At 34.5% G+C, this 127,799-nt stretch overlaps 9 protein-coding genes and 1 long non-coding RNA gene across 12 annotated transcripts; 4 read left to right on the top strand and 6 right to left on the bottom strand.

Annotated features, from left to right (window-relative positions):
* The first annotated feature begins 3,096 nt into the window (after positions 1-3,096).
* Positions 3,097-35,031, top strand: Mdr65 (Multi drug resistance 65). 3 transcript variants are annotated; one of them, XM_075308432.1, is made up of 13 exons: positions 15,365-15,495; positions 17,722-17,829; positions 20,938-21,234; positions 21,301-21,546; positions 25,046-25,217; positions 25,283-25,597; positions 25,667-26,123; positions 26,179-26,279; positions 26,347-26,731; positions 32,694-33,405; positions 33,467-33,763; positions 33,819-34,185; positions 34,245-35,031. In XM_075308432.1, the coding sequence occupies exons 3-13, from the start codon at positions 20,945-20,947 to the stop codon at positions 34,797-34,799; spliced, it is 3,897 nt and encodes a 1,298-aa protein (XP_075164547.1). In that variant the 5' UTR covers positions 15,365-15,495; positions 17,722-17,829; positions 20,938-20,944; the 3' UTR covers positions 34,800-35,031. The 3 variants fall into 3 exon arrangements, with proteins under 3 accessions (XP_075164548.1, XP_075164547.1, XP_075164546.1); XM_075308433.1 differs by lacking the exons at positions 15,365-15,495; positions 17,722-17,829 and adding an exon at positions 3,097-3,232; XM_075308431.1 differs by lacking the exon at positions 17,722-17,829.
* Positions 35,032-40,859: 5,828 nt separating this feature from the next.
* LOC142237076 (multidrug resistance protein homolog 65) lies at positions 40,860-54,544 on the top strand. Its single transcript, XM_075308434.1, has 11 exons — positions 40,860-41,909; positions 47,627-47,872; positions 47,931-48,102; positions 48,167-48,487; positions 48,540-48,996; positions 49,056-49,156; positions 49,213-50,075; positions 52,726-52,989; positions 53,058-53,354; positions 53,410-53,779; positions 53,846-54,544. Exons 1-11 carry the CDS (start codon positions 41,632-41,634, stop codon positions 54,401-54,403), a joined length of 3,927 nt encoding a protein of 1,308 aa, XP_075164549.1. The 5' UTR covers positions 40,860-41,631; the 3' UTR covers positions 54,404-54,544.
* Positions 54,545-64,102: 9,558 nt separating this feature from the next.
* LOC142235992 (uncharacterized) lies at positions 64,103-69,397 on the bottom strand. Its single transcript, XM_075307241.1, has one exon. The coding sequence runs from the start codon at positions 69,395-69,397 to the stop codon at positions 64,103-64,105; it is 5,295 nt and encodes a 1,764-aa protein (XP_075163356.1).
* A 522-nt stretch (positions 69,398-69,919) lies between these two features.
* Positions 69,920-75,214, bottom strand: LOC142235993 (uncharacterized). The gene has a single exon (XM_075307242.1). It carries the CDS (start codon positions 75,212-75,214, stop codon positions 69,920-69,922), a length of 5,295 nt encoding a protein of 1,764 aa, XP_075163357.1.
* A 522-nt stretch (positions 75,215-75,736) lies between these two features.
* LOC142235994 (uncharacterized) lies at positions 75,737-81,031 on the bottom strand. Its single transcript, XM_075307243.1, has one exon. The coding sequence runs from the start codon at positions 81,029-81,031 to the stop codon at positions 75,737-75,739; it is 5,295 nt and encodes a 1,764-aa protein (XP_075163358.1).
* A 1,958-nt stretch (positions 81,032-82,989) lies between these two features.
* Positions 82,990-86,623, bottom strand: TM9SF3 (transmembrane 9 superfamily protein member 3). Its single transcript, XM_075304381.1, has 9 exons — positions 86,200-86,623; positions 85,904-86,099; positions 85,757-85,844; positions 85,409-85,679; positions 85,213-85,344; positions 84,568-84,734; positions 84,068-84,502; positions 83,763-83,993; positions 82,990-83,691 (listed from the first exon to the last, which is right to left on the bottom strand). The coding sequence occupies exons 1-9, from the start codon at positions 86,272-86,274 to the stop codon at positions 83,547-83,549; spliced, it is 1,740 nt and encodes a 579-aa protein (XP_075160496.1). The 5' UTR covers positions 86,275-86,623; the 3' UTR covers positions 82,990-83,546.
* Positions 86,624-87,625: 1,002 nt separating this feature from the next.
* LOC142233931 (RING finger protein vilya-like) lies at positions 87,626-89,533 on the bottom strand. The gene is made up of 3 exons (XM_075304992.1): positions 88,817-89,533; positions 88,598-88,755; positions 87,626-88,112 (listed from the first exon to the last, which is right to left on the bottom strand). The coding sequence occupies exons 1-3, from the start codon at positions 89,174-89,176 to the stop codon at positions 87,983-87,985; spliced, it is 648 nt and encodes a 215-aa protein (XP_075161107.1). The 5' UTR covers positions 89,177-89,533; the 3' UTR covers positions 87,626-87,982.
* A 925-nt stretch (positions 89,534-90,458) lies between these two features.
* On the top strand, positions 90,459-91,559 carry LOC142234715 (uncharacterized). The gene is made up of 3 exons (XR_012721694.1): positions 90,459-90,785; positions 90,850-90,955; positions 91,021-91,559. It is a non-coding gene; the product is annotated as an uncharacterized LOC142234715 (long non-coding RNA).
* Positions 91,560-92,026: 467 nt separating this feature from the next.
* On the top strand, positions 92,027-93,970 carry LOC142236994 (RING finger protein vilya-like). The gene is made up of 3 exons (XM_075308278.1): positions 92,027-92,449; positions 92,523-92,668; positions 93,401-93,970. The coding sequence occupies exons 1-3, from the start codon at positions 92,078-92,080 to the stop codon at positions 93,444-93,446; spliced, it is 564 nt and encodes a 187-aa protein (XP_075164393.1). The 5' UTR covers positions 92,027-92,077; the 3' UTR covers positions 93,447-93,970.
* l(3)psg2 (lethal (3) persistent salivary gland 2) lies at positions 93,204-103,072 on the bottom strand. The gene is made up of 4 exons (XM_075308277.1): positions 102,185-103,072; positions 101,596-102,130; positions 95,482-100,563; positions 93,204-95,417 (listed from the first exon to the last, which is right to left on the bottom strand). Exons 1-4 carry the CDS (start codon positions 102,666-102,668, stop codon positions 94,325-94,327), a joined length of 7,194 nt encoding a protein of 2,397 aa, XP_075164392.1. The 5' UTR covers positions 102,669-103,072; the 3' UTR covers positions 93,204-94,324.
* Positions 103,073-127,799: the final 24,727 nt, after the last annotated feature.

Below are 127,799 nucleotides of genomic sequence, written 5' to 3' on the forward strand. Positions count from 1 at the left end.
TAGATATTCCCATTTACTATAAATTCAAATATATGCAACGTTTGTTCAAATAAATACCGCGACCGCAAAGGGAAAGGGAAACGGCCCCATATGAAGAAGAAAAAAGTATTGTTCCACGAAGACAACGCACCGTGCCACAAGTCATTGAGAACGATGGCAAAAATACATGAATTGGGCTTTGAATTGCTTCCCCACCCACCCTATTCTCCAGATCTGGCCCCAGCGACTTTTTCTTGTTCTCAGACCTCAAAAGGATGCTCGCAGGGAAAAATTTGGCTGCAATGAAGAGGTGAACGCCGAAACTGAGGCCTATTTTGAGGCAAAACCGAAGGAGTACTACCAAAATGGTATCAAAAAATTGGAAGGTCTTTATAATCGTTATATCGCTCTTGAAGGGAACTATGTTGAAAAACGAATTCTGACAAAAAAATGTGTTTTCCTTTGTTAGACCGGGGACTTATCAGCCAACCTGTTATATTATGGGTCGTGGTGAAATTCTGAGTCGATTCTGAGCATGTTCGTCCGTCCGTCTGTTGAAATCCCGCTAACTTCCGAACGAAACAAGCTATCGACTTAAAACTTTTTTTTTCAAATTAGAACTCGACTTCCAGTAGAAATTATGCTATGTTTGAAGTAAAAAACTTCTTTAAAATAAAGTTTTGAAAAACATGTCCTATATTTGAACGATTTTTTGCTTTGTAGTCAAGATGCAAAAAAAACAACAAATTTAAAGACAATTTCATTAAATTTAAAGAATTTTTCTGTATTATTAAAGTCAAGTTGACCTTAGCCTATAAATTTTTTCTTTCATGTTAAGATACCCATTTTTAAGTCAAATCGCTTAATTATAAGGACAATACGACTTCATTGAAAAGTTTATCGACTTTTGGACAAGGAAAATAACTTTATTTTAGAGAAATGCGTCTTCTATGCTAAGCAAAATTTGTATTCGTATTTTAAAGACATGAAATCTTTGACCTCACGACAATATTTTTTTTTCAGTGTGTATATAAAATGAGTAAAGACTAACTTTATTCAAAGAATTTCTTTCTAATATCGTGAAAATATTTTCACATTTTTATTGATTGATTATTACAAAATATGTAAAAAAGAAACAAGACTATGCCGACTATATGGTACCTGCAAGTGTGTGTCACCACACCAAAAAAAAACATGCACGGTTCCAAAGATTTTGTCTTTACATTAATAATTTTGGTAAGACAAAATTCTCTTTTTTTAGTTTTACGTATTCAAGGAAAAAAAATTTTATTTATACGTATTTTTTCAGCTTTTTTATTCATGTGATATCAAAGTCCATTAAACCGTTTTAAGGACAACTTAAATTTTCATATTCAGACTCGACTTCAAGTAGAAGTTATGTTATGTTTCAAGCAGAAAACGTTTTTGAAATAAAGCGTTAAAAAATGTCTTCCATTTTTAAACGCATTATGTTTTGTAGTCAAGATGCAAACAGTCAACAGATTTAAAGGCGATTTCCTTTATTTTGAAGAATTTAGCAGAGTTATTAAAGCCAAGTTGACTTTAGTAAAACGATTTTTTTTGTTCATGTTAGAACATACAAGTTTAAGTCGAATGACTTTACTATAAGGACGAAACGACTTTATTGAAAAGTTTATCGACTTTTGGACAAGAAAAAAAACCTTTTTTTGTTTTTTTATTCGATTTTTTTTTTGTTTAAATAATATTCTATATTTTTGCCAAGCTTAAGATCTTTTTGTTTTATTATTTATTTATTCAATTCATCAATCCTGATATTTCGCAATTTTCGCTGAATTTGTTTATAGATCATGTATCTCTGAGTAAGCAATTCAGCAAAAATTGCCAAATATCAGGATTGATGAATTGAATAAATAAATAATAAAACAAAAAGATATCAAGCTTGGCAAAAATATAGAATATTATTTAAATAAAAAAAGAAAATCGAATAAAAATTGTATAAACCTATGGGTTTACACTTAATACATTTGAATTTGAATTTAGTTGTAACGGCCTTTTGAATTAAGCTAGTGTAAAATCTTACAGTTTGAAAATTACTTTTGAAGATATTTAAGGTTGACAACGAATGTCAACAAAATGAATTGTTAAGTACTAAAAGATACATATAGCCATTGTTAATTTTCTTGGTAGGTAGGGTAACCTACATTTGTTCACTTTTATTTTACCAACCGCAGAAGAAGCTACAAACTTACTGGTGAGGAACCTGAGTTCCAATAAACCACATATTGAATTGACTCCTTTTGGTGTTTTTATTTCTTTGTTTCCTCCACTTGGGTTTATTTACTTGTGTGGATTGAATTCCCTGTGAGATTCTATTCCACAAGTAACCCCTCTTGTCTCCTATAGCCAATCGTTTGCTCTGGTGAGATTAGAAGATCTCTGCGAAATAGAAATACAGTCCACAACAACAACAGACAACCCGTCACATCCAGCTCCATCATCATAGTCAGCCAGTGTGTTGGAGCCCCTCTTCTTCTTACGTAGACCCCTGACTACAGCATAAAGCCCCAATATTATTCAAAAATCAAAATAACACATGTTTTTTCTTGTCCAAAAGTCGATAAACTTTTCAATAAAGTCGTTTTGTCCTTATAGTAAAGTCATTCGACTTAAAATTTAAGAAAAAAAAAACTTTATATCAGAGAAATGAGTGTTTTATGCTAAGCCAAATTCGCATTCGAAATTTAAGGACATGAAATCTTTGGCCTCACTACAATTTTTTTCAGTGCAAAGGGTCACTTCGTCACTTGAACTATGATGTGACAAATCAAAGTTAATCGAATAACACTCTGCAACATTTTCAATAAACGAAATAATAGCGTTGTTCGGTCGGAGGCATATAAGCGCCAATCATAGATATCTTCTCCCAAAGTGAGACATGAATATGCTCTTAAATTGTGGTTGTTCACCAAACCGAAACTCTTTTACATTGAGCCAAAATGCTTTAATTTAAAAATGAAAGCAAATCAATTTATTCGTAGTTCTATATGAATGAAGACAATTATGATGATCGAGCCGTTCGACGATGTCGACATTTAAATGTGATCATTTCGAGATCTTCTCTCAGTTGGTGTTCAATCGTCCACTCGGAAAATACTTAAGTCAAAGCAAGAAACACGGCCGGATAAACTAAAAACAAAACAAACAACGTAAAAAGGGATATGCGCAAGGATTAATTGGGAATAGTATTTGTCCGAGCAAAGTTATCCTTGAAGTAAATATTACATATTCACCTATGTAATCTATTAACACTTAAAAAGAAATTTTGTTATAAAATCAATTAATAAAAAAAGTATGTGAATCACATTTGTGATAAAAACACGCAAATGAGGACCTTCAGAGAACATAAGTGATATTGTTAACAAAATGGCCATGATTATCCTGACGAATACTGATTATTCTACACATTTGAATGAAATTAGTGTTTCCTATTATTCAATAGAATAGCAAGAAAATACAAATTCATTGTAAATTAATCTTCACAACAAATTATCGTTGTAGTGGTGATACAAAAAATTAAATTTTATTATAATAATTTTATTGCAAATTATCTCATTGCGAATCATACTTCATAAAAAACAGGTATATCGTTGCAGTGATACTTTGTTCTTCCCTAAAATAACAGGAGATGAAGCAATGAATTATATTTTTATTATAAAATGTTTATGTAGCTTAGTTCAATCTTGTCAAAACAAGAAAAATTCATTATCAATTATACTTCACAAAAAAGTATACACTGTTAGAAAAATATGTTTTTCATATGTTCCGATATAAACAAAATGTGTTTCGGGCACGATTTTAAACCACAATATATTTAAGTGCGAACATGTAATGTTCCTAAACTAACACTAAATGTTTGGGACATCTATGTTAATATGTTAGAATATATTATGTTTGGGGCATGAATGTTTCATAAAAATCATATGTGTGAATACAAACATATATAAATTTACAAATTTCGACTAAACATACATATGTTGTGATATTTTATTCAAAGCGACAGAGAGAGTATAGAGAGAAATAGAGATGGAAACCGGGAGAGTTGACGAAAGATATCAATATAACACAGCAAAAGAGTCAAAAGAGAACAATTTCTGTGAAACCGTTTGTATGTTGTTTCGGAAAACTGTTTTATGATAAGGCCAAAAATTTGATATGTTTAAGTCTAAATATTATTTAATTTGAATAAAGAGAATATACATTCTGAACCAAGAGAATAGACATTTGAAAAACAAACAGCTTATGTTTTCGCCTTGAGAGCAGCATTTTATGTATGTGTGGACATGTGTTTTGTTTATCATTTTAGCATTATGGACACAATTTTTTTCTTGGTTCGTTAAAAGAAATCAGGGGTCTTCATAAAAATAACGAAAGGACACTATACTCTTTTTAGAGTTGGGACAGTAAAATGAAATAAGGAGGAAATAGTGAAAAAATACACAGTAAAATGTAAAAAAACAAGCTTTAGTTCCTCTTTATTAAAAAGTAGTCCACGAGGAGTTGACGGACACCATCAAATATAAAAGCGGGCATTAAGTTCGAGTTTTACAGCTAAAACAATTTAAAAAGTTTATTTTCTTTAAAATGAATTATTAAAGAAAAATAAAAGGAATTTTAGAGCGATGGTGTTAAATGCTAGTAAAAAACTGTTCACTCCTAAATGAATGTATGTTTATATTATAAAATTATGTATGTATGTTTATACTCGACTCCACGTTCTTCTTTTGTTAGTTTTTGAATTCCTTCCAAATTTTAAAGTTTTGTCCAAAAACAGTTTTTTATTACAATATTGTTATTTTTGCAATAAAAAATAATATTTTATCCAAAAATCAGTCAATTTCGTTTATATCAAGCACTGTTACTGACTATAAATCTTTAATAACGCTCATTTCGAAGTTTCATTTAAAAAAATTTAATATAGTATAAATATAAATGTGTAAATTAAAAAAAAAAAATGTTCGGTCGGAGCAGGGATTGAACCCACGACCCTTTGCATGCAAGGCAGACATGCTAACCACTGCTCCACGTGGCAAACAAATGTATGTTTCTGTTAAATAATGTAATGTTTGCATGGGCTCGTGGGCGCTGCAAACTATGCTATATAAATGTAACTTAAAACGATAATTATCTACTGGTGACTATAACAGCTACGTAGCCCAGTGGATAGTGTGTTGGCTTACAAACTGTATGGTCCTCGGTTCGATTCTCCGTGCAGGCGAAAGGTAAAATTTAAAAAATTTATAAAAAAGAATAATTTCTTCAACATTATTTGTATTACAGAAAAAGGTGCCAATAACTAAAAAATTTGAAAATTACGAGTATGTTAGGGAATGAGCACAATCGTGTTTGGGAAAAATTCTTCCAAGCATATAATATTTTTGGCTCAAAATGCTTCCAAACATATAATATGTTCACATAAAACAAACATATTAATGTTTCGGCAGTATGCAATAATATATGTGCTTCCTGCAAAATATGTTTGGAACATATGTTAAAGAAGCGATTTTTTTTGAGGGTGTAGCAATACTTGCGATTCGCTAGAATAACAAGGGAAAAAATTATTGTGAATTTTCTTTCAGTGGAAAAATCACCGTAGTAGTGATTATATAATAAATTAGTGATTATATAATAAACAAAACAAAACAAATGGAAAAAGAAGAGGAGGCACGCTCAAAATAAACCCAGCCATGTGAATTCAAATCGATGATTTGACAGTGGCATAGGAAAAGAGATATGTTTGTTTCGAGTTTATTTCGGCATAAGCCGGCTATCAATGTAAAACCTTTTTTCGGAGGGTTCAAGTGTGGTTTTTGTTGGGTTTAATAAACTGCCTGAATTTATTCTGATAATTGGTTGATAGTTTTGCTGCAAGTAGAGGATGCTGATGAGGAATGTGGTAATTCCGAAACGTGCGTCCATCCAACCATCTTGCAGTCTATAGGGCTTTGCCCAAATAAATTTGACAAACATTCTTTTCCTCTGTTGGTTAAGCTACTCTTGTAGTTTAGTCAATGTATGGTTTTAAGCTGAAATAAAAAAACAACAACAATGCTTAAAGAACAAAACCAACAATAACAAAACAAAACAAATAATAAATTAGTTTTAACAAGAAAATTTTTATTGTATCTTACTCAAATTTTCTGAAGAAAAAAAAATTCATTCTAACAAAAGTGAATTGTGCACGCAGAGAAGGAATATGATCACCTCAAACATGTTTCAAGAGCAAAATGTTATTTTTGTATGGTGACCACGTAACATGTTTGTCACTAAAATGTTATTTTATAGTCAAATATAACCTGCTTGCTGAAATCAGATACATGTTTTCCGAGAAAATAACATGGTTGCGAAATCCATGTTACATGGTAACCACCCAAAAATAACATTTTGCTCTTAAAACATGTTTGAGGTGATCATATTCCTTCTCTGGGGGTGGCAGTGATAATAATATTAAATTTTTTGTTTCCTTTCTTTTATTATTCCAAATGTAAGTAAGAGAGGAATGTGTAATAAAAAACTCAGTTTTGAAACTCAATTCGTGTTAAAAATTTACTTAAATACACAGAAAAAAGTAAACTACATTATGGGACAAATGAACTATGTGCGAAAATTGAACTAAATTGTAGTCCAAATTTTGAGATTCGGTAAATTAATTAATTAACGATTTTTTTTTTGGATTTTTAATTGCCATTTACGAAATTCATCTTTCTTGAAAAGAAAAAAATTAACTAAAAATAAAGAAAATATTTTAGGCGCCAGATCATTCCCATTTTAACCATGCTGTAGTTCATTCTTTCTATTTTTGAGATGTGTACGAACAACTTCTTCTGTTTTAGTTAGAATTGAACTAATTTGTATGTCATTGAATTTTTACTGCCGTTCATAAAATATTTAAGACAAACTTGGTATAAAGAAAAAATCGTTGGGCTGGGGAAAATTTCTTACAAAATTTAAAAAATAAACTAAAACAAAATAAATAATTTGTAATAAATCATAGTTCATTTTACGAGTTGCATCAGTTTTACAACATACTTTTTTCTGTGTATAGTTATTTGGATATGCGGAAGCTCTGTGCAAAATGGGTGCCGCGCGAGCTCACATTTGACCAACAACAACAACGTGTTGATGATTCTGAGCGGTGTTTGCAGCTGTTAAGGGTTATACGGTCAAAAATTGGTCAAGGGAAAACGCGTGTAAATCGGTGAAATCGTTTATTTAAAAAATCAAATTAAATTTCTTTTTCAAGTTCAATTAGTATAAAATTCAGGAAAAATATTCAGTTGGGCTTTCGCTTTTCCAAATCCGAATTGCCGGGCCTGACGCTTGACACCATCACATTTTGTACAGCCACCTTGTCCACCTTCTTCGCCGCAGAAAGCCAGTTTGCCTTGAACTGCTGCTCGTCCTTAGCAGTTTTTTTGGTCTTCTTTAGGTTCCGCTTGACAATAGCCCAGTATTTCTCAATTGGGCGGAGCTCTGGCGTGTTGGGAGGGTTCTTGTCCTTGGGAACCACCTGCACGTTGTTGGCATAATGGCAAGATGCCAAATCCGGCCAAAACAGTACGGAACAACAGTGTTTCTTCAGGAAAGGCAGCAGACGTTTATTCAAACACTCTTTCACGTAAATTTCTTGGTTGACAGTCCCGGAAGCTATGAAAATGCTGCTTTTCAAGCCAGATATTTCTTTGCGAACTTTGACAGTTTTATGTGCTTGGAAATATCTGCTACCTTTCCCCTTCCTTTTGTCGTATAAAACTCCTGTCCCGGAAGCTGATTGTAGTCGGCTTTGACGTATGTTTCGTCGTCCATTACCACGCAGTCAAACTTCGTCAGCATCGTCGTGTACAGCCTCCGGGATCGCGATTTGGCCGTCGTATTTTGTTTATCATCGCGATTTGGAGTCACTACCTTCTTGTAAGTCGATAGTCCGGCTCGTTTTTTGGCTCGATGCACGGTTGTAGACGATACACCCAGCTTATTTGCGGCATCTCGGAGAGAGAGGTTAGGGTTTCGCTTGAAACTACCGGCAACTCTCTTTGTCGTCTCAGCGGCTTCCGGTTTTCGATTTTCCCCCGATCCAGACTTCCTGGCTGTCGACAAACTTTCCCCAAACACTTTAATTACATTTGTAACGGTTGATTTGGCAACTTTTAGCGATTTTGCCAGTTTTGCGTGCGAGTATCTCGGATTTTCGCGATGCGTGAGCAAAATTTTTATACGCTGCTCTTCTTGCTTGGACGGCATTTTGACAACTGAAGAGTGAATTCCAAAATCAAAATAGGAGCAACATTCTACACACACACACCTTCAAAATGAGGGGTGTTCAGGTTTTTCAAACACTCTGAAAGAAATACGTCAAGTTTATATTGACCAAATTTTGACCGTATCACCCTTTACACCCGAGTTTTTCAGTCGAGATGTGACAATGGATGAAACAAGGAAAGACTCAAAAGTCCGCTGGCAAAGTAATGGCCTCTGTTTTTTGGGATGCGCATGGAATAATTTTTATCGATTATCTTGAGAAGGGAAAACCATCAACAGTTACTATTATATGGCGTTATTGGAGCGTTTGAAGATCGAAATCGCGGCAAAACGGCCTCATATGAAGAAGAAAAAAGTGTTGTTCCACCAAGACAATGGACCGTGCCACAAGTCATTGGGAATTGGCAAAAATTCATGAATTGGGCTTTGAATTGCTTCCCCACCCACCGTATTCTCCAGATCTGGCCCCCAGCGACTTTTTCTTGTTCTCAGACTTCAAAAGAATGCTCGCAGGGAAAAAATTTGGCTGCAATGAAGAGGTGATCGCCGAAACTGAGGCCTATTTTGAGGCAAAACCGAAGGAGTACTACCGAAATGGTATCAAAAACTTGGAAGGTCGTTATAATCGTTGTATCGCTCTTGAAGGGAACTATGTTGAATAATAAAAACGAATTTTGACAAAAAAATGTGTTTTTCTTTGTTAGACCGGGGAATTATCAGCCAGCCTGTTAGAAAACAATAGGCCTGTTTTCTTTTAGCGCTGGATACAACATTTGTATGAGCTATCCAGAACATCGTTGTACTAGTGTTCTATCCAGAATAGACGTGCGCACATTAGCGTAGCTAGACAATTTTCCTAGGGGGGGCTATAGCCCCCCTAGCTAAAAATTGATAGACCGAACTTATATGCTCAATTAATGTTTTATTTCATAAAATTGAATAAAAATTAGACATCAAAATAACTCGACAATTAATTTATAATAAAGCAACTAAAAGTAGTTCCACACTTTTCCCAGCAAAAAAATTGTGAGTTGTTCTAAGGGCACAACTTTAAAAGTACTTCCAAAAATGTCCTCAATTATTTTAACTACACAGGAAGTTTTTTAACTTCATTTTTTTTTTCATATTTTAATGTGTAATTTTTTGTTTTCTTTTTTTTAAATAGTTTAAAAAAAGAGTAAGAATAAATAAATTGGTACAAATTATTTAAATTTTGCCACAAAACTGCTAAATCCATTATAGAAAAATCGATAATTTTGGAAATTGTTCGAGGAAAAACGTTTCAAACAAATGTCAGAATGCATTAAAAATCACAAAAACAATATAAAAATTATTTATTTGGGAAAATATCACAAAATTTTTTAATTCACATTCAAAACACTGAATTTGGATCTCACCTTAAGAAGTGATGCAAATTCATTGCAACGACTGTTGAAACGGTGGACATTTGTCCTATGACAAGCTCATATTACATTCATTGCTTCTCCGCCAATTTTGCACCACTTCTAGACCCAAAAAGAACATTTTCACTACTTTTTTGGCAAAGCTTTTTCGCAGCAATATTAAGATATTAATTTATGAAAGAATAGTTTTAATATCAATTACTATTTTTTTTAAATTAAATTGACTAAACTAAATCAATCATAAGTTCAACCACAGCTTTATTTCATAAATATCTGACTTCAAACATTGCCATCGGCAACTGCTACCACAACCCAAGTAATTCGATTGTTCATGAAAGTCTTTAGCGGAACTTTGTGCGATTGTATATACTTGTCTAATTTTTATAAAAATTAAAAAAAAAAACTATTGAAAAATGGAAAATCATAAATGGAGTTTCAAATTCTGGGGGGGGCTAAAATTTTTCTGGGGGGGTCTAAGCCCCCTCCCCAGAGGCCTTCCTACGCTTATGCGTGCGCACTTGACACGAAATTGTCGTGACTCACGAAAATTTCCGTGACTCACGCGTGAGTCGAACTTAAAGGCCCCTTTTATTTTCGAAGGTGTCCGTCAACTCATCTTGGACTACTTATTAATAAAGAGGAACTAAACTTTGTTTTTATACATGCTTCACTGTTTCCACCTTTTTTCATTTTACTGTCCCAACTCTAAAAAGAGAATAGTGCCCTTTCGTTTTTTTATGAAGAATATTTAGACTTAAGCATATCAAATTTTTGGCCTTATCATAAAACAGTTTTCCGAAGAAATATACAAGTAGTTTCACAGATATTGCTCTCTTTTGATTCTCTCGCTATGTTATGTCAACCCTCCCGGTTTCCATCTCTATTTCTCTCTCTCTCTCTCTGTCGCTCTCTGAATAAAATATCACAACATATATATGTTTACTCGAAATTTGTAAATTTATATATGTTCACATTCACACATATTATTTTTATGAAATATTCATGCTCCAAACATAATATATTCTAACATATTAACGTATGTGTCCCAAACATTTAGTGCTAGTTTAGGAACATTACATGTTTGCACTTAAATATATTGTGTGAAAGAATTGCGCCCGAAACACATTTTGTTTGTATCGGAACATATGAAAAACATATTTTTCTAACAGTGTATATAAGTTTGTTCTGAGAACTTGATTCTTGAATTGTGAATCAAGAGAAAAAATACAAAAAGGAATCCGGAAAAATATCGCCTATAGATCTTGTATGAATGTTTTTTACTACAGAAGTACAGGAGAAAAATAGTCTCAAAATTTCGTATGTTTTGTTTATTGTTAAAGAAGTTTATAAAAATGAATATTAGTGTTCACCAATATGGGAAATATTTATAGATTATTAAGGTTAAAGTCTCTAAAATAGCATCAATAAATGAATCGAAACTATGTTGGGAAAAAAAGTTTCTTGTCGTTTTCCAATGTCCTCCTAAGTGGACATCGCTAGTCAAAGGATTAAACAAAAAACAATCACAGAGAATAAATGATACATATTTAGATTTTGACACGTTACGAATTTTAAGTTCATTTTATTACACAAATAAATCACAATAAATCATCTTGAGTTGAGCAAACGTCACTTTATCAAAAAGTCGTCACGATTTGACTTACTGAAATTTTTTCGCACAAAACTAAAATTTAGATCAAAGAAGTTTTCTTTTCTTGGTAAAGTTGTCTCCTCGAAGTCAAAGCAAAATCTTTGTTTATGATACCCGTTGACGAAGTTGTTCTCACACCAAAGGTTGGTAGCCCGATTTATTTCAGGCTCACGTATACTATTCAGTTCATTGTGATTTTTTCTTACTAAAAAAACTTACCCATATTTTCTCACTAAAAAAGAGCTTACCCAAATTCAAAGAGTTTGCTGAGCCAAAGAAACGGAGAATTTTCAGTACATTGAAAGAAGATCTTTCTTTTCTGATGAACGAAATTTGACGCTAAAAAGTTTTCTAAATAAAAATCGTTAGATAAAATAGTTGCAACACTTGTCAAAAATTCGGGTTTATTTGCTCTTTAAGAAAATACTGTATAACAAGAGGGAATTTCGTTTGTCTAAAATTTCGTTGCTGAGGAAAGTATTTTTTATTTGAGCAAATACTCGAACAAGGGATTAACTAATACACTAATTCAGTAGGCTTTACGATATCATATTGCTGGTTCGACTTTAACTTATTTTAACTTATATGCACATCAAATTGTATGAATCACCCAAAGTTATCGCACGGAAAGGACAATTAATTCAATATCAGACTCCAATAAGGAGCTGAACCCTTGTGCAACATTTCCTAGTATGTCGGCCTTGTAAAAGTCAATTAGTCGCTTCTGAAGAAAATGAATGGTCGATATAAAAGGAGCGCGAAAAGTCATCCAGTTTTAACCCATGCCTTATTTGTTTTAATTTAAACAAGTATAAACGGCCGTAAGTTCGGCCAGGCCGAATCTTATGTACCCTCCACCATGGATTGCATTGAAACTTGTACTAAAGACTGCCATCCACAATCGAATTACTTGGGTTGCGGTAACACTTGCCGATGGCAAGGTTTCTTAAAACACCGTCTACTCAATTGTAAGTTAGTCCATACGGAGATTATATTAAATAAAAAAAGGTCGATTGAATACTATATAATTCAGTTTGACAAAATTTTCTATAGAAATAAAATGTTGACAAAATTGTCTATAGAAATAAAATTTTGACAAAATTTTCTATAGAAATAAAATATTTTCTACAGAAATAAAATTTTAACAAAATTTTCTATCGTAATAATATGTTGACAAAATTTTCTATAGTAATAAAATTTTGACAAAATTTTCTATAGAAATAAAATTTTGCTAGATTACTTTTGGGGATCGGCTATATATAACTATAGACGGCTATGGACCAATTTTGGCATGGTTGTTAGCGGCCATATACTGCACAATGTACAAAATTTCACCACGTACAAAATCTTAACCGGATCTGATGAATTTTGGCCCTCTAAGAGCTCCGGAGGTCAAATCTGGGGATTGGTTTAAATGGGGGTTATATAATTATGACCGGCATGGACCAATTTTTGCATGGTTGTTAGAGACCATATACTAACACCACGTGCCACATTTCAACCGGGTGAATTTTGCTCTTCCAAGGGGCTCCGGAGGTCAAATATGGGGATCGGTTTATATGGGGGCTATATATAATTATGGACTGATATGAACCAATTCATGCATGGTTGTTGGATACCATATACTAACATCAAGTACCAAATTTCAACCGAATCCAATGAATTTTGCTCTTCCAAGGGGCTCCGGAGGTCAAATCTGGGGATCATTTTATATGGGGGCTATATATAATTATGGACCGATTTCGACCAATTTTTGCATAGTGGTTAGAGACCATATACTAACACCATGTGATCATGTGAAATTTTCTTCTCTTAGAGGCTCCGCAAGCCAAATCTGGGGATCGGTTTATATGGGGGGCTATATATAATTATGGACCGATATGGACCAATTTTTGCATGGTCGTTGTAGACCATATACTAACACCACACACAAAAAATTATTTTTCTGATTCAATCACGAAATTAATTGATCCAATTAATTTTTTAATTGAAATGTCTTCAATCACAGAAATGATAGTATCAATTAAAAAATTAATTGACAGTCAATTAAAAAATTAATTGATCCAATTAAAAAATTAATTGATACTATTAACTTGTGTGTGATTTTTATTTTAATTAAAAAATTTGTTGATTCAATTAAATTTTTAATTGAATATTTTTTAAAACTCAATTAAGATTTTAATTGGAAAAATTTTCGTGAAATTTTTTCTGTGCATGTACCACATTTCAGCCGGATCGGATGAAATTTGCTTCTCTTAGAGGCCTCGCAAGCCAAATCGGGGGATCGGTTTATATGGGGGCTATATATAATTATGGACCGATATGGACCAATTTTTGCATGGTTGTTTAAGACCATATACTAACACCATGTACCAAATTTTAGCCGGATCGGATGAAATTTGCTTCTCTTAGAGGCCTCGCAAGCCAAATCGGGGGATCGGTTTATATGGGGGCTATATATAATTATGGACCGATATGGACCAATTTTTGCATGGTTGTTTGAGACCATATACTAACACCATGTACCAAATTTTAGCCGGATCGGATGAAATTTGCTTCTCTTAGAGGCCTCGCAAGCCAAATCGGGGGATCGGTTTATATGGGGGCTATATATAATTATGGACCGATATGGACCAATTTTTGCATGGTTGTTTAAGACCATATACTAACACCATGTACCAAATTTTAGCCGGATCGGATGAAATTTGCTTCTCTTAGAGGCCTCGCAAGCCAAATCGGGGGATCGGTTTATATGGGGGCTATATATAATTATGGACCGATATGGACCAATTTTTGCATGGTTGTTTGAGACCATATACTAACACCATGTACCAAATTTTAGCCGGATCGGATGAAATTTGCTTCTCTTAGAGGCCTCGCAAGCCAAATCGGGGGATCGGTTTATATGGGGGCTATATATAATTATGGACCGATGTTGACCAATTTTTGCATGGTTGTTAGGGACCATATACTAACAACATGTACCAAATTTCAGCCGGATCGGATGAAATTTGCTTCTCATAGAGGCCTCGCAAGCCAAATCGGGGGATCGGTTTATATGGGGGCTATATATAATTATGGACCGATATGGACCAATTTTTGCATGGTTGTTTGAGACCATATACTAACACCATGTACCAAATTTTAGCCGGATCGGATGAAATTTGCTTCTCTTAGAGGCCTCGCAAGCCAAATTTGGGGGTCCGTTTATATGGGGGCTATACGTAAAAGTGGACCGATATAGCCCATTTGCAATACCATCCGACCTACATCAATAACAACTACTTGTGCCAAGTTTCAAGTCGATAGCTTGTTTCGTTCGGAAGTTAGCGTGATTTCAACAGACGGACGGACGGACGGACATGTTCAGATCGACTCAGAATTTCACCACGACCCAGAATATATATACTTTATGGGGTCTTAGAGCAATATTTCGATGTGTTACAAACGGAATGACAAAGTTAAAGGATGGGGGGTATCATCCTATGGTGGGGGGTATAAAAATAGCAATTTAGTATAACATGAATTGTGACTAAATTTATTCAACGTATTCCTTTCTAGTATCGTGAAAATATTTTCACATTTTTGTTTATTGATTATTACAAAATATGCAAAAAAGAACCAAGACTATGCCGACGATCTGGTGCCTGGCAGTGACAACGACAAGGGTATATCATCAAAGGGTCAATTTGTCACTTGAACTATAATGTGAAAAATCAAAGTTAATCGAATAATAGCACTGTGCAATCGGCGACATATGAGCGCCAATCATAGATGTCTTCTCCCAAAGTGAGAATTGGATATGCTCTTAAATTGTGGTTGCCCATCAGATCATGCTCTTTTTCTTTGAGCCAGAGGGTTTTAATTTAAAAATGAAAGCAAATCAATTTATATACTCGTAGTTCTATGTGAATCAAGACGATGATGATGATGATGATGCTGATGATCACAATGACCATATCGAGCCGTTAGACAATGTCGTCATTTAAATGTGATCATTTTGAGATCTTCTCTCAGTTGCTGTTCAATCGTCGACTCGAGAAAAACTTAAAGCGAAACTTAAAATTACGAACGGATAATCTACAAACAAAAAAATCCTAGAAAAAAGGATATGCACAGGGATTAATTGAGAATAGTATTTGTCCGAGCAAAATTATCCTTGAAGTAAATATTCAATATTTGGGTGTGCAATCTTTAATAAAAGCAAAAGAAATTCTGTGATGAAATCAATTACAAAAATATGTTAAAAACATGTTTGGCGAAAAACGCAAAGGAAGAAATTATTTACAGTGTTTAAGAAGGACCTTCAAAGGATATGCGTGATATTGTTCACAAAGTGACCATAATTATCCTCGAAAATACGAATGTTGATTATACTACCCAGTTGAATATTATGTCAAAATTTAGTGTATCCTGTTGTTCGATGAAGAAAGATAAATTCATTGTGCATTAATAGCATCATGGTAGTGGTGATGCAATAAATTAAATTTTAATATATAATAATTTTGTTGCAAATTATCTCATTTAGAATAATCCTTCATCGAAATAATGTGTATCGTTATAGTGATCCTTGTTATTGAATAGAATACCAAATGAAGAAAAACTCATTATTTATTAACACTCGAAAAAAAATTAATAATTGAAATAATGATACAATCAATGAAATATTATTTAAAAAAATGTATTCTCTTCTCAAGAAAAGAAAAACTAAATTTTATTGTAAATTATCTCATTGTCCTTGAAGTAAATATTCAACATTCTGTGTTAAAGTGATAGTTGTTTTTCCCTAGAATAACTGGAAAAGAAGAATTTATTGTGAATTATCCTTCCGAGAAAATGTTTTATACTTATAATGATGATTATTATAGCCCTTTATGTAAATCTTATCAATAAAAGAAAAATTCATTATGAATTATACTTCACAAAAAAGTGTAGTGATATTTGTGATAAGCTAGACTAAATAACAAGGAAAGGAAAAAACATTGTGAATTTTCCTTCACTGGAAAAATCACCGTAGTAGTGATTACATAATAAATTACTTTCAAACAGAAAATTTGTGTTGTATCTTGTTTGAATTTTCTCAACAACAAAAAATACACGACATGTCTGAATATTTTTACATCAAGAACAAATTGTCTTACCACAAAGATATTCGACATAAACAATAGGAAAGGAATGTGTCCTTAATTTAAACAAACCAAAGGAAATTGTAAAAAAACTAGTAGCCTGATATAAAACGTTTGATAACTTACTACTCAAAATCCACACAATATAACGTGAAGTTTCTTGAGTGTATAGATTATTAACCCTTTGACTACCGATGTCCACTTAGGAGGACCATGGAAAACGACAACAAACTCAATTTTCCCACTTAATTTCGAGTTTTTGTCTCGATGTTATTTTAAAGTAGATGCTTTAATCTAAATAAGGTATAAATATTTTCCAAATTGGTGAGCACTAAAATATTTATAAACTTCTTTGACAATAAACGAAAAATACGAAATTTTGAGACATTTTTTCTACTGTATGTCTCTAATAAATGAACATTCATAACCAAATTATAGCTGATATTTTTCAGGTTCTTTTTTATATTTTTTCTCACACTTCAAAAGATATTATAGGCCAAACTAACTATTCTCTTTCATTGATAGGCCAAGAAGTTTCCGAACCGCCCTCGTACGAATTTCATGATGGACGCATTTGTAGTAACATTTACAAATTTAAGGAAATAATGAACTATTTTGTGAGAAATACGAAATTAGTAAATCATTATGTCTAATTTGTGTCCCGCTTTTTAGTTGATTTAACTAACGTACGCAAAAAATTATTAGAGTATAGGAAACTTTATCCAAGCATATAATTTCATGAACTAAAATAAAGTTAAATTGGATTTAGTGAAATAGAGAGTTCACTTTTTTTGAGTGAAGCAAAGCAATGAGTTCTTCACTCAGAAAAAAGTGACCCCTTCTTTAAGTTAAAATGAACTCATTGTGAAGAAAGTCGAACTTCGTATAGCGCCAAAGAATTTTTATTTGTTTGAACGATGTGATTTTCGTAGAAATTAGGTAGAACGCATTTCATATATTAGTTAACATTTTCCTATATTTATGTACCACTATACTACAGAATGAAAAAATTTAACTGAATTGAATTCATATATGGAATGATTTTATTGAATTTTTTTCATTCATTTGGACAAATCTTACATATTTGTGGTAAACTTTTTATTTCAAATTTAGAACTGCTTACCTTCGTTTTTAAATACGATTTTATGTATTTATGTAAGCAATTTTTTCTTCAATAAAAGACATGTTTTATTAATATATTAAATATATTTATATAGAATCAACAGCATCGACTGAAATATTAAAACATTTTTTCTTCTTCTAGTACCTTTCACTTTGAATAGGTTGCTGCCTAGCAATTTTGTCCACCTTTTACAATTTCAATACCTACAAATATAAACACAAAAATCCTAAACCAATTTTTTCACAAAAGGTTAGTATCACTGAATATTACCTCATAATTGAAGATTCCAAAATGAATTCGTATGAAGGGGTTGTTATTCTGCTGGTGTTTTCTTTTTATACCCACCACCATAGAATGGTGACGGGGTATAATAAGTTTGTCATTCCGTTTGTAACACATCGAAATATCGATTTCCGACTATATAAAGTATATATATTCTTGATCAGGGAGAAATTCTAAGACGATATAACGATGTCCGTCTGTCTGTCTGTCTGTCTGTTGTAATCACGCTACAGTCTTCAATACTGAAGCAATCGTGCTGAAATTTTGCACAAACTCGTCTTTTGTCTGCAGGCAGGTCAAGTTCGAAGATGGGCTATATCGGTCCAGGTTTTGATATAGTCCCCATATAAACCGACCTCCCGCTTTGGGGTCTTGGGCTTATAGAAATCGTAGTGTTTATCCAATTTGCCTGAAATTCGAAATCTAGAGGTATTTTATGACCATAAAGAGGTGTGCCAAAAATGGTGAGTATCGGTCCATGTTTTGGTATAGCCCCCATATAGACCGATCTCCCGATTTTACTTCTTGGGCTTATAGAAACTGCAGTTTTAATTCAATTTACCTGAAATTGGAAATATAGAGGTATTGTAGGACCACAAATACGTGTGCCAAAAATTGTGAGCATCGGTCCATATTTTGGTATAGCCCCCATATAAACCGATCTCCCGATTTTACTTCTTGGGCTTATAGAAACCGCAGTTTTAATTCAATTTACCTGAAATTGGAAATCTAGAGGTATTACAGGACCACAAATACGTGTGCCAAAAATTGTGAGTATCGGTACATGTTTTGGAATGGTCCTCATATAAAACGACCTCCCGATTTGGGGTCTTGGGCTTATAGAAACCGCAGTTTTTATTCAATTTACCTGAAATTGGAAATCTAGAGGTATTACAGGACCACAAATACGTGTGCCAAAAATTGTGAGTATCGGTCCATCTTTTGGTAAGGTCCCCATATAAAACGACCTCCCGGTTTGAGGTCTTGGGCTTATAGAAACCGTAGTTTTTATCCAATTTGTCTGAAATTGGAAATCTAGAGGTATTTTAAGACCATAAAGAGGTGTGCCAAAAATAGTGAGTATTGGTCCATATTTTGGTATAGCCCCCATATAGACCGATTTCCCGATTTTACTTCTTGGGCTTCTAGAATCCGAAGTTTTTATCATATTTGCCTGAAATTAGAAATCTAGAGGTATTTTCGGGTCATAAAGAGGTGTGCCGCAAACGGCGAGTATCGGTCAATATTTTAGTGTAGCCCCCATAGGAACGATCTCCCGATTTGACTCCTTGAGTTTCTAGAAACCGTAGTTCTTATCTGATTTGCCTGAAATTGTAAATAATCTGGTATTTTAGGCTCACAAAAACGTGTATCGGATTAAGTTTTTATCGGTCCATTTGGTAATGCCTCCATATAGACCGACTTCACTTCTTGAGGTAGAAGGCGCACTGATCATGAAAATTGCTTGAAACTCAATGTAAAATTTCCAGATTTTACTTCTACAGATTTAAGATTTCAAATCACGACGTTATTTTATAATTTTCTTGCACACTTACAAGAGATGTTAATGATTCCTCTAAAACTCAAACAAGAATGGTTCTTATAAATCCAGAATCTGATATAGTCCTCATAGGTGAAATCTTTAAATTTATCTTCGGGAAGTGTCCTCAAGCCCTGAAATTTCAAAGGAAACCCTAATATTTGGTTCATGGTGGTGGGTATTTAAGATTCGGCCCGGCCGAACTTAGTGCTGTATATACTTGTTTTATAAACCAATTTTCAAAAAACGAACATTTTTCTCAATAATTTAAAATAATAAATATTTTATATTTTTATTTGTTTTTTATTATATCATTTTACAATATTACTTTTTAACAATCTCTCCGTATACCATAACAACGCGATTCCAACTACAAAAACAACCCACGCGCAAACATATCGATAGGTAGATAAAAGAAATGTAGGAAATTTTCCTATATTCTAACAAGTGTGTTTCCTTAAGTTTTGAAAGGATTGAATACTTCTTAGTACGAATGAACTAAAATATTTTTCTATGCCAAGTGTTATTCGTATGTATGATAAGCTTTCTATAATAAAGGAAGTCAGAATTATCATTTTATAAGAAATCTTTCTAAATTTGAGGAAACTTGGTTTTAGTTCGGGTTTTGTTTATTTTTACGAATGCTTTGTTATCAGTGAATAGCATTTTCTTTTTCAGTAGTAAATTCTTATACCCAGCAAAGAAAACAGTGTTAGTAAAATTCCATGCCTTATTCTAGTTAATGAACTATTCCTTTAGTTTCGAAGACACTTTTTTCTGGGTGTTAATATAAAGCAAAACATATAAATTAAATGATATTGTCAATTTTTGCATTAAAGATAAACAAATTCGCAAATATGATAAATCCTTGATTTCATGGTCTACCGTATTGAAAAAATCTTCTCAAAACAAAACAATCCAAGAAACAAATAAAATTAGATAAAGTATGTTAAAATTGGATAAAGTGTTCAAATTGTTATACATATTTTTTATAAATATTTACCAATTTTCAAAATTTATGTTATTAGACAAATTATTTACAATAGATATCTATCGAGGAATACGACGAAACGGCATCGTTTATAAAAATGTAATCACGATTTCCACTAATGGAATACGTTCCATATGTAAAATTCGTTCCAAAAATTTGTATTTTACTTAAGCGCGAATTTATTTGTACACCCTTGAAAGACAAAGATAGGCATGCAGTTTTCACTTTCACACATATCGGGCAAGAATAATTATTAAATGACTACCGTATGAAACATTCATCATGAGAACAATTCCATTGATCCCATAGGTCAAGTAAACATGAAGCGTGCAAGAGAAGCACTGAAAGAGTAACTAGATTGTAAATAATATGTAGTCCATACAGTATTGAACGATACATTTATGGCAATAAAAGTTTAATTTAATTAACCCCCCTTAAAATGTCGTTGAAGTGTAAGCATGTGGACAATGCAAACTAATGAATGAATTGATATAAAAAAAAAACTTGTAAACTTTTCATTTCATTTATTTTTAATTTAAAACAGACCCAACATGGATCGTGAGGACTCTTCTGTTTCGAAATCCTCTATGGATATGCCCATGGCCGAGGGTTTGGAACCAACAAAACCAGTGGGTTTCTTCACCCTTTTTCGATTTTCCACAAAATGGGAGATATTTTTATTATTCTTTGGCTTTGTTATGTCGGCGATAAAAGCTTTGACATTGCCAGCTGTTGTCATAGTCTATAGTGAATTTACAGCCATGTTGGTGGATCGTACATATCGAATTGGAACCAGTTCTAAGACCTATGCCTTGCCAATATTTGGAGGTGGTAGGACACTGTAAGTAGAATCTTAAATCCAAAGATATTAAATGTGTTTAAAAAATTCGTACTTCTTTTATTTCAGAACAAATGCTTCGATTGAACTCAATAATGAAGAACTCTATTATGACTCCATATCTTATGGAATATTACTTACATTAGCTTCAGTTGTTATGTTTATCTCGGGTATATTCTCGGTGGATATCTTCAATTTGGTTGCATTACGTCAAGTGACTCGCATGCGTATGAAACTATTCCAGTCAGTAATTAGGCAGGACATTGGATGGCATGATTTGGCGAGCAAACAAAATTTCGCACAAAATATGACCGAGTAAGTAGTGAGAATTTAATTGAAATCTTACTTTGAAAACAAGTAAGATAGAAATTCAAGCCATTGGACTATACGATACACTGAAAAGTTAAACAAAATATTATGTCAATTTTTTTTCTTTAATTAATTATTTTGCTTACATTTAGTACATATGTCTTCGAAGTAAGCAAATTTTCTTTACAGTAAAGAAAAACATGTTTGAGTTAAAGAAATAATCTTTAAATTAAGTAAAATATTGAATCTTTGAATTCAAGATAAAAACTTTAAATGTAGACTAAGACTTATTTTGACGACTTAGCTTTTTTATACCCTCCACCATAGGATGGGGGTATATTAACTTTGTCATTCCGTTTGTAACACATCGAAATATTGCTCTAAGACCCTATAAATTATATATATTCTGGGTCGTGGTGAAATTCTGAGTCGATCTGAGCATGTCCGTCCGTCCGTCCGCCTATTGAAATCACGCTAACTTCCGCACGAAACAAGCTATCGACTTGAAACTTGGCACAAGTAGTTGTTATTGATGTAGGTCGGATGGTATTGAAAATGCCTTATCGGTCCACTTTTACGTATAGCCCCTATATAAACGGACCCCCAAATTTGGCTTCCGAATGAAATTTGGTACATGATGGTTGTATATGGTCTCTAACAACCATGCAAAAATTGGTCCACATCGGTCAATAATTATATATAGCCTCCATATAAACCGATCCCCCGATTTGGCTTGCCGAGCCTCTAAGAGAAGCAAATTTCATCCGATCCGGCTGAAATTTGGTACATGGTGTTGGTATATGGTCTCTGAAACTATGCAAAAATTGGTCCAAATCGCTCCATAATTATATATAGCCCCCATATAAACCGATCCCCAGATTTGGCTTGCGGAGTCTCTAAGAGAAGCAAATTTCATCCGATCCGGCTGGTACATGGTGTTGGTATATGGTCTCTAACAACCATGTAAAAATTGGTCCACATCGGTCAATAATTATATATAGCCCCCATATAAACCGATCCCCAGATTTGACCTCCGGAGCCTCGTGGAAGAGCGAAATTCAACCGATTCGGTTGAAATTTGGTACGTGATGTTAGTACATGATATTTAACAACCATGGCAAAAGTGGTCCATATCAGTCCATAATCATATATAGCCCCCATATAAACTGATCCCGAGATTTGGTTTTGGAGCCACTTGGAGGAGCAAATTTCATCCGAGTCAGTTGAAATTTGGTACATTGTGCTAGTACACGCAAAGAAAAAAAACGTTTGGAAAACGTGTACCGAAAACGTTTTTCTTTTGTTAGAGTTTTTTGAATTGCTTCGAAAAGTATACACTTTTATCACCAAAAAAATTCGTTTGTTACACAATTTTTATTTTTTCAATGAAAAGAGTTATTTTTGAACCAACAACACAGTCCATTTCGTTTATATCAAACACTGTTCTTTTCTGACTTTAGGTCTTTAATAAGACACATTTTACAGTTCATAGTAAAAATTTAATATAGTAGAATGTAATGTTGAAATTTTTTTCGGAATCTTCCGACCATATCTGGAATATATGTAAAAAAAAAAAAAAAAAAAAAAAAAAAAAACTTTGGTCGAAGCAGGGATCGAACCCACGACCCTTGGCATGCAAGTCCGACGTAGCAACCACTGCTCCACGGTCCCAAACTAAATGTATTTTTCTGTTAAATAAACTTTGTTTAATCGGCTCGTGGGCGCCGCAAGCTATGCTATATTAATATAACTTATATGGATAATTAGCTATTGATGACAATAACAGCTACGTAGCTCAGTGGATAGTGTGCTGCCTTACAAATTGCATGGTCCGCGGTTCGATTCTCAGTCCAGGCGAAAGGTAAAAAAAAACTTAAAAATTTATAAAATCGTATAATTTCTTCTACATTGTTTGTATTACAGAAAAAGGTGTTAAGAACTAAAAAACTTCGTGGAAGTGAGAAAGATGTGAGGGAAAATGCAATTAACCAGAAAAAAAAATTTTTTGAGTTAGTCTTTATGAAATTGCTTTTACATCCTGGAAAAGAATAAACGTTTATCTCAAAAAAGTATATACTTTTCTTCCAAATACACTTCCTTTCAACGAAAAGCAAATGAGAAACGAACTTTGTTTGTCCAAAATTTCGTTTGGGAGGAAAGAATTATTTTTTTGCGTGTATATGGTCGTTAACAACCATGCCTAACTAGGTCCATATCGGTCTATAGTTATATATAGCCCTCAGATAAATCGATCCCCAATCACACAAAAATTGGTCCATATCAAGTTCATAATTGTATATAACCCCATATTTCAATTCTGGCTCTCTACGTACGGTGCAAAAGTCCTTATCGATTCGTAATTATTTGTAGACTTACCTATACATACCTTTTTTGTCTAATATATACCACGTATGGACTAACTCACAATTTAGAAAACGATGTTAAGAAGTTTTAAGATACCACAACCCAATTAATTCGATTGTGGATGACAGTCTTCGTAGAAGTTTCTACGCAATCCATGGTGGAGGGTACATAAGATTCGTCCTGGCCGAACTTACGGCCGTATGTACTTGTTATCTGTACATCTGCAAAGAATTTCGATTCGATGGGATATTTTTGCGACAAACATGTTACACACTAAAAAAATATTTACGTGATATTAAAGATTACGCAACCTACATTTTAGGATGCGCAATTTACACACTATTAAGGACATTTTTTTTTAAATAATGAAATTTTAATTAATAGAAAGTTTATATTCTTTGCTTTAAAATTTTTTTTCATTAAATTTAGGACACACATTTTGAAAATTTGGGTCCCTTCGTTAAAGTTGCGTGTTTTTAAACTAAGGCAAATTTTCCTTAAAGTAAAGAAACACATTTTTGATTTAAAGAAATCGCCCTTAAGTTAACTGAAATATTGAATCTTTACATTTAAGATAAAAACGCTTCAAATGTAGGCTTATTTATTTTGAAGATTTAGCATCTTTGGTTTAAAGTTTTTTTTCGGAATTAAGAAAATATTTTTTACTACGAAGTATCCGTCATAATTTGGATTTTTAAACTGGCACTTGTTTGTACGTGAATAGCTTTATTAATATACCGGAAAAATCTATTGAAAATTCGATAAAGGAGATCTGTATCCTAATTTTAATTTTATAGGTCCTATATTTAAAGCCAGATAGGTCGCAAAAAATTTCCTTATTTTAAAGAACGCGCATCTTTGGCTCGGAATCAATACCAAAATCCTTAAAGGAATGTCAAAATATGTGGATCCAAGTAAACTTTTTTTGAGTGCATGTTCGCCGTCCAAAAATAACATTTTGCTCTTGAAACAAGTTTGAAGTGATCATATTCCTTCTCTGGGTGTGGTGTGTTAAAGACCAGGAATTTGTATGCGAATAAAAGATTAATTTATTCCATTTGTTCCGGCTGAGAATCAATACCAATGAAGGTCAAAATGTTTGGTTTAAAAAATTCTTTTTACGCAATACTTTTATTTTCAGTGATGTAGAAAAGATTCGAGATGGCATATCGGAGAAAGTTGGACATTTCTTATATCTAATGATTGGATTTGTTATAACAGTAGCCATATCCTTTGCTTATGGTTGGAAATTGACTTTGGCGGTTAGTGTTTATATTCCCATAGTTATTGTGCTCAACTACTTTGTGGCCAAGGTAATTTTTTCATATAAACCAATAAGCGATTACAAAATTTTAATAAACCTACTCTAAAAATTAAGTTCCAAAGTAAACTCACGACCAAAGAACAGGAGTCATATGGCAATGCTGGAAATCTGGTGGAGGAAATTTTGGGAGCCATACGTACTGTGGTCTCATTCGGTGGTGAAGCAAAGGAATCTCAGAGATTTGATAATTTTCTAGTAACTGCCCGCAAGGCCAGTCAACGTAAAGGAGCTTTCTCGGGATTCAGTGATGGTGTTCTAAAAAGTTTACTGTTTCTATCATGTGCTGGAGCCTTTTGGTATGGTGTTAATTTGATTATAGATGACCGGGATAAAGAGGATAAGGATTATACTCCAGCAATTTTGATGATAGTATGTGAGCTTTACATTTGATGCAATAAGAAATATTTTATTGAAAGTATTTTCGTTTTGAACAAATAGGCCTTTTTCGGAATCATCATCGGAGCTGATAATATAGCGAGAACATCTCCCTTTTTGGAGTCCTTCGCCATGGCTCGCGGCTGTGCTGCAACAATTTTCAAAGTAATCGATTCTGAATCCAAAATCGATCCCATGTCAACTGATGGAAAACTCTTGAACTATGGCCTAAGGGGCGATATAGAGTTTGCTGATGTGTTCTTTCGATATCCCTCACGCCCGGATGTTATTGTGCATCGTGGTTTAAATATCAAAATAAAATCGGGCACCACAGTTGCTTTGGTGGGTTCCTCAGGTTGTGGCAAATCCACCTGCATTCAATTACTACAGAGGTTTTATGACCCAGTATTTGGTTCCATTATGTTGGATGATTTGGATATACGGAAATACAATATCAAATGGTTGCGATCCAATATGGCCATTGTGGGACAAGAACCAGTACTTTTCATGGGAACAATAGGTAATGTCAAAATAATCCATGATCAGTATCTCATTTTCAATTATTGTACTTATAGCTGAAAATATTAGCTATGGCAAACCAAAGGCTACCCAAAAAGAAATAGAAAATGCTGCCAAGGCAGCTGGTGTCCATGAATTTATTTCCCGTTTGCCAGAGGTAATTTGCATATGTAGATTTAGGGGGTTTCATCCATAACTAAAGGTCTTCGTTTTTACATCCACAGAGTTACAAGACGATGATCGGAGAACGTGGCTCCCAGCTATCCGGAGGACAGAAGCAGAGAATTGCTATTGCTCGCGCTTTAATACAAAATCCTAAGATTTTACTCTTGGATGAAGCAACATCAGCTTTGGACTATCAATCGGAAAAACTTGTACAACAAGCTTTAGATTTGGCAGCTAAAGGACGCACCACAATTGTTGTCTCACATCGTCTTTCTGCCATACGTGGGGCCGACAAGATTGTCTTTATTCATGAGGGCAAAGTTATTGAGGAGGGTTCACATGATGATCTTATGGCTTTAGAGGGAGCTTACTACGACATGGTTAAGGCAGGAGCGATAAATGTTCCAGAGCCCGAAAACATGGAAGATATCGATGAAGCAAAGCGTAAGTGAAATCTTTAGAATTAGGTGCCATGATAATGATCGTGGCACTTACTGCAAAGAATTACTCTATTCTGATATTTCCACAGAACTACATTTATTTTAAATCCTAAATTTTCGACGAATTAGATAAGATATAAATTTCTGAGGAACGAAATTTTAGACAAACGAGCATTCCTTTTGACGCCATAAAATCTTCAAATGAAATGAAAATTTATAGGAAGTATTACCTAATTTAGAACACGGCAGCGCCTCCTAGTATAGAATACCAGCACAACCTAACAAACTTTTATTTCTATTTCAAATAACAGCGATTAATATCGGGAGGCCGATAAAGGTTCCCATTACGATCAGCAACACAAGTGCTGGATCGAAATCCAAAATCGACCTAAGGAATATCGGTTCAGTTTCTTCAACCTGCTATAAATGAACAAATTCAAGTGTTTCTCAGAGTGTTGGCAGTGCTTGCTTGTGGAGAATTGTGCTGAAACCTAACCAACTTCTATATAAGTTAGGTTAGGTTAGGTATAGTGGCAGCCCGATATTTCAGGCTCACTTAGACTATTTAGTTCATTGGGATACCACAGTGGTGAACTTGTCTATTATCACTGAGTGCTGCCCGATTCTATGTTAAGCTCAATGATAAGGGACCTCATTTTTATAGCTGAGTCCGAACGGCGTTCCACATTGCAGTGAAACCACTTAGAGAAGCTTTAAAGACTCAGAAATGTCACCAACATTACTGAGGTGGGATAATCGCATCCGATGCTACAGTCAAAATATTAGAGGATTATTCCAAAGACATTAGCGTCAATAATATTTCCTACAGTCATGGTAGATGTAGCACATGTCTGTGAAGAGAGTCACCGTTTCAACATAGCTGGCATGCTCGTTTAATTTGTCAGGGTTACAATTATACGACTACTGCTTATATAATCCGGGTGTTAATTAAGAGGTTATTATTTGGAATGAAATCTTCACTGTTCACCACTGGAGATTCTGCCATGTTTATATTAGCCCACAGTTTTGAAATAACGGCATGCCCGTCTCGCCTGCCAGTGCACTATGGGCGGAAATCGCAAAACAGCGGCAAAAATTCAAATTTTCAAAATGAAAAATTATTGGATATTCCAATTGAAATTAAAAGAACATCTTGGAAAGAACTAATCGAAAGTTAATTTAAAACTTGGCAACCCTGTTCATGAGAAAAAGCTGTCAATGTTTACCAAATTTATACAAGCTGTGTGTACTCAAGGAAAGCAAAAATGTAAAAAATTTCGTGCTTAATTTTTTTCGCAATAAAAGAGAATAAAGCAAACTTTTAAATGTGGATTCTAAGATGAGGGTTAGTGGTTCAAATTGTTGTAAACACTTTAAAAAATATTTTTGTTTCTGAACTTTAATTTGTGGTTTCAATAGTACGGTTTATTTGTGAAAATTTTAGTACATACGTATATTTACGAGGAATAGAACTAGATTTATTAACGATTGTTAATGCAAATCTTTGCTTGTTATTGTTCGTGGGGAAGTATACTTTTACGTGCCCATACTAAAATAAATGTAATTTTTGTAGAAATAGTGAAGATAAAAATAGCGAATTATTATCATCTTGGCTGAAAAACAAAAAACACAAAAATGCTATATTTACTTCCTGGAAAGGTTAAATACCACATAAAATCGACGAAGAATTAAGCAAATTAATTAAAACAGAAATAATTATATTAAAAAGAAGTGTGGAAGCCACAAGAGAACCAAAATAAGGGTCCTGTGGGCAAAATTGAGCGATGCATATATATGGGAGTTATATCTAAATCTGAACCGATTTCGATGATTTTTTGCAGGTATAGTTAGTACTATAGAAGATTACATTCTGCCAAATTTGAGTAAGTTAATAAATAAGGGTTTTATAGTTACATTTGGAAAAATCAGGCGATACATATATACGGGAGCTATATCTAAATCTGGATCGAATTTTATGAAATCTTGCACACTTTAAGGGTACTATTTATACCATTTATTACTTTGTGTAAAATGTGAAGACAATCTAGTAATAAATAAGCGCAGCATGATTTTATTTGTCGAAATCGGGCGATACATATACATGGGGGCAATATCTAACCTTGATCCAATTTTTTCCAAATTTACCAAGAAAACACGTGGTACCAAATTTTATCAAAATCGGTTAATAACTGCGAACAAAAAATTAGATACCGAAGAAAGTGATTTTGATGATTAATACATGTTAATCTTAATTAATAAAATAAATTTAATAAAATGGCAACTGGTTTATACTATTTATATCAAGTTCTGGGGATAAGGCGATTTCTTAATGAGGAAAATAAGCAAGTATAAATTAAATTCCATATATAAGTATATTCTATAGTATTCCAAGTGGAATTACAATTTCGACCCCTCTATAGTAACGCTCCTGGAATAAGGGGGGTTGACATCCTTTTCTTTGGTAACATTTGATTTAGATAAGAAATATCGGTATACAATGTTTGAGATACTAGATACTTTATTGTAAATAATTTTTGCCGCAAATTTTCAATTTCCGCCCATAGTGCAGTGTCAGAATAATGAAAAGTTACTGTTATTTGAAATGATATATTTGCTTTTCTCCAATAGAATCTCTGTCAATAGCTAGCAATTTCGCCTTGCTTGTCAGGGTCAGGAATATTCGTCCACTGCTTAGGTAATCCGAATATTAAATATAACTTACTGTTATTTGAAATTGTATCTTCGCTATTATCCACTAGAGGCGCTGCCTATAATGAACGTGCGACATGATGTATATTGTTTACAGACCTTCGTAATTATTTACTTATGCAAATTATTATATTTGGCAGGGGAACCCCTCACAGTTTCCACCGGAGACCAAAAATCGATGTTTTATCTATTCTCAATAATGCGCTTTACAGACTATCAGTTATTCCGGACGACGGTGCTCGTGTCGAACATATCCCATATATTGTACACATTATAAGCATGCAGCATGTTTATGGGATCGATAACACATTTACCGATTATTTAGTCATTGCCGACAAGTCGTATCGATCCGACACACTGTAAGATATAAGACATAGTCTGTAAAGCGCATAAAGCTGGTGACATTGCGATTTGCTTAAGCGGTACTATAAATTACACTGACAAAACAGTGAACCCTTTTCCATTGCAAAATGAACTAAACTGTAGTAATATTGACCATGATTTAGCCCTTACGATTTTTTTCAACTTGTATAGTTTATAATTCTCTTAAATTTTAGTTAATTTATAACATTGTATTTTAGTTCATTTTTACAACACCATAAGATTTATATACCCCTACCAAGTTAAAAAGTCAGTATTATTTTGGTTTACCTGCTTATTTTTTGGGAAACCCGATAATAAAAAGTGGTTAACAGTCTCTTTAAAATGTCGACGACTAAACTATTTTTAAATCAATCATTCCACAGTACAGAGAAATTAAATAATTAAAGGAACAACAACCCGTTTTACTATTATGAAAATTTTCATACATTAAAATTCTACTTTCTTTAAGCAAAAGTACTTTATTATAAAAACTTATGATAAGAGTTCTTAATACAATGTTTTTGTGAATAAAAATTATGACCACGTGGAACAAGAAAGTAGTTTATTTTAACTCGCTATTTGGACATTTTGACTTTTCCTTAGTTTTTTATTCATCGTTAGTATATTCACATATCTTGCTGAAAAAAATGGAAGGAATAATGAAAATTGTTAAAAATTAACATGTAATAAAATATAATTTTTAATATCTTTAAATTAGCTTGTAACTTACCATATTTGGGGGCATTTTATTAAATGGTGTAAGGAATTCAACTTTTCTTAGATACCTCATAATGTTTGTACCTGAAACAATTAGAGAAATAATGAATTAAGTAATATATTAACTCATAAAACTGTGTTGTTATCGTATATGTGAAGGACATAATACAATAAATATTCTTGTCAATAGAAAGCCAAAGTTTTAATATAAAACTTACCAATTATCTATTAAATTGTACGCTGAGGTTAAAAAGTTATCGAAATTCATTTGGGGATACTCTGAAATTAAATATTTATTTTTTACATTAAATTGGTTTCCAAAAAATCTAATTAAAGAAATAATATGCATAAAAAAACTAAATATTCTGGTTAAAAGAATGTTAAAGAAAGCTTACCAATTCATAAAAATGTTTCCAAATTGTTATTCTGAAATTAAATATTTGTTTTTTACAATAAAAATATTAAATTGGTTTCCAAAAATATTTGATTAATGTAATACTATAATAAGGTATTAAAAACATGTAATTTTGATAATAAAAAGGTCATAAAAATTTAAATATTCTAGTGAAAAGAAAGCCAATTTTTAAAAGAAAACTTAACACTTCTCTATTAAATTATACGCTGAGGAGAAATATAAAAATTTGCCCGAATCCATCTGGGGTTGCTCTTAACTTAGATATTTTTTTACAACAAAGAAAAACATGAAACTTATTAAAAAATATAATAATAATAATTAGCAAATAATAATATATATAAAGAGTATTATTTTTTAAAAGAAAACCACATTGAAAAAGAACTCTTACCTATTTATCATTAAACTATACGCTGAGGTGTAACAAACAATTTTCCAAATTCATCTGGAGTTACTCTGAAATTGAATATTTATTTTTTACATTGAATAATAAAAATTAAATTAGATAAAACAATTTCAATATACTTTCCATTTCAGCATTTTTTCCTAAATATTAAACATTCTTAATAACTTTTTTCTAAGCTACCGATCATCACTTCGCCATCGTACATCTCATCTCTAAAATATTAATAACTTTCATTTCAAAGTTTTAATAAACAAACACCAATATATGTTTAAAAAACCAAAATATTCCATACCTTTATATTCCCTTGTTACATACTTGCTAAAAAGATGCAACAGCCCACGCCAACGCCAACTATATAACTTAAGCATGCCAAACAAAACCAAGCAAAACCAAAACATTCCTACAACAACAAAAACACATGTGCCTTCATTGAAAACAACACCTCATCCAGACAAATAAACCATTCGCCAATAATAAACACACACACAAACCACTGAAAGAACAAAAACAACCCCACGCTCAGATATACACAACATCCCCATCACTCGCTACCATTTCTCATTATTGCATTGCATGCTCTCACTCTCAAAAAAAAATTCAAGTAACATCATCTTTACATTAAACATATTCCACTTTGACGAGAAAAATCTCTGTACTATGCATTAGTTCATCGCATCTGTCCACAATTTACTCTAAAAACAATACTCTTAAATGCATATCAGTATAAGAACGATGAAACGTTTAACTTAAAATTAGCAAACACTTCATGAAATGATATCTACCCATTTTTGACGAAAATGTCTATAAATTTAATTACATGTGAACTAAAAATATTTCATTGGGAAAATTTTTACCAACAATTATTAACCATAGGAATTTTCAGTAAGAAATTGCTATCCACTTTCAAGTTCATTTTTCGTAAAAAAATATTTTCTCCTACAAAAAAATCTTATGGTAAATTGCACTTATTATTTAGAAAATACTTTACATTTCACAAGTAGTTTTATAGCATGACAAACGAATTTTTAACTACCAGTTAAGAAATTTTTTAAGGAAATTTCCATCGTATTTTGTAGGCCATGAACTAAACGATTGCTACTTAGAAATTGTAAAATTTCCTTTCGACTAGTTAATTTTCGTTGAAGATACGAAAAATGAACTAAAATTCTGGAAAATTCTTGTAATAAATTATTGTAAAAATCTTCTTAAATTTACGAGACACTTTTTTTCTGTGTAGGGCGACACTCATTAATATGAAATAAGTTCTTCAAGTGGTATCACAATGACCTTATATCTTTAACATCAGACGAGCACAATTTCCTATTCTAACAGGCAATTTTAACCCTATCTATTCTTCAGGAAACAGCTTGGCCATATATGAAAAGTCCTTCGAAACAAACCCCGTCAATTTGGATAAAAATCATAAAAACAGTTTCCAAATAGAGGAACATGATTTGAAGGGTAATTCGGTGATAGCTACAGCTACAAAATCCGACGAAGAACCTGAGATCAAGCCCAACTTTTTCCAAACCTTTGGGCGTATTCTTAACATTGCCCGACCCGAGTGGTGCTACATTGTGATGGGCAGTATATGTGCCATAGGCTTTGGTTTTACCTATCCCGGCTTTTCTATAGCATTTGGTGAATTTTATGCTGCTCTGGCCGAAGAGGACCCTCAAAGGGCCTTGGACCGTACGGCCATCTTATCGATTTGTTGTTTGGTAATTGGAATTTTAACGGGTTTAGCTTGTTTCTTGCAAACATATCTCTTCAATTATGCTGGCGTTTGGTTGACCACACGGGTGCGTTCCTTGACTTTTAAATCTATTATGAAACAGGAGATGGCCTGGTTTGATCATGAGTCCAATTCGGTGGGAGCATTATCGGCACGACTTTCAGGTGATGCTGCAGGCGTTCAGGGAGCCATTGGTTATCCCTTAAGTGGCTTGATTCAAGCATTCTCCAACTTTATTGTAAGTTTAGCTTTGTCCTTTTACTACTCCTGGAAATTGGCCTTGGTATGCATCTGTGCATGTCCCGTTATAGTAGGATCTGTGATATTTGAAGCCAAGTGAGTATATCTAGATTGTTCAAGTAAAGAGGCGTTGTTGTATGATGTATTATTTTTTTAGATTTATGACAGCATCGATGATACGTGAAAAAGTGGTTTTGGAGGAAGCCTGTCGAATTGCCACAGAGGCTATAACCAATATTAGGACTATTGCTGGACTTCGGAGAGAGCAACAGGTGATCGATAAATATAACCAAGAAGTCAAGAAGGTGGAGAAATTGATACGCCATAAATTAAAATATCGTGGCCTTATTAACTCCTCTGGACAAGCTTTCCTATTCTTTGCTTACGCTGCAGCCCTTTGCTATGGTGGTGTCTTGGTATCCAAAAATGATGTAGCTTTTCAGGATATCATCAAGTAGGCCAATTTGAACTTATATCTAGACGATTTGTAATAACATATTTTCTTCCAGGGTTTCGGAGACCTTACTATATGGTTCCATGATGTTGGCCCAATCGTTAGCATTTGCCCCCGCCTTCACTGCTGCCTTAGTGGCTAGCTATAGAATATTCCAGATCCTTGATAGAAAACCTAAGATCACCAATTCCATAATGCCTGCTAAGAACACATTTGCCAAGCAATTGAATCTTTTCGAAGGTGTTCGCTATACAGACATAGAGTTTAGATACCCCACACGGCTAGATGTCAAAGTATTGAATGGTTTAAATTTGGATGTTCTTCTGGGCAAAACCGTAGCCCTGGTTGGAACTTCTGGATGTGGAAAATCAACGTGTATTCAACTCTTGCAACGCTTCTATGATCCCGATAATGGAGCAATTGTAAGTGTTCTTAAGTTTGAAAGACAAAGAGATAGTCGATTGTCATTTGTCTTTTACAGCACATTAACAATGATGATATCCAAACCGATCTATCCTTGGACAATCTACGTAGCAAAATTGGCACAGTTTCACAGGAACCATCCCTCTTCGAACGGACCATAGCTGAAAATATTGCCTATGGCGATAACTCAAGAGATGTAACCATGAACGAAATTATTGCCGCGGCCAAAAGTGCCAATGCCCATTCATTTATTATGGGACTTCCAAATGGTTATGACACGAAAATGGGCAGTCGTGGAACGCAACTCTCTGGAGGACAAAAACAAAGAATTGCCATTGCCCGGGCCTTGGTTCGCAATCCCAAAGTTCTGCTTCTGGACGAAGCAACCTCAGCCTTAGATCTGCAAAGTGAACAACTAGTGCAGCAAGCTCTCGATGTTGCCTGTACCGGACGAACCTGTATTATTATCGCCCATCGTTTGTCCACCGTCCAAAATGCCGATTTGATATGTGTTGTTCAAAATGGTCGCATTATAGAACAAGGAACCCATCATCAACTGATGGCCAAAGATGGTTTCTATGCAAAACTGCACAAGACTCAGAAAGATCATTAGAGATATCTATTTTTTTTTATTATGAGTTTAGCTATTATTCTCTCTCATAATTACTTTAAGTTCTAACGATATACACTGCAACAAAAGACTAAATCATTTTAATAAAAATAAATGCACTACAATTTAATATAAGATCTATCAAATATTGTTAAAATAAATGTCATTATCTTACTATAATATTTGTAATAGCCACAATAAATGACCTTATGATTGCGTTGTCCATGGAAAATAATTCGAATTTCAAAGTGGGGGACAGTTTCGTTCTTATAGTATGTTAACTCTACAGTTGAAATATGGATTTATTGTACTAAACTACACTCACAAAAAGTGGGATACCTCCATCAAGGATTGACATCCACGCCTTACAAACAAAAGGTCATGGGATCAAATCGATTTTCGAACGAAAATCAAACAATTTTTCAGCTGTCGTTTATATACTTAACTGGACCGATTCCCGCGAAACGTGCACGCGTACTTGCATTGAACTGTTATTGAGGGTATAGGAGGGTGTTAATGTACGCTTGACGGGGACCTCTCATCATTTTTTTCAGAAGGTTGTGAAGTCAAAGTTGTTTTAGCGAAGACCTAAACCAAAATTGCTAGAATGTAATACCCACTTTGCCTGAATATCGACACACAGAATTGGACACAGATTCTGGACTATTCTAGAACTTATCTCTAGAATCCCAAGATGACACCGCTATTTTTTGTTACCTGCATATAATAGACTGAAAATTTTAATTTCAGTTTGATAAAACCCTAATCGAAATCAAAATCCCGAATTTATGATCGTCATAGGTTGTTGACAACAATCTTTATCTCAAAGCACTTAACAGTGTAGACACACCATTTAGGTTTCGCCCACATATTTCAATTGTCCTAAATTGTCGATGTGAACTTGAAAATTTTCAACTTAACCGATAAAAATTAAGATTCTATTAACTTTTGATCGTTTATCACATTCGAGATATACGATTATTTGCTTTATTAAATTAAATGAACTGCTGTGTTCAATCGAAGATACAGATCCTAATAAAAGCTACAAATATTTATATTTTATTAAAAAGTGACACAAAAATTGTAATTCGAAATAAAAGGTGGCATTTTCAAGGTATCAGCTGATTACAATTCTTTTTATTGCTGCCAGAATTTTGATAGTCAGTGTTTGTTTATTTTCAAATATATTTTATTAATGACATTGGCGGGGTTTTATGGATTTGCCACAAGGCATAGTAAGGAAGCTGGTTTCAGTATTACGGAAACAACAATGAACGCCGCCAGCGACTTTTTCTTCACAGCCGAGTCTGCACGGGAGTGAAGCCACTTAAAGAAGGTTTGGAACACTCAGATACACCCAGAGAAGGAATATGCTCACCTCAAACATGTTTTAATAGCAAAATGTTATTTTTGGGTGGTGACCATGTAACATGATTTTCGCAACCATGTTATTTTCTCGGAAATCATGTATCTGATTTCGGCAAGCAGGTTATATTTGACGAGAAAATAACATTTTAGTTACAAACATGTTACATGGTCACCATACAAAAATAACATTTTGCTCTTGAAACATATTTGAGGTGATCATATTCCTTCTCTGCGTGCAGAATCAAGTAAGCAAAACTCCAATTTAAAAGAGAATTGTGCCTTAACCCTCTGTATAACAGTGTAGACTGTAGGCAACATACCGTACGAATGCTTCAAAATTAATAGAAATAACTTCTTTAGCTCAATCACGCACTGTATCCCGTGGTTTACATACTGAGCTAATAAACTTGTAAAAATAGAACAATTAGATGGCACTACTGGAAATTGACATTTCTTTATTGACTATTGATATTTACGAAAAAGTGCCGGTGCTATGACTTCAAAAAATAATAAAAAAATGTTGTGCTTGTGTTTTGTGTGTAATTTTGATAAATTGGAGAGGTAAGTGTTTGAGCTTTATTGTAGAATCCCTGTAGGAATGTCTCGAAATCACTCGAAATCAAACTAACTCTTTACTAACTAATTTGAGGCGACTTTAAGCTAACTCATTATTTATGCAGTCTTGAGTCAGTTGAATTTTTACCAAACTCACTTTTTCTCGATCAACAATGAATTACCTTTTTACTCACTCTAAGCTGATGCATATTTAAGTGAAGTAAAGTCATGGAAACAATTCAAACAAACAAACAAAAAATATGTATTGACTTCTATAACTGTCAATTTGGATTTGGCTTTTTATATTTGTTTCAATTTAGCTTTTATTTTCAGGGAACTTTTGTAATTTTTTGTCACGGTTAGCGGTAAGTAGCATAGAAATGCATAATTCAAACTCAATTTAATAATTAAACTTTCCTTATTTCCACTAGAACCCATCATTATTAGTGAAGGAATAAATGGAAACTTGGAATAAAAGTGTTAAATGGCTGTTTGAGGACGAAGATATTGGGAAATACACTTAAGCCTTTTGGACTTCCCTGACGAATGCCACTTCCATTCAGTGTGCGTCATTACAAAAGTAGGTACAACTCCCTCTGAGTTAGACGAGAAAATTAACACAACACTCAAACTCAAGACAAGATGAACTCAACTAATATTATCTGAATTTTTACTTACGTTATATTTTATTTATTGTAAAATAATTAAAAATAACTGAATTGTTATTATTTTTTAATTAATTCAAAATAAAATGAATCAAAAATAATAAAACAAAAACAAAATATTTTATTATCCACAAAGAACTCACCATAAAACTAATCAGTTAAGAGCTAACTCATAGTATGCTCATATATTATCAGTCTAAAGCAGTGTTGCCAGTATTGGGGATTTTTCCCCAAATCGGGGATATTTCTTCGTGGATGGGGACAACATTTTTGAGTTGGGGACTTGGGGATTTGGTGGGGAATTTCCACAAATTTGGGGATTTTTGTGGGGAATTTTCGATATTTGTTCAGTATACGAGTAATTATCACAGTAAGAACTATGGTTTATATGAAATTCTTTACATGTTTAAAAAAAAGGCTTAAAGAAGTACAGAGATTCTCAACAAATAAAAAAAAAACTTTCCTCCTCTTTATTCCACGGAATTTATTTGGGTGGCCCAAGAGCTTCTTTACAATTTACTCTTTTTCGTAAGAAATTTTTTACTATTGTGAAATTATTTCGTAAGGACTCATATGCGTACATCACTGATTTTGAACATGTATCCCATATCCCGCACATACAGAGTAGAGTTCATATCGGGACAGCAACGCATTTTGATCGATAAGTCAATTTTATTTCTTGACTATATATTGACCGAACTCCCATTTTTATTTCTCGACCGAGGATTTGCATAAGATGACTCGATGACTCTTTATACCAATAATTAACTCTGATGGGGGCTGGTATTGGATGATTGAGCACCCGTCTCCTGGTTTTGTGTGCTTGAAATCTTCATTCAATTGCACATTTTTATTTTATTTAAAATGTTTTTTTTTTTTTTTTTTTTTTAATTTTGTACGCATTTTCTACAGCAGAGTCTATTCGTTTCCTTTTTTTCAAAAAACTTGCCAAAAATTTCTTGGGGAATTTTAAATTAAATTGGGGATTTTTGGGGATAAAATCGATCCATTTTGGGGATAAGAGCTCGAAAAATACTGGCATCACTGGCCTAAAGCTAACTCACTTTGAGCTAACTTTTGGTTAGCTGAAGCTTATGCAGGTTTGAGTGAGGACTGACTCGTTCCAATGACAACACGTGTTAAAACTGAATAGGATTTTACATGGGAAATGAGTTAGGTTTTGAGTTACCTGTGACTCAGTTATGACTAACAATTTATTAACTTAAAGTCACCTCAATTTCCTACAGGGATGTTCTTTTTGAAAAATTTTCACGTTTTTTTTTTGTTTTTGGTGGCAAATAATGTTTGGCAACACAACCAATTTGTGGGAGAGTCTTTTCAAATAATAAAAATAAATTAAAATTAAAAAATACGTGTATTTTATTTGATTGTTATCATCTCCAATACAAAAAATCATACAAATCGGAGTTCATGAGCGATAGAGGGTTAAATGCATTTTTTTTAGTGTACGATTCCATATTTTAAATAAAAAAGCCTTTTGTAAAATTTGGAGGCTATTTTTAAGTCTATTTCGAATGCAATTCCCATCTCTTCGTTTACCCATAACTAAGACAAAAAAAATTTCAATTAGCGAAAGGGTATGAACCTCATATTCGCCATAATAAAAAGGTCACTTTTAAGTTGCAATAAATTTAGAAATATTTCTCTTCAAATGGTCTTCCCTGTTTTATTCCACAGCTTTACTATGATGACCATGCAAAAAAAAAATTCACCTCAAATCAATATCAATTAATGCCATTAAAATCAATTCACTATTTTTTATTTGTGAGCACAGGGAGAAAAATTAATGGAAATTAAGTCAAAGAAGTTGGATAGTCGGCACAGCGAAAAAAATGCTTAAACACCAAAAAGTCTGCTGAAAAAGCAGCCATTGTTTGATGAAATACCAAACATTGTCTTCTATTTATTCAACTCGATTACACTAAAACAGATTTTAGTTTGGCTGAAACGTAAAGAAAGGCTATAATAGGAGCTATCGTAATAGAATAAAAAAAACGTACTAGGAATATTTATGTCTTGTAGTTGCTCAAAAATGTTTGCTGATCGAATTTAAGGATGTTAAAGACAAGAATAGAACAAATAATTACGAGCCGATACGAACTTTTGCGTATATGTTTTTTAATCGACCTATAGCCGAAGCTATCAAAAGTATTACTTAAAAATACAAAATTTCAACTGAATCGGACCAAATTTGCTCGTCCAAGAGGCTCCAAAACCAAGTCTGGGGATCAGTTTATATGGAGGCTATAAATATTTATAGACCGATATGGAACAATTTTTGCATGGTTGTTAGAGACCATATACTAACAGCGCGCACCAAATTTCAACCGGATTTGATGAATTTTTCTACTCCAAGAGGCCCTGGAGTTCAAATCTGGGGATCGGTTTATATCGGGTCTATACCTATATAATTACGGATCGATATGGATCAATTTTTGCATAGTTGTTAGATACCATATACTAACACCACGTGCCAAATTTCAACCGGATCGGATGAATTTTTCTCCTCCAAAAGGCTCCGGAGGTCAAATCTGGGGATCGGTTTATATGTGGTATATATATAATTATGGACCGATATGGACCAATTTTTGCATGGTTGTTAGAAACCATATACTAACAGAACTTACCAAATTTCAACCGGATCGGATGAAATTTGCTTCTCTAAGAGGCTCCGCAAGCCAAATCTGAGGGTCGGTTTATATGGGGGCTTACGTAAAAATGGTCCAATATGGCCCATTTGTAATACCATCCGACCTACATCAATAATTACTTATGCCAAGTATCAAGACCATAGCTTGTTTCGTTCGGAAGTTGGCGTGATTTCAGCGGACGGACGAAAGGACGTGGCTAGATCGACTCCGAATTTTACCACGACCCAGAGTATATATACCTTAAGGGGTCTTAGAGCAATATTTCGGTATGTTACAAACGGAATGACAAAGTTAATATAGCCCCATCCTATGGTGGAAGGTATAAAAACTGATTCTTAAAAATATCTTGGATTACATTTCAAAGTCTACACTTTCTTCCAAGCAAACATCCTTATAGCGAAAAGAAAATGTCAAACGATGGTTGTTTGTCGAAAATTTCGCTTGAGAGCAAAGAATTATTTTTTGGCCTGTATAAGTCTAGCTCTGACAACTTTGTCTTCTGCAATACAAATAATTTAGAAATACATATAAAACTTATATATTTTTAAATTTTACTTTTGCCCGGACGGATAATCGAATTCACTCGGTATCCGAAATTCGGAATCCGGTATTCGTGGATTTGTAAGCAATCAAACTTTATACAATAATCATCAGCATACAAGCAACGCCTACAGCCAAGCACGTAGAATGAATTTTCCCAGTGTATCTCAATTTTTGCATAACGTGCACTATGTATATTCTATATAAATAATAAAAGAAGACCCCACAAATTTTCTACAAAATAGTATATGGAAAAGTTTATACCGAAACACACCACATCTCCAGAATAAAGTCAAAAAGGCGTGGAAAATATTCAGAGGTTTCGGTCAAAGTTATAGACGACACTTAATATTCGTATTTCGGAATTATTCCCGATAGTTTTATAAATCCAATAAAGAAGATTTAGAAGCAAATCAAAATTGTTTATATATTTTTGTTTCCTTGTGTGTTATAATTATGGCTGTTGTAATAAACAAATTAAACGATTTTCAAATATTTTACTGATAAGGAGATTCATCGGCATACCAAAGGAATCAGTTCAGTGCAAACCTCGTTACTAATGCTCTAATAAAATTTGTAAATGTATTTTTTGATTAAAAAAAAAAAAAACAAAAACAAATCGTCAACGATTTGATGGCCATAATTGCTCGCCAAAAGTCTAGCGTTTTCGGATTCATAACTTTTCCCAGCGATAAGAGAACAAAATAAGAAAATCGTCAAAATCATTCTGTCACCATCATTCTAAGAGTATATTAGAAAAATCGGCATGTAATACGTCTACCCCCATAAGAACATACAAGAACTTCCTAACTAAATTATTTTCAATTGACCCATGACCGTGAAATGACGGCATACAACAAGAAGAGCATTTTATGCAGCGCATGAAGAAAAGTGATAGTGGCCAAGAAAGTACCAAATTTCTAAATCAATTACATTCTCTCTCTCGAAAAACGCCAATTAATTAATTGATTACATTGAACGAGTTGCGGTATCGTGTCGCCGTAGTCTACAGTTGGGTTTCACAAAGTGAACATCATGAGAGAAGAATCGCGGAAGAAATTTCATAAAAAGAGACCCGTCCAGGTGGAGGAACAACAAAGAAATGTTGGATTTTTCGAACTGTTTTCCTTCGCTACCAAATGGGAATATTGTCTGCTGGTAATTGCTTTCATTGCTGCCTTTCTCAAATCTCTGGTATTTCCAATAATAATTGTGGTCTACAGTGAGCTGGTGGCAATGTTTGTCGATCGTAATTTATGTTTACCAACAACGAAAACCTATTTTCTACCATTGTTTGGTGGCGGAAATTATTTGTGAGTAAATACCAAAGATGTATAAATACAATACCTGTGAGGACAAACGAAAGGACGCATGTGTGAACAAAATTTGTACCTTGACATGGTGATTAATTTTTCCATCCACTCAGACGAAAGCGATTTAGAAAAATTAGATAGTTTTTGGGAAAATTAACTATATTTTATTCTAATTTTAGTTTTGTTCATTACAGCAAATTAATTTCGTTAATTTATTTTTTTTTTTAAGTTTTCTAAGATTCCACACCGCGAAAGAAAAAAGTACAATATAAAGTGAGCTGCAGTGATTTTATTTTTCCTTGAAAAATTAATGAAAAATTTAAAAAAATAGTTCATTCTAATTTTGAGTTTTTCAAAACGGGTCATTAACGCAAGTCAATTTTGTTGATTTCTATTTTTATACCCTCCACTATAGGATGTGGTGGGGGGTATAGGGGTTTCAACACATCAAAATATTGGTCTCAGATCCCATAAAGTATATATAAACAAAATTTTTTCTGATTCAATCACGAAATTAATTGATCCAATTAATTTTTTAATTGAAATGTCTTCAATCACGAAAATTATAGTATCAGTCACAGTTTTAATTGGGCATAAAAAAACTTTATTAAAAAATTAATGGGTTTCATAAGCAAATTTCAATTAATTTAAAAAAAAAATGTCCATCACTTTTTAATTGAGTTTTCGAGTTTTGATTAAAAAGATACTATTTTTAATTAAACAATTTTAAAATTTCAGTCATTGAATTAATTAACATAGTGTTTCTATCTTGATTAAAAGGTTAATTGTATAATTAATTTATTAATTGAAAACATTTTCAACTTCAATCAAATTTTTAATTGGAAATATTTTGGTGGTATTTTTTTCTGTGTAGCCAGGGTTCTGATGAAATTCTGAGTCGATCTAGCGATGTCCGTTTGTAGAAAACACGCTAAGCTCTGTACGAAACAAGCTATTGACTTGTACATGTAGTTCACCCAATGAAATGTGTTAGTAGAAACAGCAGAAAAGTCTTTTAAAACGGAAAAAAGTCTATTGAAAAAAGGAAAGCAGTAACTTGTCTGATATTTTTTATTTATCTATTTATTTATTAAGCTCGATTACACTAAAACATGTTTTGCTTTGGCTGAAACAAATAAAAACAAGTAAGGAAAGTCTAAAGTCGGGCGGGACCGACTATATTATACCCTGCACCACATTGTAGATCTAAATTTTCGATACCATATCACATACGTCAAATGTGTTGGGTGCTATATATAAAGGTTTATCCCAAATACATACATTCCCAGCAAAAACTCTCATTACCCGGTAATCTTCCCAGCAAAAACTCTCATTACCCGGTAATCTTGTAGGTAAGCCTATTTAAAAATTAATAACCACTTATTAATTGGCATCGCTTCGGATTACATTTACATACACATGTCCTACAAGGAAAGTACTTCTCCCCGGGCATACTTTCGGCCATAAAATAAGTAGTGCATTTAAAACATATAATCACCTAATATGTAATGACTTATTCGTAGATACACCAAAGCTTGCAAAATAGCCACTTATTGTCTCAGGCAACCAAATCTCGAAAATATTGATTTCTATCGCCGATTACAATGGATCAAAATATGGCGAGTGATGCTGTAATAGGAGAACTACTTGAATAGAAACGAATATTGTATAAATAAACAAAAAATCTAATAAATAATCTAAATAAGATTACACGCAAATTAATTTCACACTTAAAATAGAAATAAATGTAGGTTGTTTAAGGGAGTTGGATTCGTGAATTACGTTATAATATATCCAAAAGCCAATTCACATAAGATTCGAAATCTAATAAAAGTGGATTTTAAATCTCTTTTTTATAAGGCAAATGGCATTTGTTATTTAGTTTAGGCGCATTTTGGAAGTGTAATGTGAATGAGGTATAAGAAAACATTTATTTAAAACATAATATGATAATGTCATTAAACACAATTATTATGAAATATTTGTGATAAAAATTTCTTAACGGAAAAATTTTCAGAATTACCGTTACATTACATATTCGTTTTGATTTTTTATGTAAGTGCTCGATTATGTGAATAATTATACCTAATGGTACCATCATTTATTCCATTTTACTAATTCGTTAACTACAACTGCCTAAAAATTTGAGAATAAAAATTCGAAAATTACCGAGAAGTATTTATTTTTGTCATTACAAGTTAGTGATTAAAGGGTGATACGGTCAAAATTTGGTCAAGGGAAAACGCGTGTAAATCGGTGAAATCGTTTAAAAAATCAAATTAAATTTCTTTTTCAAGTTCAATTAGTATAAAATTCAGGAAAAATATTCAGTTAGGCTTTCGCTTTTCCAAATCCGAATTGCCGGGCCTCACGCTTGACACCTGCCATCAGATTTTGTACAGCCACCTTGTCCACCTTCTTTGCCGCAGAAAGCCAGTTTGCCTTGAACTGCTGCTCGTCCTTAGCCGTTTTTTTTTTTGGTCTTCTTTAGGTTCCGCTTGACAATAGCCCAGTATTTCTCAATTGGGTGGAGCTCTGGCGTGTTGGGAGGGTTCTTGTCCTTGGGAACCACCTGCACGTTGTTGGCGGCGTACCACTCCATGGCCTTTTTACCGTAATGGCAAGATGCCAAATCCGGCCAAAACAGTACGGAACAACCGTGTTTCTTCAGGAAAGGCAGCAGACGTTTATTCAAACACTCTTTCACGTAAATTTCTTGGTTGAAAGTCCCGGAAGCTTTGAAAATGATGCTTTTCAAGCCACAGGTACAGATGGCTTGTCAAACCAGATATTTCTTTGCGAACTTTTACAGTTTTATGTGCTTGAAAATATCTGCTACCTTTCCCCTTCCTTTTGCCGTATAAAACTCCTGTCCCGGAAGCTGCTTGTTGTCGGCTTTGACGTAGGTTTCGTCGTCCATTACCACGCAGTCAAACTTCGTCAGCATCGTCGTGTACAGCCTCCGGGATCGCTCTTTAGCCGTCGTATTTTGTTTATCATCGCGATTTGGAGTCACTACCTTCTTGTAAGTCGATAGTTCGGCTCGTTTTTTGGCTCGATGCACGGTTGTAGACGATACACCCAACTTATTTGCTGCATCTCGGAGAGAGAGGTTAGGGTTTCGCTTGAAACTACCGGCAGCTCTCTTTGTCGTCTCAGCGGCTTCCGGTTTTCGATTTCCCCCCGATCCAGACTTCCTGGCTGTCGACAAACGTTCCCCAAACACTTTAATTACATTTGTAACAGTTGATTTGGCAACTTTTAGCGATTTTGCCAGCTTTGCGTGCGAGTAGCTCGGATTTTCGCGATGCGCGAGCAAAATTTTGATACGCTGCTCTTCTTGCTTGGACGGTATTTTGACAACTGAAGAGTGAATTCCAAAATCAAAATAAGAGCAACATTCTACACACACACCTTCAAAATGAGGGGTGTTCAGGTTTTTTAAATGCAAAATTGAAAGAAATACGTCAAGTTTATATCGACCAAATTTTGACCGTATCACCCTTTATAACTCGCCGCAATGTAATGCAACGTGTAATGACAGCTTTACTCCTGGTAATGTCAATAGTAATGAGATGTGGTTACCTAGTTTTTGCTGGGTTTAAATATCACTCGATTTGGACAGAATTTGATAGACTTTTACAAAATCTATAGACTCAAAATTTAAATTGGCTAATGCACTAGGGTGGAACACAATTTTAGTAAAAAAAAAATATGGGAAACATTTAAATGTGAAGCAATTTTAAGGAAACTTCGCAACAAAAGTTTATTTATGATTTATCGCTCGATATATATGTATTAGAAGTTTAGGAAAATTAGAGTCATTTTACAAGTTTTCGACTAAGCGTGGCGATTTTACAAGGAAAATGTTGGTATTTTGACCATTTTTGTCGAAATCAGAAAAACATATATATAGGAGATATATCTAAATCTGAACCGATTTCAACCAAGTTTGGCACGCATAGCTACAATGCTAATTCTACTCCCTGTGCAAAATTTCAATTAAATCGGGGTAAAATATTGGCCACTGTGGTCATATGAGTGTAAATCGGGCGAAAGCTATATATGGGAGCTATATCTAAACCTGAACCGATTCCAACTAAATTTGGCACGCATAGCTACAATGCTAATTCTACTCCCTTTGCAAAATTTCAATTAAATCGGAGTTAATCGGAGATTGGCCACTGTGGTCACATGAGTGTAAATCGGGCGAACGATATATGTGGAAGCTATATCTAAATCTGAACCGATTTCAATAAAATTTGGCACACTTGACTATAGTACTAATTGTTCTTCTTGTGCAAAATTTTAAGCAAATTAGGGTAAAACTCTGGCTTCTGGGGCCATATAAGTCCATATCGGGGGAAATATATATATATGGGAGCTATATCTAAATCTGAACCGATTTCTTCCAAAATCAATAGAGTTCTATTCTGAGCCAAAACACATACTTGTGCCAAATTTGAATTCGATTGGACTAAAACTGCGACGTAGACTTTGATTACAAAAATGGACACGGACAGACGGACATGGTTATATCAACTCACGAGCCCACCCTGAGCATTTTTGCCAAAGACACCATGTTTCTATCTCGTCTCCTAGACGGATTTTGACGGATTTGATGTGGTATAGAAAATGTGGATCTACACGGTTGAAAAAGACTGTTTTTCATATGCTTGGCTATAAACATTATATGTTTGGAACACAAATTTTTAAACACAATATTTTTGAGTGCAAGCATATAATGTTCATAAACTAGCATAACATGTTTGGGACATATATGTTAATATGTTAGAACATATTATGTTTGGTACATAAAATGTTTGTAAATATAATATGCTTGAATGCAAACATATATTAATTTAGAAATAGCCTATAAACATATATGTGTTTAGTAGCTTGGAGCGCTATTTAACAGGGAGCGATATTGAATTAAGTTGGTGGTTGTTGCTTGTTATTACAAAATTAACATTTTATTTTCCTTGGGCAATTGATCAGCTACTTCTTTGATCCTTACAAACTGTGTGGTCCGCTGTTCGAATCCCCGTCCGGCAAAAGGTAAAATTAAATGAAAAAAAATCATAAAATTGAATAATTTCTTCTACAATGTTTGTATTACAGAAAAAGGTGCTAAGAACTACAAAATCTCGTGGAAGTGAGAAAGATGTCGGGGAATATACAATTGGGCAGAAACAAAATTTTGAGCATTCAGGTCGAAAACCTATGTTGTTAGCACCTATATTACCTGTTTATTTTCATAATTCATTATGATTGTAAATATATAAATAAATAAATAAAATTTTGAGCACAATATTGTTTGGGAGAATTTTTTTTAAGCATATAATATTTTTGGGTGCAAAATGCTTCCAAACATATTATATGTTCACATAATAACATATTGTTTTTTGGAAGACAACATTATTGAATTTGGATGCAAAAATACAAAATGTTTGGAACTTAGACTAACCAAACATATATTGTTTAGACCAATATGTTTTCAAACATATTATATATTGGTAGAGATCAAACATATACATGTTTGGGCAATACCCAAAAATGTATATGCTTGAAGCAAAATATGTTTGGGAGTATATGTTACAGAAGCGATTTTTTGTGAGGGTGTACAAAGTGGTCCAAGTGGTGCCCGACTTTAGACTTTCCTTACTTGTTTTATTTATTTAATTTTTTAGTGATATATGTACATATTACAATTTCAGACGCAATGGATCCATCGAAGAAAATATGGAAGAATTGAAAAATGATTCCATGTCCTTCGGCATAATCTGTTCGCTTGATGCACTTCTCATGTTCATTACTGGTATCATCTATGTGGATCTCTTCAATCATGTTGCCCTAAATATCGTAGTAAGAATGCGTCGGGAATTTTTTGAGGCTACAATACGTCAAGATATTGGATGGCATGATGTAGCTAAGAATCAAAATTTCGCCGTTAGAATAACAGAGTAGGTTGGATTTTTAAGTTGGTGAAAATTTTTTTTCGATATTCCCAATGCATTTTAGTAACATGGAGAAGATACGTAATGGGTTATCGGAAACTATTGGTCATTTCGTTATGATGTTTTTCGATATTGTGATCAGTATTCTAATCTCTTTTATTTATGGATGGCGTTTGACTTTGGCCATATGTGCATATATACCACTTACCATGGTTATCAATTATATTGTATCAAAGGTAGGTCTAACACCAAGAGTCACATTTGGGAACAGAGGGCCTTACATTCTGCTTCTATTTCCAGTACCAAAGTAAATTGACTACAGAGGAACAAAATGTCTATGCTAAAGCGGCATCCATAGTTGAGGAGATAATCAGTTCAATTCGGACTGTTGTGGCCTTCGGAGGTGAAAAAACCGAAAGAGAGCGTTACGACGATCTCCTGAGACCTGGTATAAAGGCTGGAAAAATTCGAGGCATATTCACGGGTTTAGGTGATACTGTTCTGAAATCAATGCTGTTTATTGTTAGTGCTGGTGCATTTTGGTATGGGGCCCACTTGATTCTGGACGATCGTTATAAGGATCCTGAAGACCAAGAATATTCCCCATCCATATTGATGATTGTGAGTAATGACTTTTGATTCAATTAAAGTATCTCACAATATGGATTACTAGGTCATTTGTGGCATAGTTGTCGGAGCCGATCATATTGCACGAACTTCCCCATTTTTGGAAGCCTTTGCAAGTGCTCGTGGTTCAGCTGTGGCCATATACGAGGTTATGGAAAATGATTCGAAAATTGATCCTTTATCGAAAGAGGGCAAAATCATCAATTATGGTCTGAAGTGTAACATCGAATTCCAGGATATTTTCTTCGCCTATCCCTCTCGCCCCGACACCGTAGTCTTAAAAGGTTTCAATCTTAAAGTAAACGATGGAGAAACAGTAGCCTTAGTGGGTTATTCGGGTTCAGGTAAATCAACTTGTGTACAATTACTACAAAGATTCTACGATCCACTATTTGGTAAAATAATGCTGGACAATCAGGATATTCGGGAATTTAATGTCAACTGGCTGAGATCCCAAATGGCTGTGGTGGGTCAGGAACCCGTTTTATTTTACGGAACTATAGGTAAGTTTAAGGAATAAAGTCTATACAATAGAGGAAATATCTTTAATTATATCCCACAGAGGAGAACATAAGACATGGTAAAATGAATGCAACCCAGAAGGAAATAGAAGATGCAGCAAAAGCTGGAGGAGCTCATGATTTTATTACAGGATTACCAGAGGTAAAATAGATCAGTGTTCCTGGTTATGCCTTTCCTCATTTGATATCTCTTCTTAGGGCTACAACACCATAATCAGTGAAAAGGGAGTCCAATTGTCCGGAGGACAACGTCAACGGATTGCCATAGCCCGGGCACTTATACAAAATCCTAAGATTCTACTTTTGGACGAAGCCACCTCGGCTTTAGATTACCATTCGGAAAAATTAGTTCAAGCAGCTTTGGACGGAGCCAGTAAGGGTCGTACCACATTGGTTGTATCTCATCGTTTATCTGCAATCTGCCATGCAGATCGCATCGTATACCTAGACAAGGGTAAAATCATTGAGGAAGGAAATCACGAAAGTCTTATGAAACATAAAGGGCGTTACTATGAAATGGTTACTGCTCATGAGTATGAAAGCCTTTTGGAAGCCGATACTAACATCATAGACACGACAGAAACTGAGATTCTACGAAAAGAAAGTGATGCGGAAATTAAGACAGTTACAAACGAAAAATATATTACAAATGGTAGAAATATTCCTCGATTCTCCGAAGCTTCTTTGGATAAGAACATGATTCAAGCTTTCGCTGCTCGATCCTCCTTAACTGATCCTGCTCTAAAGGATCTGGCAACAATCGAAAGAACTCAATATGTGAAAACATTTCGACGTGTGGTTCAAAGCGCCAAGCCAGAATGGGGATTTTTAATTATTGCGGCCGTGTGTGCACTTCTATACGGCTGTGCCCAACCCGCATTTGCTTTTGTATTTGCAGATCTATTTGGTTCATTAAACGAAATTGAGGAGGACGATGTACTAAGAAAAACCGGAAGATCTGCAATAATAGCTGTTGTTGTGGGTATTGTTGCAGGTGTCACGTGTTTCACTCAGACGTATTTCTTCAACTTGGCCGGCTTGTGGTTCACATCAAGATTGAGGTAATTCGTTGGTTCATAGCATTGTTTCTTGGGGGTACAATATTTACCCCCAATGGAGAGAAAAACATTCATGATTAGGGAAAAATATTTAGGGTTTATTTTTAAAAGTAGGTTCGGTTAAGTTAAAATGAGGCTCCCCATCTCATTTTAGCTTGCATTAGCGGTGTGAAAAATTTCGCGTCACGTGCGCACTCAAGTTCACGCTGATTGCAACAGTAAAGGTGAATCGTACAGACCGATATCCCTTCTCTCGCCAGTAGCCAAGACACTTGAGGCCCTACTCCTCCCCAACCTTTTGGAGAATTTTCCAGTTGCCAACCACCAACATGGATTCCGTAAGGTACATAGCACGACGACAACCTTGCATGCCATTTCAGCACATATTAATATGGGACTCAATCTGCCCAAGCCGTCTCATAGGACGATCCTCGTGGCGCTTGACCTATCGACGGCATTCGATACGGTCAACCATACCACACTATTCGAGGACATCAAGAATACGTGCTTACCGGAAGGAACCAAGCGTTGGGATATCAGTAATTTCACTGCAAGAAATTTGAGGATATCTCCCACCAAATCCTCATCCACACTATTCACTACACGGCGGACGGCGGAAGTGCACAGGCAGTTGAATATCAGAGTCGACGGCGTAGTAATTCCGACCACAAATTACCCCAAGATTCTCGAGGTCACATTTGGCATCCTTTTTAAGTCGTCTGCCCATGCCACTGCAATTTTTCATAAGCTCCGTGGTAGAAACAAGGTCCTCAAGTCGCTTGCCGGCAGCACTTTGGGTGCGGACAAAGAAACCTTGTTGACTACATATTTGGCAATTGGCCGATCAGTGGAAAATTATGCAGCGCCAGTGTGGACACTTCAAACGAGCGACTACAGACCTGTTAGAACGCTGCCCTTAGAAATGCAACACCCCTGGATCACCTTTATGCGGAGACTACGATCCGGAGATCCCAGTGCATCGACACAATTACATGTTGTCAAAGCAGTACCTCTTAGGTTACTATCGAAGTCGTCATCCAAATCACCATCTTGTGGATAGGCAACCGCCACCCAGGAATGTAAGGGTTGATCTTCACCTTCTAGAGAGCGAGAACCAGCCTTATACAAGACAGTCTATAGATCAGGCAGCATACCTGACAGGTCTGAACAGGATTCATGAGGATATTGTAGCTGAAGCAGTGAGAAGCTACAAGGTTAATCCTGTTCTCGGAGCTCGACCACCGCCCAAAGCACCGGAGGAAAGAGACCTCCCACGACAGATCAGAGTAATTATGGCTCAACTAAGATCAGGCAAATGCAGCCGCCGCAATTCCTACTTATCAGTGATTGATAGCAGCGTAGCTGATGTGTGTCCCATCTGTAATCAAGGGCCACATGACAGTCGTCGCTTTTCGCTTCCCCTGCTAAGCCTACCCCATCCTACACACCCCATCCTTGTCGCAGAATTCCTTGATCTGGCTACTAATTGAACTACCAAAGCATAGAACAAAATGGATGAAACTACATTAAAGCCTGTTACAACGACACGTGAGAGTGTCTGATCGTGATTAACATATCAAGTATTTCAACCGAAGTATTTCAAGAGCGAAGCTGATATTTAGTCTCCACGTAGGTCTTTTATTAATGGTACAACCTAGGATTTGAAGACCACAAATCCCTGGCTAACCGCTAGTAATTCGACCTACTTCTTCAGATAAGTTCATATTATGTCTGCCAAAATGACCGATATTCGGCCAGTCGGCCAATCATTGCTCGTTTGACCAATTCAAGAACCCGAATTTTCCGAATCAAACGTATGATCCAGTTCACTGTTTCCAAGTTCCCGAAAAATTTGATCTTATCTAAGAAATTCGACCATTAATTAAGTTCCAATAGTTGTTCAATGCAACATCAACATCTGAGCGGAGGATAATACTAACCAAAACGGCGATAGGTGATTGTAGCGTGATGAATATATCGAAGCTGATATTTAGCCTCGATGTAGCTCTTTTGTTGATACTACAACCTTGGGTTTGAAGACTACGAATGGGGCTAGACGCTCTTTCGTCCTACTTCTTCAGATAAGTCCATGTTATATCTCCCAAAATGAATATAGGTCATTGTACCAATCATGGCTCGTTTGGCCAATTCAAGTACCCGAATTTTTCAACGCAACATCAACATCTGAGCGGAAGATATAATTCACCACAGCGGGGAAAGGTGATTTTAGATCAGACAATCGGAGATAATCAAATCGGAATTTCGGTCAATGGTCAGAATTTTTAAGGATAAATCGGAGCGCAAAGTTATATATGGCAAGTAGCAAATTAAATCACTCACTCTTGTATCGCCACAACCTTAAGACTTCTTAGTTTTTAAAATTCTATGTTTAAAATGCTATTAAAGTTATACAATTTCCAAAAAAGGACTTTTTTCTGTGGCAGATGCCACGGAAAAATCTGATGTAGCCACGCACCGATATCAAACCGCAGCAGTTGTATCGGATCTGTTTTCATACCGGAGAAAATTATGGAGAACTGTCACTTTATTCAAGACAAGGCCTATCCCATGTGGGCGCACTTTTAAGAGTTTTCCGTTCCAATGTTCGAGTGTCATTTTAATTTTCATCCCGATTTTCTATATTTTTTTCCAGATCTTTAACAATTGGCAGTATACTCAAGCAAGAAATGGCATGGTTCGATTTGAAAGAAAACAGTGTAGGCTCATTGTCAGCGCGTTTAGCAGGAGATGCTGCTGGTGTACAAGGTGCTATTGGTTTTCCCTTGAGCAATATGCTGCAAGCGTTTTCGAATTTCATTTGCAGCTTTTCCATAGCATTTTCCTATTCTTGGGAATTAGCCCTGATATGTTTGACAACAGCACCGTTCATGGTGGCCTCTGTGATCTTCGAAGCTAAGTAAGTTCAAAAAGAAGATTTTCTTCCATTTACGGATTAGGTTTACCCTATTACCTTATTATTGTCAGGTACACTAGTAAGAGTGCCGTTAAAGAAAAAGAAATTCTGGAAGAGACAAGCCGTATAGCCACCGAGACTATAGCCCAAATACGAACTGTAGCAGCGTTGCGCAGAGAAGCTGATCTCATTAAAGCCTATGACTTGGAAGTTGAGAGATATCGTCAAGAGATTCGAAAGAAGCTACGTTTCAGAGGTGTTATCAATTCTCTGGGCATGTCAATTATGTTCTTTGGCTATGCCATTACACTAACCTACGGTGGTTATATGTGTGCCAAAGGGGAAATTCAATTCGAAAATATTATGAAGTGAGTCCTTGACTTGTGTTGAGCAACTAAATACTTAGAAAACTCGATTTTTTAGGATCTCTAATTCTATGCTGTATGGCTTATTCATATTGGCCCAATCCTTAGCATTCACCCCTATGTTCAATGCCGCTTTAGTTTCTGCAGACCGCATATTTGCCATTGTTGATCGAGAGCCAGAAATTAAATCACCAGATATGAGTTCTCTCAAGCCTTTCTCTGCAACGAAGAATAATGTGGTACAAGGTGTCAATTTCCGGGATTTACATTTCCGTTATCCCACCCGGAGAGATCAAAGAGTTTTAAATGGACTCAATCTGGATGTTTTACAAGGTAAAACAGTAGCTTTAGTGGGTGCTTCAGGATGTGGAAAATCAACTTGTGTACAGTTGTTGTTAAGATACTATGACCCGGATATGGGGAAAATTGTAAGCTAATGGCATTGTTTTGGGATAACCATTTAGCATATAAATTACTTCCCCTGTATTTTTCAGTTTATAGATCAGGATGATATACACCATGACATGACTTTGACCGGCCTGCGAAGACGTATTGGTATTGTGTCACAGGAACCATCGCTTTTCGAGAAAACCATAGCGGAAAATATAGCCTATGGAGATACCTCACGGACTGTGTCTATGGAGGAGATAATTGCGGCAGCAAAAATGGCAAACGCCCATGACTTTATTTCGGCTCTACCCTGTGGCTATGAAACATGCCTGGGAGCACGTGGCACTCAAATGTCTGGTGGACAAAAACAACGAATTGCCATTGCCAGAGCTTTAGTGAGAAATCCTAATATTTTACTGCTTGATGAAGCTACTTCAGCCTTGGATTTGCAGAGTGAACGTATCGTTCAAGCCGCCTTAGATGAGGCATGCTCCGGACGTACTTGTCTGGTGATAGCCCATCGATTGGCCACTGTACAAAATGCCGATGTGATTTGTGTCATACAAGGAGGTCGGATTATCGAACAAGGAAACCATCCAACATTATTAGCAAAGAATGGCATCTATGCCAAATTGTATCTCAGTCAGCCAAATACACGTTAGAGCAAAAACGAAATTCCAAGTGTAGATCAGAGCTTCCCAACCCAACATTTTTTTTTTACCCAAACAATCAGAAAAAAATGTTAACAAAACCTAAAAATATGATTAATAACTATTAAAAATAACACTAGTTTACACTCAAAATGTACACTTGATGAAAATCAACTTGTGTATTTTGAGCTGCTGAATTCGAAAAATTTTTTAAAATTTTTTTTTATGGAACAGTTTTTGAGATATCCCGTTATTTTTAAATTTTCGATCTTTTTTCACTAAACACAATATATCTCGAGTTAGAAATGTCCGACTATAACGTTGTTGGTACAATTACACACGATCATTCGTCATCTTATTACCTTTCATTTAAGTACCACCAACGTTACAATTGGACATTTCTAACTCGAGATATCAATTCTAACTCGAGATATATTGTGTTTAGTGAAAAAAGAGCGAAAATTTAAAAATAATGGGATATCTCAAAAACTGTACATGAAGAATAACAATGTTAATGAATATTAATATAAAAGAGTTTATGAATTAGTGGGAAATTTGGCAATTGTTCTGTTCATTAGACAGTTTTTTTAATATTTGGTACTATTACTGCTAAAATCCATCTCAAATCAGTTTTAACATAAAGGTATTTTATATTTTGACTGTATGTCTAAAAGTGACGAAAATTGTATCAAAATTTTTAAAATGTGTTTTGTTTTCACACATTTAAAAAAAGTGGATACTACTTCCGATATTTTAGCAAGAAATTTAGCGGGTTCAAATAAAGGTAGTGACTAATAATGGAAAACCTACACCAAATTATGATATTGCATGCAGGGATGCCAGACGTGCTCTTTTAACCCTAGAAAGCTTATCCTACTGAAAATCACGGATAAACTAATCATACGTCTGCGGGACGTATCATAGTTTGTCATCATGTGGACAAAATTTGCGGATTTTTGTTTTAAATTTTTGCATTTACACCGATTCTATATACAAATCCTTATCATTTAAACCCGCTTTCGGCAAATCTTTTATTTATTGTGTAACAAAAAAATCACATTTTCGGTACCCATTTTCATGAGGGAGAGCGAAGAACTAAAAAAACGCACACGTCACTCAGACGTAGATAAGTTGTTTAGGCTTAAAGAGCACATGTGCTCTTTTTTACAAAATGTGTTCTTAAAACAAGATAGGCCAAAAGAGCACGCAAAAGTGCTCTATTTTTAGTTAGTGCTCTATTTTTAGTTACTTTTTGCGCTCTTTGTATGCATCATAACAAATATTACTCCAACGCGATTCAATAAATGGTAAAAGTAAACTGAACATACGTAAATGTCACACTACGAGATTTTCCTACGCCGTTATTTTCTTATTAAATAGCGTTTTACTTTATATAGCAGAGTCGAAGAAGAGAACGTCGATGTTGCTTCTTCACTTTGTACTCTGTTCTAAATGTAAACAAACTTCTTTCAATAACATTTTTTACAAAAACACCAAACAAATGACTTACAAAGTATTGTAAGAAAATTAGCTTGAGTTGAACGTGGTTTATTTTATGTTATGAACCTTTTTTATGTTTAAATGAATTATTATGGAATTAAACGTTTTTATTTTATTTGAAAAAGTGTGCTCTTTTTTCCGTGTGAGCTCTTTTTATAAACTGAATGTGCTCTTTTTGCCTCCTCAAAATCTGGCATCCCCATAGACATTATAATACATAGATGATCCACTATTCTCTTTAAAAAAATGTGTCAGTTCCAAAAATTAATTTTCTGACATTCCGTTTTGATTTTTTTTTTGTAAAGAGTCAGTCCCAAACATTAATTTTCATGCATTTGCTTTTGTGTTGTTCGTAAAGAGCAATGCTGCTCAAAATTAAATTTCGTATTTTCGCGGTTTTGGTCACAATTTTTTGTTTAAATATGAACTTTTAATATATTAATTTATTTATAAATCCTCTGGTGCATCACAAACGTTCTAATTTTGTGTAAAATTGGCAAACTACAAAAAGAAAACGAAAGAGATTGTAAGCGTGCTCTTATTTTTCTCGTTTATTCTTAATCTACGAAACTGTCAAACATAGTTTGACACCCATGGCTCATCTATGTATTATAAGGTCTATGGGCATCCCTGATATTCAGGCCTGTTCCCATAATCGTAATCGCAAAAAATTTGCGATTTCTCCAATTAGACTTGTTCCGGTCATCTCAAATCGCAAAAATTTTCCGATTTCAAATCGACGAGACTTGCCTCTGCGAATTCAAAATAAATTAATCAATTTTTCAAAGATATTGTAAGGCTTGTATAAAACATGGTTAACAATAAATTGATATATGTCTTGGCAGTAAATCTAAAATATCGAAATAATGTACTTGTAAATAATCGCATATATTTTGGGGCGACCCCATTTTGACACAATCTACTGAAGGGCAGTTTTGCGATTTGCATATCGTGTTCCAAATATTACGATTTTATTTAGAAACTGATGAGAATGAAACTCAATGCAACACTGAGTAGCGTGGCGCCATAATTATTTTGTAATTTTGCTAATTTCGCGGCGTCGATGTATTTCGAAACAGACAATTGCATTAAAAAAAGCCATTCGTTGTAACTTACAGATTCATTTATTGTTTTCTTTTTCAAAAAATTTGCTGGACTAAAATGGTTTTTCTTTAACAGCTGATTTTAACAGCTATGACACATTTTGGAATTGAAATTTTGCGATTTTCAATTCCATACGCGATTTCCGGAACAAGCAATTATAAATCGCACGATTTTATTTTCGATATAAATAGCAAAATTTTGTGAAATTGAGATTGGCCCGATTATTTATATTTTGTTGCGCTTATAAATTTGTGTTGTTTTTAACAAATTCAATGATATAACCAAACTGCTCAACCAAAAATGTCTTGTGTCGTTCCGGAACGAACTAGTTCCAATGAAACGGTTCACTAAAAGGAACGATTGTCACTATTTCCATCTCTTTCGCTCTCATCGTTCTTTTTGTCATTTATTTTAATTTTCAATTTACACTCCACATCCAGAAAAAAGTGACCACTTCTTTAAGTTAAAATGAACTCATTGTGAAGAAAGTTGACCTTCGTATAGCGCCAAAGACATTTTTATTTGTTTGAACGATGTGATTTTCGTAGAAATTAGGTAGAATGTATTCCATATATTAGTTAACATTTTCCTATATTTATGTACCACTATACTACAGAATGAAAAAATTTAACTGAATTGAATTCATATATGGAATGATTTTATTGAAAAATTTTCATTCATTTGGACAAATCTTACATATTTATGGTAAACCTTTTACTTCAAAATTAGAACTGCTTACCTTCGTTTTTAAATACAGTTTTATTTATTTATATAGGCATTTTTTCTTCAATAAAAGACATGTTTTATTAATATATTAAATATATTTATTAAGGATTAACAGTATCGACTGGCCTTGAAATATCAGTTTATTATTCCACTATTTCCAATTTCCATGTAAAGTTACCAACTGTAAAACGTAATGCTTTTCTTCTTCTTGTTCCTTTCACTTTTAATAAGATGCTGCGTAACGATTTTGTCCTCCTTTTACAATTTCAATACCTACAAATATAAAAAATCATAAACCAATTTTTTCACAAAAGGTTAGCGTTACTGTATGAATGTTATCTGATAATTGAAAATTCCAAAATGAAGACGAATGAAGGGGTTGTTATTCTGTTGCTGTTTTCTTCCTTTATACACAATCACGAACATTGATAGACTTACTGTTAGTTATTTATGTTCAATAATTTTGAAAAAACGAAAAATTTTCTCACTAATTTAAAATAACAAATACTTTATTTGTTAATTATATTATTTTACCATATTATTTTTTAACAATCTCTTCGTATACCATAACAACGCGATTCCAACTAAAAAAACAAGCCACGCGTAAACATATCGATTACATCGATGACAGGTATCGTTTACAGGTAGATAAAAGAAATATAGGAAAATTTCCTATATTCTAACAACTGTGTTTCCTTAAGGATTGAATACTTCTTAGTACGAATGAACTAAAATATTTTATCTAATTATACAATTATTTTTCGAGCTTTATGGACAGATATAGATTAAGGAACATGGTTAATAGAGCCATTGAAAAGAAAACGCCAGATACAAATCTATACACGCCTGGACTGTACATGTTTCGGTTCGGGCGAATGAACCTTGCCACAGCCTTTAGTATAGATCTGGCTGGGAGAGATGACTCAATTTTGGGCCCTTTATGCTAACTCCTTATGGAGAAAACATTTGGGAAATTTCCTCTTACAAATTGAATCATCTTTTCTCCCACTAAAATATTTTTCAATGCCGGATCATCCGATCCGGCTGAAATTTGGTACATCGTGTGAGTATATGGTCTCTAACAACCATGCAAAAATTGGTCCGCATCGGTCCATAATTATATATAGCTCCCATATAAACCGATCCTCCGATTTGGCTTGTGGAGATTCTAAGAGAAGCAAATTTCATCCGATCCGGCTGAAATTTGGTACATGGTGTTAGTATATGGTATCTAACAACCATGCGAAAATTGGTCCACATCGGTCCATAATTATATATAGCCCCCATATAAGCCGACCCCCAGATTTGACCTCCGGTGCCCCTTTGAAGAGCAAAATTCATCCGATTCAGTTGAAATTTGGTACGTGATGTTAGTATATGGTATCCAACAACCATGCAGGAATTGGTTCATATCAGTCCATAATTATATATAGCCCCCATATAAACCGATCCCCAGATTTGACCTCCGGTGCCTTTTGGAGAAGCAAAATTCGTCCGATCTGGTTGAAATTTGGTACGTGGTGGTAGTATATGATATTTAACAACCATGCCAAAAGTGGTCCATATCAGTCCATAATCATATATACCCCCATATAAACCGATACTCTTGGAGAAGCAAATTTCATCCGAGTGAGTTGAAATTTGGTACATTGTGCTAGTATATGGCCGTTAACAACCATGCCTAACTAAGTTCATATCGGTCTATAGTTATACACACAAAATTTGGGCCATATCAAGTGCATAATTCTATATAGCCCCCATATAAGCGACCCCCGTATTTCAATTCTGGCTCTCTACGTACCGTGCAAAAAATCCATATAGATTCGTAATTATTTGTAGACTTAACTATACATAACTTTTTTGTCCCACGTATGGAATACTCACAATTTAGAAAACGATGTTAAGAAGTTTTAAGATACCACAACCCAAGTAATTCAATTGTGAATGACAGTCTTTCGTAGAAGTTTCTACGCAATCCATGGTGGAGGGTACATAAGATTCGGCCTGGCCGAACTTACGGCCGCCGTATATACTTGTTTTACTTTCATTTGAAAGCAAATATTCGTTCATTTTGGCGCGTGTGTATATTAAAGCATTGATTGGCAAGTGCTATTTAATACACTGAAAAAACAGTGAACCCTTTTCCATTGCAAAATGAACTAAACTGTAGTAATATTGACCATGATTTAGCCCTTAAGATTTTTTTCAACTTGTCTAGTTTATAATTCTCTTAAATTGTAGTTCATCTATAACATTGTATTTTAGTTCATTTTTACAACACCATAAGATTTATATACCCCTACCAAGTTAAGAAGTCAGTATTATTTTGGTTTACTTGCTTATTTTTAGGGAAACCTGATAATAAAAAGTGGTTATCAGTCTCTTTAAAATGTCGACGACTAAACTGTTTTTAAATCAATCATTCCACAGTACAGAGAAATTAAATAATTAAAGGAACAACAAACCGTTTTACTATTATGAAAATTTTCATACATTAAAATTAAACTTTCTTTAAGCAAAAGTACTTTATTATAAAAACTTATGATGAAATTTCTTAATACAATGTTTTTTTTTTTTTTGTGAATAAAAATTATGACCACGTGGAACAGAGAGTAGTTCATTTGAACTCGCTGTTTGTACATTTTGACTTATCCTTTTTTTATTCATCGTAGGTAATTTTTTCACATATCTTGCTGGAAAAAAATGGAAGCAATAATGAAAATTGTTAAAAAGTAACACCATGTATTGAAATATAATTTTTGAATTCTTCATTTTAGCTTGTAACTTACCATATTTGGGGCATTTTATCAAATGGTGTAAGGAATTCAACTTTTCTTTGGAAAACGTATCTCAAAAAATTTGTACCTGAAACAATTAGAGAAATAATGAAGTATTCTAAATAAACTCATAAAATTGTGTTGTTATCGATGTGAAGGATATAATAAAATTAATATTCTAATTGAAAGAAAGACAAAGTTTGAATATAAAACTTACCAATTCTCTATTAAATTGTACGCTGGGGGGAAATATAAAAAGTTGTCCAAATTTAGTTGGGTTACTCTGAAATTAAATATTTATTTTTTACATTAATTAAAATTATTAAATAGGTTTCCAAAAAATCTAATGAAAAAATAATAATATGCATAAAAATATTATGGTTAACCCTAGACAGTCATCATTCGTCAAAATGACGACACGTAATTTCATTATCGATTTAAAATGCATTTTAGTCTATTGGGAAATGGTAAATTTAAGTTATACTAATTCGACCGTTTTATGAATTTTTGTTTTATACTAATTAAAACCAAATTGAATAAGAAAATAAATTCAAGTTTTGTTAACTTTTTCGGTCACGATGAAAATTATAGCGTCTTGAAATGAGCCGTAGTCAAAATGAGGAAGGACGACGTTAATGTACAAAAAATAAGGATGACTGTACAAAGTTAAAAGAAAGTTAAAGAATCCTAACCAATTCACTATTAAATTACAGGCAAAGGAGTACTAAAAATTTGTCCAAATGTTTAAGGGGTTATTCTGAAATTAAATATTTGTTTTTACATTAAAAATATTACATTGGTTTCCAAAAAATTTGATTAAAGAAATACTAAAATAAGGCATTAAAAACCTGTAATTTTGATGATAAAAAGGTCACAAAAACGTAAATATTCTAGTTAAAATAAAGCCAATTTTTAAAAGAAAACTTACCAATTCTCTATTTTTTATTTGTTCGAATCCATCTGGAGTTGCTCTGAAATTAAATATTGTTTTTACAACAAAGAAAAGCATTAAACTGGTTTCCAAAAAAAATAATTAACAAATAATAATACACATGAAAAATATTTTTTTTAAAAGAAAGTCATATTAAAAAAATACTTACCAATTTATGAATAAACTATATGCTGAGATATAACCAAAATTTTCCAATTTCATCTGGAATTGAATATTAATTTTTTACATAGAATAATAAAAATTTCAATACACTTTCAATTTCAACATATTTTCCTAAATATTCGTAATAACTTTTTTCTAAACTACCGATAAAATATTAATAACTTTCATTTAAAAGGTTTAATAAACAAACACCAATATATGTCTCAAAAATCCAAAATATTCCATGCCTTTATATTCCCTTTTCCCTTGTTGCATATCTTCTTAAAAGATGCAACAGCCCACGCCAACGCCAACTATACAACTGAAGCATGCCAAACAAAACCAAGCAAAGCCAAAACATTCCTACAACAACAAAAACACATGTGCCTTTATTGAAAACAACACCTCATCTAGCCAAATAAACCATCCGCGAATAACAAACACACACACAAACCACTCAATGAACAAAAATAAAAACAACCCCACGCTCATGTATACACAACAAAACTCAAGTAACATAATCTTTACATTAATCACATTCCACTATGCCGATAAAGATCTCTGTACTGTGCATTAGTTCATCGCATCAGCTGACAATTTACTCTAAGAATAATATTCGTAAAGGCACACCAGTTTACGAACAATGAAACGTTTAACTTAAAATTTGCAAAATTTCCAAGAAATGTTATCTACCATTTTTGACGAAAATGTCTATAAATTTAATTACATGTGAACTAAAAATATTTCATTGGGTAATTTTTTACCAACAATTATTAACTATAGGAATTGTCAGTAAGAAATTGCTATCCACTTTCAAGTTCATTTTTCGTAAAAAAATATTTTCTCATACAAAAAAAATCTTATAGTAAATTGCACTTATTATTTAGAAAATACTTTACATTTCACAAGTAGTTTTATAGCATGACAAACGAATTTTTAACTACCAGTTAAGAAATTTTTTAAGGAAATTTCCATCGAATTTTGTAGGCCATGAACTAAACGATTGCTACTTAGAATTTGTAAAATTTCCTTTCGAGTAGTTAATTTTCGTTGAAGATACGAAAAATGAACTAAAATTCTGGAAAATTCTTGTAATAAATTATTGTAAAAATCTTCTTAAATTTACGAGACACTTTTTTTCTGTGTAGGATCATTGGTTAATAGGGTCATTGATGTTTTTGTTTTCACAAAACATAAAAATAATCCTTTTAGGATACAGTCATTGCAAATTTGAGTTTAGTTACTTTCTTAAATTCTCCATTTCATTCTTTATTTTTTCTAACTATATTACTATTTGAAGTAAATTCACTCAATTTTCCATATTTTTCGTATCTTTCATTTGACCACGAACTTTGGTGCACAAAGTAAACAAACAAGGTCATGTCTGTCTTTAGTAGATGGCAGTGATGACAAATATAAGAAGCCGGAACGAAAAGGAACAATGGAACGATTTGAAGGAACTAGATCCTTTGTACAAAAGGAACGACGAATCCGATGAGCGATTTTGCCCAAGACTAGTCATGGGTTCAAAATGAGTTTCGAACAAGTATATACGGCCGTAAGTTCGGCCAGGCCGAATCTTATGTACCCTCCACCATGGATTGCGTAGAAACTTCTACGAAAGACTGTCATCCACAATCGAAATACTTGGATTGTGGTATCTTAAAACTTCTTAACATCGTTTTCTAAATTGTGAGTTAGTCCGTACGTGGTATATATTAGACAAAAAAGTTATGTATAGGTAAGTCTACAAATAATTACGAATCGATATGGACTTTTTGCACGGTACGTAGAGAGCCAGAATTGAAATATGGGGGTCACTTATATGGGGGCTATATACAATTATGAACTTGATATGGACCAATTTTTGTGTGATTGGAAATCGATTTATCTGAGGGATATATATAACTATAGACCGATATGGACCTACTTAGGCATGGTTGTTAACGACCATATACTAGCACAATGTACCAAATTTCAAGTCACTCGGATGAAATTTGCTCCTCCAAGAGGCTCCAAAACCAAATCTCGGGATCGGTTTATATGGGGCTATATATGATTATGGACTGATATGGACCACTTTTGGCATGGTTGTTAAATATCATGTTTAAGCCTGTAATATTTTTTACAGGCTATTTGCTCGACAATAAAAAAGCGAAGTTTTAAAGTTTTAATTTCAAACTAAAGTTCCGACTTGAACTTGACTTTATTCACTTGCTTCTGTGTATCGAATGAAGAAACCAAAAATATATTTGTTTCAAAAAATCTTAAAATAACAGAATTTATGTACAAAAAATAAAGGGTTTGTATGTACAAATGTCTAAGCATACACATTCTGACATGCATACAAAGGGATGCCCCAACCAATGCACCGCAGACGACGGCTAGACAGTTGCAATATGTATGTGCATAGGTGTATGTATGTATGAACTTGCAAATATTTTTAGAAATGCATTCAGGTAGAAAAATATGTTGATATACAAAACAATAACAAAGATACGCAGACAAAATCTATTCTTTGCTAATGCAATCAGGCTGCACAGGGCCGGACTTGAAGTTAACATCCTCCCCCCGTTGAAGGCTGTTGGCTTCAACAGAATCAATAGGAAGCAAGGCCAAGTTGTTGACAGCTCTTTTAAAGATTCCACAGCTAGTTCGCACATTTACAACTCGAACGACATCATCCTTTCCCTTTATGATTTCGGTTATACGTCCTATTTGCCATTTTAATGGGGGTAAATTGTCATCCTTAACAAGAACCATACATCCTGGTGAAATTTCTTCGCCCTTGGTTTGCCACTTTGAGCGTTCTTGTAAAAGTGAAAGGTATGATGTACTCCATTTTCGCCAGAAATTTTGTTGCATCTCTGAAACCTTTTGCCAGCTATTAAGACGACCGAAGTCAATCCAGGCCATGTTCGGTTCTGGGATGGAAATCAAAGGGCCACCAACTAAAAAGTGCCCAGGTGTCAATACATCCAAATCGTCTGGATCTTCCGATATTGGGCACAGCGGACGGGAATTTAAAATTGCCGATATTTGGCATACCACAGTCCTTAGCTCATCGAAGGTTAGGGTGTTAAGTCCAACAGCTCTGTAAAAATGAAATTTTGCTGATTTAACAGCAGCCTCCCAGAGCCCACCGAAATGTGGAGATCTGGGAGGAATGAACTTCCATTCTATGCCATCATTGAGACATTGATCGTGAACCGCATTTAGATGAGATTGTCTCAAAAACATTTGCTTCAAATCATTTAATTCGTTTTTGGCACCAACGAAATTTGTTGCATTATCCGACCATATCGTGGCTGGCTTGCCTCTGAGAGAAGTAAATCGTCGAAGTGCGCACAAAAATGAAGGCGTCGATAAGTCTTGAACTAACTCTAAATGAGTTGCCTTTGTCGCAAAACAGGTAAAAATGCAAACGTAGCTTTTTACTGGTGGACGGCTTTTCACTTCCGATTTGTAATAGAAGGGACCACAAAAATCTACACCAGTTGTGTGGAATGCTTTATTAGGCCTCACTCGATCAGTGGGAAGGTCACCCATTACATGCTTCATGAGCCTTGGCTTCATTCTAAAGCAACGAACGCATTTGGATATAATGGAGCTTACTAATTTTCGTCCACCAATGGGCCAAAACTGCTGTCGAACAGCTGCTAGTAGACATTGGGCTCCTGCATGAAGTAATTTGTTGTGGAAATGCATCACCACGGCAGTTGTAATGGGATGATTTTTAGGCAATATCAGGGGATGGCGCGCGTCGAAGTCCAGATTTGAGTGTTCAAGGCGTCCGCCAACTCGAACCAATCCAAAATCATCTATTATGGGCATCAATGATGATAACTTGCTGGATGAAGAAATCACCTTATTCGCCTTTAATGCCTTGATGTCATCGGGAAAGCAAATCATTTGAATGTTTCGAATTAAAATTTTAGTGCCAGCTTTTAAGTCACTCGGAGTTAGTTCCAACGAAGAACCTCTCAATTTAGGGTAGATAAATTTAGATACATAAGCAAATATACGTTGCATTTTCGAAAATGAATTGTGATACTTACACTGTATCGACAAATCTGTGTGAGCAGTAGCCAGGAAAACATTTCTTTTACGTTCAGGCAAATCCACCAAGAATTCCTTATTGCCAGGCCAAGTACTAATTTCATTTGAAAGGAAATTTGGACCATCACTCCAAAGTGGTGAATTGAGTAGCTCCTCTGGCGTTGCACCTCGCGATAAAATGTCTGCCGGATTAAGTTTGGTTGGAACGTAGCGCCATGACATTGGTGTTTCTTGCGATTGAATCTGAGAAACCCTATTTGATACGAAAACATTAAAGTTTGAGGGTAACTCTCGAATCCATGACAATACGACCATCGAATCTGACCAACAAAACACGTCGCATTGAGGAGATACTGTTTTGACAACATTGTCCACAAGATCGGCCAAAAGGCAAGCGGCTGAAAGCTCAAGCTTTGGTACAGTCAAAGTTTTTAAAGGCGAAACTCTCGATTTGGAACACAATAATGATGATTTCACAATGCCATTTAACTCAGTTCGAACATAAACGCATGCACCATAAGCAACTAAACTAGCATCACAAAATCCATGGATTTGGATTGATGCAGACGTCATCGAAATGTAACGAGGAAATGTAAACCGTTGAAGTGAAGTAAAATTTTTTATATATTCCATCCATGATGAGTGTAATGATTGTGGCAAACTTTCATCCCAATCTAAGTTCAATTTCCATAAGGTTTGCATGAAAACCTTTGCCTTTGTGATAACTGGTCCAATCAAACCCAAGGGGTCATAAAGCCGAGCTATGGACGATAATATGGAGCGCTTTGTCACCACTTTCCAATCATCAATAGGGTTGAAAACGAAAATAAAATCGTCACCTTTCGGATCCCAAACGAGCCCAAGAGTTTTTGTGACATCAGTGCCATCGTGAAATTTCAAAAATTGTTCACAGTCTGCAGATGGAACACCTTCCAGAACAGCAGGCTCATTAGACATCCACTTGCGTATTAGGAATCCTCCTCCTTTTAGAAGTGAGGTCACTTGCTGCCGTATTTCAGACACCTCTTCAACAGAATTACCACCAGAAATCATGTCATCTACATAAAAATCACGACGAACAATTTTGGAGCCAAGGGGAAATATTTTTTCGTCATCAAATGATAGTTGGTGCATTGCACGGATGGCCAAAAATGCTGCTGGTTTCGTACCATAAGTGACGGTATTCAACTTGTAAATTTTGACGTCATCAACCTCGTTTTCTCGCCAAAGTATGCATTGGAGATAATCGTCGGGATGGGTCACACGCACGCACCTATACATCTTGCAAATATCTCCACTCAGTGCCACCTTAAAAAATCTGTATCTGACCAGGGTATTAAACAGCTTTGCTTGAATAGTGGGTCCAGCGTATAAAATATCATTTAATGACTTTCCAGTTGTTGTTTTAGCTGACCCATCAAAAACCACCCTTAATTTTGTAGAGGTACTGTCCAGCTTATGTACGCAATGATGTGGTAAAAAATATTTGACCTGGGAATCTTGTGGCGAAATTAACGACATATGATTTAAATCAGCATACTCACGCATAAAAGCAGTGTATTTTGCCTTTATTTCTGGATAACGCCTAAATTTCTTTTCCAATGAATTTAACCGCTGTAAGGCTTGTTGGTAAGAACCTCCTAATGATGAAACATTATCGCCTTCAATTTTAGGCAATCGAACTGAGTACTCCCCTGTAGTCAGGCGCATGAAATTGTTGACAAAATGTTTTTCACAATATGCGCCTTCCTCACTGATGGCCACATTGTTTAAGAAATCACTTTCGACTTCCCAAAATGCCTTTACAATTGTCGAAAGCTTCTCTTCTTCTTCGGCATCGTTATATGAAAGGGCAAGGGTACAAGTTTGCCGAGGGCGAAAACTACCTCCAGCAACTACCCATCCAAATAGAGTCTTCTGTAAAATTGGTAAGTTAGCAGCTAACTTTATTTGTCCCACAGACATTAAATCGAAAAACAATTCAGCGCCTATCAGCATATCGATGGCTCCCGCCTTGTCAAACGCGGGATCAGCAAGATTAATGTTTTTAGGCATATTCCAGTCCAGGGCATTCAAGTTTATGCTAGGTTGATAATCTGTGATTGTGGGCACCACCATTGCGGACAATATTGTGGTAAAATCTCCAATTCGAGATTTTATCCTCATGTCAACCGATTTGTCAACTTCCAAACTTCCATCACCTATACCAGAAATTGTAGCTGCAATTCGTTTACAATTCATACCAAGGCGCTTAACAAGACGATTTGCAACTAAATTTATTTGGGATGCAGAATCCAAAATTGCACGACATGGGACGAAGTTTCCATTTTTATTTTTGACAAGGATTATTGCTGTCGCTAACAACACACTACCACTCGAAGATGACATGGCATCGCTCGAAGAAGCTAATACGGCTTGGGTTCTGTCTGGCTGTTCAGGCGACGTGGCTGACGGCTCCACCGATTGAGCAGATGAAGAGGCAGAGCAAGGCGGATCAATATGTAGCAAAGTGTTATGCTTAACTGAGCATATTCGACAACACTGCGCAGTACACTTCCGCAGTAGATGTCCCTTACGAAGACAGTTGAGGCATAATTTGAGCCTCTTTGCTTCTTTAAAACGAAGAGGGGGCGAAAGATTTCCAAATAGTGAGCAATTAACAATAAAATGTTCCATTGAGTCACAAAAAGCACACAAAGGCGATGGTGAGCCGGCAGCTACATGGACATGGCGATTCTTGGAAGTCTGTTTTTTGGTATGCTGGCGAATAGAATCCAAATTTACGCAGGAATTTTCCAAATTTTCCAGCATGCGACATCTCTGCTCCAAAAATGACGACATGGAATCCCAACTCGGCAGCTCATTAACAGGCAAGCCCTCCTCCCATTTGATCTGCGTCGATCTATCCATCTTAATGGTTGCTAGATAGATTAAAAGGCCATCAGCTATTTGTTCTTTTGAGGTAATGGTCATCATAGCGCGCAAATGTGAATTCAATTTATCGCTAAGGTGACGTAATCCTCCAGCAGAGCTGTCCTCCACAGCTTTCAATGAAAATATTGCATTTATATGACTCTGAAAATGTAACAGTTTATTATCGAATCTATTTTTCAATAATTTTACCGCTTCAGAATAATTCCTCTCATTTAGTTCCAGTGATGCAATGGTATCTAGAGCTACCCCTGTTAGGCTCGAACGGAGATGATGAAACTTCTCTAGGTCACTCAGATCCATATTGCTGTCGACAACCGTGGAAAATAACGAGAAAAAATTGGGCCAATTTGCATATGCACCATTAAATTTGGGCAATTGAATTTCAGGCAGTCTTGTCTTTCTCATAGAAGATGAATTTTCTGCAAAAGGAACACCATCAACTGAAAACTGACGCATTGTTGAACACCTGTGGTTTGGTTGAGTACGCTGAATCGAATTTTGCCTTCGGGTTAATTTTGCTTTGACATCTAGGTATAGAGAAGTAAACCGCATTCGTACATCATATTCCTGCTCTACAGAGAGCAATTCTTCTAAGACGGATTGGGCTTCCTCGAATGCGGCGTTGATCTGTTCCACATATTCCAGACGGACAGATAAATCAGCACTATCATATTCAGCCAATTGCTCATTCGTTAGGCTCCTCATCAACGATTCCAATTGCTTCTCCATAGCTAGTATTTTTGTCCGAAATGGCATTATGTTTTCTCGTACTTCTCCATCAATGGTATTAGTGATTTGATCTTCACCCGGCATATTATAATTTTTCACTTTGATTTATCAGCTTTAATACGAATTTATTTTTATTACGAAATTATCCAATTTGATAATACTGTGTGATTACTAAACTTAATCACGTCGGGGTCACCAATGTTTAAGCCTGTAATATTTTTTACAGGCTATTTGCTCGACAATAAAAAAGCGAAGTTTTAAAGTTTTAATTTCAAACTAAAGTTCCGACTTGAACTTGACTTTATTCACTTGCTTCTGTGTATCGAATGAAGAAACCAAAAATATATTTGTTTCAAAAAATCTTAAAATAACAGAATTTATGTACAAAAAATAAAGGGTTTGTATGTACAAATGTCTAAGCATACACATTCTGACATGCATACAAAGGGATGCCCCAACCAATGCACCGCAGACGACGGCTAGACAGTTGCAATATGTATGTGCATAGGTGTATGTATGTATGAACTTGCAAATATTTTTAGAAATGCATTCAGGTAGAAAAATATGTTGATATACAAAACAATAACAAAGATACGCAGACAAAATCTATTCTTTGCTAATGCAATCAGGCTGCACAGGGCCGGACTTGAAGTTAACATCCTCCCCCCGTTGAAGGCTGTTGGCTTCAACAGAATCAATAGGAAGCAAGGCCAAGTTGTTGACAGCTCTTTTAAAGATTCCACAGCTAGTTCGCACATTTACAACTCGAACGACATCATCCTTTCCCTTTATGATTTCGGTTATACGTCCTATTTGCCATTTTAATGGGGGTAAATTGTCATCCTTAACAAGAACCATACATCCTGGTGAAATTTCTTCGCCCTTGGTTTGCCACTTTGAGCGTTCTTGTAAAAGTGAAAGGTATGATGTACTCCATTTTCGCCAGAAATTTTGTTGCATCTCTGAAACCTTTTGCCAGCTATTAAGACGACCGAAGTCAATCCAGGCCATGTTCGGTTCTGGGATGGAAATCAAAGGGCCACCAACTAAAAAGTGCCCAGGTGTCAATACATCCAAATCGTCTGGATCTTCCGATATTGGGCACAGCGGACGGGAATTTAAAATTGCCGATATTTGGCATACCACAGTCCTTAGCTCATCGAAGGTTAGGGTGTTAAGTCCAACAGCTCTGTAAAAATGAAATTTTGCTGATTTAACAGCAGCCTCCCAGAGCCCACCGAAATGTGGAGATCTGGGAGGAATGAACTTCCATTCTATGCCATCATTGAGACATTGATCGTGAACCGCATTTAGATGAGATTGTCTCAAAAACATTTGCTTCAAATCATTTAATTCGTTTTTGGCACCAACGAAATTTGTTGCATTATCCGACCATATCGTGGCTGGCTTGCCTCTGAGAGAAGTAAATCGTCGAAGTGCGCACAAAAATGAAGGCGTCGATAAGTCTTGAACTAACTCTAAATGAGTTGCCTTTGTCGCAAAACAGGTAAAAATGCAAACGTAGCTTTTTACTGGTGGACGGCTTTTCACTTCCGATTTGTAATAGAAGGGACCACAAAAATCTACACCAGTTGTGTGGAATGCTTTATTAGGCCTCACTCGATCAGTGGGAAGGTCACCCATTACATGCTTCATGAGCCTTGGCTTCATTCTAAAGCAACGAACGCATTTGGATATAATGGAGCTTACTAATTTTCGTCCACCAATGGGCCAAAACTGCTGTCGAACAGCTGCTAGTAGACATTGGGCTCCTGCATGAAGTAATTTGTTGTGGAAATGCATCACCACGGCAGTTGTAATGGGATGATTTTTAGGCAATATCAGGGGATGGCGCGCGTCGAAGTCCAGATTTGAGTGTTCAAGGCGTCCGCCAACTCGAACCAATCCAAAATCATCTATTATGGGCATCAATGATGATAACTTGCTGGATGAAGAAATCACCTTATTCGCCTTTAATGCCTTGATGTCATCGGGAAAGCAAATCATTTGAATGTTTCGAATTAAAATTTTAGTGCCAGCTTTTAAGTCACTCGGAGTTAGTTCCAACGAAGAACCTCTCAATTTAGGGTAGATAAATTTAGATACATAAGCAAATATACGTTGCATTTTCGAAAATGAATTGTGATACTTACACTGTATCGACAAATCTGTGTGAGCAGTAGCCAGGAAAACATTTCTTTTACGTTCAGGCAAATCCACCAAGAATTCCTTATTGCCAGGCCAAGTACTAATTTCATTTGAAAGGAAATTTGGACCATCACTCCAAAGTGGTGAATTGAGTAGCTCCTCTGGCGTTGCACCTCGCGATAAAATGTCTGCCGGATTAAGTTTGGTTGGAACGTAGCGCCATGACATTGGTGTTTCTTGCGATTGAATCTGAGAAACCCTATTTGATACGAAAACATTAAAGTTTGAGGGTAACTCTCGAATCCATGACAATACGACCATCGAATCTGACCAACAAAACACGTCGCATTGAGGAGATACTGTTTTGACAACATTGTCCACAAGATCGGCCAAAAGGCAAGCGGCTGAAAGCTCAAGCTTTGGTACAGTCAAAGTTTTTAAAGGCGAAACTCTCGATTTGGAACACAATAATGATGATTTCACAATGCCATTTAACTCAGTTCGAACATAAACGCATGCACCATAAGCAACTAAACTAGCATCACAAAATCCATGGATTTGGATTGATGCAGACGTCATCGAAATGTAACGAGGAAATGTAAACCGTTGAAGTGAAGTAAAATTTTTTATATATTCCATCCATGATGAGTGTAATGATTGTGGCAAACTTTCATCCCAATCTAAGTTCAATTTCCATAAGGTTTGCATGAAAACCTTTGCCTTTGTGATAACTGGTCCAATCAAACCCAAGGGGTCATAAAGCCGAGCTATGGACGATAATATGGAGCGCTTTGTCACCACTTTCCAATCATCAATAGGGTTGAAAACGAAAATAAAATCGTCACCTTTCGGATCCCAAACGAGCCCAAGAGTTTTTGTGACATCAGTGCCATCGTGAAATTTCAAAAATTGTTCACAGTCTGCAGATGGAACACCTTCCAGAACAGCAGGCTCATTAGACATCCACTTGCGTATTAGGAATCCTCCTCCTTTTAGAAGTGAGGTCACTTGCTGCCGTATTTCAGACACCTCTTCAACAGAATTACCACCAGAAATCATGTCATCTACATAAAAATCACGACGAACAATTTTGGAGCCAAGGGGAAATATTTTTTCGTCATCAAATGATAGTTGGTGCATTGCACGGATGGCCAAAAATGCTGCTGGTTTCGTACCATAAGTGACGGTATTCAACTTGTAAATTTTGACGTCATCAACCTCGTTTTCTCGCCAAAGTATGCATTGGAGATAATCGTCGGGATGGGTCACACGCACGCACCTATACATCTTGCAAATATCTCCACTCAGTGCCACCTTAAAAAATCTGTATCTGACCAGGGTATTAAACAGCTTTGCTTGAATAGTGGGTCCAGCGTATAAAATATCATTTAATGACTTTCCAGTTGTTGTTTTAGCTGACCCATCAAAAACCACCCTTAATTTTGTAGAGGTACTGTCCAGCTTATGTACGCAATGATGTGGTAAAAAATATTTGACCTGGGAATCTTGTGGCGAAATTAACGACATATGATTTAAATCAGCATACTCACGCATAAAAGCAGTGTATTTTGCCTTTATTTCTGGATAACGCCTAAATTTCTTTTCCAATGAATTTAACCGCTGTAAGGCTTGTTGGTAAGAACCTCCTAATGATGAAACATTATCGCCTTCAATTTTAGGCAATCGAACTGAGTACTCCCCTGTAGTCAGGCGCATGAAATTGTTGACAAAATGTTTTTCACAATATGCGCCTTCCTCACTGATGGCCACATTGTTTAAGAAATCACTTTCGACTTCCCAAAATGCCTTTACAATTGTCGAAAGCTTCTCTTCTTCTTCGGCATCGTTATATGAAAGGGCAAGGGTACAAGTTTGCCGAGGGCGAAAACTACCTCCAGCAACTACCCATCCAAATAGAGTCTTCTGTAAAATTGGTAAGTTAGCAGCTAACTTTATTTGTCCCACAGACATTAAATCGAAAAACAATTCAGCGCCTATCAGCATATCGATGGCTCCCGCCTTGTCAAACGCGGGATCAGCAAGATTAATGTTTTTAGGCATATTCCAGTCCAGGGCATTCAAGTTTATGCTAGGTTGATAATCTGTGATTGTGGGCACCACCATTGCGGACAATATTGTGGTAAAATCTCCAATTCGAGATTTTATCCTCATGTCAACCGATTTGTCAACTTCCAAACTTCCATCACCTATACCAGAAATTGTAGCTGCAATTCGTTTACAATTCATACCAAGGCGCTTAACAAGACGATTTGCAACTAAATTTATTTGGGATGCAGAATCCAAAATTGCACGACATGGGACGAAGTTTCCATTTTTATTTTTGACAAGGATTATTGCTGTCGCTAACAACACACTACCACTCGAAGATGACATGGCATCGCTCGAAGAAGCTAATACGGCTTGGGTTCTGTCTGGCTGTTCAGGCGACGTGGCTGACGGCTCCACCGATTGAGCAGATGAAGAGGCAGAGCAAGGCGGATCAATATGTAGCAAAGTGTTATGCTTAACTGAGCATATTCGACAACACTGCGCAGTACACTTCCGCAGTAGATGTCCCTTACGAAGACAGTTGAGGCATAATTTGAGCCTCTTTGCTTCTTTAAAACGAAGAGGGGGCGAAAGATTTCCAAATAGTGAGCAATTAACAATAAAATGTTCCATTGAGTCACAAAAAGCACACAAAGGCGATGGTGAGCCGGCAGCTACATGGACATGGCGATTCTTGGAAGTCTGTTTTTTGGTATGCTGGCGAATAGAATCCAAATTTACGCAGGAATTTTCCAAATTTTCCAGCATGCGACATCTCTGCTCCAAAAATGACGACATGGAATCCCAACTCGGCAGCTCATTAACAGGCAAGCCCTCCTCCCATTTGATCTGCGTCGATCTATCCATCTTAATGGTTGCTAGATAGATTAAAAGGCCATCAGCTATTTGTTCTTTTGAGGTAATGGTCATCATAGCGCGCAAATGTGAATTCAATTTATCGCTAAGGTGACGTAATCCTCCAGCAGAGCTGTCCTCCACAGCTTTCAATGAAAATATTGCATTTATATGACTCTGAAAATGTAACAGTTTATTATCGAATCTATTTTTCAATAATTTTACCGCTTCAGAATAATTCCTCTCATTTAGTTCCAGTGATGCAATGGTATCTAGAGCTACCCCTGTTAGGCTCGAACGGAGATGATGAAACTTCTCTAGGTCACTCAGATCCATATTGCTGTCGACAACCGTGGAAAATAACGAGAAAAAATTGGGCCAATTTGCATATGCACCATTAAATTTGGGCAATTGAATTTCAGGCAGTCTTGTCTTTCTCATAGAAGATGAATTTTCTGCAAAAGGAACACCATCAACTGAAAACTGACGCATTGTTGAACACCTGTGGTTTGGTTGAGTACGCTGAATCGAATTTTGCCTTCGGGTTAATTTTGCTTTGACATCTAGGTATAGAGAAGTAAACCGCATTCGTACATCATATTCCTGCTCTACAGAGAGCAATTCTTCTAAGACGGATTGGGCTTCCTCGAATGCGGCGTTGATCTGTTCCACATATTCCAGACGGACAGATAAATCAGCACTATCATATTCAGCCAATTGCTCATTCGTTAGGCTCCTCATCAACGATTCCAATTGCTTCTCCATAGCTAGTATTTTTGTCCGAAATGGCATTATGTTTTCTCGTACTTCTCCATCAATGGTATTAGTGATTTGATCTTCACCCGGCATATTATAATTTTTCACTTTGATTTATCAGCTTTAATACGAATTTATTTTTATTACGAAATTATCCAATTTGATAATACTGTGTGATTACTAAACTTAATCACGTCGGGGTCACCAATGTTTAAGCCTGTAATATTTTTTACAGGCTATTTGCTCGACAATAAAAAAGCGAAGTTTTAAAGTTTTAATTTCAAACTAAAGTTCCGACTTGAACTTGACTTTATTCACTTGCTTCTGTGTATCGAATGAAGAAACCAAAAATATATTTGTTTCAAAAAATCTTAAAATAACAGAATTTATGTACAAAAAATAAAGGGTTTGTATGTACAAATGTCTAAGCATACACATTCTGACATGCATACAAAGGGATGCCCCAACCAATGCACCGCAGACGACGGCTAGACAGTTGCAATATGTATGTGCATAGGTGTATGTATGTATGAACTTGCAAATATTTTTAGAAATGCATTCAGGTAGAAAAATATGTTGATATACAAAACAATAACAAAGATACGCAGACAAAATCTATTCTTTGCTAATGCAATCAGGCTGCACAGGGCCGGACTTGAAGTTAACATCCTCCCCCCGTTGAAGGCTGTTGGCTTCAACAGAATCAATAGGAAGCAAGGCCAAGTTGTTGACAGCTCTTTTAAAGATTCCACAGCTAGTTCGCACATTTACAACTCGAACGACATCATCCTTTCCCTTTATGATTTCGGTTATACGTCCTATTTGCCATTTTAATGGGGGTAAATTGTCATCCTTAACAAGAACCATACATCCTGGTGAAATTTCTTCGCCCTTGGTTTGCCACTTTGAGCGTTCTTGTAAAAGTGAAAGGTATGATGTACTCCATTTTCGCCAGAAATTTTGTTGCATCTCTGAAACCTTTTGCCAGCTATTAAGACGACCGAAGTCAATCCAGGCCATGTTCGGTTCTGGGATGGAAATCAAAGGGCCACCAACTAAAAAGTGCCCAGGTGTCAATACATCCAAATCGTCTGGATCTTCCGATATTGGGCACAGCGGACGGGAATTTAAAATTGCCGATATTTGGCATACCACAGTCCTTAGCTCATCGAAGGTTAGGGTGTTAAGTCCAACAGCTCTGTAAAAATGAAATTTTGCTGATTTAACAGCAGCCTCCCAGAGCCCACCGAAATGTGGAGATCTGGGAGGAATGAACTTCCATTCTATGCCATCATTGAGACATTGATCGTGAACCGCATTTAGATGAGATTGTCTCAAAAACATTTGCTTCAAATCATTTAATTCGTTTTTGGCACCAACGAAATTTGTTGCATTATCCGACCATATCGTGGCTGGCTTGCCTCTGAGAGAAGTAAATCGTCGAAGTGCGCACAAAAATGAAGGCGTCGATAAGTCTTGAACTAACTCTAAATGAGTTGCCTTTGTCGCAAAACAGGTAAAAATGCAAACGTAGCTTTTTACTGGTGGACGGCTTTTCACTTCCGATTTGTAATAGAAGGGACCACAAAAATCTACACCAGTTGTGTGGAATGCTTTATTAGGCCTCACTCGATCAGTGGGAAGGTCACCCATTACATGCTTCATGAGCCTTGGCTTCATTCTAAAGCAACGAACGCATTTGGATATAATGGAGCTTACTAATTTTCGTCCACCAATGGGCCAAAACTGCTGTCGAACAGCTGCTAGTAGACATTGGGCTCCTGCATGAAGTAATTTGTTGTGGAAATGCATCACCACGGCAGTTGTAATGGGATGATTTTTAGGCAATATCAGGGGATGGCGCGCGTCGAAGTCCAGATTTGAGTGTTCAAGGCGTCCGCCAACTCGAACCAATCCAAAATCATCTATTATGGGCATCAATGATGATAACTTGCTGGATGAAGAAATCACCTTATTCGCCTTTAATGCCTTGATGTCATCGGGAAAGCAAATCATTTGAATGTTTCGAATTAAAATTTTAGTGCCAGCTTTTAAGTCACTCGGAGTTAGTTCCAACGAAGAACCTCTCAATTTAGGGTAGATAAATTTAGATACATAAGCAAATATACGTTGCATTTTCGAAAATGAATTGTGATACTTACACTGTATCGACAAATCTGTGTGAGCAGTAGCCAGGAAAACATTTCTTTTACGTTCAGGCAAATCCACCAAGAATTCCTTATTGCCAGGCCAAGTACTAATTTCATTTGAAAGGAAATTTGGACCATCACTCCAAAGTGGTGAATTGAGTAGCTCCTCTGGCGTTGCACCTCGCGATAAAATGTCTGCCGGATTAAGTTTGGTTGGAACGTAGCGCCATGACATTGGTGTTTCTTGCGATTGAATCTGAGAAACCCTATTTGATACGAAAACATTAAAGTTTGAGGGTAACTCTCGAATCCATGACAATACGACCATCGAATCTGACCAACAAAACACGTCGCATTGAGGAGATACTGTTTTGACAACATTGTCCACAAGATCGGCCAAAAGGCAAGCGGCTGAAAGCTCAAGCTTTGGTACAGTCAAAGTTTTTAAAGGCGAAACTCTCGATTTGGAACACAATAATGATGATTTCACAATGCCATTTAACTCAGTTCGAACATAAACGCATGCACCATAAGCAACTAAACTAGCATCACAAAATCCATGGATTTGGATTGATGCAGACGTCATCGAAATGTAACGAGGAAATGTAAACCGTTGAAGTGAAGTAAAATTTTTTATATATTCCATCCATGATGAGTGTAATGATTGTGGCAAACTTTCATCCCAATCTAAGTTCAATTTCCATAAGGTTTGCATGAAAACCTTTGCCTTTGTGATAACTGGTCCAATCAAACCCAAGGGGTCATAAAGCCGAGCTATGGACGATAATATGGAGCGCTTTGTCACCACTTTCCAATCATCAATAGGGTTGAAAACGAAAATAAAATCGTCACCTTTCGGATCCCAAACGAGCCCAAGAGTTTTTGTGACATCAGTGCCATCGTGAAATTTCAAAAATTGTTCACAGTCTGCAGATGGAACACCTTCCAGAACAGCAGGCTCATTAGACATCCACTTGCGTATTAGGAATCCTCCTCCTTTTAGAAGTGAGGTCACTTGCTGCCGTATTTCAGACACCTCTTCAACAGAATTACCACCAGAAATCATGTCATCTACATAAAAATCACGACGAACAATTTTGGAGCCAAGGGGAAATATTTTTTCGTCATCAAATGATAGTTGGTGCATTGCACGGATGGCCAAAAATGCTGCTGGTTTCGTACCATAAGTGACGGTATTCAACTTGTAAATTTTGACGTCATCAACCTCGTTTTCTCGCCAAAGTATGCATTGGAGATAATCGTCGGGATGGGTCACACGCACGCACCTATACATCTTGCAAATATCTCCACTCAGTGCCACCTTAAAAAATCTGTATCTGACCAGGGTATTAAACAGCTTTGCTTGAATAGTGGGTCCAGCGTATAAAATATCATTTAATGACTTTCCAGTTGTTGTTTTAGCTGACCCATCAAAAACCACCCTTAATTTTGTAGAGGTACTGTCCAGCTTATGTACGCAATGATGTGGTAAAAAATATTTGACCTGGGAATCTTGTGGCGAAATTAACGACATATGATTTAAATCAGCATACTCACGCATAAAAGCAGTGTATTTTGCCTTTATTTCTGGATAACGCCTAAATTTCTTTTCCAATGAATTTAACCGCTGTAAGGCTTGTTGGTAAGAACCTCCTAATGATGAAACATTATCGCCTTCAATTTTAGGCAATCGAACTGAGTACTCCCCTGTAGTCAGGCGCATGAAATTGTTGACAAAATGTTTTTCACAATATGCGCCTTCCTCACTGATGGCCACATTGTTTAAGAAATCACTTTCGACTTCCCAAAATGCCTTTACAATTGTCGAAAGCTTCTCTTCTTCTTCGGCATCGTTATATGAAAGGGCAAGGGTACAAGTTTGCCGAGGGCGAAAACTACCTCCAGCAACTACCCATCCAAATAGAGTCTTCTGTAAAATTGGTAAGTTAGCAGCTAACTTTATTTGTCCCACAGACATTAAATCGAAAAACAATTCAGCGCCTATCAGCATATCGATGGCTCCCGCCTTGTCAAACGCGGGATCAGCAAGATTAATGTTTTTAGGCATATTCCAGTCCAGGGCATTCAAGTTTATGCTAGGTTGATAATCTGTGATTGTGGGCACCACCATTGCGGACAATATTGTGGTAAAATCTCCAATTCGAGATTTTATCCTCATGTCAACCGATTTGTCAACTTCCAAACTTCCATCACCTATACCAGAAATTGTAGCTGCAATTCGTTTACAATTCATACCAAGGCGCTTAACAAGACGATTTGCAACTAAATTTATTTGGGATGCAGAATCCAAAATTGCACGACATGGGACGAAGTTTCCATTTTTATTTTTGACAAGGATTATTGCTGTCGCTAACAACACACTACCACTCGAAGATGACATGGCATCGCTCGAAGAAGCTAATACGGCTTGGGTTCTGTCTGGCTGTTCAGGCGACGTGGCTGACGGCTCCACCGATTGAGCAGATGAAGAGGCAGAGCAAGGCGGATCAATATGTAGCAAAGTGTTATGCTTAACTGAGCATATTCGACAACACTGCGCAGTACACTTCCGCAGTAGATGTCCCTTACGAAGACAGTTGAGGCATAATTTGAGCCTCTTTGCTTCTTTAAAACGAAGAGGGGGCGAAAGATTTCCAAATAGTGAGCAATTAACAATAAAATGTTCCATTGAGTCACAAAAAGCACACAAAGGCGATGGTGAGCCGGCAGCTACATGGACATGGCGATTCTTGGAAGTCTGTTTTTTGGTATGCTGGCGAATAGAATCCAAATTTACGCAGGAATTTTCCAAATTTTCCAGCATGCGACATCTCTGCTCCAAAAATGACGACATGGAATCCCAACTCGGCAGCTCATTAACAGGCAAGCCCTCCTCCCATTTGATCTGCGTCGATCTATCCATCTTAATGGTTGCTAGATAGATTAAAAGGCCATCAGCTATTTGTTCTTTTGAGGTAATGGTCATCATAGCGCGCAAATGTGAATTCAATTTATCGCTAAGGTGACGTAATCCTCCAGCAGAGCTGTCCTCCACAGCTTTCAATGAAAATATTGCATTTATATGACTCTGAAAATGTAACAGTTTATTATCGAATCTATTTTTCAATAATTTTACCGCTTCAGAATAATTCCTCTCATTTAGTTCCAGTGATGCAATGGTATCTAGAGCTACCCCTGTTAGGCTCGAACGGAGATGATGAAACTTCTCTAGGTCACTCAGATCCATATTGCTGTCGACAACCGTGGAAAATAACGAGAAAAAATTGGGCCAATTTGCATATGCACCATTAAATTTGGGCAATTGAATTTCAGGCAGTCTTGTCTTTCTCATAGAAGATGAATTTTCTGCAAAAGGAACACCATCAACTGAAAACTGACGCATTGTTGAACACCTGTGGTTTGGTTGAGTACGCTGAATCGAATTTTGCCTTCGGGTTAATTTTGCTTTGACATCTAGGTATAGAGAAGTAAACCGCATTCGTACATCATATTCCTGCTCTACAGAGAGCAATTCTTCTAAGACGGATTGGGCTTCCTCGAATGCGGCGTTGATCTGTTCCACATATTCCAGACGGACAGATAAATCAGCACTATCATATTCAGCCAATTGCTCATTCGTTAGGCTCCTCATCAACGATTCCAATTGCTTCTCCATAGCTAGTATTTTTGTCCGAAATGGCATTATGTTTTCTCGTACTTCTCCATCAATGGTATTAGTGATTTGATCTTCACCCGGCATATTATAATTTTTCACTTTGATTTATCAGCTTTAATACGAATTTATTTTTATTACGAAATTATCCAATTTGATAATACTGTGTGATTACTAAACTTAATCACGTCGGGGTCACCAATGTTTAAGCCTGTAATATTTTTTACAGGCTATTTGCTCGACAATAAAAAAGCGAAGTTTTAAAGTTTTAATTTCAAACTAAAGTTCCGACTTGAACTTGACTTTATTCACTTGCTTCTGTGTATCGAATGAAGAAACCAAAAATATATTTGTTTCAAAAAATCTTAAAATAACAGAATTTATGTACAAAAAATAAAGGGTTTGTATGTACAAATGTCTAAGCATACACATTCTGACATGCATACAAAGGGATGCCCCAACCAATGCACCGCAGACGACGGCTAGACAGTTGCAATATGTATGTGCATAGGTGTATGTATGTATGAACTTGCAAATATTTTTAGAAATGCATTCAGGTAGAAAAATATGTTGATATACAAAACAATAACAAAGATACGCAGACAAAATCTATTCTTTGCTAATGCAATCAGGCTGCACAGGGCCGGACTTGAAGTTAACATATCATATACGATCACCACGTACCAAATTTCAAGCAGATCGGATGAATTTTGCTTCTCCAAAAGGCACTGGAGGTCAAATCTGGGGATCGGTTTATATGGGAGCTATATATAATTATGGGCTGATAGGAACCAATTCCTGCATGGTTGTTGGATACCATATACTAACATCACGTACCAAATTTCAACCGAATGGAAAGAATTTTGCTCTTCCAAGGGGCTCTGGAGGTCAAATATGGTAATCGGTTTATATGGGGCCTATATATAATTATGGACCGATTTCGACCAATTTTTGCATGGGAGTTTGAGGCCATATATTAACACCACGTACCAAATTTCAACTGAATCAGATTAATTTTGGTCTTCCAAGAGGCTCCGGAGGTCAAATCTGGTGATCGGTTTATATGGGAGCTATATATAATTATGGACCGATGTGGACCAATTTTTGCATGGTTGTTAGAGACCATATACTAACACCAAGTACCAAATTTCAGCCGGATCGGATGAAATTTGCTTCTCTTAGAGGCCTCGCAATCGGGGGATCGGTTTATATGGGGGCTATATATAATTATGGACCGATGTGGACCAATTTTTGAATGGTTGTTAGAGACCATATACTAACACCATGTACCAAATTTCAGCCGGATCGGATGCAATTTGCTTCTCTTAGAGGCCTCGAAAGCCAAATTTGGGGGTCCGTTTATATGGGGGCTATACGTAAAAGTGGGCCGATATGGCCCATTTGCAATACCATCCGACCTACATCAATAACAACTACTTGTGCCAAGTTTCAAGTCGATAGCTTGATTTCAACAGACGGACGGACATGCTCAGATCGACTCAGAATTTCACCACGACCCAGAATATATATACTTTATGGGGTGTTAGAGCAATATTTCGATGTGTTACAAACGGAATGACAAAGTTAATATACCCCCCATCCTATGGTGGAGGGTATAACAAATACTAAAATGTTTTTCAAAGCTTGTTTGAGTGTTTCAATTCTACGTGGTTCTTTGAATTTTATTTCATTTCATTGCAATGGTAAACGCCGTTCGAGTGTTGCCATGGGTTTATATAAAAAACAAGATGCGCAAATCAGAAATTGGTAGTACATTAAATATTGGCCAACATTTCACAGCTCTATTTCATCTGCGTATTTTTAGGTAGCATTATCGCGATCGTCCAAAGGGATGGGAAGTGTTCAAAAGAAATTCATAATCATATTTTATCATACTGTTGTTGGAAGAACTATTTTGTTTTCGTGTCAAACGCTCTTAATTAGGGAATAAAACCCAAAGCAACAGTTTTCAACATACTTATTTGTCCAAATTAAAACTTCTTTGGCAACGGAGTGTGCAAAGATAAAATAAAATATTTCAAAAATGCATAGCAGAGATTTTTTATTAAACTTTTTTGATTTTGTCTAATTTTTACAATAATGTTTTTTCCTTCAAATTAAGGGTAGAAGTAGAAAAACGAAAATACTGAGGACACAAGGAAAGCAGCGTCAGAAATATCACCATTTTTTTCAAAGGAAAACAAATAAGAGTATTACAAAAAGCAAAGCAATAGTTGGGAATATCACGATATGAATCACACCGTGGACATTATCCTGAATACCCTTAGAGCTAAACACAAAAAAATAGTTTTGCTAATCAAATCAAACAAAATTAAATAAATGTACATACATAAATTAACATTAATATTACGGCATGTTTAATGGATTATCATCAATCTTCTTGTTGTTTATAATTTTACATACTAGATACTATAATTAAGTGGGGTGAGAGACAGATAAATTATAAAAAGAATATTTTTATAATATATGTATATAGAGGGTCAGTGTAGAGAAGCAAGAACATTTTGTTGTTGTTGAGTTTCTCCATTTTTTGTGAGGAAAGACAATATATTTGCAGTTTAGAAAAGCTAATTTAATGTATCTAGTCTATTTTAACATTGGAATAAATTTTTCGTACAAAAACACTTGTGCCAATATAACCCACTGTGCCACATATTATACCTAAAGCACCACTAAATAAGGCCATGTATCCAAAGTAAAATGCTGTTTGGAAAAGGCCATACATTCTGAAAACAAAAATGATAACGATTCTCATTAGAAATAACATTTGAAGGGAATTTTTAAATTTTATACTTACTTGGTCTTAAAGAAGAAATAATAAAATGAATATGCATAAACATATATTGAGGTTGATGCGGCAGACATAAAACTAGTCCACTGCCATCTATAGTCTTCGGCATTTAAAAGGAAATAAGTGCAAACTATGGTTACACATACGGTAACAATGGTTAGAATAGTAAATACCAACAGCATAAAACCGTAGACATAATAGATTTTGTAAGCCCAAAACGATGTGAATATGAAATACCTAAAATGGGAATGGCATGATTAGTTTTTTTTTTTTGATCTGTAATAAATTGGCCACATTTCCAAATCACTTACATTTCTATGAATATTGAACCAAAAGGTAAAATTCCTCCCAACAATATGATAATTGCTGGCTCCATGAACCATTTCTTTTCGGGTATAGGTCTTGGGACTGCATTAACACGACAAGGATAATCGGGTTGACCATCCAAATTCCGTCCAACCACTGTACCCACTAACGTTAGTGGCAAAATGACAAATATACATATGCAAGTTACTGCTACCATAGTGCCAAACGGTATGGCTCTCGATGCATGATATCCAATTGCAATAAAATTTATAAAGAATGCTGTACCGCAAACAAATACGGGGACCATAAAAGCCGAGACCAGCATCTGACGAATCCACATACGACCGCCCAGGCGAGAATACAAAGATCCTCCAAAGTATCCATTAATAGGTGAGGTAGCGGCATATACAAATATTGCTGTCGAGAGCATAGAACCACGCCTGAAATATCCACAAATACAAAATAAAAAACGAATGGTTCTGGATGACATGGATTAACTACTCACTCTGTATAAAGTTCACCAACAATAGCAAAAATTATAACACAAAAGACAACAGAAATCAATTGATAACCTGCACCAATTAATGCCGAGAAGAGTAATGTATGTGGAGGTGAACGGAAAACATCACCATGTACTTGTTTCCAGCCGTACTCGTCACCTAAATCGCGTTCCTGAAATAAAATTAAAAACATTGGATAAAATGCCTGGGGTAACATAAAGTGGAAATTTTACTAATTCTATTATCATGGAACACTTTGCATCTGCAGACTACATTGTTATGCGTACTGTGGTATATGGTAAGAAGTCAGTGAAGTCATTATTAGGATGGTGTATGAAAACCCAGAGTATTGCAAAGTCAATGTGCAATGTAAACCTAACGCGGCCATCCAGTGATCGCTCAGAGTCTCAGTTTAAAAAACATTTCCCCACATGCGACTTAAAAATGACTATGTTTACGTATGTATATAAAAGTATTATCGAATTTTAATGTTGTGGTAACATAACTTACGTTTGAGTTACACTTGAGCTGATATTGAAACAAATAGAAGGCGTTTTTTTACAAAGAGAGGTTTAGTTGACTGTGTATCCCTATTTCAGCATATAGATTCTCAGAAATCATGTTTGTTTTTAATTTCCAAATTTACTCACCATGTCGTCCATTTCTTCGTCTTTACTATAGCGAGCATAATCTTTACGCAACGTACGCATAAGAATCATGGATACCAAACCAACTAGGAATATGACCATCATGAAACTGTTGAAAATACTAAACCAATGGATCTATAAAATAGAAATTTAGAGGTCATTAACTTAAAAGATTACATATGAGAATTTTTGAATTTACTCTATGTTGGAAGAAATTTGGGTCTAAATATTTATCGAAACGGTCCTTAAACTCCACAACACTTGGTTTCCAGTTTACTTCGTACGAAAATTTTATTTTAGCTCCTTCCATCAAAAGCTCCTTCTTTTCTGTGTTCAAGCTTATGTCGACTATTTGCTGGCCATTTCGACCAATGTCGAACTTCTTGTGGGTGTAGATGTAATATCTACCTTGGTCATCTTTTTCACCTACTTTCCCCCATATAGGAAGACCATCAATATACATCTGATACCTAGAAAACAAAAGAATCGCAGGGTCTTAATAAACTTGAGCTTAAAGTAAATTTTGTCTTTAGATAATTGTCCATACCAGTATTCATTCATTACTGCATACGTAAATGCTTTCACCTTATCTTGCGTCAAGTCAACCATACAAATGACAGTGGTAGGAACATCCTCTGCAAGAAGAATATATTTTTATTACTGTGTCCAATTATGTGTTACTTCATTGACCTACTATTGAATTCAATTTCATAACCGCTGAACTCCAATTCGACTCCTTGCAAGGCCTCACTTAGAGTTTCATGGTAATGAGATATGCTAGATTTTGATCCACTGCAAAAGGGAAGGCTAAAATAAGCATAAGTCTCCTGGCGGTTGTGATAGGGACCGACTGTATTCATCCATAAAACGACCTCTTCGCCATCATTATACTGAAAGTGATGAAAAAATATGATTTTAGTTGCCATAAACATCAATCCAATAGATAAGCTTAGAAAATCATCATCTCTCTAGGTAAACATTTAATATTACTTTATGGTTGTGTTCGTCACCCCGGACGAAGAGTAATATCAGCGCAAAAACATATATTCTAGCCGCAAGTACCATTGCGGCTCTTTGCCTTTAATTCGGGCACTTGCTTATTTTATGCAGGTGTAAGATATAGTTTATCTTATGTTAATATCCTCAATAGATAATTATTACTTCGACGTGGCTTTAGTTGTAATTGGGAGCAAATCGGTTTTTAGATTTTTTCGACCGGTTACAAGAGGCTTTGAATATAAACAACCGAGCAAAAAATACCGATTTGCAGTTAGTTTTTATTAATCTGCAGCACTTTGCATTATTTGAACACTTGAGGCACTATGTTTCTACAAAAAAATTTGCAACAAATTCACAAGTTCTAAGTTCTGAGTGAGAATAAATCTTTTTCCAACTTGACAGTTCAGTTATAAACATCCCTGAACATTTTGTATTTGTGTGCAGATACCAAAGTTGTCATTTAAAGATTAAGCAACCCTGGCAATCAGTGTTGCCAAATCCAGTGGTATTGTACCGAACAATCAGGAAATTTTAAACACTCATCCGCATTACAACAAACAGCTCAAATTCAAACTCAGGTTGGCTTAGAAACTTGTTAACTTCATATCTGAGTTATTACCCTCAAAATTGCAATGAAATTTGCTATATTTGCGTGCTTCCTTTTCATATTCACAGCTAAATACTTAATTCATGTTTTAAATACCCATACAACACCAAAAATGTGAAAAACTACCGATTTGTGGAAACATTTGTGATGTTGTTGTTGTAGTAACAGTTTTTAATGTAGTTTCATACATTTTGTTCTATGCTTTGGTACTTCAGTTAGTATCAAGGAACTCTGCGACAAGGATGGGATGCTACTATCAATCACTGATAGGTAGGAATGCAGGCATCGGCACTTGATTGATCTTCGTTGAGCTAAAACTACCCTGGTCTACCGTGGGAAGTCTCTCTCCTCCGGTGCTATGGAACACATCAGTGTGTTCCATTTGTGATACTTTCTTTTTTTGCGCCGAAAAATTTACAAAAAGGGTATCTTCCATAATTAGAGCATGTTAAATCTTTCCACATGTTGAGATTAATTAGATTCTGGTACAGAAATAATGTATATAACAACAAATGTTAAAAAAAATAAAAGCTTTTCTCTGTGAAATAAAATATTTATAAATGAAAATCAAATAATTCACCATTTCTAATGTTTTATTATAAAAAATATATTTTCTATATACATACATATAATTTTTTTAATTTATGTATTATATTCATACATTTTTAATGTTCTCAAACCGTTTTATTACATTAATTTTATAAAATTATTTATTAGAGTATTTAAAAGGCGTTTAACAAATTAAATGGATTGGTTCTTACCAATGAATTTTTATGCTATTAGCCAAAACTAAAAATGAAAATGAAATAATTCACTATTTTTAATGTTTTATTATCAAATATATTTTCTATATACATATACATTTTTTATATATTCATACATTTTTAAAGTTCTCAAAATGTTTTATTACATTAATTTTATTAAATTAAATTATTTATTCAAATGTTTAAAAGGCGTTTAACAATGATAATTAAATTAACTGGACTGACTGGCTTGGATTTCCAATTCCGAAACCTTCTTCCTTCTGCATGAATTCAGTTCTTACTAATGAATTTTTATGCTTTTAGCCAAAACTAAGCTAATATATTCGTTTTTGTTTTTCCACTTATTTTACAGTACAAAATCGGTAAAAAAAAACATATGTTAAAATATTAATAGCTTATGTTGTTACAAATCAAATGAGTGGTCAGGTGTAAATGCTGTAAAAGATGTAATGCCCTGAGTTTTACCGTCCGCGGAACTCACTTTTTTCTCCATTGAGCGCTCCGAAGATGATGATGAAAACGAGTTGCCCAATCTACAAATGCAAATAATATAAAGACAAGATTTTTAACCATATTAAATTATAGCCATAACTTAAAAGAAATTACTGATAAGAAAAGTATTCTCTAACTTGGGGAATATGTATTAAATTGTTTTCTTTGTTGTTGGCTGTAGTACGGTCAGATATTGGCGACCCAAAAAACATATTTGGATCAAAACTAGTGCACTCGAAAATCGAATATCGGAAATCGCATAATGGCATCATATGTAGATCAAATATGTGATCCTGAATTAGATGGATATATTTAACTCTGATATGAAACCCGCTGACCGACAGGATGGACCATCCGGTCACTTTGGTGCAATGATACCACCGGGTGGAAGCCAACTAGATTTAGGTGTGTCCGTCCATGACCGATTTTAAACTAGAAAACATAACTTAGTACCTTGAAATAACAGGCGGACGGAGTTTTCATTCATTATTCATATGCTATCCTATAAAGAAAGATTGGTGTTTACCGATTATCATCAAGTGATCGCCTATGTTCCTTTATCAACCGAACACGTTTTTCTAAATATTTACGTTCGGCTTTTGCATCTTCAAACAATTGAGATGTCCGTTGAGCGTTGTCCTTTGCACTGGAAACACCTCGACATAGATCTTTTATTTTTTCGTCCTGTTAGTAAATTATTTCAATTAGTAACATGATCCAAAGTTCATTGCAAAAAGCTACTCACTCTAGAGTCTAAGAATTCCAAAAATCGTTTACGATGTTTGCCTTGAAATTCCATTATTTGAAAATTGTTAACGCCATCTCTCCACGGTTCCGGATGAAACAATTCCTTTAGACCTTTTGGCATAGTATTATTAATTTCACAAAATTTAGCTTGTTTCACGCATAAGGGACATTTTACTACTTGCGATCGCTTTGGAGAATATTCAACACGAGCTTTGAGACATGATGCACATAATATGTGATGACAGGCGAGTAGATAAAAACTACGATCCTTTTTAATGTATGTTTCATAGCATGTGTTACAATGAATCCAGTTATTTTTGTTTGGTTGCGGATGTGGATTTTTTTGATTTTCCGTCATGATGTTGATTTTAGAATATTAACACCATACGAATGTGTAATTTACAACAAACGAAATACTATATTTTTTGGGTGGGTCTTGATTGTCGTTGTTGTCGACACCGATCGATGTAGATTCCAGACTACACCGGAAAGGGAAAAGAAAAACATTCCTTGAGCCAAAAAAATAAAATGGCCCTGATTATGTGCAATCGAACTCGGTTTGAGTAAAACTTCAAAAAACCAAGTGTGAGTGGTATAGCTAGTGCATATTAACAGTAAAAACGAAAATTTAACGTCATCCTTGCAATATTTGGAACATAAGACTATACAGCGTTACTTTGCTATGATAATCATAGACCGCGAAATGTAAAGACGTCTCAAGTCCATTCACAGCACTGTTTTGTCTGCAAATGTATTGTCCATTCACAATTATTTTGTTTATTTTCTGTAAGCACTAGGGCTGTCACCCGGTATTTTTGATTTTTATCCCGGGATTTTTTGAAATCCCGAAAAAATTCTAATTTGTTAAAATTGTGGCTTTTTATGATTGTTTATCAATAAATTGGAATATTTATTCAGTGTAAATGGCCCTTAGATTTCATATTGAGTTAATAAACATTTATAGTACACCTTGAGTAAGAATTTATTATACATGAGGTATACTAAACAGCACAATCTCATCAAAAATCCAAGTAAACGTTAAGGTCCTTTGAGTAATGAGTACTTGTGAAATGGAATTCGTGCCACATAAAATAAAAAGCAATGATAAAAGGTCCGTCGAAAATATGACAAGATCGCGTTTATCTGATAAAAATTTGGATGCCTTGATATTTTTACTTAAATCGATGAAGTACAAAAGGATTATCTCAAGTATACGAAAATAGCCTAATCTAACCTAATCCTTAAAATGTTTTTCTGAGTAAGATAGCGATATGATTTTTTTTTTTTTATTTTTGTCATAATATTTTTGTTCTGTTTTCTTCACAATGTTGAGTTGGACTAAGTGTTCGTTAAGTATGATAGCAATTTAAAATTGCTTTTTAATTTACTCTTATGTTCCTTTGTAGTTATTTTTTTTTTTTTTTTGCTAATAAAATTGAATTAAACTAAATTGGTTTAATGTACAACAAGTTTTTGGCGCTGTACATTGTTATTATTTAAAATATTTGAAGAATTCCGAAAAGTTCGGGATCTCGAAAAAATCCCGGGATTCTGCATTTTGAAATCTCGAATCCCGGGATTTATCAAAATCGATTCCGAATGACAGCCCTAGAATGAACTTAGTCTATACCCAATAAACACAGGATGAGCGTTTTTCAAATGCAACAACTTTTCAGTTTGAGGGTAAATATAATTTTCAACATAAATTCAACTTGACTTGAAATAGCTCATCTTCAATACATCTTCAAATTGTTTGCGAATTACTTCCAATTTGCCAAAATGTTGACGAAATCTTTGAAAAGGTGTTGAAGAAAATATGAGAAAACTTTGACAAAACACTACCCTAAAATGCAACGAAAAAACCATGTGGTTTTCAATACTTATTTGTGCAACGAAGTTCGTGGTCAATTGCAAGAAATAAAAAATGGAAAATTTTAGACAAATAACCAAATAGTTTATAAAAATTGGTAAGTGAAAATAAAAAGTGAAATAAAACTTTAAGGAAGTCACGAAATGTATATTTCTTTGCAGAAAACTGAAATTATGGATTCTACGTTCTTGAAAACATTAAAAAGCTGGCCGATGAAAAAATGGTGGACAATTAACTGGAACTGCTTCAAATAGTTTATAATAATTGGTACGTCAATTTGAAAAATTAAATCAACACTTTAGAGAAGTCACTAAATTTAAATCTCTTTGCAGAAAACTAAAATCTTTGGATGCTACATTCTTGCAAACATTAAGAAGCTGACCAATGAAAAATGAGTGGCTTATCGACAAGAAAAAGTTTCCAGAAACATTATAAGTGCAACCAATTAAAATTGTTAAAAACAACAAATTGTTGAAATCAACAACTTCTGGATGAAAATGTGCATCATATCGTCAGTTTAATTCATATGCTATTATCAGTTTAAAATGGATATTTTGTGAATTCCTTCTGCTGGAAATCAATTCTAACACGCGGTCCAGTACGTTCCTAATTTCAAATTACCCGCATGTTAATAAATTTTAATGCTGTTTTATGACACCAAAAGGAAGGAAAACGAATTATCAATGCAAAAGTGTTTACTAATAATGTTTAAGATATTTAAAGGTTTGTTGTTTTTTTTTTGTTCTTATTTGTTGATATGTTTAATAAGATTATTATTTATCATTTGGTATTGTAGTGTATTATGCAGTGTAGTGTATTATTATATATTTTATTTTGATGAGAATGAATAAATTATACAAAATTCATAGAATTTTGGCTTTGACTTTCAATTTGAAGTGGGGATATCATTCATAGAAATTTAGGTTGAAAAGTATTTGCAACGATGTTAATTTTGAATTTGACTCGCATCGAAAATTGTTTGACAAAGTATTGAGTAGCGATGTATTTCAATTTGAGGAGAACACTTGAGATATTATTGCTAATGTGTTGAATTTCACTGTTGAGGGTAATGTCTGTTTTTTGTTGAGAACGCGATTTTCTCAACAATTTCTCAACTTGAATATTACCCTAATCCTTTGAAAAAATGTTTGAAAAATTGTTGAAATTTAGTATTTTTCAAACGTTTGTGTTTATTGGGATACCTTCCTTGGTCTATGGCGCCATCTACGGTGTGCAGACAAACTAAAGCGCTGCGAAAGGACTTGAGCCTATAACTTTATTAGTCTATGATAATAGTGTAACGGTAAAAAAGTAAACAGAAATAACTATTGCATTCAAAAAACGAATGTCGAATTAGTCTGCACTCCCTTTTTCATTACAACATTCGATATGTCTTTAACCGTGCCTTTTTCATCATCATCATCGTTCTATAAAAGTTTACCTTATATTCATTGGATTCATTGCAACAAATGTTACAAAATGTACATCAGAAAAGAAGTCCGTTTCTATGTCCTTGCTTGCAGACATGTTCTCTGCAATTCATGTATAATCGAATTGGATCAACTGTCTAATGGACCACGTATTTATGAATGCACCATATGCAAGGAAATTGCTAGGGCCTGTGAAATAAACAATACGATGCCAAAACAACTTAAAAACCTTTTCCACCCCAAACCCTATATGGATGGTTTAGATACCTATAATATACTGAGGTTCCAACAGGCCCAAAGACAACGTTTCATGGAACATATGGATCGATTGGTATGGTGTCAATATAGATGACATCGGGATATCCAAAGTTTATATAATAATCTGCATTTAAATGTTATTTCAGGAAATACAAAAAAAGTTAATGAATCAAGAGAACGCAGAAATAAAGGAAACTGCTCGACATTTATTCCAATACTATGAAGAAGTAAAGGCCGAACGCCGACACTTACAATACACATTTAAGCGGTGCCATCGTGTAAACCATATGGGGTAATATCACTTTTTATAGTATATACATTTACTAACTTCGTTATTCCAATTGTAAAATACCGAAATATTGATCTGAAACCCCAAAAAGTACACCCTTGATTGACATGCAATTCTGATTAAATGTGAAGATGTACGTCAGTCTGTTGAAATCGTCACTTCCGCACGGTATAAAATACTCAATTACAATCATTTATCCCCAGATTTGATTTCTTCGATGGTTTATTTGCCATCCAACTTTTAAAAGACTCGTTGCAAAGCACGATAGTGCACCAATATTTTTAAGAGCTTTGATCTGGAGTTCAAACGGAGCGGTCAAATATTCCGTAAAACCACATCGAGACCCTAGATTGCCTAGGGTTGTAGAAAGCATCACTAAAGTAAAGACCTTTGACCATATATTAAAAAAGAAAAATTTCCTTAAGTAGCAAAAGTGGACACTTTGGTTATTCTTATAACTTATAATTTATATTATATTATCTTATTAAATGTCGATTTCGAATTTATTTTTGCTTTCATAAAATATTATATTGAACTATTAAAATAAAACTTTTGAAATATTTTTATTTAATTTCATACCGTAAAATGCAGTTCTAAACTTAAGGTTGTTAGTTTGTATTCACAAGCGCTCGCCTTATTTGACAACAATACAGAATTTAATTCAGTTTACTTATGATAACTGTTAATAATTACATTTATAATTCTTGTAAAAAAAACTTTATAAATTTTTTACAGAACCACTACATCATCATCAGGTTATTCATCCTACGGATCGCAATAAAATATATCGCAATCCATTCCATTCCATGCAGCCTATATTTCCTATATACCGTCTAGGACCAGTTGCATACCGAGAGGAGGCTCCGTGAGATGAAAACCAGCTATTTGTTTAATCCATTCCTAAATAAAATTAAATTAAATAAAAATTTCATTGTTTTACATTTTTCAATGTACTTTTATTGAATACAATTTTTTTGGTTGTTTTTTGTTTCATTCAAATTTCATTACAATTTCTCTGTTATTTTTTATACGACTTTTAAACTACTTAAAACTTTTTGAAAGTATTTATAATATATTTTTTTAATTAGAACGTTAATAGTAGTAAATGTTGTAGAGGATATAAACAAAGTATACATCTGGATGATGATTACCAACTAAAAATAAAAAAGAACTAAACAAGATACTATGTAAAAAATTTAAATTCAGTGAACACTTGCGTTTTTTCTTTTTGTTTCACAAAAATTAAACTAAATAGACTAATTCAGATTATACAAAAAACCAATTAAATTAAGAAATTAAAACAAACTCATGGAGATAAAAAACAATATTCGATGGGTAAAAAACGGGAAAAGAGAAGAAAGAGAAATTATGAAACCATAATATGTAATATACCAACTCCTTCTTATTAGGTTTAAGAAAGGAATCGGAGATAAATGTAATAGAAAATTTTGTATCTAATATACAAAAGATGAATGATCAAAGCCTTTTCGAACAGGCCATAAAAATATATTACTGTGATTAATTGTACCAGACGAATTTATCCTTGTTGAAGGATAATGAATTCTATATCCAATATTGCGTGCAATATAGCTTTTTTGTGAAGCTATGACTTACTAAATTAAACGATATCCATGACTGGTTTTGCTCATTACCTTAATTTCAATTAACAGTCTTTTTTACATTAAACGGCGCAATCATGGCTTGTGGACTAGTAACCCTGCCATGCGCATTATTATCCAAGTCGGTATGCGGCAGAGGAGGTGGAGGATGATGGTGCATAGGAGAACCCATAAAAAAGCCCGGATTAGGTGGTCTTTGCTGCATATTCATAAATCCAGGAGGCGGGGGTTTTTGTGTCGGAGTGAATACATGGGGCACCTGAAAATTTCCATCAGGCGGAATTCCCGGAGGGGGCATATTGAACTGTGGATGTCTTACACCTATTCCACTATGCATTGCCTGCATATTGGGAGGTAAAAACGGTGGCATCGATCCACGAGCCAGTGGAGACGGAGGCAGTCGTGTAAAATTATTGATTCGCATTCCAACAAATCCCATGGGTGGTGAAGAGTGACGCATTGGTGGCATGTTTTGCATATGTGGCGATCCTTGTTGCCCACTTTGGAAATGTGTGTTATTTTTGTTTGAATGTCGCTCTGAGGAATGCTGGCCCGGGCTATCACGTTTTTGATCCGTCATCAATTTTGGTGAATGTAAACTTTGGCTGTCATGACGATTAGCTCTGTTTAGAATTGACATAGAACTCAAATCCTTCTTACCACCCATGGTGTTGATGGTTGGTGAATTTACACTGGGCGATCTCGGTTGTTGTACAGGAGGCGGAGGTGGTCCAGTAGGTGGGACACATTTTGGATTCAAAAGTCGTGGCGGTATGGGCTTCTCCATTTGCGATACATACATTGAATGTACCATTGAGTCAAAGTGAAAATACAGAAGTGGCACGGGCGTCGGGGGCCTCAAGTATATAGGCTGTTCGAGATGTGCAGGCAACGGTGCCGTAGGTGGTGGTGGTGGCGGTAACCTTTCCAAGGCTGGATCTATTTTTATTTCAAGACTTGTTTGTATCTTACCCAATACTTCACGCGATGCGGCCACATCAATACCTCGTTTTTTGCGGAGCCGTTTTATTTTCCTTCTAATTTTATCTTCGACCAATTTACGATCCTCATCTTCACTATCTCGACTTGGATAAATGCCATCTTCAAAGTAAACTTTTTTCTTTTCAATTTTCCTGAAATTAAAGTATGGGATCACAATTATTGTACTCTACGTTAAATATGCGTAATATAACTTACTGTGTTTTCGCCGACTCCACCGAAGATTTCAATATGCTTCTCATACTGTTTTCACCTTCTCGATTGAGACGCATTACTGCAGACTTGACATGACGGCTGTTCACCTCGTCCTTCCACGAAATTGCAGGCGTTTTTGATTTTTTCGCCGATCCGGTTGAGTCCATTTCAATTGGAATGGCTTTAGTTACAACTGGTGGCGGAAAACTGGGAGCAGTATTGGGAGTACTCGTATTATGAACAGTCGATGGCACTATTTCTAATACATTGCCTTTTTGTACAGCAACAGAGGCAGCTTTTGGTAGTTCCTTGAGTACAGGGTTAATTTGTTGATGGCTCAAATTGAAGTCATTGTAATAGTATTGATGCGGCGGCCCTGGCGGATGCCCACTGTTGTTTATTGTAGGTATGGAGGAATAGGGCGCATGGTGTTGTGCTCCCGGATGATGTTGATGATTTGGTGGTACAGGTCCATGGTGTGGGGCTTGCATGTGCTGTTGTGATGGCATTGGCAATTGTTGTCCTTCCGAATTCGGTTGTGGTGGCAGCATTGAAACATAAGGATTTTGATAATAACCCCCCGCAGGTATATTGGGATCTGCCAACGGCAGTGGGGGTATAGACATGTAAGCAGCACCTCCGTATTGTGCGTAATTCGAGTAATCTTCATAGCCACTTTGAGCTGCTTCCCCAGGACCATTCAAAACAATATTAATGCGGGCATCCAAAGAAATGCGATTTGGTGAAACATTGTAATAATATGAAGAATTGCCAGTAGATGCGTTAGCGTTGCTGGACATGTTATCAGAACCTCCGTATTGGTATTGGTCACGTGGAGAGTCTGAGGAATGTCTTTCAAAACTCGAACCCGGCCTACGCCTATGATCGTCAAAGCGAGTAGCATGCTGTGGTGATATCGGAGATCTGGGCGATCTAGGTGAGCGGGGAGATCTGGGAGATCTAGGTCTTCTAGGAGAAGGAGGTGAATGTGACCTTCTTGATTGCGAATGTGGAGAATTTAGGGGTGACATGCTTCGGCGCATTGGGGGAGATGGTGGTTTGAATGGTAATGGCGAATAACGATCTGGGCTAAATGATCGCCTACGTGGAGGTGGAGTACGAGGCGATCTTGGCCTTTGTGGTGACCGCGGCGACCTAGATCGTGAACCTCTCGACCTATTGAACTTTTTGTAATGCGGTTGGTTGTTTCCTTGATCACGTTTTCTACCTCTAAATGGACTAAGGTCTTTTCCTCTTCTAGTTGCAAACTGACGCAGTGGACTGCGACTGCGAGACCTAGATCGGGATCGTCTACCAGGCACTCGGAACCTCGTTGGTCCCCCTCTTCTTGGTGGTGTTGCATGCCGAATAGTTCTGCGTGGAGGACTAATAGATAGGGATCTGCCACGACCCCCTCTTCTCTGTGGACTAAATCTTGTTCGAGAATTAGACCTACGATTCCGATCTCTGTAATTATGAGGTGAACGCGGTCTATCTCTGTTACCACTGTAAGCTGGAGAGCGATGGTGTCTGTGCGATTCTCTAGATCGTGACTCTTGTGATTCCTTTGTTTCCATCATAGGTTTGACAATAGCAACTTCCTTTATAGGTTTTACAAGTTTTTCGGTAAAGTCTATTTCTTCTTTATCTTCGCCGGTTTTCTTTTCAGTATCATCGGACACGGACGATTGGAATATGGCTGGCTTTGAAGGCAGTTTCATTGGAGAAATTGTTAATTTGATAGCTTCACGATTCGTATCAAAGATCTTGTTTGGTTCAAGTTTTATTTCTGATTCTGCAGATGGAGGCAGAGGCGGTGGTTCATTGAGCACATCTGGGATGGTAGGTGGCAAAGTAGATATGCAACTCTGATCAACACAGACGTCGCCACCCCCTTCTTCTTTGTCTGATTGTGCGGCTTTCGCATACTTTTGCAAAATCAATTTCTTTTCCTGCAAAAACAACATTTCCATTTTGTGCAACTCTTCGCTGATCTCATCTTTGGAATCATAGTTCGCTCGCATCAATTGAATACGGGAGAGATTTGCTTCTAAGCTCTTGAGCTTTTTGAAATCTTTAGCCACCTCTGTTTTGGTAGTTTTCATACTTTGGGAAGCAGGTGTAGGAGGTGTTTGTGTAAGCACAAAAGATTTTTGAAGAGGAGTAGGCGAAGGTGTACGTGGCTCCCTTTCAACGACCTTTTCCGGAGTATGAGGTGAAGACTGCTGCTGATTGAATGTCGCAGAATTACTATTGTTTTCTTCGGGGATATTTTTCTCAATTTCTAGAATATCATTTGTCAACTTCTCTGATTTTAGCTTCTTAGGAGGATTTTCAATAGATTTGGTAAAACTATCTGCATCATTACTTTCATCGGAAGATGTAGAACTTGATGTGCCAGAAGATGAAGAGGAAGAATTATACTCTGAAGAAGAAGAGCTTGAAGATGAAGTGGATGAATTCGATGTCGATGAAGCGGACAATAACTCTTCGCCAGTTTTGGAAATACCTAAGAGTTCATCACCCACATTGTTTTCAGTCCGTTGGCTAGTTTCTTCCGTGGTACTACTATTTACAGCATTTTTTATATCAACTCCAGAATCTTCGACGCTTTTTATAAATTGGTCATACAACTCTTGCATTCCGAACAATTGCTGCTTATTTCCAATGGGATTTTCAGGTTCGCTCCCGGAACTTTTCACGGAGGTCGGCAGTGTAGTTAATAATTCCAAAGGTGGTGTTGCTGGGTGTAACACCTCAGACTTTTCACTACTTTTTGTATCATCTTTGTCCACAATAATATCCGCGGGTGGCGAAGGATTAACAAATTTGGTAACAAATAATTCTTCTTTTTCCATTTCTGGAGACAACCGCTTCGGTGTTGAGCTCTCTTCAGGTGCATTTAAATCTAAGTCGACATCTTCGTCATTCTCCCAGTTATCCATGTAATCATCCGTATCGGGACTATTATCTTTATCACTGGGCGATTTGGTTGGCGATGAGTAATCCTGCGAATCCTCATTCAATTCTGAACTTGCTTCACCACTTGGAGAAAGAAATTCGCTTCGAGAAAATGATAGTGGTTTCAATTTCAGCTCCATTTTCTGTAAAGATTTTGGTTTTTCCTGTGAATTTCCTTCCGAAGTATCTTTAGCTTTTGTGGGAGGGGGTGGTGTTGTTGATTTGGAGGTTTTAACTTTATTATCACTATCCTTAAGTTTATCTCTATTTTCAGGTGACTTTTCCCTCTTTCTGCTTGTAGATCGGGCCTTTTTGTTTGCTTTGCCATCAGGCGAGATATTTCTCTCTTTATGAACGGTCTTTTCTTTGACTGAAGACTTGACAGTTGAAACTTTATCGCTATCACCTGATTTAGAGCGATTTAATAAAGGATTTGATCCTACACTACTACCACTATTACGACGCCTTGATATTTTACACGAACTTTCATCCCTCGTGCGATCAACAGAATATCTACGTTTGGCCGAAACATCTCTTTTGCTTGAACGCGAGCGCCTACGATTATCGACTTTTTTATTCGAAAAACGCTCGCGCGATCGTGAACGTTTAAAAGGATTTCGCGATTTTTCACTGCAATCCTTACGATATTTGTCCTTATCATATTCTTCTCTATATTTTTCCTTGGAGTATTTTGATTCTCGTTTATCTTTGTGAGAATATGACGACGATTGCTTTTCCTTCGATTTTATCTCCTTATCGTCTTTCTGTTTTGACTGATCTCGACGTTTATCTCCTTCTTTGTATTTTGGTGTTCGATCCTGCGAGTGTTCTTTTTTATCTTTATATGCCATAGGTTTATCTTTTGCCGAAGCTTCAATCTTTTGCTGAGACTTGTCCTCGGTCAATTCTTTCTTTTCATCTTTTTTTATATCCTTTGGTTCTCCAAGCTGAGTGTCATTTTTAGCTTTTGAAGCCGATATAGATGATTGTTGATTTTTATCCTTTTCACTTTGATGTTTTTGAGTTTTTTGCATAAGTTTCTCTTTAGCAGCTTCTATGGCCTCTAATTTTATGTCATCTTGTTGTAATAACTTATCGATACGCTTCTGAATTTCTCTAGCATCTTGTAATGTAGAATATTTTTGGACTTTTTGTTCATTTTTGACGGGGAGAGGCGGGGTAATGATTCCTAACTGTTGGGATAATCTCTCTTTGATAGTCGGACCACTCAATGCCTGCTTTGTATTATCAATACTGGGATGGTCGGGTAATTTAGTAATTTGGATTTTCCCATCTTCATTATCTGGTGTTATATCATCTTTAGGACATTCAGCAGCATGCTTTTCCATTGGATTTAGAATTGCAATATTTGTACATGGATTGGATGCTTCTTTTCTAATTGGGTTTGTTCGATGAGGCGGAGACACAGCAAACATGTCAAATAATTTATCATTGTCTGGGTCCGTGGTTTGCAGTTTTTTAATATCATCCTCCTTGGGTTCTTGTTTCACCATTATCAAAGGTCTTACTTTCAAGGTAATATCTTCTATCTTAAGTTCCGTTACAGTTTCAAATTTTTCAACTTTCATATTTTCTACTTTGTTGCGAATTTCTTCTTCGTCGGGCATATATTCCTCCTTCTCATCTGACTCAGCTTGTTGATCACTAGAAGTTTCCGTTTCCTCGGAAGATTTACGCGATTTTCCGTATGATTTGCGAATTTTCTCTATTTTACGTCTGCTAGATTTGTTCGACTTTTTTTTCTTTGAAGACTTTGAAGACGAACTCATCAAAGGTAGTGATGGTGATTTTCTTTTGCGTTTTTTAGTTTCTCTTTCAGTTATCCTCTCCTCTTTTTCCCTTTCTTTCGCTTTATCTTTTCCTCTCTCTTTGTCCTTATCTTTGTGTTTCTTCTTCTTTTTATCCTTTGATGTTGACTTCTTTTTGTTTTCCTTAGTACTCTTTTTAGTCTTTTCGTTGTCTTTGTTTTCATCTGCATCCCAATCTTCTTCATCGACCGATGTATGTTTCGCTTCGGGATGCCTTTGCGGGCTACTGTCCCGTGATCTTATATCTCTAACAAACTTAAAAGCATAAGAGACTGAAGGTTTACATTTTGTCCATCTGAAAATTAACACAATTGTAAGTTACTACCAGGAAAATGTCATTGAAAGCAAATATATGTTGAAAAACCACAACCAAAGCAAAATAGATAAATTTAAATGTAATTGCATTAATATGAACACATACAATAAGCTTGTTCTAGTCAATGTTAACTACATAACAACGGAATCGAAATAACTGTTATTTGTAATGGAAGCTTAATACGATTTTTATTCTTCTCTTGTTTATCAGTCAATGTTTTCAGTTTTGTTTTACATTTTGGCTTGAAAACATAACAATTTTGGTTGAAAACTTTAGAGTTTCGTTTCGAGATTTACTGAAAAGGAACCTCATCAATGTAAAAGCAATTTTAATAAATACAAAGATCTTCAAGATGCCAGTCATAAAAGATAATATATTCAATTAGAATTTAAAAGTTTTACAGCTAGTTGATAAGGCAGTTTGTGGTTGTCATTCATATATTGATCTTAGATGTATAGATGTAAATTCTAAGAGCTTAAGAATTAAAATCTGTATGGGAGCCTAAAAACCGCTGGTGTCGCCTATCGTGTTATTGTTAAAAATAGAGAGAAATGAGACTAACTTGTTTATACAAAGACATAGAGCTTGAAAAAACATTTTTTTATTATAAACTATTTTATATTTGTTTATTGATTAAAAAAAATAATTTAATCGCAACAAAAATTTTTAGTATGCGCTCGTTCACCATTTTTGGTGCTCATTAACCTAAATATATACCAACCAATCCTGAATATCCTAAATATACAAAACCAATCCAATATGGAATAAAAGGATCCACAATAATTGAATATATGGGGTATATAGACCCCATCCAATTCAAAATAATCGAAGTGGTTTGGAGGTTGTTTCCTTAAATTTTTTCTACTAGACATTGCGGGCTTCCCGATTTCTATTCATGATAGATTTTTTTTTGCTTGACAAAAATTGTTTTATTTTAAATGATGATCTTTTAAATCGAAACATTTAATGTTCGAACAAAATATTATATGAATATTTTTTCAGAATACTCACAGCAGATTTGTGGAGGGTGGCAGTATAGGTGAGTGTCCTCGACTTGGTGGCGGTGTATGGTTTTGCCGATTGTGTCGTAGTCCCAAAACGCCTCCTGTATTACCGGAAAAGAATGGCGGTCTAAACCCCGAAAACGGCATACGACCACCACGCATTCCTCCACGACCTCTTGGAATAAAACCACCACGACCATGGGGAAAATCCATTCGGCCGCCGCGCATAAAGGGATTCATACCTCGATAACCCATAAAACCATCAGGCGCTATGTGAGGTGGAGGGTGAGGAGAATGCGTCATATGCGGGGGAAAACGCGTGGAAGTCGTATTAGAGGTAGCAACTACAACAGACGATACCTTTTCCATGTATTTTTGTGAATCATCGTTGATTTCGGCATCATCTTCATTCCCCGAAGAGCATAGACCTTCACTTTCGTCGGACTCTGATCGTACGGATATTTTGCGTTTTTTTGTAACAGAATTATCTTCATCGTCTTCTCTATCTATGTCTTTCAGAGCCTTTTTAGCAGCTTTTTGAGCTGAAAACAAGATTGCCATGAACGTGAAAAATGTCTATTTTGACTACCACCTACCTTTCTTTAGTTTCTTTAATTTTTTGCGTTCCTCCCTAGACTTTCTTTCTCCCACTACTTTACCATTTTCGTCTTCTTTCTGCCGTAGCTTTTCACTCTGAAGCTTTTCCTCCTTACGCCGTTTGGCATCTAGTTCCAGAATTAATCGTACTTTTTCTTCACAAGCTTCGGCTTCCATCTGCGACACAGTTTTTAATGCTTTCGCCAAAGTCTCACGTGCCAGTTGTTTTGCTGGCGGCTCGGGTTTCGTTGTGCGCATTGGTGTTGAATCCTTGTTGGAAGCTGGGCTTGAACCTGGTGGCGGTGTCTTTACTTCCCCCGGTTCAAGACTGCTATCCCCTTGCATATCGTCCAGAAAACCAAATGTAAGTTTGGCAACACCTTCATCTGACACTTTGATATCACTCTTCGCCATGCTGTTTGTGTTGGTCAAATTCGACGACATCGTCGCTATAGACACCACCTCTTCTGAAGTTCCTTCCATTATTTTCACGCACGTTCACTCAATTTATGTAATGTTCTCGATTTATGACTTCTTCCCTGCGTTCTTCCATACACTCGACACTTGAAAAAAGTCATTGATTAGGAATTCATTTTAGCATCAGAATAATTTCTGTGTTCTTCATTTAGTTCGCTACCGAATAAATGAAAAATATATTGAAAAAATTTGTAATGGTAGTTGCTGCTGCTATTTGCCTTGTAAGTATGCGTGTGTGTCAGGAAAATTGAATTTTCATTGATTATTTCGCCGACGTCGAGAATGCATTGATATTACACGAGTTTACTATAACTATACTTTCTCTTTATACACATCTTTTACATGTTAGTCGAGTATATATTTATATTTAAAAACGCTGTTGTTGGTTGCCTCAATCCTCGATTGTCCATATATATAATAATCATATAGCCCAATTTACAAACGTTCCATTTTCAGGCGATTACCCATTTGGAGCGCTTCTGAATTTAGATTATATATGTGCCTGCGTTTCAATTCGATATTGCTTGGCGCCGATTTACTGCCGCCGTTCACTTACATACTCTCACTAAGGAATTTATTGTAAAATTACAGATAATGATATATTGCGCCATTCGTACAGAAATGTCGATTTAAATCGGAAAAATGTTTAATAATTGTCGTATTTTTTGCCAAGATTGGAAAGCTTTCATCCACAATCAATCAATTTCAAGCTGCTACAATAATAATTTTGGAAAAATTTAGCTAAGAAAATTTGAATGAAATGTTAATTTGATTGTAAGATTGGTTGTACAACTAATCTCATTACCATTCGAATAACTACAAATTGATTTTATAAAGGATAATTGTCCATTGCCGAATAGACCTATTTATATCGGCTTAGCCGTCAATCCGCCGCCGGAGGCAAAAAGTCAGAGTCAGCCTCCGCCGACAATAATGGGTCGGCTTCATTCTCTGGTCCAACAACCCTGCCAAATTTTTTTTGAATTTGACGGCGCTTCTGAGTATCCCCAACACGTCGAAAATAGTCGTATACGATATCCAAAACTCGTTGCAAAAGTGCCGTCACTATTGAGTAGTTGTACCACGCCAAGTTACCACAAAACAGTATCGCCTTAGGGGCCTTTCCCTGCCAACATTTTTTGAATTTGGGGACGCTTCTGAGAATCCCCACTACGTCGAAAACAGTCGTATACGATATCCAAAACTCCTCGGAAAAGCGCCGTCACTATTGAGAAGTTGTACCACGCCAAGTTACTACAAAAAAGTATCGCATGAGTGCAATTATTAGGAGCCCTTCTGGATACATTTAGAAGGACGCCAATAAGAGCCTCTTCAAACAATCAGACAAAGTGCATTTTAAGATAGTTGTTTAGATGTTTATTGATTTTATGAAACATTTATAAATTCTCATAAATATAACATTTATAAGACTATCACATCACATTTAACACATTTTTATGCATTAATAAGAGATTGATGTTGAGTTACAAGTTGTAAGTTAAATGTTGTAGCGTCTATCAGCCAGTACTTTTATTCCCAATGGAGGCAGCGTGTCTGGAAAAATATTTGCAAAACCTTTAACTTTATTCCATTTGGAAAGTCAAAAATTGTTCACCAATTTACTTTTCACAATTTTAACCGTAATAACTATGTTTTCAGCACTTTATTTTCGTTTTTATTGAAATAAATCATAATAAGCCAGTTGCGCTTGGTGTTTCACAAAATATAAAATGGCTCTTGTAACAATAGTGATGGCAAAATACTTTCATGCGAATAGTGATGGCAAAATACTATCACAGTTGGCGATTGTTGCAGTGTCACTTACGAGTCTGTGGTGGCGATGAGGATGAAATGGAACATTGAAATGCTGGCAGGGTTGTAGATAAATTTAGAATAACGCCAATAAGAGCCACTTCAAACTATTAGAAAAAGTGTATTTTATGATAGTTGTAAAAGAATCATTGTGGTCAAGTAAAATACGATTGTTTAGATGTTTATTAATTTGAATAAAAATTTATAAATTATTCCAGGTACAACATTTATATGAATAAAGACACATTGAAAATAATGCCTTAAAAAAGGAATTATGTTGATTTATATGTTGTAATTCTGCTATATTTGCCTGATGCTCCAGCGTTCATTCTATATTCTTAATGGAGGCAGTGTGTCTGGAAAAATATCAGAAAAACTATCACTTTATTCCATTTGGAAAGTCGAAAATTTTTCACCAATATACCTTTCACAATTTTAAGCGTAATAACTATGTTGTCTGCACTTCATTTTCCTTTTTATTTAAATAAATTATAATAAGCTAGTTGCGCTTGGTGTTTCACAAAATATAATGCGTCTTACAGATTATAAGTTTTTTCCGGGCGGAATGTTTGTGTTTGTAAAGAATCTTACAGTGTGTCCAATTGATACGACAATTCGACTAAATAATCTGTGATGACTAAATAATCGGTAAATATGTTATCGATCCCATAAACATGCAGTAGTATCGATTATGCCTTCGGACTTAACTTATGGGTTGTCCAATATATGGGATATGTTCGACACGACCGCTGTCGTCCGGATAAACTTATAGTTTTAGCATTACATATATATGAACCCAAAATAATCTGTCATAGATCAGTACTAAATACATAGCGATACCTTTTAAAACCAAATTTCTTTTATTATCTAAATACGTATGTATGCCTGTCTTTATCATGGCTTATTTCGAAATGTTAGCTTTTGAGTTTATATAAAATATCCGATTATGACATAGTCCATGCATACAAAAATTTTTTACATAGCACTTATTAGCTACAGCCAGTCAGACATTCGTCTCGTACATCTATCTATCGATCGTCATTAGCCATCCAACCAACCATCCAGTTATAATTACAGCTAACCCTTTGGTGGAAATCAAAAACAAAACAATCGAATTAAAATAAAAATGATTTAAAATTTTACGCTTCACCACATCTCATTAAAAGATACCAGTACGAATATTTGGATTATAGTGCAGGTATTATAAAACAATAGATTGAAGCCATTTATATTGACGTATGTAATGTAAAATGTCTATGTATTAATAATTGGATGTTATTGATTATTCCCCATGTTCTGATATTCGAAATCACAAATCGCAAGAATTTATTTTTCTTATAAAGAAAAAATCGAAATACTTTTCGGAGTCAATCCACTTTATACTAATAACCTTCTTTCTACGCAAATATAATGTACAGGTTTTATGGTTTACAGAGTACACACTGAAACTCAACAAATAACTCTGGTGATTGACTGAAACATCTCGTTTTTTCTAATGTTTTCTGGTATCTTCTTCAATCTGATAACATATATGCCTTATTTCTTATTTCTTTCTAGGTCAATATTACACGAAGAGAAGGAATATGATCACCTCAAACATGTTTCAAGAGCAAAATGTTATTTTTGTTTGGTGACCATGTAACATGTTTGTCAAAAAATTTTTTTTTCTCGTCAAATATAACCTGCTTGTCGAAATCAGATACATGATTTCCGAGAAAATAACATGCATGCGAAAATCATGTTACATGGTCACCACCCAAAAATAACATTTTGCTCTTAAAACATGTTTGAGGTGATCATATTCCTTCTCTGGGTGTACTTAAAGAAAATATGAATATGATAACACGAAAATATGTTTTCGTGTTATCGTTTGTTGACGGCGTATTGTCGTTCTTTATATAGTTTTCATTGGTGTGTTAGATTTTCTCTGAATATAATGAAGTTACTGTCTTAAGTCTTTCGTTTTCACTGCCCGAAGAGTAATTCCAATACAAAGTAAATAATACTTCCTTTTGAGTTCAAATGTCCAAAATGTAAATTAAATGTTCTTACACATATATTTAATATACGTGAGTTGTCTGATAAGTATTTAGCCTAGACCGTGACTATTTATGGGAATGCAATACACAATGTTATACCCCATGTTCCGATATTCGGAATTGCAAAATATTAGATACCCTACAAAAAGTGATCCCTCCAGGTCACTAAAAATGAAACACAAACGAAAAATAAAGATTTACTAAATTCGTATTTCACCAAAATTATTAAAATTGTAGGCACGTGGATTCTTTTTTATATATGTTATTTATTTTAAGAACAATGTAGTTGCTTGGAAGAAAAAATTATAATTGTGTATATCAAGAAAATTATTTTTCTTGTTGACAAGCACAAAGTATACTATGATTCTAAAAACAATATTTCAAATTATAAAAAAGTGCAAGCAAAGTATTTCAACACTCCTCCTCAATTATACTTGATATTTGAAAGCTCGTGAAATTTTTCAATTTTAGGGTGAGTTAGCGGTTTTGTAAGCATGTCGGCGATCATGCCTTCGGAAGGACAAAACTTGCATTCGATTAAATGTTCTTCGACGTATTCTTTTACAAAATAATATTTTGTGTCTACGTGCTTCGTCCTGTTGCTTAGCTTCTCCTCCTTTATTAAATTCAAACAACTTCTATTGTCTTCAAAAATAATTGTTGGATTCATTTGCTCACACCCAAAATATTTCAGAATGTTTCGAAGCCACACAGCTTCCTTTGCTGCTTCTGAGAGAGAAATGAATTCCGCCTCTGTTGTTGACAAAGATACTATTGTCTGCTTCTTATATGTCAAACTTATTGCGCTTCCATTCAATTAAAATATATATGCAGAGTTGCTTTTTCTGTCGATTCGACCTTCAGCCCAATAACGCTTTGGTATTCGGTGTTCCATAAAATTGGTTCAGACGGACTTTTCCCATATAGAGTTTCCATTTGATATTTGGAGCACTCAGCATCGTTAACACCAAATTCATTTAAAATCTTGGTTATATATGTTCTCTGGCATATAAGATATTCAAAAAACAATGATATTTCACCAAGGGTTCTTATTTCAAAATGGCGATTCAATAGGTCATAGATGTAGTTTATATTACTCTGATTTTTACATGGTCATCAACATAGACCATTAAACTTCAATTTCTTACTTCGAACTATGAAATTTCCTTCAACAAGTAAAAACAATTAATTACATCTAATAAATTTTCTTGAATTTGTCGAAAAACATTTACTTAGTTTTGTGTTATCTGCGTTTCTAATATAGTTTAGTTTTCTAAAATAACTTATATTAATTGAATTAAAAAAAATTGAGTACATAAACTCAAAATTTAGCAGTAGCTTCTCTACAATAAGAATTTAAAATTAAAAAGTGATTTAAGTCAGTGAGTATAACTTATTTTTCGTTTAAAAAATAATAATATATTCTTGCGATTTGTGATTCCGAATATCAAAAAAATAGTCCTAAAATGAACTACGGTGTGGTTAACATGACAATGATTTTGGTAATTAATAAATAAAAAATCTCAGTAAATGTTCTTTATTTTAACAACCTATTCTGGAAATCTCAAAAAAATGGCATACAATTTAGTAAAATTTTCTCATGGGTAGTTCATTCTTCCCATAAAATAATTCAGTTTAGTTTCCAAAGAAAAAGACGAAAAGACAACTTTTAGAAAAGTAGTGAAATCGATTATTTTATTCTTATTATAATCCTCATCTTAAATGTTTAAATCATGTTATAGCACATTACAATAAAATACGAGGACTTCCCTTGGACTGCTTTGTTTTTGTATCGCATAGCTTCTTCAATCCATAAATCGTTATAAATACCAAATGAAATTATGGCGAGACGCAGAGTTTCCCATGAAAACTCCATTTTCACAAAGTAAATGAAATTCATTATCTTTTACAGCTTCATCAAGGTTTCAGTCAATATGATGATAGCGTTTCATCTGTAATTTTCAAAAGATCGAATAAAAGGTCAAATCCATTCAATACAGCTGTGTGGGTGTATGGATGAACTGACGAGTATTTGGTGTGGTGATTAATATAAGAAAATTGTGTGCGGTTTTATGGTTTTTTAATTAAGTTTGTTAACATTATTATGTTGTCGCTGCCGCTACTAATGCAACTCCATAACTATATTCCACCTTTAATGTTGCTATGGAATAATTTTGTTGTTTGCAGTTTTATTATTTATTGTGCAACATAAATCTCTTCCTCATGGCTTGATTTTTTTTAGTTTCCATCATCTCTTGACTGCCTGCCAGTTTGGCGGTCTTTTATTACGTATTTATTTTGCTCTAATGTCTATCATTTGTTGGGTAAAACATACCCCTACCGGTGTTTTGGGTTATAACCCCTCTAGTTGTGGTTCGTAATAAGGTGGTACATTAGGGATTCCAACGTTGAGAAATGGAAAATCTACACCAAAATATATTTCGCTGTGAATCTAAATTTAATACTATCTGAAATACCTCTTGATTAAAAAGTGGGTGTATGGGATCTACTAAAAAGTATTTTAATGCCTGGGTTGTTGCCAGTTTGGATTAAATTTAGAGGTTGTTGTGGTTAGTTTAGGTATATTGACAGCCCGAGATTTCAGGCTCACTTAGACTTCTCTTATCACTGAGTGCTGCCCGATTCTACGTTAAGCTCAAGCCCAATGATAAGGGACCTCTTTTTATAGCCTAGTCCGAACGGCGTTCCACATTGCAGTGAAACCACTTAGAGAAGCTTTGAAACACTCAGAAATGTCACCAGCATTACTGAGGTGGACTCCTAGGTTGTACATTCGATAACTTCATGAAGCTTAGAACCATGATGTTGTTTTACAAAGTACTTAAATTTAGGACACCGCCAAATCTGGCAGAAAGATTCCAGTTTGGAGGTTCGAGTAGAATGCATGCGTTGGTAATGCCCCGTTTTCAGACTTTGGTGATGCAGCGATCGTTCCTAATTCGAGTCACACGCTTATGGAATACCTTACGAAAATAGAAATTTTAATTTGCCATGTTTTAAGTTTAAGGAACTGGTTTTATCTCGGTTATGAACATCTACCATAGCTAACACTTAAATTTTTCGAACTGTGTTTACGCTACAAACATCTCTTTTTCCTTCCATTCATCCATGTTCGTGTTAGGTTCTTGAATCTTGAATAGTATATTAATAACATATTAAAAAATTATATATAGTATTGATGTTGATGAGCTTAAATTATATCAAACCAATGTAAAACTTTTGTAATCAATTTTGGCCTTATTTGAGCTTCTGATTATGATTATAAATAAAGTGAAATGAAATGAAATAATCCACCGCAGAAAAACTTTTTGGTGTTCGGTCGAAGCAGGAATCGAACCCACGACATTGAGTATGCAAGGCGGGCATGCTAACCATTGCACCACGGTGGCTCCCGTGGTGCAATGGTTAGCATAATGGTTAAACAGATCCCATTTATCAAATTTTCAATTTCTTTTCGCGGTTTATTAATAGAGGTAGTCACGTACAAACAAATGCCAGTTTAAAATCTAAATTATAACGGATACTTTAAAGTAAAAAAATGTTTTGTTAATTATAAAAAAACCTTTAAACCAAAGACGCTAAATCCTCAAAATAAGTCTCAGCCTATATTTGAATCGTTTTTATCTTCTAAAGTTTCAATATTTCAGTTAATTTAAGGACAATTTCTTTAAATCAAAAATGTGTTTCATTACTTTGAAGGAAATTAGCCTTAGTTCAAAGACATGCGACTTTAACGGAGGGACGCAAATTTAAAAAAATTGTGTCCTAAATTTAATAAACAAAAAAAATTGAAGCAACGATTATAAATTTTATTTTAATTAAAATTTCATTATTTTAAAGAATATTGTCCTTAATATTTTTAAATTCTAAAATTCAGGTTGCGTAATCTTTAATATCACGTAAATATTTTTGTCAGTGAAGGTAGACCCGGAGAAGGAATATGATCACCCAAATATGTTTCAAGAGCTAAGTGTTAGTATTGGACGGTTAGCATAGAACATGTTTGTCGCAAAAATGAATACATTCTGAAAATTTCAGGAACCGTAAATAAGAGTTATCCAAAAAATTTTAACTCAAAAACTCTTCATGTTAGAGTCAATGGAGACCTATACTGCCATATACAAATAGATTCATCTCGGAAAGATCTTTCAGAATCTATTACGATATTAAAAAAAACGCTCTCAATTCGTTAATCGTTTTTTTTTTTCAACGTAAAAAATAAAAGAGTTTTATTTTTCCTTCAGAAACTAAAACTCTTTTCAGGAGTTTTATTTTTTCCTTCAGAATATAAAACTCTTTTCAAAATTTCAAAATTAAGATGAAAGTCTTAATTTATTTATAATTTTTTCCAAATTTTCAATCGAAAGATTTGAACGCATAATATCAATTTAATTCTATTTACACTTTTCAGCAGAAAAACCTGAAAATAAAACTCCTAAAAAGAGTTTGATTGATGATGGCCTTTATTTTACGTTGAAAAATAACTGTTTTACAAGAGTAACTTTTTCGATAGCACTTACCATAACCGTTACGGTCCCTGTAAAATGTGACTACTTCCATGCAAAATAGACACTTCGTATCAACTACCTTGTGCATTTTATCTTATTTTGTATCACATCGGTATTCAAAGTGCACTGTTTTAGATGAGCGTTTCGATGAGACAATTGCCAAAGTCTAATATGATTGAATCGCCCGTTATATAATTGCTTAATGCGCCCATATTAATCTCCAATAGTATATTGCAATCTCTAAAGTCTATTACGTTTATTAGAGTGTGTGTGCTATGCGGTTAATTTGAATATGCATAAGTTTGCAATTATAGTCTTAATGAAATTATTACCAGTCATGTCAAAGGGCCATTTTTGTGCGATTTATGTAAGAAACAATGCACATAATGAATGCTGTGTAATAATGACCACACCAAAGATACAGAAGATTTGCTATTCGAAATATTTAATTAACTAGTGAGCTGGAAAGAAAACTTATTATTAAAGCATATTTACATTGTAACAATAATTATAATCAGTCCAAAAGATTATTTGTCTTGTGGCATGATTTATAAGATAACTACTTGTTGAATAGACACGATTATTGTATATTAAATGAATAAGTTATTTAATTTTAGATGTTATATACGTTATTGCAAAGATTTTTTCCCCGCCATCAGTCAGGTAGTTATTTTTTAATTGAAAAAATTCGAAATTTCATGTCAATGTTATTATCAATAATATATTTGCCTTCAATACTCACACTGCACTAGTTCTTTGTGACCATTGCCAAAAATTTAATATTGTTGCCAACGACTGTAGCTACGCCCATGAAATCTTCAGAATAGGATTTTACATCCTTACGGCTAATAGACTCAATAATAAATAATATTTAAAAAAAAACTATGTCCTAGCAGTGTTTTTAGTTGTTAAAAGGTACATTAATGAACCCCACCCACATTGCCCAAATAACTGCATGAAATGCGCCTCTATGCATGTTGGGAAGTGAATTCCCCTAGCTTGAGGTTAATATGCTATAGCCATTTTTGCCCTTTTAACTCTTCTTAGAAATATCCGGAAATCGACCCTCCAAATTGACCCCCACACTTAAAACCCAGCTACTCCTATGAAATCCTAATAATTGGATTCTACACCCTTACGGATAATAGAAAATTAAAAAAGAAATCTATGTCCTAACAGTATTTTCAGTTGTTACAATGTACATGAATGCCTCTGCTTTTATCAATACTATGTCCTAACAGTATTTTCAGTTGTTAGAATGCACATTAATGCCTCTGCTTTTATCATTAGCTAGATGGCCTACACCGCACAGAGGGGCAAAATCCCAAAAAATTGAGATTAATTGAAAAATTAAATTTTTGTTTTTTGAAAAATACTTATGGTGATTTCGTTTGGGGAAAAAAGTGTTGCATACAAATGGTACAACATTTTATGGTGTTACCACAGTGTTGCCGAAACCCCTTGCAAAGACCACACCGTTTGCGTTTGAAAACAAACAAAGCAGGTGCAACACTGATATAAAATCAAAACAAAAGAAATTTGGCGGAAATATTTTGGTTATTTTTAACAACTATTATTGGAATTAAGCATTAAAGAATAAACAACCTCCAACTATTTTATAATGGATAATGATGAAGCCACAAGTCAACAAAGTTTTTAACTCGCCGCTGGTCATTTCGTCCAAGCAATGATGTTGTAACTTCTTCATCGTCGTCAGAAGAACTACTCTCCAATAGCACATCTACAAAAATTGTGTAAACAAGAAATGTGTATAAATATTTTGAAAAAATATTTTAAAATGTGTCTAAATTTTGGCTATTTTCAAAATTCTCTTGGATATTTAATATGAATGGGGTCACTTGGCGTTAGAATATTAATATTTTAATAAACTAAAATTCCTAGGCTTTCATATTTAGTAATGAAATGTTGCGCGTTTTTGCGCGAATTTTTTTATTAAATTAACTGTGAAAATAGTCACTTAAGCAAAAAACACCAGTTCTTGTCTGTTAGCTTTTTCTTCGCTTTCTTTGTTATAATTGTTGTTTTTATATATCGTTAGCAACTGTGTGTTACAATGATAAGAGTATTTGTTATAGTGCGTTATGTGTTGTGTATTGAAATGTGAAAAAGATGTAAAACTTGTAATTGGGTTCCTGGGTTACCCGAAACAAAGATTTTAAGAACTAACATACAGAGAACATTTTTCTCGCAAAAGTAGTCGAGAGGATTGCCATCGGGACATATTAAATAGGTTCCTATTTAGTTAAGATCCAATCCTATCTGGTAAATCAAAATTGCCAAACAAAAAAATTCCACCAACTTCCCAAATCAGTGGTAGATCTCTACCAGTTTTGACGAAACAGATGACGACGATTATTATATGGACATATATTTTAAAATAGCAGGTCAGAAACATATATCTTATAATATAAAACGATATATATAAAAACTTATGTATAATTTTTTTCCTACTTTGTATATATGCAAACTATTTTTATAACAATTTTAATATCTGCTTCGGGTCCCGAATTTAGTTACATATATGATGCAACAATTCCCCTTTCCTCAACGTTATTATAATAAAAATAAATGGATTAATATGTGAGAATTTTATTAATTTTTTCCAAAAAAGAAATCCGACTGAGCCAGAACATTTTTAAAAGGGGCGTGGCACCACCCTATTCTACCTTGAATGTAATTCATACTGTATGATCAACATATATACCAAATCTCATATTCATACCTCTAATAGTTCATGAGATATATCCGTTCCATGTTTGAATGTGCGGTCCCACACCCAATCATAACCAAGTATAGCCAAGAACTATTAGCAGAACAACAGTGGTTATGATTGGGAGGTGCTACGCCCAATCATAACCAAGTATAGCCAAGGACTATTACCAGACTAACAGTACACATTGGGAAAGTTTCATGACAATCGGTCAATTACTATGGCCGCTAGAGCTATTTTTAATTGTGGGAGTGGCACCGCCCACTTTTCCAAAAGATGTGTAGCCTATGTCACTCAGTGATAACGTAGCATTATAATAGTGAAAGAATTTTTAAAATCGGATAAGTAGTTTAATTAATCTCCATTTTTTGCGAGTTTGCCCCACTGTGCGCCGCTTCCTTTTTGGGGAGGAGACTCCATTAGTTTGAGGCTAATTTATTATACCTACTTTTGCCTTTTGGACTCTTCTTAGGAATGCCAGAAAATCGCAAATTTCTTATAAAAAATTTCTAGAGAAAGAAAATTTCTCCTCTTGGTGGAAAATCCTTAATATACATATCTCGTACAAATGTTGTACAAGTACAAAAAGAAAAATGCTAATGCGAGATTTTTGAGAAAGTCTAAAAGAAATTTGCGTGAGTTTTTGTTGGTTTCGTTTTCATCTTTAGGTCCGATTAATCCAAAGCTTGGGAATAAAATATCCTGCCACGTTTTTAATCCTCCTGTGAGTTCAAAAACGTATAATAAATATGATGTGGCCAGTACCGAAGCGAATATTATAGACATGTTTTAGCTTTTCCTCCAATAAGCTGTTGCAGTTTTTTTCACTTACCTGAAAATTAATTTTGTGCGGTTTTATTACGAGCACAATGTGCAATTCCCATAAAAACAAACATGCAATAATTTGTGGGTTTATCTCTGTAGTAGTATCACCTGAATACAAACTCAAATGATTGTCATTAGTGTACCAGTTCGAACATGGCACAAAAGTCTATTTGTACAACAACTGTAACACAGAATACAATATCCCAGCGGCGGAGTGGGTTAGTACCAGGGTTAATAAAGTTGACACTTTTGTGCTTTTTTTGATACATTTCGACTGCCAAAAGCACCGTGGCACGACCGCGAGCCATTTGGCACTTTTTCATCACAATTACTCCATATACACGCTCACAAAAAATCGCTTCTGTAACATATACTCCCAAACATATTTTGCTTCAAGCATATACATTTTTGGCTATTGCCCAAACATTTATATGTTTGATCTCTTCCAATATATGATATGTTTGAAAGCATATTGGTCTAACCAATATATGTTTGGGTAGCCAATTTCCAAACATGTTGTATTTTTGCATCCAAATTCAATAATGTTGTCTTCCAAAAAACAATATGTTATTATGTGAACATATAATATGTTTGGAAGCATTTTGCACCCATAAATATTATATGCTTAAAAAAATACTCCCAAACAATATTGTGCTCAAAATTTTATTTATTTGTTTATATATTTACAATCATAATGAATTATGAAAATAAACAGGTAATATATTTTGTATATTCCCCCACATCTTTCTCACTTCCACGAGATTTTTTAGTTCTTAGCACCTTTTTCTGTAATACAAACATTGTAGAAGAAATTATTCAATTGTATGATTTTTTTTTTATTTTAATTTTACCTTTTGCCGGACGGGGATTCGAACAGCGGACCACACAGTTTGTAAGGATCAAAGAAGTAGCTGATCAATTGCCCAAGGAAAAATAAAATGTTAATTTTGTAATAACAAGCAACAACCACCAACTTAATTCAATATCGCTCCCTGTTAAATAGCGCTCCAAGCTACTAAAAACATATATGTTTATAGGCTATTTCTAAATTAATATATGTTTGCATCCAAGCATATTATATTTACAAACATTTTATGTCCCAAACATAATATGTTCTAACATATTAACATATATGTCCCAAACATGTTTTGCTAGTTTATGAACATTATATGCTTGCACTCAAAAATATTGTGTTTAAAAATTTGTGTTCCAAACATATAATGTTTATAGCCAAACATATGAAAAACAGTCTGTTTCATCCGTGTATGCAAAACAATTTATTAACAGTTTTTACATGGTAAAAGTAGGCTTGAAGTCTTCTTGAACTTGTTTGTATATGGGCGATACACTTTACATTTTATGATTTTGTAACATAAAAAAACCTTCCTTTTATAAAAAATAAATATTTTAAAAAGCATTTTCAATATTTTTATTTACTATTGTGATCTAAAAATTCTATCATTCATTCAATTGAAATAGAACATTTGTATTCCCTTCTACTTTATACTCATACTAGAGCTACTCTGTTAGATCTGATTTTACCACGAATGATTAACAATAACATTCCTATGTCACCACGGTTAAAAAAACATATGATGTTGGTATGGGACGAACAGGCCTCATGCCCCATTGATAAAATAAGTACTCCATGTGACCTGATTTTTATGGCGAATTGTTAGCACTAACATTCCTATGTCACCACGGGTAAAAAAACATATGATGTTGGTATGGGACGATCAGGCCTCATGATTACAAAAATCAGCACTCCAATCAGGCCTCCTTAGTAGGTTTTTCGCCGCTGGGATTATAACTATTGTCACAGAGTTGAGAAAAAGAAATAGGGAACATACAACAAAGAATATTGAAGCGAGGAGGGATAAAAAATCTAAGATTTCTATTCTATGTCTTTGGATAATTTTATCGGAATTTTTATACCCTGCGCCACACTGTGGAACAGGGTATTATAAGTTAGTGCATATGTTTGTAACACCCAGAAGGAGACGAGATAGACACATGGTGTCTTTGGCAATAATGCTCAGGGTGGGTCTCTGAGTCGATATAACCATGTCCGTCTGTCCGTCCGTCCGTCCGTACAAACATAACACTTAGTCGTATAGTCAAGTCTGCAAAATTTGATTGAAATCGGTTCAGATTTAGATATAGCTCCTATATATATCCTTCGCCCGATATGGACTTATATGGCCCCAGAAGCCAGATTTTTGGCCGAATTTGGTTGAAATTTTGCACTAGGAGTACAATTAGTAGTATAGTCAAGTGTGCTAAATTTGATTGAAATCGGTTCAGATTTAGATATAGCTCCCATATATATCTTTCGCCCGATATGGACTAATATGGTCCTAAAAGCCAGAGTTTTGGCCCAATTTGGTTGAAATTTTGCACAGGGAGTAGATTTAGCATTGTGTCAAATTTGGTTGAAATCGATTCAGATTTAGATATAGCTCCCATATATATCTTTCGCCCGATATGCACTTATAAGGACCCAGAAGCCAGAGTTTTATCCCGAGTAGCTTGAAATTTTGCACAAGGAGTACAATTAGTAATATAGTCATGTGTGCCAAATTTGATTGAAATCGCACTCAAAAAAAAGTGAACTCTCTATTTCACTAAAGCCATATTAACTTTATATTAGTTCATAGAATCATTATGTTTGGAAAAAGTTTATTTTAGTCAAATAATTTTTTGCATATGTTAGTTAAATGAACTAAAAAACGGGACAAAAGTTATACACAAATAAAACATAAAGATTTCCTAATTTCGTATTTCTTACAAAATAGTTAATTATTTCTTTAAATTTGTAAATTTTACCAAAAATGTGTCCATCGTGAACTTCGTATGTCACTAAAGACATTCTTGCAATTTTGAACTCCAAGATTTCTCTTAAAACTACAAAATTTTCTTTAACTACTGAAAAAATTTAGTTATGTCTAATAAATTTTCTTGAATTTGTCGAAATATATTTACTTATTTTTGCTATATCGGAGTGATGCCAGCGCTTGTAATACCGTTTAGTTAAAATTTTCTAAAAAAGTTCCAAATTTTCTAAAATTAATCGAAAGTTATCTTTCCTGGTGGGTTCACTGTTTTTTCAGTGCGGTTCAGATTTAGATGTAGCTCCCATATATATGTTTTTCTGATTTCGACAAAAATGGTCAAAATACCAACATTTTCCTTGTTAAATCGCCACTGCTTAGTCGCAAAGTTGTAAAAATGACTCTAATTTTCCTAAACTTCTAATACATATATATCGAGCGATAAATGATAAATAAACTTTTGCGAAGTTTCCTTAAAATTGCTTCAGATTTAAATGATTCCCATATTTTTTTTTACTAAAATTGAGTTCCACCCTAGTGCATTAGCCAACTTAAAGTTTGAGTCTATAGATTTTGTAAAAGTCTATCAAATTCTGTCCAAATCGAGTGATATCTAAATGTATGTATTTGGGACAAACCTTTATATATAGCACCCAACACATTTGACGGATGTGCAGCGTTGCCAATTTAGCTTTTTTCCCGCTAGATTTGGCTTTTTTTGAAGACGTTTAGCGGGGAAAAAATGCATTTAGCTTTTAGCTTTTTTTTCTGGCTTTTTTTCATGACCCTTTTAGCTATTTTTGGCTTTTTTTATTTTCGACATATTCCTATTGAAATATGGATAAAACTTCGTTTTTATCTAAGCCTTGCTGCCAGAATAAGGTTTTCCACATATTTCAAAACTCAATTGAAACATTAATAATTATTCCAGCCATTATGCGGGCATTTTTGCAGCAAATACACCTTGTTGTAAAGTTTTTTTTCCTCATATTCATAAAAGTTATCGTAAACTTTAAATCTACTATTACCATCCAAATTCCTTATATAAACTGTCAGAAATTATTAGGAATAATAGTATTTGACTGGTTTATCCTTTTTATGTTATTATAATATTCTAAACTTATTATGATATTACTAAATTAAAATAGTAGATGTGAATTGCTTTGTACACTGAAAAAATATTGTGGTGAGGCCAAAGATTTCATGTCCTTAAAATACGAACGCGAATTTTGGTTATAATAGCATTTGTGAATTTCTCTTATATAAAACTTTCCTTTGCCCAAAGCCTATAAAGTCGTTTTGTCCTTATAGTTAAGTGATTTGACTTAAAAATGGGTATCTTTTCATGAAAGAAGGCTAGGGTCAATTCTAAAAAATTCTGAAAATTAATGAAATAGTCTTTAAATTTGTGGAGTTTTTGTATCTTGACCACAAACCAAAATAGCGTTCAAAAGTAGGTTTGTATGGAAAATTTTCGAATAAAAGTTATTCAATATAAACTTGCAAGACAGTTAGAATGGGTTTTATTCTCTTGGGTAAAATTAGGAGAAGTGTACACCTTTACGAATTTATCATTAATTCAGTTAAAACGAAATATATTGATATTTTCTAATGCAGTTCTATGTGACATTCTGCAATATATCGCACATTGGACTTGTTGATGATTGACCAGCTGACAATTGCAAGTTTACTGGGAAAAATGTTTTTACTAGGAAATATAAACGAAGGACTTCCAGTAAAAATTTGTGATAGTAATCAAAATGTATCGAGTACCCAAAAAAAATTTAGCTTTTTTTTCTAGCTATTTTTTTAAATTTTTTAGCTTTTTTTGGCTAGTTTTTTGGACAAATCTAGCGGTTTTTTGTGAAACAATTCTGGCAACGCTGCGGATGTGATATGGTATCGAAAATTTAGATCTACAAAGTGGTGCAGGGTATAATAAAGTCGGCCCCGCCCGACTTTAGACTTTCCTTACTTGTTTTTATTTAAGAACAGTTGTCAAAATTTAATTTGTGTAAAAACTTTCATTGATATTTCAATTTAATTGAAACTATCATTTAGATAATACACTGAAAAAATTTAGAACAAATATGAAATATTATACAACCTAACTTTTAGGACACACAATTTAATTTTAAAGACATATATCTTTAAAATAAAAACATTTTAATTAAAAAAGTTCATAAACATTAATTTAAAAATGTTTTTCTTCCATTCTCTTATGGTAAAGTATTTTCCTTATAGTAAAGAAACACATTTTTGATTGCAGATAGAAAACTTCAAATATAGGATAAGGCTTATTTTGAAAAATGTTAACTTTTTTAATTTAAAGTATTTGATGAAATTGAGAAAATATTTTTTACCTTGAAGCATCAGTCATAATTCCGATTTTTAAACTGAAATTTATTTGTACATGAGCAGCTATGTCACAAAAAGAGAATGAAAATTCGATAAATGAGATCTGTAACCTAATTTTAATTTTATACAGCCTTAATTTAAAGCTATATAGTTCCCTAAACATGTCTTTATTTTAAAAGAGCAGCATCTTTGGTTCGGAATCACTACGGATCAAAATCTTAAGATCCAAGTAAACTTTGTTTTGAGTGTAGTTAAGATAACATACTCGTACCAAAAACATACTCGTATAAACAATTAATATTGGGAATTTAGTTAATACAGTTTTTAAACAAATGAAACAAGTAATAGATACTTTAGGGCAGAATACATCATAATAACCGTGCACACAAAAAAAAATTCTGATTCAATCACGAAATTAATTGATCCAATTATTTTTTTAATTGAAATGTCTTCAATCACGAAAATGATAGTATCAATCACAGCATAAAAAATATTTGATTTAAAAATTAATTGATTCGATTTGAAAATTTCAATTAATTTTTTAATTGATTCAATTAAAAATTTAAATGATGTTATTGCAAAAACCAATTAAGATTTTAATTGACTCAATCAAACATTTAATTGATTGATGACTCAATCAGTGTTTTAATTCATACAATTAATTATTTAGATAAATTTCAATCCAATTTCCAATTAAATTCTTAATTAAATCAGTTAAACAATTAATTGAGTTCTACAATCGACATCGATTACAGTTTTAAATAATTTTATTATTAATTAATTGTTTAATAAAAACCGCTCATTTTTTAACTAACTTGGTTGTATCAATTAATTTTTTTATTAAAAATTAAAAAAGCAATCATTTTTTAACTGACTTAGTATTCCGAGTTCAATTAAAAATTTAATTGTATCAATTAATGTTTTAATTAAAAATTTTAAAATTGTCAATTATTGACCTAATTGTTTATAGTTTGATTAAAAAGTTAATTGTATAAATTCATTTTTTTTTTTAATTGAAAAAGTTTTCTGATTCAATTAGCATTTTAATTGGAAATATGTTGGTGATATTTTTTTGTGTGTGGGCTAAATTTTTGGGTGGGGTGTTATTCTTTCGCCACACCCTCACAAAAAATCGCTTCTGTAACATATACTCCCAAACATATTTTGCTTCAAGCATATACATTTTTGGGTATTGCCCAAACATTTATTTGTTTGATATCTTCCAATATATAATATGTTTGAAAGCATATTGGTCTAAACAATATATGTTTGGGTAGTCTAAGTTCCAAACATTTTGTATTTTTGCATCCAAATTCAATAATGTTGTCTTCCAAAAAACAATATGTTATTATGTGAACATATAATATGTTTGGTAGCATTTTGCACCCAAAAATATTATATGCTTAAAAAAATTTCTCCCAAACAATATTGTGCTCAAAATTTTATTTATTTATATATAAATATATTTACAATCATAATGAATTATGAAAATAAACAGGTAATATAGGTGCTAACAACATAGGTTTTCGATCTGAATGCTCAAAATGTTGTTTCTGCCTAATTGTATATTCCTCCACATCTTTCTCTCTTCCACGAGATTTTTTAGTTCTTAGCACCTTTTTCTGTAATGCAAACATTGTAGAAGAAATTGTTATATTTTATAATTTTTTTTTTAATTTTACTTTTTGCCGGACGGGGACTCGAACAGCGGACCACACAGTTTGTAAGGATCAAAGAAGTAGCTGATCAATTGCCCAAGGAAAAATAAAATGTTAATTTTGTAATAACAAGCCACAACCACCAACTTAATTCAATATCGCTCCCTGTTAAATAGCGCTCCAAGCTACTAAACACATATATGTTTATAGGCTATTTCTAAATTAATATATGTTTGCATCCAAGCATATTATATTTACAAACATTTTATGTCCCAAACATAATATGTTCTAACATATTAACATATATGTCCCAAACATGTTATGCTAGTTTATGAACATTATATGCTTGCACTCAAAACTATTGTGTTTAAAAATTTGTGTTCCAAACATATAATGTTTATAGCCAAACATATGAAAAACAGTCTTTTTCAACCGTGCAGTGTGTTCACAAATGTGTTCTTCAGATTTTTGTGAGTGGATGTATTGGGATCCAGGATAACAAAATGTATATCTATGGGTCCACTACATTATACCATAACATATATCTAGGGAATTTTGATAATTGAGAAGGGAGGTACTAGAAGGAGTTGACCTATAGGGTCAAGAATGAAGTGAATCAAATATTATTGGATTTCTTCGAGAATTTTCGCTCAACCAGTTAGAAGAACGGATGAAACTATTGCATTCGTGTATCATACTGAGTAAAAAATACACAAGAATTAGTGATAATTTAAAGCATATCTTAAAATTCAAAATTCAAATTTTTTTTCGGCATTCAATTATGGCTGAAAGGTGACATAAAATTATACCTTACAAATTAAATATAGATGTGGCTGATTAGCAACAATTAAAACCAAATAATATATAATTTAGAATGATAAATGCTTAAGTACATAATTTCATTCATCTGGATCTTAGATTCGTAGTTACACTTATGAGATTATTTTAGCAGTGATGTGTAAAAAATATGATTTGCAATTTAAAACTGCCAATTGGGGGGGGGGGGTAATATATCGTATATGGATAGTAACGGCTTTGATATTCAAATGCCAACATCACATAGACGTAAACAAGACCGAGAAAAAGGTAACAATTTGTGAAGGTTGTTTCAATTTTAATTTTTACTCAAGGGGATATAGTATGTGCTCATGGTATCGTGTTCATCAATTGGCCAGATTCCTAATGATAATGACAAGACATCATGCCACCAGACAGCGAAACCAAATTGCTTCTTTTTAGTTTCATGTGTATGTTACTTCCCTTTTGTAAAATTGACAACGTCTATACATTTGGGTTTCTTTCACATATGGATGAGCCAAATAAAACTCCACAAGATTATCTACAATTACATGTTCGTTGGCGGAACTAAAATGCATCAGACACTATAATCCTCATAGTGTTTCGTTGTTAGGTGTACTTTATGGATATTCACGCAATATTATAGTTTTCATATATTAACATCAGAGGCATCAGATACACTTCACAAACTGCGATCTGTGTGTTCAAACATGACACGAATATCGCAGGTAGGATGATGTAGGAATTTCCTTAGCAATATAATTATTTTTGTTTTTGTTTTCAAGATAAAAAGTTAAACAATCGATTTTCGTCAAGAATGACCTTTTATATTTGAGTCGATTTATAACGAATTGAAAAATTATAATTTTAAAATATTCTGGCAAGAATTTGTTTAGTCTAAAAATGATGTTTTCACGCCAACATCATTTTAATTTAAAGATTAGTTTTGACAGCTACAATTTTTTTTCTTCATATTAAGCCAAATTTTTCATTCTTGAAAGATTTTTGTCCTATGGACTTTCTTTTAATTAAAATTGCGTAAATATCGTGTCCCAAAATTTAGTTCCCATAATCTTTCATATTAGGTCAATTTTTCTTCAGTGTAGAAATTATTAATATTGGGCTATCGTGCTTTTGTGTATTTGGCATTTTGATGTATTTTCAGACATCAGCTGATTGTAATACCTCACCATCAATTGTTCCTTCTAGTATAGTAGATAGAAGTTGAAAAAATGTTCAATTAACAAATTAATTGACACAATTAACTTTTTAATCAAACTCTGAAGATTAAGTCAGTTAAACACAGTGATGGATTTTTTTTTTTAATTTTTAAATAAAAAATTATTTCAAACAATCAATTTTTAATCAAACTGAACGCACAAAGTCAGATAAGAAAGTAATTGAAAATAGTTACGTTTTTAATTTAAAAAATTAATTGAGTTTTGCAATTGAATCAATTAAAAAATTAATTTCAATCAAATCAATTAATTTTTTAATTAAAACTGTGATTGATACTATCATTTCCGTGATTGAAGACATTTCAATTAAAAAATTAATTGGATCAATTAATTTCGTGATTGAAATGTTGTTTGTGTGTATACTTCATCTTCGTACACTGAAAAATTATGGACCTAATTTGAAAGATTATGGAACCTAAATTTTAGGACACATAATTTACACTATATGAAAACAAAGTTTATAGGCTTTACATATAAAGATCTTGTACCAAAGGCTTTTACAAAAGACTACCCAAACTTAATAGTTTATCCAAAAAATTGTAGAGTAAAATATAAACAAAGTTAGCTTTTTATTGTTATATTTAACGCTGCAATGACTAGAAAAAAAGACAAGCATAACAACACACTAGCTATGTACAAACATATGGTATACTCGTATGTTTATAAAACTATACCAATTATAACAAAGATGCCAAAGAAATAACAAACGTTTTTAATTTTTTTATCACATTTTTCTTAAACAACTTTTCAAGTACGAAGGCGGTTGACGAGGAAATATGTTTTTGGGTTTGTTTAAATTTTCGTGAGTGTGAAAATCGTGTTTTATAAGTGAAATTAACTGAAGTAAGTTGATGGTTTGTTATTCGCTTCGCTTTAATGATTGAAAGGTATTTTCTCCTCATGTGTGTAAGTATACCAGTCATTGACCTCAAAATAGTAATGTATTTTTGAAACAGTTTTTAATGGAAAACAAAACCATTATATTCTATCCAAACTTGATAATAGTTTGAATTCATTATGTATTAGGATAGGTTATGTATACAAGGTGACTGATATGTATTGAAACCAACTTCTTATAAATCAATAAATATTGCCGTTAGTACAAAAATGTGGTTTTTAAACAAACAAACTTCGCAGAAATATTTCAATTGCTTTTAAAAACTATTATTAATACTAATTATTCATTCCTTAATTATGCTTTTATTTTAAAAATATTTTTGTGTCGTGATATTTGGTGTCGAGGCACTAAACAATTCCCAGCAAAAAAGCGTCGCCAAAAAAGTAGTGAAAATGTGCAAAATTGACGCAGAAGCGATGAATTTAACATGGGTTTGTCATAGGACGGAAGTCCTTCATTTCAACAGCCGTTGCACCGAAGTTGCATCACTTCTTTAAGTGTGATCCGAATTCAATGTTTTGGATGTAAGTTAAAAAAAATTCTGTGATATTTTGTCAATTAAATATTTTTTATAATTTTAAATGGATTCGAATGCTTGTCGGAAACGTTTGACCTCAAATATTTTTAAAAATTCACAATTTTTTCAGATTGGATTTAACATTTTTTTCGACAAAATTTAAATGATTTGTACCATTTTATGAATTCTCTGTTTTTAACCTATTTGAAACAAAAAAGGTAAAATTACCCATTAAAATATGAAAAAACAAAGTTTTAAAAAAAATTGAATTAAAAGAACTTCCTGGGTAGTTAAAATAAAGAACATCATTCGGAGTGCATCTTCTGGAAGTGCTTTTAAAATTGTGCCTTTGGAAGAACTTCCAAATTTTTTGCTGGGAATTTAAATGCTTCTTGGTAAAATTATCAGAAATTGAACCGAAACCACTATACACGCGTTGTATACTTTCTTTTCTATTTTCAACCACGCTATTATATAGGTCGAAGAATCAAAGCGTGTTCAACAGATGTTCCGATGTGAAACAATCTGCGCTATAGACTAGCTTCTCTTTTATCAATGCTCCATTCTATGTTTATCTCAGTGACAAGGTTTTTTTTATAGCCGAGTCCCACCGGCGATTCACATTCCTGTGAAACCACTTGGACAATCTTTAAAAAAGTCAGAAATGTCACCAACTTTACTGAGTGGGGATAGACCACAACAGAATCAATTTTTGCAGTTTGATCGAAACTGAGATTGAACACAGTTTCGGGATTGGGACAGAAAGTATCCACAATATTTATTTAGATATGAAAGATATTAAGCAAAAGTAACAACAAAATTTAATTGATTTTCTCGGCAAAAATCGAAGATACACTGAAAAATATTTACGTTATATTAAAGATTACGCAACCTTTCATTGAATTTCGTTAAAATATAAACATTTTAATTAAAATAAAGTCTATAATCTTTGCTTCAATTTTTATACCCACCACCATAGAATGGTGACGGGGGTATAATAAGTTTGTCATTCCGTTTGTAACACATCGAAATATCGATTTCCGACTATATAAAGTATATATATTCTTGATCAGGGAGAAATTTTAAGACGATATAACGATGTCCGTCTGTCTGTCTGTTGTAATCACGCTACAGTCTTCAATAATGAAGCAATCGTGCTGAAATTTTGCACAAACTCGTCTTTTGTCTGCAGGCAGTTCAAGTTCGAAGATGGGCTATATCGGTCCAGGTTTTGATATAGTCCCCGTATAAACCGATCTCCCGATTTGGGGTCTTGGGCTTATAGAAATCATAGTTTTTATCCAATTTGCCTAAAAATTGAAATCTAGAGGTATTTTATGACCATAAAGAGGTGTGCGAAAAATGGTGAGTATCGGTCTATGTTTTGGTATAGCCCCCATATAGACCGATCTCCCGATTTTACTTCTTGGGCTTATAGAAACCGCAGTTTGTATTCAATTTACCTGAAATTGGAAATCTAGAGGTATTGTAGGATCACAAATACGTGTGCCAAAAATTGTGTTTTGGTATGGTCCCCATATAAAACGACCTCCCGATTTGGGGTCTTGGGCTTTTAGAATCCGAAGTTTTTATCCTATTTGCCTGAAATTGGAAATCTAGAGGTATTTTCGGGTCATAAAGAGGTGTGCCGAAAACGGTGAGTATCGGTCCATATTTTAGTATAGCCCCCATAAAAACGATCTCCCGATTTAACTCCTTCGGTTTCTAGAAACCGTAGTTTTTATCTGATTTGTCTGAAATTGTAAATATTCTGGTATTTTAGGCTCACAAAAACGTGTATCGGATTAAGTTTTTATCGGTCCATTTGGTAATGCCTCTATATAGACCGACTTCACTTACTGAGGGTGTAGAAGGCGCACTGATCATGAAAATTGCTTGAAACTCAATGGAAAATTTCCAGATTTTACTTCTACTGATTTAAGATTTCAAATCAAGACCTTATTTTATAATTTTCTTGCACACTTACAAAAGATGTTAATGATTCCTCTAAAACTCAAACAAAAATGGTTCTTATAAATCCAGAATCTGATATAGTCCTCATAGGTGAACTCTTTAAATTTATCTTCGGGAAGTGTCCTCAAGCCCTCCTGAAATTTCAAAGGAAACCCTAATATTTGGTTCATGGTGGTGGGTATTTAAGATTCGGCCCGGCCGAACTTAGTGCTGTATATACTTGTTTTTATTAAATTTAGGACATACATTTTGGATATTGACGTCCCTCCTTTAAAGTAAAGAAACACATTTTTGATTTAAGGAAATCGTCCTTAAAATAACTGAAATATTGAATCTTTGATTTAAAGTTTTTCTGGAATTAAGAAAATATCTTTTACTTTGAAGTATTCGTTATAATTTGGATTTTGAAACTGGCATTTGTTTGTACGTGCACTCAAAAAAAAGTTTACTTGGTTCAAAAGATTTTGACCTTCCTTTAAGGATTTTGGTATTGATTCCGAGCCAAAGATGCGGCCTCTTTAAAATAAAGACATTTTTTAGGGACCTCCCTGGCTTTAAATCTAGGATCGATAAAATTAAAATTGGATACAGATCTCATTCACCGAATTCTTATTCTCTGTTTGCGATATATTAATAAAGGTATTTATGTATAAACAAATTCCAGTTTCAAAATCCAAATTATGCCAAGTACTTCAAAGTAAAAACTGTGTTCTTAATGCAAAAAAAAAAAAACTTTAAACCAAAGATGCAAATCCTTAAAATAAGTCCTAGCCTATATTTGAAGCATTTTTATTTTAAATTTAAAAATTCAATATGTCAGTTGATTTAAAGACGATTTCTTTAAATTAAAAATGTTTTTCTTTATTTTAAGGAACATTTGCCTTACTTGAAAGATCTACAACTTCAACAGAGGGACGCAAAATTTCAAG

Source organism: Haematobia irritans, chromosome 4 (assembly GCF_050003625.1).
Source record: "Haematobia irritans isolate KBUSLIRL chromosome 4, ASM5000362v1, whole genome shotgun sequence".
NCBI classification, from domain to species: Eukaryota; Metazoa; Arthropoda; class Insecta; order Diptera; family Muscidae; genus Haematobia; species Haematobia irritans.

Excerpts from the sequence above, each read along its gene's own strand:
- LOC142237076 (XM_075308434.1), top strand. The coding sequence starts at position 41,632 with ATGAGAGAAGAATCGCGGAAGAAATTTCATAAAAAGAGACCCGTCCAG. Across the intron at positions 48,488-48,539 it reads CCCCATCCATATTGATGATT|GTCATTTGTGGCATAGTTGT; the intron begins GTGAGTAATGAC and ends ATGGATTACTAG. Across the intron at positions 53,355-53,409 it reads CAATTCGAAAATATTATGAA|GATCTCTAATTCTATGCTGT; the intron begins GTGAGTCCTTGA and ends TCGATTTTTTAG.
- LOC142233931 (XM_075304992.1), bottom strand. The coding sequence starts at position 89,176 with ATGACGGAAAATCAAAAAAATCCACATCCGCAACCAAACAAAAATAAC. Across the intron at positions 88,756-88,816 it reads TGGAATTCTTAGACTCTAGA|GACGAAAAAATAAAAGATCT; the intron begins GTGAGTAGCTTT and ends ATTTACTAACAG. Across the intron at positions 88,113-88,597 it reads CGATCACTTGATGATAATCG|ATTGGGCAACTCGTTTTCAT; the intron begins GTAAACACCAAT and ends TTGCATTTGTAG.
- Mdr65 (XM_075308433.1), top strand. The coding sequence starts at position 20,945 with ATGGATCGTGAGGACTCTTCTGTTTCGAAATCCTCTATGGATATGCCC. Across the intron at positions 33,406-33,466 it reads TCTGTGATATTTGAAGCCAA|ATTTATGACAGCATCGATGA; the intron begins GTGAGTATATCT and ends TTATTTTTTTAG. Across the intron at positions 34,186-34,244 it reads ATCCCGATAATGGAGCAATT|CACATTAACAATGATGATAT; the intron begins GTAAGTGTTCTT and ends TGTCTTTTACAG.
- TM9SF3 (XM_075304381.1), bottom strand. The coding sequence starts at position 86,274 with ATGGTACTTGCGGCTAGAATATATGTTTTTGCGCTGATATTACTCTTC. Across the intron at positions 85,845-85,903 it reads TTATGAAATTGAATTCAATA|AGGATGTTCCTACCACTGTC; the intron begins GTAGGTCAATGA and ends TTCTTCTTGCAG. Across the intron at positions 83,692-83,762 it reads TATTTCTTCTTTAAGACCAA|AATGTATGGCCTTTTCCAAA; the intron begins GTAAGTATAAAA and ends TTTTGTTTTCAG.
- LOC142235992 (XM_075307241.1), bottom strand. The coding sequence starts at position 69,397 with ATGCCGGGTGAAGATCAAATCACTAATACCATTGATGGAGAAGTACGA.
- LOC142236994 (XM_075308278.1), top strand. The coding sequence starts at position 92,078 with ATGTCTTTAACCGTGCCTTTTTCATCATCATCATCGTTCTATAAAAGT. Across the intron at positions 92,450-92,522 it reads TGGAACATATGGATCGATTG|GAAATACAAAAAAAGTTAAT; the intron begins GTATGGTGTCAA and ends ATGTTATTTCAG. Across the intron at positions 92,669-93,400 it reads CATCGTGTAAACCATATGGG|AACCACTACATCATCATCAG; the intron begins GTAATATCACTT and ends AATTTTTTACAG.
- LOC142235993 (XM_075307242.1), bottom strand. The coding sequence starts at position 75,214 with ATGCCGGGTGAAGATCAAATCACTAATACCATTGATGGAGAAGTACGA.
- LOC142235994 (XM_075307243.1), bottom strand. The coding sequence starts at position 81,031 with ATGCCGGGTGAAGATCAAATCACTAATACCATTGATGGAGAAGTACGA.